Below are 132,478 nucleotides of genomic sequence, written 5' to 3'. Positions count from 1 at the left end.
AAAAGATACAGAACTGACGCATTAAGTATGTCTGAGCACTAATTGAGGTCAGACGTCGTGTTCGACTAGGGTGCAACTTAATTCGTATCCTGAAAAGATCGAGAGAAAAAATAGCACAAAGCCGAAGTCGCTAAATAAATCAGTGTTTCCGCAAAAATTTTAAAGTTAGGGTTAGGGTTAAGCGGAAACTCCGATCCGTGTGCTATTTTAGCTTTTTTAAATTATTTCTCGATTTTTTTCAGGGTACGAAATGAGGGTACAAATTGTTCAGGGTACGAATTAGGTTGCATCAGTTCGACTATACATGTGCAATTATGCATATAGCTTCAGAGGCTACAATCAGGGCTGCGATTTTTTCTTTTTTGTCGAACGACCAAAAATTCTACGCTTGTTTGTCGAATAGTAGGCTAATATGACGCCACAAGAGTCAGATTATAAGCGTTTGGCCGCGAGTTACCGCACAAGTTGTGTGGTATCAGAGTCACTTATTTTAAGTTTTTAACGCTGGTTGAGTGATTCCATCTACAACGGCAAAAACATTGCCGTCGCCAAATCAACACACGTTGGATTGCTGCGACAATTGCCGTATGCTTTATTGTTTAATCAAACGAAATTTTATGCGCTTTTTCATCGCGTGTCACACGGCGGTAGCCCAGAGCATCACGCAAGCTATTTTATGCGCTGACAATGCTCAATTGTGAACTGTAAAAAGTTTGCCACCTTATGAATACTGGCTTAATTGTTACGCAAATGTTATTTTTTCATCGAATGCTTATTGTTTACCGGTGTCGTTGCGAGTATAAATCATCGTGAAAGAAGATACAGTTAAAAAGTGGAATTTACCTGCTATAGATTATCAAACAGAAGGAAAAGTTAGTGTGGTATTTTGCAAAATTTGTAAAGAGTTTTATGACAGAAACAAATTGGAATTAGAAAAGCTACGGGGTCAAGTTAAAAAAGTAATACGAAATTAGATAAACAGTTCTTCGGCAGAAAAGAAAAATAATGCTTCTGATCATATGGCATTGCGCGATGATCAATAATAAATGTTACTTTATGATAATTCAAAGTCGCTAGATGTCGAATTAATGTAAAACAAACGTAAATTTCTTCTTGGGCATTGTTACGCAGGCAGCAAAATTCGTTATTTTTGCATTGACTTCACGTCTGTAGACGTTGAATCAATGTAAAAATGATGATTTTTGCTGTCTGGGTACGCAATGTAACCAGCCAGGAAAATTAAATAGATTTGTGCTGACTCGAACGTTGAATTAACCCAAAATTAATTTACTTTTCCCTCTGAGTTATTTAACGTGATTTAACGTAACAGCGTGCGTATCGCTACTTTTGGTATTATTACATCACTACAAATCAAACAGTGCGGTCGTGACTCGTGATAGACTACTCTAGTATATTTTTCGCTTCTCGTTTTTTCGATTCAACGTCTGCAGACGTTGAATCAATGTAAAAACGACGGGTTTTGCCAGCTGGGTTGTGTGCTTTTGTGAATGCAAAATCGCCCATTACGTAATCACAGAAACCCTTTTAGTGGATGGAAGTCAAGTTGCAACCGTGTTTACCTGTCTACTATTCCTTATTCACATTGCAAAACATTTCTGCAAGCTTGGAACAACAAGTGCATAAGTCAGACATAAATACAAACTTGCAAACACGTTGACAATTAAAGTAGCCTACTTCGGTTATTTTATCTATAAAAGAAACCCGTTGTGTCGAATAGCACAAAACGTGTGTGGCGAAATGTTTGATGCCAGGCGTTGGAACTTCGATCAAAGCATTCTCCCGCAGTGTTCAAAATGGCGGCGCTGACGCCTTGGGAGTTTCTCGTGTGAAGCGTCACTTTTAGACCTTGCTTTGAAGTACCTGGCGCAAGAAAGTTTACGTAAGTCAGCACTCTTATGATTGCATTACGTGATGCCCCCCCCCCCCGATTGTTCCTCGACCTGACTACGTTTAGTCCTCTCTCAGTTTTTTTTATTTCCTTTTTATTTTTATTTTATTTTCGTTTTTTTTTTTTCGTAAGGCACGGCGTTTGTCGAATAGTGATGGCGCGTGTCGAGTGACCTCGTCACCGAAAAAGGCAAAAATCGCAGCCCTGGCTACAATATATGGTAAATATAGCCTCTGCCTATAAACTTTCCATCAATAAAAAAGGAAGTGGCTGTTTTTTCACACTTGTTGACATGGTTACAATCAGGTGTTGCCAGAGTTAGGATTAAAGTTAGGAAGGATGAAGGTAAGGGTTAGAGTTAAGAATAAGATTAGAGTTTTGATCTTCGCCTAAGACTAAAAAAAAATACCAAAATACAAGTTTTTGTTTTTAACAACTTAAAACTTGAAAATGAGGGCAGAATTCCTTATCTGGCAACACTATTGAGGCTATTATTACTATAGGCTACACTATATAGTGTAAATATAGCCACAGTCAATAAAAAATGGGAAAACAAAATGTTGAAAATGTATGTGTTCAAGGTAAATGGAGTGCAAACGATTTCGTTCTCTGACTACCGTACTTTGCTCCACGAGTTCAACCTTGGAAAAGATCAAGCTAAGAATTAGAGCAGCTTTGGGTTGGATAAAATACCAACAACGCTGGCGCCAGCAGCAAAAAATATTGAATATAAAATTGAATATATATTGAATATAAAATTGAATTGAATATAAAACCAAGAATCAAAACAAGCAATCAAAAATCAGTCAATCAAACAAAATCAGGGTTGTTAGACAGCTTTTGAGAAAAAGAGTAAAACAATGTCGAAAAAAGGGCCAAACTGGGTAAAAAACAGCCAAATTGTTCAATAACGTTAGTAACGTTGTTAATAATATATACATAATAACATTAACAACGTCAATAACCTTACAACAACACAGTCACATTCTACAAGAACAATTCCAAATCTTCATCTTCTACAGTACAGCGCTTCCACTCGAACCTTTTTACAGCGCTTCCGAAATACATTTATATAAATAGCTAGTTTGATAGTATGTGCCACCTGCTTCCAAAAATAGCCACATATTGAAAACAAAGGGCCAAGGGGCCAAACAATTTTTTTTGTGCCAACTACCTCTAACAAGGGCCAAATAAGGGCCAATCAGGGTTGCCAGATCCAAAGTAGCTTTGCCTGCCAAATGTTTTATAAAAACCGCCAAAAAACTGCCAAATTTTTCAGGGTTTCAAAAAAAACTGCCAAACTGTTAGTGTTAGTAGTTACTTGTCCTGTTAATCAGAAAGGTCATACACCATACTATTTGGTGCTACATATACGGTAGCTCTGTCTGATGGTATATTGTCTTAATTTAACTTGATAGACCACTTAGTATGAATAATAAAACACAAACTGCATGTATCAAGCTAAATTAAAACAAACTTTCAAAGGTTGTATGCAGCCACATAGTTGGAGCTATCAAGCATCAACCAAGCGCAACCAGAGGAAGGTGATAAAAACCAATTGGCCTTGTAGTGCATGTTTTTACAAGTGGATGTGGAGCTATTCTGGCATCCGATGGGTTTTCACATGCAGTTATAATATCAAACAGCTGTCTAAAACTTTTGCATCGCAAATATTCTGTTTGAATAAGCTTAACTGAAGGTGATCTACAGTGGCGTATATAATGGGGGGGACCACCCCAGGCGGCACGTCTGGGGGCGGCACTTGCAGACACCAATTTTAGATTTTGATTATAATCTGATAAAAAAACGCATGTCATTTTCACATGCTTTTTTACATGCCATATATAATAGACTGCATGTACGGTAGCCTACTGGTGAGGAACTTCCGGTACCAATTCAGCAGCTCAAGTCAACGAAATTCCTGGTAGGCTGCACAGTGACCGTGTGCTCTTCGAGACAGTAGCCTCCCGTATAGGTTTATAGCCTACCTGTATGTCAACGTGTTCTGCCCAGCCAGCCATTCATACACAGTACAGCATACCGGTAGGCCAAATACGTTCCGGTTCAAATTTCTACAAGATCTCTGGCCTAAGCTATGCTTTCAACTCAAACGGTGCGACTGCGCATCATTAACCATACCCTGTTAACACTTACTATTGGCAAGAAAATAAATGTCAAAACCGCATCCCTCCAGCTGCCCAGTCCAACTCCAACTTTGGTTGGTGACTGGTGAGACTGGCCAGTGCCCAGTGGCCTCTGGTCTGGAGCTTCCATTTCAATAAATCAGGAATTCGGAGTTTCCAGTCCATAAATTAAAGTTTTATGATGGACTTTCATTAATAAAAGTTTTTGAAAAAACTGTAATTGGTGAGTTGTAGGCTACCAGTACCGTAATAATTACAAAAAAATGCCAGACACAAAAATAAAAAATGCCAAACTGCCAAACGTAATTTTCTCCTGCCAAACGCTTTCAAAAAACACCAAATTTGTGGAATTTGGCAGGAAAAACGTCAATATGGCAACCCTGGGCCAATCTGGCAGTGGCAAGCCCACAGACATCTTATTATAACAAGACTGCGCTTCTCGTATTTCGATTGAAGAAATTGAAAAAAGGCGTCGGCCATTGTTAGTGTCTCAAACTCGCGTGAAAGCTGCGCTGTTAACGATAACATTTCTGAGCTGGTTGCGCTTCTGCAGAAAACTAACTTGTTAACTATAATTTAGAACTTTGGTGTAATAGAGGTTTTATTCATCTATGAAATGAATAAAAGCATGTGTTAAATTGCACAGAATTATACATACAGTCTATAATATAAAGCAAAAACACTGCGATGCGAGAGCACGTATAGGCTATGATACACTGAATTCATCATTTCCAGCAGTTCAGCAGAACTCTTATTCAATTTGGCGTTACAGCTAAGCTAATGATTAGCCTATTGTAAAAATAGCAACAAACAGTTTATTACATCAAACCTAAGCGAATGATACGCTATATTATAGCGGCTTTAATGTATAGCTCAACAAAATCAAAACAAATTAAATATTCACCAATACTGATGTGATGTCGAAAGGAATGTGGTTTATTGGTGTTTGAAAAGTACTGTTTTGTTAAGCGTTTTACGAACCAATTTGCCTTGTATTTGCTTGCAGGTTTCCTTACCAATGTGGTAAAACCTAATTTTTAAATAACATTTGGACACAGTTTTGACTAGCGTAGAAATGTGATTATCGGTAACGGTGCATTCAAACACATGATCCGTGAGATTAGTAAATATCTTGGAATGATTTATATTTCCAAGCACAGCTACCGCAATAGCTTCCACAATGCCTGGACGAAGAGGTAATCTCCCAGCTGTGGTAGTTAGTAACCGTTTAATGCATAATTCAGTTTCCTTACAAATATATACAACACTGAAAGAAGGTTTAAAAAGTCCACTTCTATCTTTAAACGATAAGAAGCTGGGTTGAACAGGTAAAGTGTGTGAACTCAGTTCAAATATCTAAAGTCCAGGGGTTTAAGGTTTTTATTGAAATTTTATTAACCCCAGAATTTGAAACACCAATTTTTGAACTAGCGTTTTTTTTAGAATGAATAGATTTTTGAATTTGAAACGTAAGAATTATCGTAATTGTCATACTATACTATAGGCCTACTATATTATATGTAAAACTTGTTTGTGCGGAGGTATATAAAGCACTTTCAAAATAAAAGAAAAAGCAAGCAATTACGTAATTTAAAATTAACAAATTCCAACAATATGTTTGCGATTGTAGAACAGCAAAGGTGAAATCATATAAAGATTTCGTCATAGAGGTGAATTGCGGAGACGCTTATTAGTTGTTATTTCACAGCAACTTGAAACTGAAGCTATTTCTTTAAAAGTTATTGTTGATGAAATCACACGAATTTACGTCATAATGCAACGTTTTGCTACAACGGAGAAAATCGAAAGCCATCAATCTCTATTGAACAGAATCCTGGTAAAAGCTGCGGTTGTGTTGTTGCATAGAAAACTATTTGTTTTGTCAATTATTTGTTCACAACAACTGAGTTTTTTAAGAAACGCAAATATTATTGGAGAATTACATTTTGTAGAAAGTTAAGTTGTGTTCAGTCGTGTTCTCATTGCTTTAAGAATTGGCGCTTCAGTTGTTTCAGGAACGAGGAGGCGACTGATTCCTAATTAATTGGGCAGTGGCTATTTGACCGGCTCCGGTCTTTGAATCTGAAACACTATTTGACCGGTCATGACGTCATTACATAAGTACTTTTTTCTTTTTCTCTTTCAAAGCAAAAGACGTGAAGCGCCAATATAAAGTTCTAAATTCAACACGCTCTCTTCAACTAAGTCCGTGGCGCATACGTTGCGTCTCGGGTTGCCATTCTAGAGGGGATGAGTTCGATACTATCCGGAAGCATTGACTTTTTTTTCATTTTTTTTTATTTAAACTTTGAACCGAAGCGCATTTTTGTGATCAATTTTTAATTTGAGTAGCCTACAGCCCATTTTTTTATGTCTTTTCAAATGTGAGAAATAAAGTTAGAGTTTTTTTAATTTGCTGGAATTTGAGAATTTCTCTTGGTAATTTTCCAATCGTGATAAGTGGTCCAATTTTCCAATCGTCCATTTTTTTTAAAAGAAAATTACATTTTTGCTCTCAAGTTAGTTATAGCCTATACAATACTTCTTTAAAAAATTTAACTAACTTGAGAGCAAAAATGTAGGGTCGTTCAGCAAACACGGTCACTTATGACGATCGGAAAATTACCCAGAGAAATTCTCAAATTCCAGCAAATTAAAAAAACTCTAACTTTATTACTCACATTTGAAAAGACATAAAAAAATGGGCTGTAGGCTACTCAAATTAAAAATTGACCACAAAAATGCGCTTCGGTTCAAAGTTTAGATAAAAAAAAAATGAAAAAAACGTCAATGCTTTCGGATAGCATCGAACTCATCCCCTCTAGAATGGCAACCCGAGACGCAACGTATGCGCCACGGACTGAGTTGAAGAAAACGTGTTGAATTTAGAACTTTATATCGGCGCTTCACGTCTTTTGCTTTGAAAGAGAAAAAGAAAAAAGTACTTATGTAATGACGTCATGACCGGTCAAATAGTGTTTCAGATTCAAAGACCGGAGCCGGTCAAATAGCCACTGCCTAATTAATTTATCTACTTGTTTTAAAGTATCAGGTTTGGTGGCCGTGCTTAACTGCTGTATATTTATCGATTCATATACCGCAATATTAGATCCTTTCATGCACGTCTTAAACCATTATAGTTTTGCCACCTTTTCCTTTTGTTGGTTTTGTTCCTGTATTTCATTTTCACAATATCATTTCTTTTGCATTCTGACAAGGAAAAATAAATTGAACTCAAAACAATGAAAATTCATTACGGGTCCCTACAAAAGCATTGGCAAACGCGCGGAATAGGTACACTAATAATGGCTGACGTCTGAACCTGCTTTCTTCAAAAATCTTAAACGAGAGAAGTGACGATGCGCGGTCTAGTTATAATAAGATGTCTATGGGCAAGCCTAAACAAAATCCAAACTTTTCGCAAATTATGTAGCGTTGCCAATTAAATTTTAAATTTAGATTTATTACATGTAGTTTTAAAAAGGAAAAGCTAGACATATATAGGCTTTTCAATTTCAGTTCAGTTTATTTCTATTTTTGACCTCGACAACGAAAAACAATATATGCCAAATGTTAGGTGATTTAGGTTAGGTGTAGTTGAATAATTCTTTTTATTTTACGTTTGATATCTTACAATCATATCAGTTTGGTTTTGTCATCAACATGTTAGGAGCAAAGTCTACAATTAGCTGTATGACAAACATCAATGATCAGGAAAAGGTATTGGTTGGTTGGTTTGTATCTGTATTTTTTTGAAAGGTTATACTGAGCTGTTTCGCATAGTAGGGTACTTGCAGAAGCTTTGAACCACTGACGCAGTTACCGAGATTACCAGTAGGCCATGAAGTTTCAGGTTGTCAAAGCTTCTTATCTATGAATTTTTAGCTCAGTTGTTTTTATTTCAGGCCATTACAGCAAAAACAATACACGTCAGCATAGCAATTGTCGAGTAAGAGGTAGAAGCGCGACAAAACAATAATTTTGTTGTTAAAGAATTTCATCTGCTAGCTTTTGCTAAACATAAAGCAGTAGCCTATGTTACTGGATACTTAAAATGCGCTGTTCAAGTGTAGGAGGTGAAGCCTAGGCTACTGAATCAGATTTTCTGGACTCCTGTTCCATTCCAACTTCGAACTCTGCGACTCTAACTCCACTCCTGTTCCAAATATTTTGGGGATATTGACTCCTAACTCCACTCCGAGTCTGAGCGCAAACCATAAATTACAATCAAGAACGACAACTTATACCTCTGCAATTAGGCGGGTCAATATAAGGTTTGACCCCAAAAAAATTTATACAAAAGGTTTTTTTGTTCTAAGTGTATGATTAGGTTGTACTATACCCCAGAAAAAAAGTCTACAAAAATCTGACCCCGGGAAAGTGGTCAATTTACATAATTTGAAAATGGTGACCCCCCAATTTTTTCAATGTACACAAAAAATTTTTTAGTTCAATTAACACACTATAAATGTATTAAACACATATAAACATGGTATCTATGCACCAAATGAACATATCAGAAACCGTCTGTGATGTCATTATGATGTCATGGAAAACATAGGCGTCGATTTTTTAACATTTAAGAAAAAATCTGAGGGGGCAAGATGATAAAAAGTGTGAAATATGTACCCAAATTTGAACAGTTCCATAAAATTACACTGTCAAAGGTACAAAAAAGAACAAAAAAGCAGGGTGGCTGCCCCCTCAAACAATTTCTACTGGGGGCGCGCCCCCCTGCCTCCCGGGAATCGACGCTTATGATGGAAGAGTATATGCACTAAACGTCAGAGAATGTCAGAGATGAAGTACCATTTTTCAAGTTATGATTGTTACATACTAGTAGTCGTCACAATTATCATCGGTACTGTCTGTGTCGTCTTGATCCAATTGAAGGACATTGTTTGGGTTTTCACAGGACACAAGTTGGCATTGTCCACAAGGGTCAGGTCTGATGGACATTCTCGAAACTGTTTCTGGGGACAATGCAGTAAAGCATATGATGGGTGGCAAAGCTGTGCAGAGAGCTTTGCGGGGCTACCCCTTGATAGAAAAATGCTTGAATGGGATGCTAGTCTCTGAAATGATGGATAGTGATCCCGAGTTAGATGGTGCAGTGAAGTCGTGTGAGGACACGTACACCTTGTTCATAGAAGGAAATACCACAATGGAAACAGTAGCTACTTCGGAGACAAATGCTAAACTTTAGCAAGCACTTTAGCATTTGTCTCCGAAGTCTCTGTCAACTTCAGCAAGCACTTGACAAGAAGAAACTTGGCCTGTCTGATAAATCCAGGACAAGTAAGCTTTGAATTTCTTACATGAACATGGTCAAATGTACACGAATGCTGCTGATGGCAGATCGAATTGGTTCCTGGGATAGACATCTTAGTGCTGTTGCCGAGTTCTTACCAATATTTGCTGCTGCAGGGCACCACAACTACTTGAAATCAGCATACTTGTACTTGCAAAACATGCCAAACCTCAAAATGAAGGACCCTGCTGTCTTCAAGAAATTTCAGGATGGATTACATGTCATCAGGCGAACCGACAAAGTCTGGGCTGGCCTTGGTTCGGACCTTGTAATTGAACAGACATTGATGAGATCGCTAAAGACAACCGGTGGCTTGACAAGGGGTAGTGGAATGAGCGAGGAGCAGCAAGCCTTGTGGGTGTTATTCTCACCAGCTTGTTCAGAGTACAATCATGCGATGGAGGACTTCAACAAGCGTGTATTTACAACGAGTGCACAGCATAAGGAAATGAGTGGGGCAAGGATGAAGAGAGATCAGGCCGACCTCGCGAAAATCAAAGAAAAGCTCCAATCATTCAGTCCATTTTGTGCGGATCCAACGCTGAGGAACATCATCACTGGAGTGATTGCGAAAGATGGCGTAAATGATGATGACTATCGAACAGTCGGGAGGAAAATCTTAGAAAAAATGGAGAGTCAGCCAGTTTTTACATATGCAAGTAAACGGAAGGACAAAGTGAAAACTTTACGTGATTCATGTTGCATCAAAGTTTCCCAAGATAGATCCATCGATCCCGCCCTACTTTTTCAGAGACTTTTGGTCATATCGAATGCAGGTGACTTTTCTCTAAAGGAGGTTCTAGAATACGAACTGAGCCCATTCCCACCTGCCCTGTTTGAGACAAGCAACATTATGAGGAAGCCAGAGAAAACACAGCTTGCTAAAGCAATCGATGAGTGCGCAAGCAGCCTATCTGATGAGGCTGTTACCAACGAAGTAGCACAGACCGAGAAGTATGTCCTTGATGGTGGTTTCCTCATACATCGCGTACAATGGACGAAGGGAAGCACATACGGTTCCATTGCGGATGGCTATGTCGACTCATGGCCACCTAAAGATATGGCCTGATTTGTCACATTTTGCAGAAATTTTCAGGTTTTTCTAACTTTGGGCGAACGTTTAAATAAATTTTTCTAAAAATTAGATTTTTACGCTTTCTTTACTCTTTTCCCCAGATGACACAATAAGTTTTAACATCCTCACATGTTGAAAAACAAAGAAAATTTGATGTTGAGATTTTAGTCAGACTGTTAATTTTTCAATAACAGTCTGATTTTGCGTTTTTCAACTTACATTTTCTTATTTGCTACTGCTTCCCCAAGGCCACAAAAAGTTTTATAACATTAGGAAACCGCAAAAAGTAAAAACATCTCAAAAAATGTCAGCCAAACACTAGCAGTAGCTGTAATCAAAATCTGCAAAATGTGTCAAATCAGGCCGCATCTCCAGGTGGTCATGGTCGACTTTACCCTACGCAATTACGGGATGTCGACAGTCGTTTTCGAAGGTTATCGTGATCAACCATCAGTAAAGGACTGCACCCACCAACGCCGTCAGCAGAAAAATCATCCAAAAGTGAGCTTCACTCCAGCAACAGTCTTCACTGGAAACAAGGAGGAGTTCCTGTCACAGGGCTGCAATCAGCAAGGGCTGATCAGTATGATTTTTTGTTTGTTTGTTTATCTTTATCCTGCATTGCGGGAAAGCGGACTTGAGCGCTATGCATCGGTGTACGCCTTCCGACATACACCTGACCCACGCTGCAGCCGACGGCAATGTCTGATTTTCCGGTTGTCTACTTTACTTGTGACTTAAATTTGGTACTACCCATAACTCAAAATCGATCACTAGGTAGAGGCAATTATCGTTAAGTTTCTTGCCCAGAGAAACAACAGCAAGTGCGGGTGGCTGGAGTCGAACATGCAGGCTCTCGACTGCGAGCCCAACGTGCTAACCACTCGGCCACGGCTGCCGACGGATGATGGAACGACGGAACGGATGATAAGCAACAAACCGCGAGAGAAAGGCCCCACAGTTATAATTGCTGAAGGAGATGCCGACTATGATATTGTTCAGGCAGCTATTGCAGCTTCTGAATACCACACTACAACCCTGGTTGGAGAAGACACAGATCTCTTGATCCTTCTCCTCTATCATATGGACAGTCGGAAGAAGACAATGTATTTTCGTTCGGACAAGAGGTCAAAAGATCAGAGGGTGTACAATATTAATACCCTAAAGGAATGTCTCGGACAACAGCTATGTTCTCAGTTACTCTTCATCCATGCGTTTACAGGATGCGATACCACCTCACGAATCTTCGGAATAGGAAAAAGAACACTCTTTCAGAAAGCCACCAAAGGCGACAAAGAGCTAGAATCCTTGGCACTTGCATTTACAAAACCTGGCCAGAAGGTGGATGCAATTGAAGAGTATGGCAAACAGTCAATGGTTCTACTCTATGCTGGAAAGCAAAGCGATTCGCTGGCATCTTTGCGACATTCTGTGTTGAAAAAGAAAGTAGTTTCAGTGTCATCCTTCGTTGCGCCAGCCCGACTCCCACCAACTGCATCTTCTACAATATTCCATTTCCTGCGTGCTTACAATCAAATAATGATATGGTTAGGACTAGAAAGCAATTTGGACCCTACTGGCTGGGGTTGGAAGATTAAGGACAAACATTTCGCACCAGTAATGACTCTGAAAAACCCTGTACCGGACAATCTGTTAAAGATTGTGCATTGTAATTGCACGACCGCTTGCACAACACGGCGATGTACATGTAGGAGGTACGGATTTCCGTGTACCTCTGCTTGTGGAGAATGCCAACTTGTGTCCCGTGAAAACCCAAACAATGTCCTTCCATTGGATCAAGACGACACAGACAGTACCGATGATAATTGTGACGACTACTAGTATGTAACAATCATAACTTGAAAAATGGTACTTCATCTCTGACATTCTCTGACGTTTAGTCCATATACTCTTCCATCATAGGCGTCGATTTCCGGGAGGCAGGGGGGCGCGCCCCCAGTAGAAATTGTTTGGGGGGGCAGCCACCCTGCTTTTCTGTTCTTTTTTGTACCTTTGACAGTGTAATTTTATGGAACTGTTCAAATTTGGGTACATATTTCACATTTTTTATCATCTTGCCCCCTCAGATTTTTTCTTAAATGTTAAAAAATCGATGCCTATGTCTTCCATGACATCACAGACGGTTTCTGATATGTTCATTTGGTGCATAGATACCATGTTTAATTGTTTATATGTGTTTAATACATTTATAGTGTGTTAATTGAACTAAAAAATTTTTTGTGTACATTGAAAAAATTGGGGGGTCACCATTTTCAAATTATGTAAATTGACCACTTTCCCGGGGTCAGATTTTTGTAGACTTTTTTTCTGGGGTATAGTACAACCGAATCATACACTTAGAACAAAAAAACCTTTTGTATAAATTTTTTTGGGGTTGCCCCCATATTTTTCATATATTGACCCGCCTACATGAAAAGATAGCATATTTTTAAATGAAAAATTAACTGCTTAAAAAATAAAACCATAGAAATGCACAGAAAAACAACTGCGCCAAGTTGTCTACAGCATAAATATTTGTTCGTTAACGCTTTCCTTCCCGAATTTTTATTTTGGACGGTAAAATTTTTCTAAAGCTCTCATGGGGTAGTAACGACTTTGCAGGGGTTCTCGGTTTTTTTTGTATTATAAAGTTTATTCCCCTCTGATGACAGCAGAACCGCTGCTGGCGTAACAAAGCTTCGATGGCGTAGAGATAACGCAATGAGTCTCAAGTTCTTTTATTCGTGAGTTCGAATTGAATTTAGATTTGGAATTTGAAAAGTTATCTTATGAGTCTGAATTAATTTTCAGTAATATTATGAGTCTCTCTGTTAAAATTGTTTTGTGCAGAAGTATATAAACCACTTTCATAAAAGAAAAAAGCAAACAGTTACGTGATTTAAAATTGGCAAATTCCAACAATGTTTACGAACTAGGTTGAACTCCTGCTAGTGAGATTCCATTACAGAGGTGAACTGCGGATATACTGAATAAGCAATAAATGGCCATTTTAACAGACTCACTTGAGAAAGCTGCGGGTGGTAGGTTATTTGAGTAAAAAATGATCCATCAAAATTATCCCAGTGCACAACAAGTGAGTTTTCTTAAGAAACGCAACTAGCCTATTTATTCTCACTGTTGGGTTCAGTGAGTTTTTAAGAAACGTAAATGTTATGTGAGAATTACATTTTGTAGAGAGCTAAAAACAATGGAAATTCATTCAGGTCCCTACAATCACTCCCTGCAAATTTTAAGACCGTGGGATCGAAGATCACACGTTTTAAAATTAAGTAAAAATAAAAGTAAAAAGTAAAGTAAAAATTTAACGAAAGTAAAAATAAAAAATAAACACGATAATTGATGCAATAATGTGGTTTTGCCAGTCATAAAAATCGGATTGAAAAATCCTTTTAAAAAGCATGAAGAAATGGCGTTAAATGATAAGCAAACAAAGGCACAAAAATATAGAAGCATGTTAAAAATAATCGCAAGTTTCATCGGATGAAAGTCTGGCGCAAGCAAGCCTTGACTTGCTATGTTTTTTTTTTATTTTATTTTTTTATATATATTTTTTTGTTTTAAAGAGAAATCATGCGAGCATGGCGTGTGTTCGTCTTTAAGTCTCTGGCTTGATTCGGATAATGTCTTTATACTTCAGAGTTCGATATGATTAGGCTTCTCGTTTCTCACTTCATCAGAGTGTTTTGTTGCGTCTCGAGCTTTCCGAATCGAACCAGGCTTTGTGCGTCACTGCCAGTAAATATGCTCTGTTGATTTCTCCTGAAAGTAATAAAAATACAAGGTGCAGAAATAATGTGTTGTAGCTAAAACAGTATATAAAAACGACATCAAAACAATGCAAAGCGAATTAATTCACGCAAGAGCAATTAACATTAAAAGCAGCACTCACTACGGGACTTCTTATCCCGAAAAAAAGCAAACAGTCTAATTATGGGTAGCGAATTAGAGATAATTTAGAAATACCATCTGGAAGGTAGAAAAAGGTAAAGAAACATAGAAAAGGTCGCAAGATAACGTTGAAAGAATGTAGAGGTAAAGTATTGAAACGAAGAGAGAAAAAAAACACACACGCGTTTGTCTAACGCGATTGATTGACATGAACCAAAATATCTGACCACAACTGAAGGATAGCAACTGTGCTGAAGTTGAACTCCGTTTATGAAGTTGCAAAAAACTTCAACAAAAATGCAGCCAGCGATTTAGCTTGAGCTGCAAAAAAAACCTGCTATAGTTGCAGTGTATCGCGATGCGATTGAGGGCCTAAGCAATGTTGTTTTAAAAATGAGAATAGACTGTGCTATTTCTCAGGCAATGTCAAAACATGCCCTACAACATACCAGGTTGACCTCGATAAAAAGTAAAAAAATGCTATGTGGGGACCGTATTTAGGTACCATTAGCCACATGCTTTGAAAGGGTACGTGGGGGCCAAGTTTGGGCTCCATTAGCCACGTTGCTCAGACAAGATTGCGTGGGGGCTTGATTGCTCCATTAGCCACGCTGCTCAGACAATAAACAGAAAATGTTCAAGCATAGTAGCTTGTAAAACATCAGTGCCATCTAAAAAGCGTTATTACGTCAGAAATTTTGTCCCACGTCAACAAAATGCGCCAGCGCAAATTTGTATGTATTTAGAAAAAATAGCAATTTATTTATAGTAAGAACATGCCGAAATGGGACCTGAAATAAAATAGGGACCTGAAAAATAGGGACCTGAATGAATTTCCATTGTTTTTAGCTCTCTACAAAATGTAATTCTCACATAACATTTACGTTTCTTAAAAACTCACTGAACCCAACAGTGAGAATAAATAGGCTAGTTGCGTTTCTTAAGAAAACTCACTTGTTGTGCACTGGGATAATTTTGATGGATCATTTTTTACTCAAATAACCTACCACCCGCAGCTTTCTCAAGTGAGTCTGTTAAAATGGCCATTTATTGCTTATTCAGTATATCCGCAGTTCACCTCTGTAATGGAATCTCACTAGCAGGAGTTCAACCTAGTTCGTAAACATTGTTGGAATTTGCCAATTTTAAATCGCGTAACTGTTTGCTTTTTTCTTTTCTGAAAGTGGTTTATATACTTCTGCACAAAACAATTTTAACAGAGAGACTCATAATATTACTGAAAATTAACTCAGACTCATAAGATAACTTTTCAAATTCCAAATCTAAATTCAATTCGAACTCACGAATAAAAGAACTTGAGACTCATCGTGTTACCTTTGTGCCATCGAAGCTTTATTACGACAGCAGCGGTTCTGCTGTCATCAGAGGGGAATAAACTTTATAATACAAAAAAAACCGAGAACCCCTGCATTCAACATAAAACCCTCGAACCCCTACATTCGAACCCCTACAACTTCAAAAAAAAAATGAAAATTTTTTCTGTTTGTTTATTTTCTTTCGTGTTGCCGAACGTTGTTCAGTGTCACTGTCACCCACTCCCTTCTCTGAAGTTCAAAACCAAGTGGGAGTGAAGAGGCAGGAGAGACATCGAATAGAACGAGGCGAGACTTTATTTTTGGCACAGTGCTCAATTCCTCGGACCAGGCATCTGACGTGCTGAAATCAGCGAGCTGGAGTTTTGCAGCATGCCTTACAAAAGGGCACCGTGATGGTAGGCGTTTTATGATTGGGACATTGAGAGTGGATACGCAATCGTGTAGTATGTGGTTCGGATCAGCACAGGCTTTATTTACCAACGAAGACACCAGCGCTTCTCTGCGTACATTGGCGGGTAGGATAGGCTACCTGACAGCACTGGAAGGTATTGCTGTGGTGTTGGTTTTAAGCATCCAGTAATAATGCGCATTGTCTCGTTCAGGCAAGCGTCTATTTTTTTGGTGTGCTTACTGTGACACCATGCCGGAGCTGCGTATTCCGCGGCACTGTAGGCAAGCGCCAGGCCACCTATGCGGAGGGTAGATGGTTTTGCCCCCCATGTTGTGCCGGCCAAGCACCTCAAAAGTCCATTGCGTGCAGTTACTTTTGCACGCAGGCCTTGAATGTGCTGCTTGTACGTCAGTTGCCTATCTAGTTTTACCCCGAGATGGTTGACTCTTGAACGGTAACTGACAATCATTGACTTCGACCTTCAATTTCCTGTCGACTTGGTGATTATTGAGATGAAAAGTACTGACGGCAGTCTTTATGCACTGAGTTGCAGTCTCCACGTATTTAAGTATTCCGAAATTCTTTTCATATCTGACTCCAGTGAGTGCTCTACATTGGACCAGATTCTATTAGTGGCTAGTAGGGCTAAATCGTCGGTATAACCATATTGCTTTGACTTGGTGCAGGCGAGGTCGCTGATGTAAACATTGAATAGCAGTGGTGACAAGGTTGATCCTTGAGGCACGCTGTTTTTCAAAGAGCGAGGTCGACTACTCTGTCCATCACTGGTATAAAGTGTGAAGCGTCTATTAGAGATCATCTCCAAAATGAATCGAACTGTGTGACGCCTAGGGATAAAACGAAGAAGCTTGAGAGTCAGTCCACGATGCCATACCGTATCATAGGCTGCAGTTAGGTCAACCAGTACCAGGCCAGCTTTCTCTCGATGTTCGAATGCATCTTCAATGTCGTTAGTGAGTTTCACAACTTGATCAACTGTAGATCGTCCATGACGGAAACCAGCTTGTTCCTTCGGTAGTTGAGGTTCAATGATAGGTTCAAGACGTAAAAAGAAGCAGTCGTTCTAGGAGTTTAAATGGGACACAAAGGAGAGGTATTGGTCTATAGCTCTTGGTGTCATCGGCAGGCTTTTTTGGTTTGAGAATAGCCATCACTGAAGCTTTACGCCATATTTTAGAGAGTTTCAATTGCTGAAAGCAAGCTGTAAAGAACTTAGCTAGCCATTTTAATAGATTGGTAGGGCAATGCTTGAGAAACTCAGGAGGTATCTTATCCGGACCCTGAGATTTACCAGTCTTGATGAGTTTTATTGCATTACGCAGTTCTGTGATTTTAAAAATAAAAGGAGAATCAAGATAAGTGTCAGAGTTGTGTGTCGCCCAAAGCTGTTTGATCTCACGGTTGACAGCTCTGGACGATGTTGCATCAATCTGCTTACATCTTCCATTACGAAGCACTTGTGTCGCGATGGCGTTTGCTGAGACAGGGCACCGCTTGGGAGCAGAGGTGCGTCCAGAAAGACGGTTAAATGTCTTCCATGCCAAACGACTAGAATGAGTAAAATCGATGCTTTGGACAGTTTCCTCCCAGCGCTCTCTGCGATTCTTATCAAGGTATTCCGTTAGGTTATTTGCTCATTGAATTGATTCACTGCCAGGTTCAGTCTTTAGGAAATCATTGTAGGCTACTTGTACTGACATTCTTTGTCCCAGGTAGGGATATATTGCTTTCTTCGCCCTCGTGGGATACCGGCCTTACCTGCATCTAACAGGAGTTGGAAGAATGAAGTGTAGGCTTCATTTATGTCCATGGTTGCTGGTTTTGGTAAACTGGTACATTTGCGTTTAAGATACTCCGTGAATAATGTCCAGTTGGCTTTACGGAAGTTCCATCGATTTACTGGTTTTGACATTAGTGGCATAATGGGGTGTGCAGGGCTTACAAAAAAGGGTCGGTGTTGGGATTTAGGAAAAGGGTCTAAAAAAACTCTGCGAGGGAAGGAGCCATTGAGTTTAACCGTATCTGTCACTGCTTCCTTTTGGCGGCAAGAGTTATTGGCCGAGACCATCAGGTCTACGCAGGGTTGGAAGTCGTTAGTCAAAAAGCAATGACTATTTCACTATTCGATAGTGCCCAAAAAAGTAATGACTTTCCGCTATCGATACTTAAAAAAAGCAATGAATAGTAATTACTAAATATAATTTTAAAAAATAACGAGCAACCCGCAAACTCAAAGAAAAAAAAACGCAAACTCGAAAAAACAAGCCCAAACTAGCGAGAAAACCGCAAGGTTGGCAACACTGATTGATTGATTGAATCTTTATCCTCGGACTGGGAAAGCTTCTTGTAGAGCTTAATCCTGGTAGTTTCGCATATTTGTAGAGGCTTTGAATCACTGACGCAGGCCCGGTCACCGAGATTGACAGAGTGAAGTTTCCGATTGTTGAAGTCTTGTTGCCAGGGAACTATTCCATCCATTAAATGCCGCTGAATGGAGAGCAGTCCTTAACCTGCGTTGCTCAAGCGCACACCCCGAGAGTCGAACCAGCGCCGCTTGATCTTGAAGCTTCTTCGTTCCAGAAGTGACGCGCTGACCAATTGAGCTATCGGGGCGGACAACGACTTTCACTGGCATGTTAACACTGTTAACGACTTTCACTGGCATGCATAGACATCTTATTATAACTAGACCGCGCATCGTCACTTCTCTCGTTTAAGATTTTTGAAGAAAGCAGGTTCAGACGTCAGCCATTATTAGTGTACCTATTCCGCGCGTTTGCCAATGCTTTTGTAGTAGGGACCCGTAATGAATTTTCATTGTTTTGAATTCAATTCAATTTATTTTTCCTTGTCAGAATGCAAAAGAAATGATATTGTGAAAAAGAAATACAGGAACAAAACCAACAAAAGGAAAAGGTGGCAAAACTAAAATGGTTTAAGACGTGCATGAAAGGATCTAATATTGCGGTATATGAATCGATAAATATACAGCAGTTAAGCACGGCCACCAAACCTGATGTACTTTAAAACAAGTAGATGAATTAATTAAGAATCAGTCGCCTCCTCGTTCCTGAAACAACTGGAGCGCCAATTCTTAAAGCAATGAGAACACGACTGAACACAACTTTACTTTCTACAAAATGTAATTCTCCCATAATATTTGCGTTTCTTAAAAAACTCAGTTGTTATGAACAAATAATTGACAAAACAAATAGTTTTCTATGCAACAACACAACCGCAGCTTTTACCAGGATTCTGTTCAATAGAGATTGATGGCTTTCGATTTTCTCCGTTGTAGCAAAACGTTGCATTATGACGTAAATTCGTGTGATTTCATCAACAATAACTTTTAAAGAAATAGCTTCAGTTTCAAGTTGCTGTGAAATAACAACTAATAAGCGTCTCCGCAATTCACCTCTATGACGAAATCTTTATATGATTTCACCTTTGCTGTTCTACAATCGCAAACATATTGTTGGAATTTGTTAATTTTAAATTACGTAATTGCTTGCTTTTTCTTTTATTTTGAAAGTGCTTTATATACCTCCGCACAAACAAGTTTTACATATAATATAGTAGGCCTATAGTATAGTATGACAATTACGATAATTCTTACGTTTCAAATTCAAAAATCTATTCATTCTAAAAAAAACGCTAGTTCAAAAATTGGTGTTTCAAATTCTGGGGTTAATAAAATTTCAATAAAAACCTTAAACCCCTGGACTTTAGATATTTGAACTGAGTTCACACACTTTACCTGTTCAACCCAGCTTCTTATCGTTTAAAGATAGAAGTGGACTTTTTAAACCTTCTTTCAGTGTTGTATATATTTGTGAGGAAACTGAATTATGCATTAAACGGTTACTAACTACCACAGCTGGGAGATTACCTCTTCGTCCAGGCATTGTGGAAGCTATTGCGGTAGCTGTGCTTGGAAATATAAATCATTCCAAGATATTTACTAATCTCACGGATCATGTGTTTGAATGCACCGTTACCGATAATCACATTTCTACGCTAGTCAAAACTGTGTCCAAATGTTATTTAAAAATTAGGTTTTACCACATTGGTAAGGAAACCTGCAAGCAAATACAAGGCAAATTGGTTCGTAAAACGCTTAACAAAACAGTACTTTTCAAACACCAATAAACCACATTCCTTTCGACATCACATCAGTATTGGTGAATATTTAATGGCAGTGGCTATTTGACCGGCTCCGGTCTTTGAATCTGAAACACTATTTGACCGGTCATGACGTCACTACATAAGCACTTTTTTCTTTTTCTCTTTCAAAGCAAAAGACGATAAGCGCCTTAAGTTTTAAATTCAACATGTTTTCTTCAACTGGGTCCGTGGCGCATACGTAACGTCTCGGGCTGCCATTTTAGAGGGAATGAGTTCGATACTATCCGGAAGCGTTCTTTTTTTTTTTTTGTTTTTTAACTACAAAAGGATACAAACTGATATGAATGAATCAACAAGTGAATAAAAAAGTTTTAAAACGAATTAAAAAAATTTTTCTAGTCTTTATTTTTAACAAATTCCTTTCATTTCTTAGCACAAATTCTCTGAAAAAATCACACCTTCTAATAGGCTGTAAGATTACGTTTCGCTGAAGTCCGAAGTTAAAAATTAAATCCAGTCTCATTGTCACACAACAATCAGTCAAGTTTCAAATCATCATCTCAACCAACCCTTCAAGACAACTTTCCACTTTCAAAAATTTAGTTAAAAAAAAAAGAAAAAAATAACGCTTCCGGATAGAATCGAACTCATTCCCTCTAGAATGGCAGCCCGAGACGTTACGTATGCGTCACGGATTCAGTTGAAAAAAACGTGTTGAATTTAAAACTTAAGGCGCTTATCGTCTTTTGCTTTGAAAGAGAAAAAGAAAAAAGTGCTTATGTAGTGACGTCATGACCGGTCAAATAGTGTTTCAGATTCAAAGACCGGAGCCGGTCAAATAACCACTGCCATATTTAATTTGTTTTGATTTTGTTGAGCTATACATTAAAGCCGCTATAATATAGCGTATCATTCGCTTAGGTTTGTTGTAATAAACTGTTTGTTGCTATTTTTACAATAGGCTAATCATCAGCTCAGCTGTAACGCCAAATTGAATAAGAGTTCTGCTGAACTGCTGGAAATGATGAATTCAGTGCATCATAGCCTATACGTGCTCTCGCATCGCAGTGTTTTTGCTTTATATTATAGACTGTATGTATAATTCTGTGCAATTTAACACATGCTTTTATTCATTTCATAGATGAATAAAACCTCTATTACACCAAAGTTCTAAATTATAGTTAACAAGTTAGTTTTCTGCAGAAGCGCAACCAGCTCAGAAATGTTATCGTTAACAGCGCAGCTTTCACGCGAGTTTGAGACACTAACAATGGCCGACGCCTTTTTTCACTTTTTTCAATCGAAATACGAGAAGCGCAGACTAGTTATAATAAGATGTCTGTACTGGCATGGTTTTTCTGAACTGTGCTGCCGCAAAATTTTCCTTAATCCTTTAAAGTTCGTAAACCGGAAGAGGACTAGGTCGGATAATAATCCGACAACTAAATCTCGTAAATTCGTTTTGACGACGAAGTTAGTGAACAACAAAAAATGATTCAGCAGTTCTCCTAAATGTCGATTAATGAAAAACGAATAATGATTTCGTTGCTTGCATAAAAAAGCAGTGAATAACGCGCATTCGATATTTATTTTTAAAAGGAATGGGTATAAGCATTCGATATTCAGAAAGCAATGAATAACGCTATCGAATAGTGACAACTGGTCGTTACTTCCAACCCTGGGTCTACGTCTCTCTTATTGCTAATTACTCCGTCGGCTTATATCAATTAACACCGGGAAAAGGTATGCCGTTGGTCAAAAGCCTTATCTATCACTTCAATCATTTTATTTCGCAAAATATATTCGTGATTGTGTATTTGTGGGTAGAAAAGGTGATAAAGACTCGGTTTTAGACCTATTTTCGCCATTTCTTGGTCAAATTTTTCAGTTGACATTTCATTTTGAAAGTCTTCTTGCATTGAAGACAGAATTTCATCAATTTTATTTTTTCGTATCTGTGCAAACAGTATTACATGCACTTTTTGCACTACAAAGCAATTTGCGCAAATAACGAATTACCTTCCTAATTATTGTCTGCCAGCAAAGAATGACTCATATTGCGTCAGAGACCGACTCCCCACCCAGACAACAAAATCGACGTTGAATCAATGTAAACTGACGGATTTTGCTGCCTGGAATTTTAGCGCCGTCGCGTTAACACAAAATGAAACCGCACGCTAATAGTAAACTTTCAATCAAGCTATTGAATACTGTATAAGCAAATTTCTTGCATTTCACAACTGGCTGTGACAAAAGGTTTATTGTGAACTTCACAATTATCCGATACCAACATAATCGGGATTAAAATTTGGGGCAAGAAAAAAAAGTAAAAGTCAAGAAATCTCAGGTTTTTAGCATCACTACTTCTATGTGAAATTGCTGAATTAGCAGAGGGCGAGACCATAAGGTCTACGCCAGTAACAGATACGGTTAACAAATGCAAGGTCAGGGTTTGAAGTAGTTCCCCATCTATTAGAATAAAAACTGTCGTGTTGTTTTGGGTCATAGAGCAATTTAGCGTTAATTATGGAAGCCCAGTTCTCTAGTGTAGAGCGTCACTATTGGTGGTAGCATAACTCCATTCCGTGCTGTGCGAGTTAAAGTCACCAGCATATATACTTGGTGAGTCATAACAGGGAATAGAATCGGCCAATAGTTTGGTAGAGGGTGGTTTATAAACGTTAACCACTGCGATATTGTCAATTTTTGTAGCAGCCCACTCTATTTCATCAGATTCCTTGCTGGAGGCGAAGGAAAGCCATGTCGCAGAGCCAGTAGCGTAGCCAGGAATTTTGAAAGGGGGGGGTTTTGACCACCCTGCGGCGGGGGTCTGGGGGGCCTCCTCCAGAAAATTTTGAAAAATTACTTTGAATTTGGTGCATTCTGAGAGCATTTTCAACAAAAATGTGGGTACGAATATTCCTGTAAAATGGTGCTGTCCGGTAGCATAGCAAAAGGATAAGATCAAGTTTTTTTCGGCATTTTTCGGAAATAAAGCTTAGTCTCTGTGTTTTCTTGTTGCTAATTCCTGGCTGAGATGTTTGGTATTGGCAAAACTCGCTCTTTTAATGCAATTTTGTTTAAAATTAGGCAATTTTTTTTTAGACTGAAAGCATTATTCTCAATATCGTGACGTCATACGCGTGCCAAAAGGGGGGGTTGTAACCCCCAAAACCCCCTCCTTGGCTACGCCACTGCGCAGAGCTATGCACAAAAGTAGCAATTCCGTGAATAGCGCTATGGATATAGGCGGCCAGTTCATAACCAGTCATTTTAAGTCTGGAAGAATCCACTGCGTGTGTTTCTTGTAGTAGGATAACAGTGGCGTTGGCAGTTGTGTTGATCAGATGTTCAGTGACCGAAATTTTGACTGATGTTAGACCTTCTACATTTAGCTGTAGCAGCGTGATGCCTTCCCTCACGGTGTTAGAATATAGCCTACTTGCCCTAACAAGGGCACATGCTCAGGGGAGGCGTCACGCTTATCAGACTTCTTTGTCTGTGACCTGGAATTTTTGCAGTTTCTGCTTCTGATTGTCGTCATTAGCCTGAAAAAGTTTCCAGTTACCAGGATTCACCACGCGGAGGTAGACGACATGAATCCCAAATGATCTGATTTATGACAAACAAGTATAATGAGTGAATACATTTCAAAGTGTCTGGCAACACTCCTCTACTCTGCACACAGCAGGAAGCAAGGACAGTGAGTGGCATTGATTGATTGAATCCTTATGCTTTACTTGGACCTAGAAAACTTTTTTCAGAGCTTATCCTGGCTGTTTCGCATATTTGAAAAGGCTTTGAACTACTGACGCAGGCCCGATCAACGAGTTTGACAGAGTGAAGCTTCCGATTGTTGTCTGAATTATTCCATCCAGCAGATGTCCTTGAAAATGAGTTGCCCATGCCCACACCCTGTGAGGCTGTGAGTAGAACCAACTTCAGTTCAGTTGTTTTTATTTCTGACCATCAGATCATAACAATACACGTCAGCATAGCCAAGGTCAAGAAAAGGGTAGAAGCGACAAAACGCAAACGTTAAAACGTGCTTGAGACCGAAGTAAATTATTGAGTTAAAAGAAATTTGGCACGGTCGCAACACCTTCAGAAAAATTTAAGATATATATGATATAAAGGGAAAATAAAAAAAGAAAATGTTACAAAACAAAAACAACATATATTTAGGCTATAGTAGCTTTATTAGCCCACATAGCTTTAGCTGATATATTTAAGATTTGTATGGACAGTTGCTATGAAGATCGGCCATGGTGCGTTATCAAGAGTGCTGATGGTCGTAAGGGGATCTTTGCTTGATCTTGCAGTTTCTTTGTTTGTGAGGTAAAGTGCATAACGAACTGAGTTATTGGGGCGAACATGCCAAGTTAACAAAATTCAATTTTATTTGGCCAACATTTTTTCATATAGCATAGCAAATCGGGAAGCTATAATACAAATCAGTAAACATGCCACAGCCTTTACATCATGGGTAAGTTATGTACTCGACTAAGATTTTTGATGTTTTTGTTGAGACTTTAGACTCCTTTTGATTGCCGCAACCTAGCATCTAATATAATTCTTACATAGTTTTTTTGAACTGTTAGTAAGAGATGAGTACATAAGGGAGGAGGGATGCAACCTAGTTCGTACCCTGAACAGTTCGTACCCTCAGTTCGTACCCTAAAAAGATCGAAAGAAAAATTAAAAAAAGCGGAAGTCGCTGATCGCAGTTTCCGCAACCATAGGCGAAAGAGAAAATTAAAAAAAGAAAAGTAATCGGGAAAAAATGATGGTTTGCAAAAGAGAGTTTTTTGGCGCTAAAAGTAACTATTACCCTAACTCTAACCCAGTTTTCTCTTGCACCTGAGTTGTTTGATGTTCTAGTCGTTACCAACCCTCGCTGATCGCAGTTTCCGCAAATATTTTTCCGCAGTTTCCGCTAACCATAACCCTCGAGTTGTTTGCGGAAACTCCGATCAGCGACTTCGGCTTTGTGCTATTAAACTGCGATCAGCGACTTCGGCTTTTTTTAATTTTTTCTCTCGATCTTTTCAGGGTACAAACTGATGGTACGAACTGTTCAGGGTACAAACTAGGTTGCACCCAGGGAGTAGGGTGGAGTGAAAAAAATAAAAATCACTAATTCAAAAAACGTCCCCTCTCAATAGTTGCCTTTGGTCCCAAAACTAAGTTTAAAAGTGGTTTTGGGAAGTTGCCTCGAATACTCAGGTGACAACCTTGACGCAAAGGTCATGCGGGGGTCAAATCCCATAAAAATGCCATAACTCTGTGAGCGGTGATGCTAGGGAGCTAATTTTGATGCCAAAAGAAGCAGAATGTGCACTTTCCTATCTGTCTCAAAAGAAGTTTTTTTCGAAATTTTACTAGATATATGGTTATTTTCACAAAATGTAATTTTCGGGTCAAATATGAATAACACATAGCATTATGCACAGTTTAACATCACCATAACATAATCACTTCACAAGAAATCAGCATAATGAGTATATATGATATATCTCTAACCAATGAAACACACATTTGAGTGGTTTTAGAGCAAGCACAAGCACAGGATGGTAACAACAAACAAATATAAAATTGGGTTTCATAATATTACAATAGCCTAGACGACAGACGTTAAATGCCAGTTTTATGCAGGGGGAAATGGTATCGGCAGGAGGACCTAAGATTGAAATTGCTTTTTGGTATTGTATTGCTTCATCAGTTTTCGTGACCGAATCTTTAGCCTGATCAGACCGTCACGTCTGTTGAAGCTAGCTATTGCTGATGAAGCTTCGGTTACAAGCTTTATGTGGCGCTTCACAGCTTGATTGTGGCATGGGTGGCGAATAATGAGCTTTTCTTCTCTGATTTTTTCGATGTCGCAGTTACTCAGGTGTCGAATTTCTGGTGGTTCGTTGGTTTGGTCAGAATTTAAGTTCACAAGTTTGTAGTAAGATTTAGCATGATTGAATTTTCTCACATGGACAGAAGCTACGGATTCTTCCCCATCGGCTGGCTCGTTTTGGACTGGTGCTGCTTCGCTTTCAGGCACTTCATTTTCGATTGAAAATTGTTCAATGACCCCTCTCAAACTAAGGATTTTGTTCACAGCTAAATGACGAATATTATGGGTACAGAAACAGAATCTGCATGGCCGTAATGTTGGGCACTGTTGATGAAGATCTCGAGCTTCTCGAAGTTGGAGGACTTTCCCATGCAAGGTGGCTGACCTTGGCCTGTCACTTACCCCGTTTCTATGTTTCTGTACAACGACCACAACATTGACAACAATCGTAGAACTTTACATTAGAGTTTACTTTCCGGCATGGTTTGAAATCAAGCACTACCACTCGATCACAGATGGACCGAAAAACTTCTTCAACGTGCTACAAATAGTCGTCAAATTTCCGAACAATAAAGTCAAGAAGATTGCACTGGATGTCCTTAAGCGAAATGCATTCTTTGCGCACCAAGAAAACATTCTCTTGGGGATGTTGGCAGATGATGATGAGACAGTTTGTCATTTAGCTGTAAACAAAATCCTTAGTTTGAGAGGGTCATTGAACAATTTTCAATCGAAAATGAATTTGATTTGACAGAAGTTTTTAAATTAGTACACAATGTTTCGGTATCACCATCTTCCAAATATTTCCTTTTTAACTCTAATTCAACCAGAGGCCATAATTTTAAATTGCATAAACAGTTTGCTCAACTGAACTGCCGTAAATTTTCCTTTGCCAATAGAGTAGTCGACACTTGGAATAATTTACCATATGCTGTAGTCAATAGTATGTCTATTGCGATATTTAAGCGACGTGTCGAAAACTATTTATGATTGTGTCTTATCTTTTTTGTTCTTTGTGATTTTTGTTTTCTCTTCAAAAATTTCTTATTTTTATTTATTTACGTTTTCTTATCAATTGTTATTTGCGAGTATGTTAATGTTTTTCTCTGTAGTACCATGTGTACTGGACCAGAATACATTATTATTATTATTATAATGCTATGTGTTATTCATATTTGACCTGAAAATTACATTTTGTGAAAATAACCATATATCTAGCGAAATTTCGAAAAAAACTTCTTTTGAGACAGATAGGAAAGTGCACATTCTGCTTCTTTTGGCATCAAAATTAGCTCCCTAGCATCACCGCTCACAGAGTTATTGCATTTTTATGGGATTTGACCCCCGCATGACCTTTGCGTCAAGGTTGTCGCCTGAGTATTCGAGGCAACTTCCCAAAACCACTTTTAAACTTAGTTTTGGGACCAAAGGCAACTATTGAGAGGGGACGTTTTTTGAATTAGTGATTTTTATTTTTTTCACTCCACCCTACCAGGGAGGAGTACGGTACTGGGTCTATAGCCCTGCTTCCATACGGTATTATGGTCAAGGATTTTGGTGCAAGTAAAGCCAATGTACTACAAAGTGGAGGCCACTGGCAAGTTTTAAACTGAATTTTTACAACGATCATTTGCTCTAACATTTAGAGCAAATGAACACTAAATTACTAAGAACACTAAACTACCATAACCCAGGTTTGAAGTGAAGCATAAATTCAAAGTCTGTGGAAATGACTAGTGCTTAGCATATTGAATTTCATGGTAAAAAATATTCAGCTTCTCTGATGTCATCATTAATAACTGACTTTTTTTAAATTAACAGAATTTTAAAGTACCGTATCAGAAATGTTCAAAACTAGGCACTTGTTAAGAGTATGTTTATTTAAAAGTTCTGTAAGTCGGTGTCGTTATTCTGATTTTGTAAAAATAGTTGAAGTCGGACCAAGAGATGGGCTTCAAAATGAAAAGAACCTTGTTCCTACTGACACTAAAATTAAACTCATAAATGATTTAGCGGAATGTAACTTAACTTTCATTGAAGCAACTAGTTTTGTTTCTCCAAAGTGGGTTCCACAGATGCAAGATCATTTGGAGGTAATGCAAAAAATTCATCGCAAAAAAGAAGTGACCTATTCTGCATTGACACCAAATTTTAAAGGCTTTGAAAAAGCTGTTGAAGCTAAAGTAGATGAGGTTGCTGTATTCAGTGCTGCTTCAGAATCTTTTACGCAAGCAAATATTAATTGCTCCATAGCTGAAAGCTTAAAACGATTTGAACCCATATTTGAAGCTGCCAAAAAGTTGCAAATACCAGTTCGGGGCTACGTTTCTTGTGTTGTTGGTTGCCCTTATCAAGGAAAAGTTTCACCAAAGGATGTTGCCATTGTAACAGGAGAATTACTTCAACTTGGTTGTGCTGAGGTGTCACTTGGTGACACCATTGGTGTTGGTGCACCAGCTTCTATAAGAGACCTGCTTAATGAATTAATTCCTGTTTTTGATGTAAAGCAACTTGCTTTGCACTGTCATGATACATATGGGCAAGCATTAGCCAACATTTTAGCTGGATTAGATATGGGAATAAGAAAGTTTGATTCTTCTGTTGCTGGCTTGGGAGGTTGTCCTTATGCTAAAGGGGCTTCAGGAAATGTAGCAACTGAGGATGTTGTGTATATGTTGAATGGAATGGGTCTAAAGTCTGGTATAGATTTAGATAAGCTTGTTTTAGTAGGAAAGTTCATAAGCACATTTTTACAGCGTATAAATGGTTCTAAAGTTGGTAAAGCAATGTCGACATAAAATGTATTATTAGTTTAAAGATGACAAATAATGTTTTGTTTCACATTTAATTTTTGGAGGCTTCAGCATACTACAAGTTCAGTCATTAGTGTAACGTAAAATTTTATTTATGAGTTTTTGGCATGTTTTGTGTGTTCCTTCTGGTTATTAGCTTTGTCAAACAATAATTAAATACTGTAATGTATAATGATCACAACGTTTAGTTTGACATACACTGAAGAGGTAGGCCTATTGCATCAACTTATCGTAATTTTGATGTTTTTTAATTCCTGTTGGTGTCATTGGAAGTCAAAAATCGTTTTCAAAAACTTTTAGTAATGCGATAGTTTTAAGATCTATTAGAATACTTTGCATTGTTTTTTGTATTAGTCTATGATTTCATGGTCTTAAGATCCATTAAAATACTTTGCATTGTTTTTTTGCATTAGTGTATGTCTGTATGATTTTAATCATTGGAGTATCATGCAGCATAATGATGTGTTTTTCTTCACTGATAACATTTAGCCAACTCGAGCATCGCTTTCATCCATTCCACTTGAAATGTAATATGTTTGTGATATAAAAATTACACAAACTGAATCTGGAAAGAGGTTGATTTGAAACAAACAATAGATGAAACAAATTGAAATAGATTCTTCTACAGTTTATTTTGAAGATGGAATGTTTTGAAAGTATAGCCCATTTATTGGTTATATATTTGCACCGTTAACAAACGATATTTTGATAAATTACATTAAATTTATCAAATAAATCTTATAATTTTTGCCGTTTTTGTAACGAATCACGAAGTTGATTACAATCCCATCCGGCAGATCATGCATTGCACAAGCTAGCATTTAATATGTGTTTAATGTTTATGGTTATAAAGTTTTAATTATTTAGATTATTAAGTTGTTAATGCAAAAATATCAGGGAATTTATTTTGTATTTTCGGCATGGAAGCAGTGTTTGGTGCACTTTTGATATCAACAATTTTTTTTTAAACAATATTGCTATTACTTTACTAACTTTTAGATTAATTTCTCATAACTTTTTAGAGATAAACTATGTTCAGTAACAGTATACATTTAACTAGTTGGTTGAAACATCATACCAAATCTACATTTACAGGATGAATACAACTGTTTTTGTGTAGTGTTTTAAAGTATGTACCGGTACCCCATCTGCTTTGACTTTGTCAATTCATCCTCTCTCAGCCTCGTTTTCCCTTTAAATTTTTTCATGATTTATGTTTTGCTTTTGTGTTTACTTGCCACATTTTTAGAAACGTTTCTAGCGTTCAAATACATTTCTATTTCAGAAGTTGTAATAAATAAGTATCTCCTGCATCAAGTAATTTAAATATAGTGTAAAATGGGAAATAGCGGAAGCAATGAAGTGACGATTGAAAAAGACGGTGACAAATTTATCGAAACTGGAGATGGAATTAAATTATCTCCCAATCTTGTTGAGAGGATGAGTTACGGTGGTGGAAGATTGCCATCACACCAAGCTGGTGGTGATCATTCTGAAAACGAAAAGCTTCGTGATGAGAAATTGGAGGATGCTTTAAAACTTGCAGAAGAATGCCAGAAAATGTTGGATACACGCGAAAAGCAAATGTCTCACTTGAACGAAAAATGGAAAGCGGACATTGAAGACGAACGTGCTAAACATAAGAAGTTTTATGATTTGTCTTTGGACGAGTTTGAAAAATCTGCTGCAGAAGCGGAGAATAAGTTCAAAAAACCAACCTTGAAACCAGTTTGTGCAAATTTACAAAGTTTATTGGTGGAGTGCTATCAAAAGAACTCTGGTCGCATTTTGGAATGTTCAGAACATGTACAAAACTTTCAAAAATGTGTAAATGACACCAAACAGGCATATTTAAAGCAATCCAAAGCAGATAGTGAATAACTTTTCTGCGAGGCCTACAGCCTGCCTATATCTCAGAATCTTTTCTTAACACAAATTATTATCATATTTACCACGTTTGAAAAACGATAAAGCTCCTAAAGACTGGCCTTGCATGCTTTGAAGTGAATTTTCTTGACATTGTGCGTTTCACTTTTTCCCAGTCTTCACCTTATTGTCGACTTCTGTTTGGTATGTTGTAATCACTTGTTTGGTATTTTAATCATAATTTCTCTTTTCTGAGTGCAAGTGAAACCGTAAAGGATTCGTTCGAACTTCAATGAGTTTCACGTGGCGTGTTACATTGCACCCCGAGACGTTGTTTTCAGTTTAGGCAGTCACAGCTGATCAATATTATGATCTCTAGGGCAAGTTTTCATTGACCTCAAAATCTAAAAAAAATGACTTTATTGACCTAACGAAAATTTGACTAAATGAACCATTGTTTCTTGCATTTTATATTTACAGTAAGGGAACGTTCAAATATTACGTAACGCTTTTTTTCCGAATTTTTGACCCCCCCCTCCCCCATGTAACGCCAACATAACGCTTTTTTCAATCCCCCCCTCCCCCATGTAACGCTTTTTCAATACGAATTCAGCATAAAAAACTACCATTCCGTACTCGAAAGCGTTACGTAACGTTTTGCTTGAACCCCCTCCCCCCCGATGTGACGCTAACGTAACGCTTTGCATAAACCCCCCCTCCCCCTCGAAGGCGTTACGTAATATTTGAACGTTCTCTAAGGCTGCTTGAAAGAAAAAATGTAAATCAGCGAAAAAAACATTGAAATTCTCAACAGAATATATTAGGCACGACTGAAAGCTATATAAGCATTAAGCAGGCAACCAACTCCATAATAAACATCACGTTCACTAAAAACAAGAGTTGAAATATAACGAAGTGTTCAGTAGGCCATTGCCCTAACGAGGGCGGTCTCCCTAGAGCAGTGTACTATTCGCAATCATGAAAGAAATCAAGGGCTATAGCAGAAGGGGCGCCACTCCGCAATCGACGTCTTTCGGTGTCTTGCCAAAGACACAGCCACATGCTCTTGAGCGTTGTTAAACCGGCGCTCAATCGACTTTCTGGATTTTCAATGTTTATTATTCTGAAAATGTCGTCATTGTTTTTAATGTAAAGAAGCTGAACGATGCAGATTGCGATTGACGTACAAAAATATGTTAAAACAGTCGCCCATCAGTTTTTTCTCACCATTTAAAAGAAAATATTTGGACTGGACGTGTCAATTACATAAAATTGACTTTATAATAATAATGCTTGTTTTTACATAGCGCTGTATCCATCGCAGAATGCGTTGCTCCTCAGCGCTTTAACAGTTGAGTGAGGCTTCCCGTGACAGCACCGAATATTGAACACAGGCCGGTGGAGTGAGGCACCACAACACAGACCGCTACGCCACTTTGTTCTAAAATTGACTAAACAATAAAAGATTGAGTTTATATTGGCCGACAAATTACAATTTTCAAACCAATTCCTTGTGTCCTAAACTCTTAACTTACTTAAAATTAAAATAAAAAAATCTTGACTTTATTTGCCCTAATGATCACCAATTGCGGGCCTCAACACCCACCGGTTATGCAAGCAATGTTTGTATAAATGTTAGAGATCTAGCTGGAGCGTAGTTGGTGCTAGGTAAAATTTAACCCATTGATTTAGTTTATTTTAGAAGAGCAAGAAATGCCGTACCGAAATAGAAGTGATATTGCTTATTCCAATGCCTGGCTCATAAAAAAACTGCTAAATTTAAAGCTGGAGTTTTGGTTGTAAATTTTGTCCACTCAATTGTAGACATGACGAGTTGACAAAAGCACAAAATAAATTACTTCAACACAAGTCAAAAAAGCATACGGTAATTTTATTCTGCTGCAGGGTTGCATAATGCGTAGACCTCATGTTGTGAGCGGCTCGGTTAAAACCTTTTAGCCTACCGGTACCTCGAAACAGCAAGCTTTAAAGAGGGGTTGCGTTGAAGTAAATTAGGCTAAGCATCGAATACAGTTGGCTACCTTTCAATGTTTTGCTTTGTGTGAAAATACGGGCCCATCCGCTTTGTAGTTTCGTTTCGCATGCTGCTTATAGAAGCAATAGTTAACTACGCCTGCAACGTTTGTCAACGTACCATTTTTCAAAATTTAATATCAGGGCAGCTTATCCGATGCAGATAAACACTCTGAGATAGACGAGTTCCATTGTATAAGCCTGGTTTCAAGCAAGCCGCTTGCATTACTATAATGAATGAAAAACAATACTCTCGTTAACGTTTATTGCACGCGTAAAGAAACTAGAAACCCATGCTTGCAAACTAATTCTGTGTTCTTTAACATCATCACTGATACTTGAAACATTGAAATTCCAATACATGGTTTAGCCAATAAGAATTTTTACGACCTGGGTTTCCAGCCGGTATTGGTACCTCAGGAACGGCAGAGGAGACACTTTAGCGGCGATGCAACGTACAGGTCAAATGGAAAGATCTGTATAGGCAGATAGAACGAGCCCAAAGAAGTTTATAGTTTTCGAGCAAAAATATACACACGGCATAGTCTTCCTACTTATTGGATATACAGGACAACAACAACAGCTTGACAGTGAATATAAAATCTGCGGACGTTAACACATGATCCAATAAAATACACTTACAATACCAAAACACAATTTCCACACTCATCCCCAGCATTCTCGAAATTTTGGTTTGAAAAACATGAACGAAAATCAAGCCCCTTGTCTAATATGGATGGATAAGAATTGGCTGTTTATTATAGTTCGTCTTTAGTAGAGTTTTCTTCACTAGAATCGTCGCTGTCGTCTGATCCGCTGCCATTCTCGCCTTTAATTTTTTCTTTTCCTTTTTTAGTTTTCTTTTTCTTAGAAGTTTTCCTCTTCTTTGATTCTTCCAAAGCCGCCTCTCCTTCGTTTTCATCTTTGGGATATTTTGTTTCCTGCCCAGTCCAGGCTTCATCCAAACAAGCTACAGAAACACAAGTAAGTTGGAAAAGTAGAAGAAAACAGGTAAGACAGGCTTTTTTCCCGACACGCACATTTTGCATGACGCGCTTGACCTATATCGGGGCGGACTATAACGAAGTTGAGTTCATACAAGATTATCTGGCCAAAAAATTATGAAAACCGATGAGTTATAACTTTTAAGGCTTGTGAATAGCATCAGATTGTGCTCAAAATGAAGGTCACTTTTACTTTATAAATACCAAAGTTAAAAAAGAAATGCATTGTCAATCTTGTTTTGAAAAACTTACAGCTTAAAATTTAAGAACTAGGCTACTGCACACTGTTTAATTTTGTAGAACAATTTAGAAAATCAGTGAAAGACTTGAAACGTATGTAGCTTATAATGTCGGGCACCGTGGAAAAAGCGGTTGTGGCATTTTCATCAGTGACTTCACGAAGTACGGTACTTACATTGATTATCTTTTTTGAGAACGGTCCCTTTACATAACTGATCCATCAGAGCAGCTTTACCTTGCTTGTGAAAGTACCAGTCCTCTATTGTTTCTTCATATTGCTCAAGCATTCGTTCACACTGGCAACAGAAGGGCATTGTAACAACATTAAAACTAAATTACGTGCATCCACACGCCACAACATTCACATGCTCTATTGCGTATAGATTCTAAATAACTGTACTTTTACCAGCAAGTTTACTGTATTAGCAAGTAATCCCACAAGCAATTTAAGCATGTTGGGTCAGTAAGTTAGAACATCGCTTGTAGCTGAAAAGATGCTACATTAGTCGCTTGGAGGTAGTCTACTCTACGGCATTTAAAATTCCGATGATAAAAAAATACAATGACTCCTTCACAATTCACATGCTCCATCCACAATCTAACCCAGGCTTCCTCACACTATCAAATATGACAAAGCCTCTCGACTCCTAGATTGGCAAGGAAAGGGGTTCCTCAGAATATTAATTTGATCATTGGAAAATGCCTAAACGGTGTGCTGTCTAGTGTCTATGAAAGGTTATGCTCGATAACAAACAACACAAGTGTTAGTCACAACAACACGATGACTCGTCATTTCAACAAAAGCAATTGAATGGATTTACATGCGTCGTGCATACATTAGACCGAAAGCATTAGAGCCGAAAATACGCTTAAGCAAAATCATGAAATGATTAGACTTTAGAGCATCCGCATTGAGAGAAAAATACGTACTTGCTTCTTCATTAAAGTGACTTCGACAGAAGGCTCATCCCATAAATCATAAGGAATGCCAAGCTCTACTTTAACGCCTTTGTCCACAAGCCCATGCAGCGTTTCCATGGTTTCACTCCTTCCCTGTTGCACATTGCTTATTGTAATATTCGCTACGTCACATCCTGAATAAACTTCCTTCGATAGTCACACAATGGAAAAGGAAGTGTATCAAACGTGAAGAGGAACTTGCCATGAATATTGGGTATCGTATACGAAAAATTCAAATAACTTAGCATTGTGCTTTATACATAATTATGTAGCTTCTAAGAATAATCACACTGCAATATTTTAAACTTCCACAGCAGATATGAACATTCATATAAACAGGTTTTGGGATTGGTTAGATTTAATTTTTATTGCATTTATATTACAAAAAAAATATATCAAACCAAAAGTGATGCAGCACGTACAATTTAATTCAAATTGCAACCAAGTTTTCCAACCAAACATGAAAGGCATGACAATGTAGTCAGTCAAAAAACTGCCAGAGGATTTCTATCAACAGAGGAGTTCAGTATCACACACATGACACATGTGTAGTGTGTACAGAAAAGTGTTCTTAATCAGCTGCTAATTTTGTACCGGTATGTGTTGTTAACCTACCTTTGCAAAACGCAAGCTTCCCGTTCTTTCTTTGTGCATGTTGTACTGTAATATTTTATCACAAATACCATCCATAGCTTCAAGTAGTCTCAGTTCCCTAAAGACATATCAAACAATTTCTTTCAGTAAAAATACAAAGACGTAATTGCTTACAATTGGGTGTTCATATAATTTTATTACAGTTCATCCAATTTTGTGCATTGATACGACAGAAAAACAACACATAAAAACCGAAATAGCAATATGGTACTAAGACAAATGATATATTTATTGTCATTAAACAATTCCTCACGAAGTCTTGTAAGCAAATTCTTTTCGATTTCTTGTATCAAGACCATGTCCAGTGCGTAGAATCTCTTTCGATTTTCCTGTTTCATCTAATCGACTTTGCAACTCCACAACAAAGTATTTGCAAACTGAAAATTAGTATGTTATGCAGGAAGTTATATGAATGGTGATCAAAAGTTGTATTTTACTGTACTAAGTTATTAGTAATGATTGAAAGATACATGAAAGCTTGAAATGCAGCACCACTGAAACTTCATTGAGAACTAAAAGATTAACATACCGGTACCAATAATGACTTAAGAAACATTTTGTGATAAAGGCTTCACAATGCTGTAGGCATTCTATTTTTAAACTTTGATGTAATCTAAATATTAGCCATATGTAGGGATGGGCAATTCAAAATAATTCGCTATTCCAGAATACTAAATCGAATCCAGAATACCGAATCCTATTAATATCCAGGCTCCAGGAACCCAAACAGTAAAAAAAATTCATGCAGTGTTTATTTGCAATTTTAGACATTAAATTTACACTATCAAAGTTGATGTTTGTTGCAGTGCAACACATTTAAGGCATTCCAAGTGACTGCCAGTCAAATGGGAGCTGTGTTGCCAGATGCTGAAAGCTGCTTGGTACCAATAAGTAACTAATATTTCACCAGATATGTGAAGAAAGGCGTTCTTCCCGGCTATCAGCACAAGGCTGATTACTCACTAGCACAGCGAGCAGCAGTAACGCTTCGCTAATCAGAACGGTATAGCTTCCACGCTAGCCATTGAGACCTCCAATAAACGTTTAAGTTTTTGGCAGCCGATTGTAGCATCGAATAGACAGCGATAGACACGTGTTTCGCCCATGAGGCTGGGCTCATCAGTATCGCACCGTATTCTTGCCACTTGAGTAATCGACCGCCGCTTTACCAGTCAGTTTAACTCTTATCTTTGTGGAAAGAAAGAGCCAACAAAACCAGCACGTGCCAGGGGTAGGTCAATGTGAAGAAAGGCGTTCTTCCCGGCTATCAGCACAAGGCTGATTACTCACTAGCACAGCGAGCAGCAGTAACGCTTCGCTAACCAGAACGGTATAGCTTCCACGCTAGCCATTGAGACCTCCAATAAACGTTTATTGGAGGTCTCAATGGCTAGCGTGGAAGCTATACCGTTCTGGTTAGCGAAGCGTTACTGCTGCTCGCTGTGCTAGTGAGTAATCAGCCTTATGCTGATAGCCGGGAAGAACGCCTTTCTTCACATTGACCTACCCCTGGCACGTACTGGTTTTGTTGGCTCTTTCTTTCCACAAAGATAAGAGTTAAACTGACTGGTAAAGCGGCGGTCGATTACTCAAGTGGCAAGAATACGGTGCGATACTGATGAGCCCAGCCTCGATTCGATGCTACAATCGGCTGCCAAAAACTTAAATTTCACCAGATATTTAAAACACTCTAAATACAGCACTTTCGCCTAAAATACAATATATGTATATACAGTATATAGTTTTTAAGACATAAGACACTGCCATCACGCAAACTTCTTGCAAACTGTTTTCTATACGAGCAGGGATTATTCGCTAAGAAGCTTTAAAAAATAGAAAAAACCTTCTTGAAAACAATTGAGTGGGGAAAATTTCCCTATATTTCACCAAAAAGTTGTCTGGATCCAAGGTGAAAAAGCTTGGCACCAAACACCTCTAAATTTCACCAGAATTTTTTAATTTGGTATTGTATTTCCCCATTTGGCAACGCTGAACGGGAGCGCAGCTCAGTTGCCGTCAAGCCCGCACTGGAAAAGCATCGCTCGGAAGACGCTGATGTGGCAGGTATGCTGAGACATTTCAGAGCCAACTCCTTTAGCACGGACATCTGCTCAATGTTGTTACGCCACCAGTCAAACAAGCACGTGGATTGAAAAAAAGCATTGCACAATTGTGCATGTGTACAAAGAATGAAGAAAATTGCGCGCTTAGTTTGTTTGATTGCTCGGTGACGTATGGATGCATGCACCGTGCGCGGCTGCGCGCACAGCGCTTTTGCAAAATGTTTTTGAAAGAGCGGATGGCGTCAGTGCAAAAAAAAAGTGAGTAGACCACACTTTTTTTCAGCTCACTGTCTCAAGCTGACAGCTTGCACAAGGCTTATGCATATCTAACTGAATCTTATTACCCGGTTTTATTGCCATTTTGGATTCGGATAGTTTAGGATCTGAATCCTTCTGGATTCGGTATTCTGAATTGCCCATCCCTAGCCATATGTAATCAGTCATCATCTTTATGCAGGTTGGACATAACTGTAACTACTGATCAGCCCACTAGCATTTAGATGACTTGTCTGACCACTTAGGAAAGAAATGTATATATAAATGAACTCGGACAATAATTAATACCATATTATCAATAAATAATTATTGTATATAGATTGAGATTTACAATTCTTTGGTGATAAAATGGTGGGTGTGGTCAACCATATTTGTTTACATCCACACTACTCAACTTCTACACAAAAAACAATCTCCTTTTTTTCTAAAATTGTGTCAGTGACATTTTTTAAAGAAAATAAACTGCAAAGAATTACTTTGTTCTTTTGTGGGAACAACTGAGTTATGCAGTTTGTCAGTGACATCTAACCAACAAGTATAAATTGTGTACCACATGACAAATTTGATCACACATCTTAAAAAAAATTACAGCTTCCTGCGTATACTTAGTTACCAACAGCACATATATATACCTTCACAAGGGGTGGGTTCTTCCAAGAGATAATTATCTGCGTGTACTTGTTTCAAAGTTACACACACCAATAAAATAAAAAAATTAAAAATTTGATTGTTCATTGAGAATACAAAAATGTAGTACGGTATACCTAAGAAGGATTGTTTCTTCAGCGTAAACATGCAATTACACACGTCCTAAAAATTACATAAGGTATATATCATTAAAAAGTGGCTATATCTATGGTGTAGTACATACATTCCAGCCAGTTCTCGAACTTTCAAGACCTTTTCACAGCAGTATAAACATTTGCGTACCATGAAACAGTATATACAACTTTGCCCAGGTGGACACTCTTTTTCTATTATATAAGCAAACAAGTTTCCTTCATAAAGTTTTTTTTTAATTTTGCTGGAATTTGAGAATTTTTCTCACTAAATTTTTGTTTATAAGAAGGAGATGTGGCAACGTTTGCCAAAAACTTGCACATAATCTTTAGCATACAACTGTTAGAAATAACTGATTTAACCTAGTGCATTATGCTGTTGTTTTGCTTGGAATGCACTAGAAAAATCTCTGAGATTTAGTACAATCAGGAGTTTTCCTTCATATTTTAATGTCTGATAAACTGATATTGCCAAAGTTTCTGAAGCTTGACCTGGCTTTCAACCCAATATATCTATTATCTTCCAAGAGTTTGCCACCCAATGAAAAACACAATGCTTTGGTGCTCGCTCCTCTCAAGATTGGTTTATGCATAGGCGCCGACTTTTAAAAAAAACCTTGGGGGGCGAAAAAGGTGATGACGTCATAACCATAACGCTATTTTTCTTAATTAAAATAGTCTTTTGATTAAGCTTACTGTCTTGTTTATATTAACACCTAGGTCGGAAGCGAATTTATTAGAACCACTGCTTGAAACGATTAGTTTTACGCATGCAGTAGCCTGAGTCTAGTAAAAATAGTTGGAAAACAAGCCGATTCATTTCCTTTTCGTGCGAGTGAATAACAACGATCAAGACAGTGAAGTTATCGAAATAAAACGCAAAAAATCATGATCTCAAGCGGAGTGGGAACCCGCTATCGGTTTTATTGACCTCGTTTTGCTAATTACTTACCTTCAAAGCGTTAACAACGACGAAGTGTTTTCTCTTGTTTTTTATCGAATACCTTATATACTCGAGTATAAGTCAACATGTTTGCAAGTGATTTTCACCTCAAAATAACAGGGTCAACTTATACATGGGACAAGCTGATGTCTCCAGCTCGGCAGTTGTCAAAATGAACGCATTTTTACTGCGGCAAAATCATTGCCGACGTAGATTACAGAGTATAAAATGGCGTCGGCCAAAGTAAAAGTTTTGAATACGTTTATTTGCAGTGATTCAAACTTAATTTTCAAATTTAATGATTTTTTGTCAATTCTAAACTTTATGCACTTGTTGAGCAATATGCAAAGCTCACGAGACAAAACAGCGGAAGGAGCTCTTTTAAGAGATCGATTTTTTTATTTTAGCATGTAGGATATAATCGTTCTTATTACGCAACATTCCATGATCGTTGAAGTCGATGTCAAAGCTTAGCGGCCGCATAAAACAATGATTTCAGGTTAGCTAGGTCATAATAGCGGTAAAAGACGTCGTTAATGCAAGCAATATCTGCGACCAAGACCATTAAACACCTTTTCTTTTATTGGTTTTCGATGTAATTCTCACACATTGCGAACAAAACAATGCGTTCGGTTCTGTTGAATCATGAGTGATCTCACAGCGGGAAGACCTTATTGTTTGTTTGTTTGTTTTTTCATATATTTACCCTGCATTGCGGGAAAGCGGACTTGAGCGCTATGCATCGGTGTACGCCTTCCGACGTGCACCTGACCCACGCTGCAGCCGACGGCAATGTCTGTTTCCATAGGCGTAGAGTTTTAGAAATTACCGGGGGTGCAGTCAGGTTTTTTTTCGCAGAGACTTTTCGGTCATTTGTCCGAAATGATTGAAAAATTTCGGTCATTTTTTTGATGAAACTATTTCCTTTTAAGTAGCTGATACAAACCAAAATTTGCACTACCTGACTAGCTACAGCATTCAGCTTCGCTGAGAAACGTTGTTTTTTCGGACATTTTGACCGAATTGACTACATTTTTTTCGGACATTTTGCTAAAAAATCGGTTAAGGACTGATAAATGACCGAAAAAAAAACCCAGGGTGCAGTTACATCAAACTATCACACGTGTCGCATAAACATCAAATGACAACCAACGAAAAAAATGAAAACAGCGAAACAAACTAACAATCATACAACAATTCAACCACAAAACGTATTTTTTCAAACTGATGTTTTAGCAATAAATTCTGCCATCAGGTTTTCTTTGTCGAGACGATCGACTTTTTCTTTGTGTACATTAAGCACATACACGTGGTTTAGCCTGTTTTGGGTCATTGTTGACCCGTGGCCTACGATATAACACGGCCGGATATCGTGCCGCGAAGAGAAAAAATTAGAGGGGTAACTTTTCTGCACAAAGTTGCATATACTAACAGCTTTACAATGATTAACAGACAAAATATTTTACATTTCTGAACAATTTATGGACATAATGATGCGTTAAAAAGCATTCAACATAAAATTGTAATCATACGCTGATATGCTTGGTTCAATTGCTAATCTGGTCAGCCAAAACTTGAAAATTTGATGTGGCAAAGTATCACAGCTACCGTCATTGTCACTTTCATCTTCAGAACTTGATGGTACTTCAATGACCTTGCGTTTCTTGCCTCTCTGACTACTGGTACTTCCAGATCCTGTTCCAGATGGCATCTTCGACATTTCTTTCTGTGCAGCTATGTCTTGACGTATATGCCTTCCCTGCTGCTACTGTTGCTGGTGGAGACAGGTGCTCCTTCAACATGTTTGCCACAACTTCTCCCAGGGCCTCTTGGACTGTCTCAGTTGGATTGTTGTTTGTATCAGGGAGACGCTTAAGCACCTGCTGCTCATCCTGAGGTACTAGACCGCAAGCCTTGAATCCAGCTGCAAGGTTTTCCTTTTTCTCCTCCATCTGGTTACACAGTCATTTCAAAAGCGATGGAAACACAGTCTTTGGTATGCTGCCCCTCACTCTGCTCTCCTTTCTCCAGTATCATTCTCCACATCTTCTTTACTGGCCCAAATGCGGCAACATCCAGTGGTTGAAGTAGATGGGTTGCATTGGGTACTAAACTGATAAACTTGATATCATTTTCTTCACAAACAGCTATCACCTGTGTACTGAAATGTGATGCCAAATTATCCCCAATAAGCACTTTCTTCCCAGGCTTCTCCTTTACATAGTCCAGAAACAACTTGAGCCACTCCTCAAACGTAGTGGAATCAAACCAACCACTAACTGAGTGATTGTATAATGCACCAGGTGGGCCACTTTCCGTCCAACCAGCATAGAGATTCCTTGATTTATACACGACCATCGGAGGGAGATACTCTCCCACTGCATTTCCGCAAAACATCATGCTCACGCTTGCTTGGAGTGTGATGTCTTTCCACTCTTCGAAGTCCTCTTCTCACAATGCACTGTTTAGCCCCTGGATTGTCTGTTACATTGGTTTCATCATAATTGTACACGTTTTAGGGCTCTACCCCATTCAGTTCCTCATAAATGTTTTTGAAATATTCTTTCACGATAGTTGAACTAATTTCAGCACGGCTTGGCTTCACATTGTCAGCAAGTCGTTGTGTAAGATGTTGACGTTCCTTAAATTTTTTTAGCCAGTCCCAACCAGGCAGGTTTTCCCGGAAGATTTTTATGGTTTTACCTTGTCGATTAACATCTTGTACAAGGTAACGAATGTCAGAAGACGATAATAGAAATTTCCAATCAGTTAGGTGGTTGATGACTTTTACGAGTGCTGTCTCTTCAGCAGCCAATAACACTGATTATCCACCTGGTTTTCCTGCATGTTTCACTGTTGGACGTGTCTTGTTCCAAACCGTTCCATATGGTACTTTAAACTGCTTCGATGCAGCATGAATGGTCAATCGTCCATTCTGCACCTGCCGCACAGCATTTTCTAGGTCTACTTGAGTATATGCAGTTTGATACCCCCTCGACCCAGCTTTCCGTTTGTAGACTCCTGGCATAATTGTTACAGTATAGTATCAAACTTAATCAGTATCTACAAAGACAACACAAAATACAAATTTACTATCATAAAAACACAACTATACAGAATTTTGGACACCATTGTTCAATTTTGACGTTCAGTGTGACTTTGATAACCAATGTCAAAGTCACACTGACTGTCAAAAGTCACCCCGATTAACGGTATTCCAAATATTGCTTAAGCTACAAACGTATTTTATAATTAATATGTACAATTACAGTATAAGCACATAAACTATCTAAACCAAGGCTGTAGCTATATTGACGAAAATGAGGCACTTGACTTCCACAGAAAAATTTTAATGTGCATGATTATGTCCAGTGGCATACGCAGGATTTTCTCAAGGGGGGGGCCATTGAGAGTAGCGTAACCAGGAATTTTGAAAGGGGGAGTTTTACGACCGGCGGGCGAAGCCGGACGGCGTTTTCACCTAAAACGACACCTAGCGGCGGGGGGTGTGGGGGGCCTCCCCCAGAAAATTTTGAAAAATTACTTCGAATTTGGTGCATTCTGAGAGCATTTTCAACAAAAATGTGGGTATGAATATTCCTGTAAAATGATGCTGTCTGGTGGCATAGCAAAAGGATAAGATCATGTTTTCTTCGGCATTTTTCGGAAATAAAGCTAGACGTTTTCATGATATCCCAGTATGGTTTTAGTTTAGACTTTATCCATTTCTTTCTCACTATAATAGGCTTACAGAACACTATGCTACATTGGCATACCTGGGGTGGGGTAGGTGGATTGGGCTATGTATTTCGTATTGGCTTAGTCTATATTGTTAATTGCTTTGACAGAGCAATGCAAAACATATTAAATGGCTTAATCTACGTCGTTAACTACTAAAACATTTTAAAGGGGGGGGGGGCCATGGCCCAATGGCCCCCCCCCCTGCGTACGCTAGTGATTATGTCTGTTCAACCTTGTGACATTTGACAAATGTATACTGGTTATAACCAAGTGGTTTTTGGAATATCAGCCAAAATTTCCTCTAGTTTGGTTGCTTCTGGGCTTTGTACAAGGATATTTTTCAAAAATTCGACATCAAATTACTAAATGTTAATAAAAGGATTTTTGGAAAAAATGCAAACTATTTAATTGCTGCTCTCGATCCTGACTACGGCCTAGATCACATCACAAAACTGAACAATCTAATGACTAATAATGTAATACCTACCCATTATTGCAGATTATAACATAGAGCATAACTTAGTACTGCAGCACAATATGCGTCTACCCTGTGGTGTCATCACTGCACTAAAACCTTAACCTGTTAGGCACTATTGCTAAGTAATATTTTCTGTGCAAAAAGTTACCGCTATATTATTGTTATTGTTTATCTTCAAGCATTAACAAGCTGCTCCAATCAGCAATTCAAATTAGATTAGATATGGCTCCATAGCATTGCCAGATAAGGAATTCTGCCCTAATTTGAGAAAAGTTCAAAGCTGTTGAAAACAAAACTTGTATTTTGAAAATTTTTTTAGTCCTGGGCAAAGATCCTTAGTTTAACCCATCCTAACTTTAATACTAACTCTGGCAAAACCTAATTGTGACCATGGCAATATGTGGGTAAAAATAGCCACTCCGAATTACATTTGCTGTTTTGTCAGCAAAATTGATACTGCTTGCTACAGCAAAGTTTTTAACAAGACCAAAGATGTTTAAATGGTGTATGATTACTGGTGCTACCTAACGCCTACTCTTGCAACAGATACCATTTTAAAAGCTTTGGTTTTATAGGAGCTGTTCTGCAACAGCAACACTTTACATTTAGGCTACAAGCACGTTTTAACGTTCGCGTTTTGTCGCTTCTACCTTTTTCTTGACCTTTGCTATGTTGATGTGTATTGTTTTGATATGATGGTCAGAAATAAAAAAACAACTGAACTGAACTGAGTTTAGTAACTTCAGAGAATGAAATTAAATGGTGAAAATTGAACTGACAGTGTTGCCAGACGCAAAGCGTTACCCCTCTAATTTTTTCTCTTCGCGGCACGATATCCGGCCGTGTTATATCGTAGGCCACGGTTGACCTCAAATATGTCTTGATCCGTCTGGGTGTGCTGAACGAACGTTCGGCCTCGCAAGACGTGCATGGCAAAGTCAAGTACAATCGTATGAGGATTGCCACATTCGGAAACATGATTGGTAAGGTGTCGTTTTCATGAAATAAACTACACATTTGTTGAGGAGTTGCTTTTGATACATTTTTTGATTTCAAAAAAGCTCTGAGATTCCCAACCTCTCTCAAATATTGTGACGTATCAATATCGGGAAATTTGCAGGAAATTTGTTCTTCCGTCAAACTTGGGGAGCCGACTATCATATTTTCCAGTTGTGCGACATGGGACAGGTTTTCTTTATCGAACCTTTCGCCTAAATCGTGAATGGCAGCCATGAAAGTTTCCACATATATTTGTGGAAAGTACACTTCATCATCAGTTTGGGACGCTGAACGGCCACGTGGGACAGTAGGTAGTTGCAATTTCAGAGATACTGATTCTTGTTTGACTAATTCGAAGAACTGATGGGCAATTGAAATGTTGGATTTGGCTGTTAAGATGGCAATTGTGTTTTCAATCAAAGTTTTGCACTTTCCAATTGTGATACTGCGGCTTTGCACCTGGACGTGTACCGGGTGTAGTTTCAACTGCTTACAACGCAATAACAACGCTCGAGCACGTGGTTAACCACAAGACTGCTACACCAGGTTACACTTACATTAAACATGCGTCTGCATTGTTACGTCATAGCGAATCGAAGTCATTCAATAAGCGTGAGCTTCATACGGCGGGAAATGAACAAGTCAGCAATTCTTGATGCAACAGCTATTGTTGCGTTTGACTTGCGTTTAACGATATTATTGCGTGCTTCGAATGACAAAACTGTATAGTTATTAATGGACCCTAAACCTCAGGCGTTGTTGTAGCATGCTGCGTAGGAAACGAACCAAATTAGTGTGAATTTGAAACAGCTATATTTTGAATACCGTAATAAAATGAAAATGAAAAAAAAGAATTAAAATACCGATGAGAGCAGGGGGTGCGCCGCACCCCTGCACCCCCGTACTCTACGCCAGTGTCTGTTTCCGATTTTCTTACTCTACTTATGACTTAAATTTGGTACTACCCATTACTCGAAATCGATCACTGGGTAGAGGCAATTATCGTAAAGTTTCTTGCCCAGAGAAACAACAGCAAGTGGGGTGGCTGGAGTCGAACATGCAGGCTCTCAACTGCGAGCCCAACGCGCTAACCACTCGGTCATTGCTGCATTGAAAATAGCGCGTCTAATTTAGCTGGTTTACTTAATATTGCAGTGAGTAGTTACGTGACTATTCCAGCAGCGTAAGTTACTCTACCATCTATTTTGAAATTTCCTTACCTTATTATGAGAAAGTCATGCGATCAGCTGCTGTTTTGCGGGCAAGAGCAACGTAGGCTATTTTTCTCTTTCGGCATTCAAGTTTAAATGATCTAACTCTCTTTCGCGAAGTGGTTTATCTTTGAAACACCACTTGTAATAACCATTTTTGTTGCCCCTCAACCATAAGTTTACGGGAGGCGCCGCCCCCGCAAGTCGGCGCGTATGGGTTTATGTATGTTTGACTGGAGCTTTATCGTAAACTGATTCTAGGGACAGTGGAATACCGGGAGTCTGGGACGACTCACTTAATTGATTTTTCTAGCGATATGGACAGCTGGAGGGTCACAGAAAAATTAAAAAATTGGCGGAACTGCAGAATGTTTTCTTTGCTTTTACGTAAGTTCATTTTTATCAAATAAAATGCCATATTTTGAGTGAGGTTTGGTATGCTGGAACATCGGCAGAACCTTGCTATAGCAGTGTGAGGCTAACTACCATTACCGCTGTAGCGTAAAATGTATTGCTGCATTATTATGACTAGCATAGTATTACATAAACATGATATCACACATTTTCATACATTTATTTTGGCAATACAGTACACACTTTGTACACACGCAGCCAGATCACATACACTGCACCTGGGTAATGGGTAACATGCGACATAGGGCGGTAGATTTCTAGCTGCAGTTGTACCAAATTTTGTCATACCACTATGACCCTCCAGTTGTCCACCTTCTTTTTGAGTGAGCAATCCCCTACTTCTACTATCCCTAACTGATTCTCTTCTTGTGGTCTTCGTTGATATTTAAAAACTGCCAAGGTTTGTAACTCTGACAGGTCTCTAACTCTAACTCTGACCGTCACCTCTATTATCTCGGAGGTGACGCTCTGACAGTGGTTTGATTGTCTGACATCAAAAGACGATCAGCTGTGGCCTGTGATGCAAACTTTTTATTACCAATAGGCTACTTGCTTTTTGGAATGCCAATATAATTGTTTCTGAACTAGTTCGTGGCCTGCATTCTGTAACATCGTCATCGCAATGGTTATCGGTCAAATCTCTAGGGTACCTGTCTTGTCCAGTGCTTCTACTTCTAACAATTAATAAATCCTTTTCAGTTTCCTTTTTTGTCCTGAAAAATCCCTTTTTTTCTCAGTTGGAAATCAAAATTTCCTTCATAAGCAAGATTATTTTTGATGTCATTTAAGTTTAAAAAGGTGCTAATTAATACAACTTTAAAGTTATTATAATCTCAGTTAAAGCTATTTTAATCTCGATTTTTTTCAGTAGCACCAGTTTGTTGAAGCAACGTTGTTTTATTAGAACAGTGGGCTGCACAAAAGCAGCACATATTTTACAACAACATGGTTTACTTCCTTTGTTCACTGTCCAGCCAAAAAACTGCTTGTCGGTTCTGGGACATTTACCACCGGGTGCAACCTAGTTCGTACCCTGAACAGTTCGGACCCTCAGTTCGTACCCTGAAAAGATCGAGAGAAAAAATTTAAAAAAGCCGAAGTCGCTGATCGCAGTTTAATAGCACAAAGCCGAAGTCGCTGATCGGAGTTTCCGCAAACAAACTCGAGGGTTAGCGGAAACCGCGGAACTGCGGAAAAATATTTGCGGAAAGCCGGAAACTGCCATCAGCGAGGGTTAGAGCAGAGCATAGATTACTCGATGATTAGAGTTAGGGTTAGCCGAAACTGCGGTTAGCAAAACTGCTGAAAAATGTTTGCGGAAACTGCAATCAGCGAGGGTTAGGGTTAGAGCATAGATTGCTCTATAGTTAGGGTAAAGGTTAGCGGAAACTGCGGAAAAATGTTTGCGGAAACTGCGATAAGCGAGGATTAGAGCATAGATTGCTCTATAGTTAGGGTTAGGGTAAAGGTTAGCGGAAACTGCGGAAAAATGTTTTCGGAAACTGCGATCAGCGACGGTTAGGGTTAGATCATAGATTAATCTATGGTTAGAGTTAGGGTAAAGGTTAGCGGAAACTGCGATTAGCGGAATCTACAGAAAATGTTTGCGGAAAGTGCGATCAGCGAGGGTTAGGGTTAGAGCATAGATTAGCTTATGGTTAAGGTTAGCGGAAACTGCGATAAGCGACTTCGGCTTTGTGCTATCTTTCTCTCGATCTTTTCAGGGGGAAAATTTTAAAATGTTTGCGTAAACTGCGATCAGCGACTTCCGCTTTTTTTTATTTTTTCTTTCGATCTTTTTAGGGTACGAACTGAGGGTCCGAACTGTTCAGGGTACGAACTAGGTTGCATCCTTTACCACCTAGAGTCCTGGACATCATTTACCAATTTATTTTGTACCGTACCATTTTACCATTTTATGTTGTGGTTTACCATTTTATGTTGTACCATATCATAATATATATCTATCAATCAATCAATCAATATTTGCTTTCAACTTCGACACCGTTCCATTTCAAATAAGCCATGACACCACACGAGTGTGGCAGACTTGATGACCAGTTCGGTCCTTCTGTCACTCCCATCATCATCAGCAAACAACCTAGCTCACATTGTAATCTTGTATTGTTTTTTTTTTTGCATGTGCTGATGATGCAAAATAAAAGAACTTCTCTCAATTACCACTCTCATCTTTTCTACCCGGACTCCTAACCTATCCCTAACACCGAAAATGGACAGGTGGTAAATGCCCAGTAACGAATTATCCATCCATTAAGAAATTTATTTTTGTGATTAGTTCAATTTTCCTTGATGCGCTAACTTAACACTATAGGCTAGGACTTGCCAGGCTATCTATTTTTTCTCCTTGTCAGTAACGTCTTCACAATCATCTGAGACTGATGAAAAACTTCAGGATACTAGGCCTATTCATGATACTGACTCAGTCTGACTGTGTGCACTATGTTGTATACACACACACAGCCTAGCTAGCTCTACTATTATGACACCATAATAGGTTAGCATCATAGGCTATAACTAACTTTTCTAAACCGGAAGGATACTGTACCACTAGCCCAAAGCTTATCATACCTAACTGTACGTCGAAGCTCAGTGAACTTTGTCAATGTACTCAAGTTCAATTGTAAATCAACAGATTACCTCATTTTAACTAAAAGAATTGAGAACTAACTCACTCACTGGCACTGCACTGCACTCACGTCCAATTCCCCAAATGGCGAAAATAGAAATCAAGCAACAGATAGGGTTGCCAGAGGTTAATATAAAAAAGAGCCCAAGCTTATGCAAAAAGTAGCCCAATTTTTTTGGGGGTTCTAAAATGGAGCCCAAGCAAAGAGATAGGCTATTATACAAAATACTTCCAGAGCGCTTGATTATCAGTCCCAAATTATAAGTGTATTTTCCAGTTCTTTACATCTTTCAGACAGATTGGCAACCATATGCATTCACTCAACTGTTTGTTAAAATAACTACAAACAAGTACCTAAACACAAAAATGGTTTAATTTCTTTTCGTGATGAGCTAACGCAGGGGTGGGAAACCTATGGCTCTTTTGAAGACGGCATCTGGCTCGCAAAAAAAATCTTCTAAAGTGCAAACCGCAAAAGTTTTATTTTAACTTTTCATTACAATTTAGAGCTGAAAATGCGCTCAGAATGCACCAAATTAATTGTAATTTTTCATTTTTTTCTGGTGGGGAAAACCCCCCCGCTGTTTTTCTCCTCTTGCCAAGACACGTTCCTACTTTCAAAACTTCACCAGTGCCACCACGTGTTAATTGTATTAAGTGTTAAGGCATTGCAGTATAACCTACGGCTCTCACGAAAATGTATTTCCAAAAATGCAGCTTTAATGCCATGGCTCTCTTACTTAAAAAGGTTCCCGACCACTGAGCTAACGCTTCAAAAGTGTTCCCCTCAAGACCATCAACAGTTTTGATAACCCACCAAGGTCGATCAACGTAGAAAGTATCTTTTTGTCTTGTTTTTTTTTTTACTCATATACATTGTTAAATAAAAACTTCACTAGCCTTTTTTCTCTCATCTTTCTACATTTGTAAAAACTTTATTAAGATGTTGCGACCATGCCATAACTGATTGTCCTGCTTTGGCATCATGCACGTTATAGCGTCCGTGTTTTGTCGCTTCTACCTTTTTCTAGACCCCTGCATATGTTTGACGTTTATTGTTTTTCGTTGTGATGGTTAGAAATAAAAACAAACTGAACTGGATATCCACCTGCATTTTCATAAAAACCTGGATCACTTAAGTTGCCAGGATTGCCAGATATTAAACTCTAAACATGCACATTTTTGAAAATTGACATCTTTCTACCAAATTGGTAACCTTGCCTGCCTGACCGAGGTCTCCAAAAACGCTGCTCCTCAGTGAAATAACTAAAAATTAGGTAAAAATCTTAAACATAATACAATTTTTACATAAAAAGTTATTTTATATTTAAAAAAAAAGTAGCCCAATTGGGCGCCAACCAAAAAAGCGCGCCCAACGCGAATTTTTGGCGCCTGGAGAAATCAAAAGTAGCCCAATTGGGCGTAAAAGCGCCCAATCTGGCACCCTTAGCAACAGAAGGTAACGACTAGAACATCACACAGCTAAGGCGAAAGAGAAAATTGAAAAAAAGAAAACTAATCCGGGAAAAAATGATGCTTTGCGAAAGAGAGTTTTTTGGCGCTAAAAGCAACTACTTTCAATTCTCTCATTTTCGCAAACCATCATTTTTTCCCGATTAGTTTTCTTTTTTTAATTTCTCTTTCGTCTGAGTTGTGTGATGTTCTAGGTAACGCCTAGAACATCACACAACTAAGGCGAAAGAGCCATTGTAGGGTTTGGCTGTCTAGTTGTCGTAATTTGTTTATAAAAAGAAAATAAAAAGGATAATTTAAAAGGATATTGAGAGACTCTAAGTCTCTAATTAAAAAGAATAATTTAAAAAGAATAATTTAGGCTTCTGGCTGTTTAGTCTAGGGGTATGACTTCCTACAAAAAGCAAACGAATTAAATAGAATCATACATTTTATTGTTTATCAATATTACAAGTTTTAGTATTCGGGGAGTTGAGAAAATTGACTAACTAATCTAGTTTATTGAGACGGGTGTCGGATGAGTGACATTCTCCCGGCGTGAATTTAACCTTCTCCTTCTAAAATTCAGTCCGTTCGTTTTGCCAGTCTAATTTCGAATGCCTGTCCTTTTCAATTCCCAGCTTACTTCATAATATACCGGTAGAGCCTTTTCATCAATAACAGCTATCGTAAGAATCAAGGGAAAAGCTATACCGGTTTCATAGTTATGTCGCTTTAGAAATACAGATGTGTTGAGCTAGATTCTGTGTGAGTGGCGTTTGTTAACAGGAAGCTTGACTTATGTTCTATGAGAACGTTAGGTTTTGAATTTGCAGCATTGAAATGCATTTTGCAATACTGATAATTTTCGGTTAAATGTTAAAATATAAATTTGTTAGTTAAAAACATGGTACATGTTACACCATGTCCATTGAGTCATGTCTTTGTCATGAGTTACCAATGGGGGTGGAGGGGGACCTGTATACCTGGGACTGGTATATAAGTCCCCCCACCCCCCTTGGCAACTCATGACAAAGACAGGACTCAATTCAATTTTCTCTTTCGCCTTAGTTGTGTGATGTTCTAGGTTTTTCCGATGTTCTAGGTTTTTCCGCAACAGAAAGTGAGAAAGGCGATAATGGGAAAGAAATTGAGAGGGGTTCCGGGTGGCGAGGGACGACGGAAACCAGCTGATCATCGTTATTCCAGTCGTTTTTAGAACTTTTGAAAGGGACTGTTAATAAAAGGCAGTGGCTATTTGACCGGCGCCGGTCTTTGAATCTGAAACACTATTTGACCGGTCATGACGTCACTATACAGTCACTTTTTTCTTTTTCTCTTTCAAAGCAAAAGACGAGAAGCGCATATAAGTTCTAAATCCAACCATCTCACTCAACTCGTAACGTGGCGCCTGCGATACGTCGCCGCCTCCGACTCTAGAGGGACTGAGTTCGATACTACCCGGAAGCGTTATTTTTTTTTATTTATTTTTTTAACCAAATTTTGACACGAAGTGCATTTTTTAGTCAGTTTTTAATTATTTTTTTGTCTTTTCAAATGTGAGTAATAAAGTTAGAGTTTTTTTAATTTGCTGGAATTTGAGAATTTCTCTGGGTAATTTTCCGATTGTGGCCGTGCTAACTACTGATACGGTAGCCTACATAATTTTTCAATTTAGCCACGTTTTAAACTTTTCAAGGTTTTGCCACGTCTTCCCGTTCATTAACGTGCTGGGAGGTCTATATGTATCGATTTTTGTAGTTAGTATCTTTTTCGTCCCGGACGCGTTAATGACGAAAAATAAAATGATTGATTGATGTGACCGTGTTTGCCGAACGAAGCAATACATTTTTGCTCTCAACAAAATGCACTTTGGGTCAAAATTTAGTTAAAAAAAAAGAACGCTTCTGGGTAGTATCGAACTCAGTCCCTCTAGAATAGGAAGCGGCGACGTACCACACGCGCCACATAACGAGTTGAATAAAATGGTTGGATTCAGAACTTATATGCGCGCTTCTCATCTTTTGCTTTGAAAGAGAAAAAGAAAAAAAGTGACTGGACAATGACGTAATGACGGTCAAATAGTGTTTCAGATTCAAAGACCGGCGCCGGTCAAATAGCCACTGCCTTAATAAAATTTTCTTTAAAATTACTAAAAACAACAATTCCCTTTTTAAGGCAAAATTTCCTTGTAAAATTGTTAAAAATCCTTGAAAAATCCTTCCTATCTTCATTTCCATTTTTTATCCTTCGAAGCGTTGAAAAATCCCGATTTCGGGATAAAATTTTTAAAGGGGAAGCACTGGTCTTGTCTGACAGAGCAACAAGCTGATCTCTTGCCCTTATACAGAATTGCCATACTATGAAAAGGTCTTAAAGCCAAAATAATACAAAAAAAGGCCAAAACAAGGAAAATATTACGTAAAAAAGGCCAAATGGATATTTACCTGTTTCTATGTCTATATCATAATATTAATATTTATCGATAGGCTATTCTATGACTTGTAGGGAATTTTAATAAATTGTAGCAAAAATAATTCTGAAAAAGCCCGAAAAATAGCAAGTTCTTTCTTTTCTAGGTTTGGTGGCTGTGCATTTTTAAGATCATGTTTTTCAAACACTCTTTAATTAATGCATATTTTAAACATTTTGGTTTTGTCATCTTTTTCTTTTGTTGGTGTAAAATTCGTGTGTTTACTTTATCGTTCTCTACATGTTCACACCAGCAATGAAAAATAAAATTGAAGTATAAAAGAACTGTAGCGGATGAGTATTAATCCGCTGCAGTGGTGACATCTGGCACCACTGGCTGGTTTAAAGGGTGAGCTCAGTCTGACTCGGTGCTGGAGTCACATTACGATTATTAAACATGTACTGTATTCAGAGGTGGGCAAAGTTACTTTCAAAAGTAACTGAGTTACAGTTACAGTTACTTGGCCAAAATAGTAACTGAGTTACCGTTACAGTTAACGATTTCAAAAATGTAACTAGTTACAGTTCCTAGTTACAGTTACTAGTTACTTTCAGTTACTCATAAATCTCAACATAAACGCTGTAATCCAAATTTAAACAAACAATTATTTGCGGGAGGCGCATCCATTCTCCTCAACATTTATTAGATGTATCACGCACCCTGTGGTGCAAATTCTTTTCTAGTTACGCAGTTGCCTTTTCCTAATGTAGTTTGTTTTCCGTTTGTCTGTTTTCCACACTATTGCTTATAATCGTTGCGTGCTTCTTGATGCTTATACTCAGTTAGTTATATAGTTACTTTCAAAAAGTTTAAATTTATTACAATTTATACATATTCGTTATAGCACTGCATATGTTGTTGGTAAACGCAACAACAAATTATTCACTTTTGATAAAAGTAACGATTTGTTGTTATCATATCTCACAAACCTGATGTGATAGGATAAATCTGAGGTCAGGTTCGGATTCAGCATCCCAAAATTACGTACTCTAAATCAGTCTTTAAAGTTTTGGAGCAAAATAAAAAATTTTGTAGACCAATGTTACTTTAGTTGCATATAAAATTCTGCTAGCCAAGTAGTTTTTCTTGAAAACCTGTTTTTTAAATAAACTTTTAAGTAAATTTTACGAAGAAAGTCTAGATTTAATCTAATTTTTGTCTTTTTTTATCATTTTATTGACAAAACACACCCGAGCTTTCAATTTGATGTTTTAATCTTGAATTTGATGTTTTTTATGAAAAAATTTGATGTTTTAAAAATTGATGTGGGTGGCAACACTGCTTGCTATGCATTGCGCAAAGTTCACTGCTTGCAGTTTGGTACTTTGGCATCTGTCTGCTGTTATATACCTGATATACATATGGGCAGCCTGCATTAGATTTATGGGTTACATATGGGCAGCCCATATTAGATTTGTGGGTTGAGTGTGAGCAACCCATCAATGAATATGGGCAGCCTATATGGGGGCAATGTGATGCCGGCGGACACAATGTGTATGGGCCCCATATGGGCATCTCACATGGGGCCCGTACATCAGCCCATATGGGTCCCCATGTGGGGCCCATATAGGCTTGCTGGCTGGGGACCAGCTGAGCTGGTGCTAGGTTGATCAATCCCAAGCTCAATCGGAGATCGAGTGGCTTTGTGTAGATGTAGCAGGCTACAACATCGTCAATGTCTACAAGACCCCACTTTCGCGGATAACATCAACAGCCATTCCAGTGTTCTCCCACCCCAGCCTCTACGCTTGCGTCTTTAACTGCCACCACACTGACTGGGGCTACAACACCATCAACAACGACGAAGAAAGTCTAGCCGCTTGGGCAACCAACACCAACCTCGCCCTCTTATACGATCCTAAGAGCGCAGCGAGCTTCCTTTCCGGTTGTTGGAACACTGGCACGAACTCAGACCTGGCTTTCGCAAGTGATGACCCCGATGATCACCAGCCGGATAGACGTGTGCTAGAGAAGTTCCCAAGGTCTCAACATCGACCCTCGCTTATCACGTCCCCCTTGCTTTCCCAGCAAACATTGTACTTCGGCCCAACGTAGTGTGACAGTTGGTAAAATAATGCTCCTCCGTTGGCACTACGTTGTGGCCGAAGTTGACCCAACGTATCTTGCACCATTCGTCGCAGTTGGGACAACTTCTTCAAAATGTTTGGGCCAACGTTATCCCAACTCTGCACCCAACGTAGTTCATCGTTGGTACCCTACGATGGCCCAACGTATTTTGCACCATTCATCGCAGTTGTGACAACTTCTTTAAAATGTTTGGACCAACGTTATCCCAACTCTGCACCCAACGTAGTTCATCGTTGGTACCCTACGATGGCCCAACGTATTTTGCACCATTCATCGCAGTTGGGACAACTTCTTTAAAATGTTTGGACCAACGTTATCCCAACTCTGCACCCAACGTAGTTCATCGTTGGTACCCTACGATGGCCCAACGTATTTTGCACCATTCGTCGCAGTTGAGCCGACTTATTTTAAAATCTTTGGGCCTACGTAATCCCAACTCTACTGCCAACGTAGTTCATCGTTGGTACCTACGCTGGCCAAACGCACTTTGCACTTTTCGTCGCAGTTGGCCATACATATTTTGCACTAATCGTTGTAGTTGAGCAACGTTGGTTAAACTTAACCTGCAATTTCAAGTTGACACTGTCCTGATGATCCAATATGCCAATACGATGACCATCTTCTTATACTGAGCAAATTTAAGTCAATGATGTAAACAAACGTAAAGTTGTTGAAAAATACATTTATTCGAATGGTAAAATGCACCACCAATGCACAATTCACAGCTACGACAAGACATGCATAAAAGTCTAAAAACACAGTGGACTGAGGTACTTCATGCCTCATCAGAAGACTGCGCCTGGATGTAACAACGTGATCTGTGGCGGCTCAAACGCAAGTACCTATAAAACAATATGCAACATTTGTAAAGAAAGCAGGGATGAAAGAAAATATACTGTACAGTGCAAATTAGGTCGTGTTTACAGCACCATGAAAGAACAGACTCTAATTGCTACATATCCCATGGATATGTGTATGCAACACCCGGTTATGTTACAATAACAAGCATTTTTTTAATACATCCTAACATTCCTCAGTATGTTTTAATTCTGTAATTCGTAGCCTATACGATGGGGTGGGGAATGGGTATACCGTTATGTTCTATCAACCTCTAACATTAATGCACATTCGTTAATCGTGTTAATGCGGTTTGCCTTCTCTAACCAGTGCAAATTATTATTGTTATCGTTTGATAGATTTTCGAAGTCAAGTCTTAAAATGTGTGTATATTTCTTGAAGTTCTGCTCCAGCAATAAACTAATCGCTGGTTAAGTAAATAAAAATGCTTTTATTGCCCTTATTGAAAGAATAGTAACGATTTGTCAGTGACGGAGCGAACAAATGAACATACCCGCAGTACTTTTTGTAGCAAGACGTTTAAGCCGGCCCCCATCGCGGTCTTCCCACGTCTTAAACCAGTCGCCCAGTTTGTGGTCGATTTCTTGTAGAGTGCATGATTTCGTATTGCTCTGGACAACATCTATAAGTAAAGCAGTTTTGTAAACAAATAATGTTACATCGATTTTTATTTTTACACAATCATCTACAGCAGTGGCCAGCGGCTCTTAACCTGTGGGTAATTACTCAATCTGGGGAAGTTTGAGGTCTTCCAGAGGGCAATGAGCAGGACAGTGCAAATTATTACCAATTTTTAATCAAACTTAAATCATTGTTGGGTTTGGCTTTGGCTATTCCATTCAATTGATTGCCAAAGACTAATAAAATTGGTACGAATGGAATTAATTTTATGCTGCTGTTTGGAAGTCTTCACGAGAAGATGCAGAACAACGTGTTCTTGTCGAAGGTTGCTTATTTGTGCGACTTTTTCTCTGACATAAACGCCTTGAACTGCTTGCAGGGCAAATGGACAAGATTATGGGATTTAATAGACAAATAATAGATTTAAGATGCCCAACATGCTTAATTGCTTAAAGTGGGGTAACGGGTCAGAAAAGGTTAAGAACGTTGCTCTACAGAGTCTACAGTCTGTTTCACGTGCATGGCACGATCATCAGGAGAGCTGTAATAAAAATAAAAGCGAGGACATCACCATAAGCATAGCCGCCGAACCCAGGAAGGTCGGCCTTCCTGACCTTTTCGCAGAGAAGGCCACCCTTCCCTGCGAAATCGGCCAGATCAACTTTCTAATCTCATCTTTTTTACTGCACACGAGTAAACAGCAGGTGTTTTTCAACTAGATCTAGACTGAGGCATTAATCAGGGATAGTAAACAGCAAATTGACAAAAAAGATTACGAAAAAGGTAAACTTCAGATGCTGCAAAACTTATGTTATATCCAAGGTTGTTATTTCATTGAAAATTAATCATGAACAGTAAGTATTCTTTCTGGAGACGATATCATACCAACAAGAGGTGAATACAAAACTTAAACAAACACTTACCTACGACCATGTTCTTTAAGTTTTGCATGGAATCAAAAGAAAACTTTTTCTCTCCACTTAATGTATTTTCCCCTTCCCGGTCCGCGAGACGTAACTTGCGACTTCGTTTAACATCACCTGAGGCATCAATCGATTAACCGTGTCGTATAGGCTTTTTCCTCCTAGATACGACACAGTTGTTTGAACTGCAATAGAACAGATGGATGTTGAAATGCATAAGCCGAGATCGTTAAAACAGCATAGAAAGCAGTCCCATCAAACAGTCGCGGTGCGTACCAGGCTACCAGCGTACATAGGTGTCGAAATAGGGTGGGCTTTATTTTAACAAAATATGTTTTGCCCTCCCTGTTTTCATGACACCTATGAAGTGTTCGTTACAATTATTTCCGTTTTTGTTTTTAGCTGAATTATCCAACCAACTGCAGTGTAACCTCTGAAGACTTGCAATAAACAAGATCACAGATATGCGTAAATCAAACGCACAATACCACATTCCAATTGACAACTTTGAAGGTGGGTATGTAAATGAACCCAAACCTCCAAACAGTAACATTGATACCAACATCAGATTGTTCCAAATTCCAGTTATTAACATCAAGGCTAAATATTTTCACCAAGTTGTCAACTTAAACCTCAAAGATATCAAGCATCTGCTCATGTATTTGGATTAAAACGTAGAGATGGCCTCATCACTATCAGACAAAAACTAAAGTCCTGAAAGCTGACGAAATTCTTCAATACCAAACACGATTTTAATGTTTGTGCAGACTAATACTGTGTGATGCTGAAACCAGCTTTGAAATTTTTGTGTTTTCAATATGGAGTTGTGTGATACAAACCATATAATACAACAGCATGTCTGTAAGAATGTGAAGGACTGATTCACACTAAGCGTTTTGACTCCAATATGACATTTGAAATACAAATTAAATATGCACACAATGAATTCAGTTTATTTAAGAATTTCTAAAACAACTGTGACAGTGTGACAGTGTGAATCAGCCATAAAAATAGTGGGTTACTCGAAGTCCACTTTGAAACTAGACTGTTTTATTGATTCTTTGATTGCTAAGATCAAGTGTATTTATACTAGAAGAGGACTTCATTTGTTTGAGTAAGTTTTTAAAAGTAGTTCTACTTGATGGGGTATGTTTCACAGTCATAAGATCAATCATTATACACTTTTGACATCGCACCCACTGCATCAGTGCTTGATTTTACTTTAAAAAATCAGTAATTTGCTTGTAACTTTTTTCTGCACATTTTTAAGAGAATGTTCTTTGGAAATAAGATAGAAACATGTTACTTCTGCAGCATTTAAGCCAAAAACTAACTTTCTAGTATAAGCAGTTATCAAGATATGGCAAAATTAGCTATTTTCAGCTCGTTTGGTGAAATTGCACGGCCACTAGAGGGTGCAAGAACCCAAAATTATGATAGAAGTATTTCATTTGATATTTGGGGCCATATATCAAGACCACTTTTTGAAATTCAATTTTTTTTATTTTTCACTCCACCCTAATGAACAATTTGTACCCTCAGTTACCTTGAAAAGATCAAGAGAAAAAATTAAAAAAGCAGTCGCTGATTGTAGTCGCTGATCGTAGTTTCCGCAAACATTTTAAAAGGATTAGATATCGATTAGCTAGGCATCGGTATCTGCAAACAAACAAACTGAAAAGATCGAGAGAAAAAAATAGAACATTGCTGATCGCAGTTTCCGTTTTTCCGCAAACATTTTAAAATTTCCGGTAATGCAAACATTTTAAAGTTTCCGGTAATGATTCTAAGAGTTTGCCGAAGTCGCTGAACGCAGTTTCCGCAAACATTTTAAAAGGGTTAAGGTTTAGGGTGTTTCCGCAAGCAAACAAACTGAAAAGATCGAGTGAAAAAAAATAGAACAAAGCCGAAGTTGCTGATCGCAGTTTCCATTTTTCCACAGTTTCCGCAAACATTTTAAAATTTCTGGTAATGATCCTAAGAGCTTGCTGAAGTCGCCGATCGCACTCGCAGTTTCCGCAAACATTTAAAAAGGGGTACCTCTAAATACCCATTGTCAGGCATTAGACAAATCCTAGACAATGCCTTGAAATTACCGACAATGCCTGAAAGTAGCTACTCTACAATGCCTGACAACCCCTGAAAATGCTATAATGCCTAACAAACCCGTCAACCACTGATAATGATCGACAATGCCTGGAAATTCCCAACAATGCCTGAAAGTAGTTAGCCTACTCCACAATACCTGACAACCCCTGAAAATGCTCCACAAACCCCCAAAAAGCCTACTATGCCTGACAATGGGTATTTAGAGGTAGGCCTACCGTTTTAAAAGGGTTAGGCTTGATTAGAGTTTCCGCAAACATTTTAAAAGGGTTCGGGATTAGGGTTGATCAAAGTTTCCGCAAACATTTAAAAATTTCTTTAAATGATCCTAAGAGTTTTTGTTTGTTTGCGGAAAAATTTTAAAATATTTGCAGAAACTGTGATCAGCGACTTCGGCTTTTTTTAATTTTTTTTTCGATCTTTTCAAGGTACGAACTGACGGTACGAATTGTTCATGGTGGTACTAATTAGGTTGCATCCGATGCTGCGCAATCTACTTCATAAAACAATCTGCAAAAAACTTGTGGTATATACATAATGCGGTGATAGTAGCAACATTTGAATCCTGATAAAAAACTTCTCGTTGACATAATAGTCATTTTTATGCCACTTGAAAGTGAAGATACCACTTTTTGAAAAAATCGAGTAGGCTACTTCTAAAAATGTTACTTCAAAACCAATAAACAGGTCACGTAATTGCCGTAAAAAGTATTAAATAGTTTACCCTGAAGAATAGATTAGAGTCAACTGCAATAAACCTTACCTGAGTTTCATGATGATCATTCATTTGGGCAGTGCTCTCATAAATGAAAACCTGAAAGTCCCCAAAGCTACGTCTAAAAATTCCTAGATTACATCAAAGTTCCCTAAATCATTATTACATTCAAACAGTTTCACGTTCTGAAACAAAAAGCAAGAGTTAAGCGGTTTAAACAACAACACTAGCAAAAACCATTCTACATAACTTTGTTGTATTAGTGGGCAAAGTCTCACAGCAAAAAGCAGTACGGTATGTTAAATTACAGTGATGTTTAACATTGCAGGGATACAGTGAAGATTTCCCAATGCTTATCACATGCTAAAAATGACATAAACTGTGCACGACTATCGACTTATTCATGAGAGCTAATTCGACTAGTAATTAGTTGATTAGTTCATGTGCTTCAGCATCTGTAGCTGAACTCTTCATTAACCCTTGCCAACTGCAACAATTTAGCTCGATCCCTTAATCCCAGTTTGTCAGCTGACTTCATACCTTGGGTGTGTAGCAAACCAACTAAACTTTCTGACTTTAAACTGTTCCTGTAGTCAGTTTTAATGTTCTTCAAGCTATCCGTACTAAAAAGTCATTCAACTGGGGCATTTAAACATGGTAGGGACATTAGGCAAGTGACTACTTTGCTATGAACTCAAATACGGAAGAAAACTTGACAAATAAACTTCCATTGATTCTGCAAGCGAACAAGACAAAACTGCAAATGCAAATGGCGTCCAACTCCATTTGGGTTTTCGCGCGTTTTTTACGATTCACGTCACAGACAATTGTAGTTTCTGACTGCGCATGCGCATCGTCATCTCTTTTTAGCGAATTTTGAAAAAGCACGTTCAGATGTCCGCCATTTTTTACAATGTACCAATTACTCGCGTTTGTCAATGCTTTAGATATGGTGTGCTGTGCATATGGATGTAGAAAACGAAGAAAATACAATTCAGATGATAAAAGGAGTAAATATTATTCCAAGATATTTACCAATCTCTCGGATCATGTGTTTGAATGCACCGTTACCAATAATCATATTTTTACACTAGTCAAAACTGTGTACAAATGTTATTTAAAAATTAGGTTTTACCGCATTGGTAAGAAAACCTGCAAGCAAATACAAGCTAAATTGGTTCGTAAAACGCTTAACAAAAATTCTGTCTTAACCCTTTGCTTTTCAACGTTTTTTTGGAAGTTAACTGCTCAAGGGGGGGCCGTTTTTGGATCAAATTCAATCAGCTGTTACGAGTTATCCGCTGATGCTATTTCAACAGAAGTTGCACTGGTGTGAAAACAAATCATTTGTCTATAAGTTTGAAAACTCATTATTTTAAAATTTTATATGTTAAACTTGATATTTCAATTTTTGCAAAGGTACCCAAAAACGACAATTTTGATTTAACTCGCCGCTATTTAATTACCGTGCTAATCCGATTTCATGCAAACTTCTAAATAACAAAGAGCTCGATCGAACGCACGAAGTGTGTGTGCGGTGTGCCGAATCATTGCATTGATTAGAATTTACGACTTGCGAGCAAATCTTATTGTAAGCTACTCACTGATTCTAAAATAGTTACAATCAGAGTAATATTGTTACACGAATTTGAAAAAACAAAACTGCGTTTGTTGTCTTACATTTTTATCCTAAACTAATGCATTCCGAAACTCATGGCTAGCTTCTAGTTTTATGGAACCAAATTTCTCATAAGTAACACCTTAGCCTGCTTGAATAGCTGTTTACATCTTCGTTTGTGTATTTTAGGTCTACAATTGAGTTTGTAGAATGAATATTTTTAGTAGAAAGAAGACAATTGAACAAGTTGTTGAAATAATCTGAAATTTCTAAGTTCAAATTAGGTGCTTTTGAAATTGTGGATTTGTGTCAAGTCGCAACACAAATATCATGCAGGCCACATCATAAGTCATTTCGCTTACGGGTGTTTATAAACATGACTCATAAATTACATCCACAAAAAATACAGCATTTACATCAACAAAGCTAAGTTCGAAGCTCACTTTTTATTGAAGATTGTGTCAATCAATTTGAAAATACATTTTTAGTCAGCCAGCGTCGAAATAATGCAACAGCGAATTGAGGAACATGCGTAAACAAAGGAAATGTGAAATAACCCACAGTCAGCAAATCTACATAAATTTAACGTTTACAAATGTTGAATCAATGTAAAAGAACTGGATTGCTGACTGGGTCCTTATTGTTTGAAGCACTAAAAATACGCGTAAAAGTGACAACGTCAGCAAGGCAGTGATTATGTTTCTGGCCAAAAAAAAACATTTTACTGAGATACAATAAACATAATCATTTTGTGCCAGATTGTGAGAAGACTTCCTAGATTCTTTCCAACCATTTGCATGATTGCAAATTATTTTCTATAACTTTACATTGCTAAAAAATGTCTTCTTTGTTGAAACAACGTGGCTACAATTCTATAAAAAATTCTTAGGCCTACTACATTGAAGTAATGAAATTTTTTTTGTGATTTTGCTGATGACGTTTTACAATATCCGAGAAGTAAAAAATAATAATGATGAATTATTTTACAAAACCGTGGTTTGCAAGTGCTTCACAAAAAATTGTTGGGGGAAAATTTACTATTAGACGTAAAACGTTTGTAAAAGAAAATTGTCGGTTTACGTATTTATAATGTTTATTGCGCTGTTATCGAATTATAAACTGCCTGTAGGCTATTGTCTACCTTTGTGGTTGCCGGCCAGCTTAGAGCAGCATGCAAACTAAGCGTTTATGGTATTTGCATCGTGTTATGATTCTCGAAAATTTCCCACAAGGTCTTTATTTTTATCGTGATATTTTGTGCCTCTTCTGTCCTAAACTTGAAGTTATTGTGCAGCACTATCCACATCGGTTTTTAGACTCAGTCTTCATTGAAAATCTTTTGTGTGGTGCATCATTTCAAGTAGTGTCTTCCCCTAAACTGTTACACAAATCGCCTTGAACCAGGTTGATTATTATGTATCATGTGTGGAATTATTACTGTAGATGTCTGACTAAATTCATGCCAAAGTCGAGCAAATTCTGCTTTCGGGATCCTTGCCGTTATTTACTGTATTTTTTGTTGATAAGTTTAGGCAGCATTTTTCCAAGATAAATGAAGACATCGGTATTGTTCGTCACTTAGATTTAGTTTTCTCAGCATTATTTATTCATTCTTTGATCCACTAGTTTGTCCCACTTTTGGTATAATCGGATCGTTTATAAATGGCGGGTCTTCACAATAGCCGGCCTCTTATACATTGGCGCAACGTATTCAGATGTTGAATCAATGATGAAGAAAGCTGATTTGTTGTTTGTCTTATGTGACGCCTAAATTTATGCCTCGTCTACAGTACAAAATATTTTGTAATGTACATTGTGTACATTGTACATTTTGTTTGTAGGCCTACATTACAAAATATTTTGTAATGTAGATGAGGCATTATCATCTTTATTTTGCGCTCTTTGGAACAAAACACAGTGCACTGTGAAACAAAAATACAGGACATAACAACAAGTAGGCGACATAAAGCAGTGAAGGGACGCCATCGAGTTAGCTGCTACGTGTAAAGGGAGCCTATCTCATAATTTTGAGTGTATCTCACAATTACTGTTTGCAAAAACGCTATTTCTCCGGCTTCTCCCAAAAGCATTTGCAGTGATACATTTCCTCAATTGCAAGTTTTGTCAATGAGAGCATTTCCATAGAACGTTTATTTCGAAACCAGGTTTTCGTGTCTTTATCCAAGAGAAGATTTCTTATTGTAACGTTTTTTATTCGTCAATGAATATTATCTGCTTGAAACAACTGTTTTGAATAGTTTGTGGCCTCCATAGCCTACTATTTTGATCGTGGATTGCTATTCTTCTTTGTAGAGCTGATAACGCAAAAAAGCTTGCTATTATTGTTTCTAATTAACAGCTTTGCGATCACTGGCTTTTCTTTGTAGCATAAGAAATAACGCGCTTTGTATTATTGAGGTCAAACCAAACAAAAGAAAGCAAGAGGATGCTTCTCTCTGCTCGCGCATATCGATACACGAAGCAATTATGAGCTTATGGCTTGTCATCGCAATGTAATCCATTTCACGCTTTGCTGGAAGTTAGCTAGAAATAGTAAAAATTCACCAAAATCTTGAATTTACAAGAAAACTACACAACTTTTAGCATCAAATTTAATATCATCAGATCCGCCTGGCAATTTTAGGAAAAGTCAAGAAAAACCAAGTGCATGGCGTTACTGTGCTTCAAATAATTAAAGGAAATATGAGGGGGGGGCCAAATCTGGCCTCCCTTTGAGGAGCAAAGTGTTAACAAACGTCTGTAGACGTTGAATCAGTGTAAAAATGACAGATTTTGTTGTATGGCTTTGCTGTAACAGCGCAGCTTTCACGCAAATTTGAGACAGTAACAATGGCAAATGCCTTTTTTTAATTTCTTCAATCGAGATGCGCTGTCTAGTTGTTATAAGCAGGGTTGTCAGATTAGTTGTAGCCTTCCCTTCCAGATTGCATGTCAGTTTGATTCTAAATTATTCTAAATTTATTCTAGACATTTTATTTTAAGTCTAAAACAAAATACCATTAAATACGCAGTGTATGTTGTAAATATGATATAACTTACAATAAGTAGTGGTGAGAATCTTCATGTTGAAATGAAAATATCCCTACGATAAGATGATGCCAGCATATTTTTTATCAAGTTTTGTAGCCTTTGTTCACCCCAATTTTATGTCTGTGCCTGCGTGCTTGTTGAAAAAGTTTGTCAAATGGTCGGCAGTGTAAACGATGTATGCTAACAAATGAACACAGCAAGTGAAAGAGCAACTGTTTTTTTCTTTATATCATTAGAATTCTTGAAAAATGTACGTAGGGTTGCCTCCTGCTGAGAAGCCTTGCCCAGTTTTTGCCTGTTTGTGTAAGAGCTACCTTTGATAAGTTAATCGCTGTACATCTGCTAAAAAATATCATACCGTACATACAAATATTAGCCTACCCTAAAAGTGTTTCCAGAAAGCACTATAATCCATTATTTGAGTGTAATTTTGCAAAAATTTTCCAGGGGGCATGCCCTCGGACCCCTAGAATACGCGTGTCTTCGAAACGTTCTTACCCCCTATGAGTTTTATTGCTTCCCTTCAATCCCTTGCTCAACCCACCAGGATATGCCACTGCGTAGAGCCATATTCTTCCTACAATAAACTTCACATACGCTTGGATTTTTGAACTTCTTATCTAACTTCTTCGATGCAACAAAATATGAAAATCAATAAATACCGTACCGGTACTTAACAATAACTACGGTACTGTATTCTGTAACAACCTAAAAACATAACAGATTAAAAGTAAACTTAACATGTATCATACAATGTACATGGAAATATAACCCAGTGTTAAGTGTGCGGAAAGTCCTGTCAGCTAACTAGGTTGCGTCACACTTCTCCTAGACAGGCTTTCGCGCCAGAGAGCGTGCAATTCAGCAACAAAGTTTCAAAGAAAGAGACGGAACTAGGGCAGAAAGTTACGCGCACGCGTTGCAGCTACTAAATGCAATGAAAAAAAGACAATTACCGAAACAATCTAGACTTGTCTAAATAATCCCAATTTGCTTCTAAAAATTATTCCAGATTCCAGACATTTTTTTTCTCTACTAGACAGTTCGTTTTGATTCCAGATCTGGAATCAATTATTCCAATCTGACAACCCTGGTTATAAGATGTTTATGGTTTTTTTAAAGTGCTTGCCTGAAACACATGGTACGGGAAACTGTGTCCAATTATTCAGCTCAGTGTTGTCATAATTTTTTTAGAAAATAAAATTAAAACTTCGAAAACAAAAATGAACGGAGCACGTAAAAATTGCGAGATGAAACTACAGCCCTGATCAATTTTAAGAAGGCAGAGTATAGTTATATAGAGCCATAGTAGAACACTAAAAAAACTAGCTGCTGCTAACAAACTTGAAAAACTGCAGCTAAATTTGCAAATTAGTGTTTTTTTTTCAGAATTAGTGATCCTCATAGTGATGCATGATTTAGAAAAACATTTCAAATTTTTTTTTTACTTATAGCAATAACGTAAAAAAATTGAGGGGTTACCGTAGTTCGCCCGCAAATAATGACGTTGGCCCAACGTTCTGTACAACTGCACACCAACATTGGAAAAACCGACTTTCTAATTCTAAGTTTTTTTGCATTTTCATTGTCCCATTACAATTGTAAAAGGAATACGATGAAGCAAACTTAAACAATTCTTCGAAGGTATGTTCAATTAAAATATTTCAAAAGTTGGCAAAGTTGGCAAAACTACACTACCCTCAGCCAACCCGAACAACCGTCAGCCTACGTTGGGCCAAGGAAAAATGTTTACTGGGTTGCCACACCTATTCCGAGCAAGCCTGTCAAGCGATGGAACTTCAGAAAGGCCGATTGGGAATACTACAGCTTCCTCACAAACGAAGCTACACAGTTACCTCCCATCCCCACACACCATCAAAGTGGACGAAGCCTACCAGAACTTCTGTGATGCAATCATATCTGCGGCAAAAGAATCCATCCCGCGAGGTCGACGAACAAGCTACATACCTTGCTGGGATGCGAAGTGCGACAGGCTCTACCGCGACTTCTTCCGTTACCCCCAGTGCACCGCCACCTCCAACTCAGCAACAGCCCTGCTGGCAAGATTGGATTCAAAGAGGAAAGAGCGCTGGACAGAACTCCCGTGATTTTGGTAGACCTAATATGCGCCATTTTGTCGAAAATGACTTTTTTGCATTTTTCTACGTTTAAAGACTTTATGCATCTCCTGACAAAAATTTGTGCCCTAATGTAGTATGGTTTTCGAGATAATTGGTAGGTAAAACCTAACATATTCTAATCTGTGCCAGAATAATTTTCTGAAACCTAACATATTCATCTACTCCAACCACGTAACAGGATATCGTCACGTGACAGCCATAATTTCAGAAGCAATTGCAGCAGGCTATTTCACAACATCTTACATCTCTTGAGTTGTATGAAGCGGATTTAAAAGCGTTTGATAAAGTAGATTGGGCGAAAATGTTGTCAAGCACTAAGTAAGCTTAATTATATAGGCTAGCCTAAAAATGTCCATCCGAACACACTAGCTTTTCTTTTCATTAAATGCCGTATCATTTACGTCTCGCCGATCAGTTTGATGTTTCGTAGCCTACTGGTGTACTGATGGCTTTTAGTTGACTTTACGGTACGCTAAATAACTTAGCTTGCATATGATTATTAAGATTTTAAAGCAGAGGCCGGGAGTACGCTACTCAGTGTGTTTGGTCATTTTTAATCAACCGTCCCAGATGCCGTGTAGCCAATGTAGTACGGTACCGTAGCCTTAAATCAGGAGTGACGAACCTTTTTCCGGTCGCGGGCCACTTTGTCAATTACACGTGAGTTATCGGGCCACACAACTTAGCGCTTGTCAAAATTCTATGACGTCATAGATTGGAATCGACCAAAAATACAAGGTGAAGTTGGTGAATAGGGTTTTAACAACTTTGCCTTATAGCTTTCCTATTTTCTAACTTTAAACCTTGAAAGTTAGTGTTTAGGGCAAGAAAATAGCAAAGGAAAGGTGTACCAGTGAATGCATAAAACAGCTTTGAGATGTCTTTTGTCTTTAATGCATGAGCGATTGTCAAATCGTTTTGCGGGCCTCACAAAACTCTTTGACGGCCCGCTGGCCGCAGGTTCGTCACCTCTGCCTTAAATGAAGGCATGGTTATTAAGTAGGCTACCAGCAACTAATTTTGAGTCAGCGATAGCCTTTAACCTAGCAGGCTTCTGTGATATCAGCAAAGTCATCTGGAGATTACAATGATGAAATGATACACAGTTCTGGGAGAAATCCAGAGGCTTACCGGTACTTTAGGTTTGATTTAGGCTTACAAAGCCAACATAGTGTGGTCAAAGTCAACATTTAGCTTATATGAGGCTTTATCATACACAAACATAACATTAAATAAGCCAATAAGGCGGTTAAAGTCAACATCGAGAGTATATATTAGGTTTTATCATACAAACCTAATACTTTTTTTATAACTAGTTATCTGGCAAAACCAAATATACGCCATATTTTAATAAACAAACAAAAACCTAGCTCAAATTTCATTCTTAAAAATTTTGTTTGGTTGTCCCCTCCAGCCTTCCAAATGTCAACTTCGAGTGTTTTACCTTGTTAATTTTACAGCTATAAACACAAAAAGTCGTTTATCTCGAAAGCTTGAAAATGGCGGATATTGGGTTGTGACAAATCACGGAGAGAAGCCATCGACTCAATCGACTTCACGCACTCCAGCCGCACAGCACGGAGTAGGCTACATTCAACAACCTCACTGGAAGATCATGTGCTCCTCGTCGCCAATGCCCCGTTTCAGCAAATGCCATCGCCTCACAACTTGTGAAAAATGGAGTGCACAGAACGAGAGACCGTGAATCAGACAAGTCCGTCCTCAAAGAAATGACGGACCTCTGGAAGGTCCCAACACCTGTCGAGGGCAACATCTCTGGTGAGTTTACCCCAGAGGAATTTGCCTCCGCCCTCCAGCACCGAAAGCCAGGCAAATCTCCGGGCCTTGACCACCTATGCCCGGAACTAATACTCCAATTAAGCTGCCCCCACTATGAGGTCCTAGTTAAAAGACTTCCTTTCCTGCTGCTTGCGTCACCTGCGCATCCCAAGAATCTGGAGAAGAGCCCTAGTGGTTGCAGTTCCAAAGCCGAAGAAGCCCCCAGGGGATCCGAAGAGCTACCGTCCCATCTCTCTGCTCTGTATCCCCTTCAAGATACTCGAGAGACTTATCTACGTCCGTGTCGAACCGATAATAGACCCTCAGCTCCCTCGGGAACAAGCCGGATTTCGCCACGGAAGATCAACCGTACACAGGTCACTCTGATGACCCAAGACATTGAGGATAGCTTCTCGGCAAAAAAGAAGGCTGGCGCCGTGTTTGTCCATCTCACGGCTGCCTACGACACTGTATGGCACAGCGGCCTTACCTGCAAACTACTCCGTTTCCTTCCTGACAGGCACATGGTCCATATGATTATGGAACTTGTGTAAAACCGCAGCTTTACCCTTTCCACCGGTAGCGACCGACGAAGTAGACTACGTTGACTCAGGAACGGTGTCCCACAGGGCTCTGTCCTGGCCCCCCTCCTCTTTAACACTGTTGTATTTCCAGACGTTTAATATAAAATAAACAATAATAATTGTAGCGATAGCCAACCAAGTGAGAAAACCATTTACCTCTTGTTACTTACTGACTTATGTGCACAAAAACAACTCAATATATATCAAGAAAGAAACGCAAAACAATCAACTAAGGAACGTGGTACAGAACGCTCAATTGATTACACGCGCAGTGCGGTGGTAATCAATTCCAACGTCTGTACCAGAAAACGCTGAACTGTGATTATGTAGTGACGCTGGTCACGAGTTACATATATTCAACGTAAATAAAATGACGACTATAACACCTCCCCCGATAATTTTTATACACAAAGAAAAATATGAACAAGACACCGAATTAAACAATAACTCTCAAAGTCCGAAACGGGCCGGAGGTCTGCGGCGACGGCTCGACCTTCGTGGGTTGTGTGGCCCGAATTCCGGTACAGTCGGTGTGTCGTCCGAATCCGTTCGAGCTGAGGTGGAGACAGCGGAGGAGTCGACTGTTGGTGCAGGAGTTTCTCCCGGCTCCTGGTCCTCCGATGATGCATAGCGAGGTTGCAGTTGGTCCATATGGCGCCTCCACGTCGGACCATGTGGCAGCAGACATACCAGGAAGATTCGGCTACCCTGTCGCTTAATCACCTCGGCTGGAACCCAACGAGGATCCTGGCTCCGTCGTGGAGTGAATGATAGCGCGTAACAGGGATCTCCCGGTTTGAAATGTCGTTTTGTAACTTCAGAGGCGTCCGTGTTGTGAGGGTTTTGTCGGGGTACCACTTGAGATGGTGTGGGGAGAAGCGTGTCGATCTTGGTTCGAATCTGACGATTGTTGAGTAATTGGCTTGGAGAGTAGCCACTCGGAGTGGGCGTGCGTCGATACTGCTGTAGGAATTCCAAGACGGCTTGTTTCGGAGGCAGGGAAGATTTGCGAAGTGCTTGCTTGAACGTACGTACGAGGCGCTCCGCCGCTCCATTGGTTTCCGGATGGTAAGGGGCACCCGTGATGTGTACCATACCCCTCTCCTTACAGAAAGTTTGGAATTCTGTGGATTTAAAAGTAGTAGCAATATCGGTAACTACAGTATGGGGATAGCCGAAATGAGCAAAATCTTCTTCTAGCAGGTTGATAGTAGCTGTTGAAGATAAGGAAGTATTAGCATGAATACAAGGGTATTTAGAAAAAGCATCAATGCTGAGTAACCAATGGTAACCCATAAATTCTACCGCATGATCTATGTGTAAGCGACTCCACGGTGCTTCTGGAACCGTCCATGATTGGACCTGGGTTTTAGATTGCGGTTGATATTCGTCACAGGTACTGCACTTGTGACAAAGTTCCGCGATGTCTCGATCGATGTTTGGCCAGTAGACGGACGTCCTTGCCAACTGCTTCATTCTCTCAATGCCGAAATGTCCTTCATGAAGCAACTGAAGGACGGAAGGACGAAGTTTGGAAGGGATGACCACTCTGGAACCGTAAAGTAGACATCCGTAACAAGTAGAAAGAGAGTGTGCGTACTTACGGAACGGTTCGACCGGGTCTTGTGGAGAAGACTTGGCCGGCCATCCTTCATGAATGAAACGCATTACCGTGGAAATGATAGGATCTTTAGAAGATTCTTTACGCAGTGAGGCGGCATTTGGGGTCTGGACCTGCAAATCCAAAGCATCGATAGCACAGACGATATCAATGTCATCCGCACTTTCCTCTTTATCGAAGACTTTATCCCCTCCTGCTGGTAAGCGACTCAAAGCATCAGCGTTTTGATGATCCTTCGTCTTCCTGTACTCAATAGTGTATGTAAATTGCGACAAAAAGAGTACCCAACGAGCCAAACGATTTGCTGCCAAAGAAGGTGTCGATTTGGTCGGGCCAAAAAGACTAAGCAATGGTTTATGATCTGTGACCAAAAGGAATGATCTACCAAAAAGATATTGATAGAATTTCTTTAGCGCAAAAATTATCGACAAAGCCTCTTTCTGAATTTGACTATAGTTTCTCTGCGAAGCTGTTAATATCTTTGAAACGTTTGCTATAGGCCGTTCTGTGCCATCTGAGTAACGGTGAAACAAAGTAGCACCAAAGAAAAAAAAAAAATAATAATAAAAAAAATAACAAACAAAATAAAAAAAGAAACAAAGTTTCACGTACAACGACATTGAGCACTCCGCAAAGACTTTTTAAGTTAAAACAGGAACTCAATTGCAGCAATTATGGGATTTATGTAGCAACATGTTTACTTTGCCATGAACAATATGTTGGACAAACGGTTAATAAATTTTCGGTTCGCTGGTCAGGCCATCGTGCAACTTGGAACACTTTCGATTTTTCTTCTAATAATGACAGGGCTGCGTTATTAAAACATTTTGCTGTATTTCATGATCTAAGTACTGAACCACAACTTTCCCAATGCTACAATGTCACATTTGTTGAACAACCCAATATTGATAATCTAGATGCTTGTGAAGATAAATGGATACATAGGATACATGCCAAAATAAATATCCAAAAATTAATTCTGCCACAAGTTTAATTTTTTGACGCTCCACTACATTTTTGGTATTTTTTCAATATTTTACTGCCTTATTATTCACTGCCGTCTTTGCCTACTCTTTTTTTTCCACAACGCTACATTTTGTGTTTTCCAAGACGCTCCATTTAATTATTATTTATCGCTGTACTTAGTTTGTTTATCACTGCCTTTGACTGCCGTGTTCCGCATAGGCTATAGGCTACTTTATTTTCTTTGCCGTAATTTGTTACAACGCTACATTTGCAGGCTTTGCTCATCGCTCTTTCATCAATTCTAGTTTATATTTGATACGTAATTCACTTTACTGCCGGCTTGGTTTAGTTTTCATTCAGCATTTTTTCAATATTTACGCTTATGCTTTTTCAATTTTTTACGCTCATGTTTTGACATTATTACGTCACTGTAATGTTGTTTAAAACATTACTTGTAGGTTAGAAACCAAATCAATAGCTTTTTTTCCCTAAAGTCTGAACCTTAATTCATTTAATTAGTTTTTATTCATTTTTCCAGTTAGTTCTTCCCACTTTTGATTTACTTGTAGGTTTTAACTGCCCTTTATCAGAACTGACGATGCACTGAATAAGTGCGAAATATATTTTCTGTAACATCTACTGACTACTGATCCCTGTTACCTTAGCAATTGAGGTTTTAGCTTTCTAGATATGGAACAGGGATCGTTTCAGAATAAGACTAGGTCAGAAAGCGAGGCAGACTCCGACGCAGCTCAGCATCAGCCAAGAGCAGTTAGCTACTAACCTCATCAGTAGAAAGATAATGCTTCAGCTGAACAAAAGAGTTTTCCTCTTGTTTTCCCCATCTCCAAGGAATGTCCTTTTTCGTGAGATGGTATAGTGGTTCTGCTACAGTAGAAGTGTTCAACGGTAGAAACTTCGAGTAAAATTGTAAGGAACCTAAAAATGAACGAAGAGAAGATACGTCAGTGGGGGCAGACATCTCCAGTACGGCGTTTACCTTGGGACCTTTGGAGATGCCCTGCCTGGACAAAATGTGTCCGAGATACTCTACCTGAGGTTGTGCAAACTTACACTTGTCTTTCCTACACCTCAGGCCTTTTGAGTGAAGTCGATCGAGGAGCCGTCTAAGATTCTGGAGATGCTCCTCAGCAGTAGTGCCACTGACAAGAATGTCGTCTAGGTAGACTGCGACCCCTGGAAGGTCGGCTGTAAGGTCGTCCATGATCTTCTGAAAATAACCTGGAGCAGAAGATATGCCAAAAGGTAAAACATTTTGTAAAAGTACGCCACGGTGAGTGCTTAATGCGAGTCGTTTTCGACTGTCAGGACCAAGTCGAATCTGATTGTAGGCATCAGCCAAGTCTATCTTGCTGAAACCGTACCCACCACCCGACTTTTGCATTAAGTCTTCTGGTAAGGGTAACGGGTGACGATGGGTCTCCAGGGAAGGGTTCACCGTGACTGAATAATCGCCACATATGCGTAACTTGGCCTTCGCTTCTGAAGAGTTTGAAGGCTTACGGACTGGAACAACCGGTGTGCCCCAATCGCAAAACTGAACTGGTGTCCATACACCACGAGCAATGCCCGAATCATAGGCTTGTGCTAAGTCCTCTTTTAGCGCGAAAGGTAGCCTACAGGCCTAGGTTTTAGAAAAACAGGTTTAGCATCAGACTTAAAATCTATGTCTAGTTCATAATCTCGTAAGCACCCGAGTTCAGGCTTAAAAACATCTTTGAACTCGTCACATAAGAGGGAGCATGCTTTCTCCAGACTCTTATCAGGCTTATCGTATGACTGGATACTCTGTAAAGTAGAATAGTTAGACAGAAGGAATTTATCGATAGAAATTCCTAAAGACGAGATTGCATCACGACCTAGCAAGTTTAGTCCCTTGACTGTCGTGACTACAAAAGGAATATTATCTGACCTTCCCGTGGAAGGACAAGTTACCTGGGCCGTGAAAGAACCCGTGATTGGTACTAGATGCTTGGTAGCAGATTGGAACTGCGACACTGGTGCTTGCAATTGAGGTGCGCCTACCCGAGTCCAGACGTCGTTGGAAAGGAAATTTCCATTTGTAGCAGTGTCCAGTTCTAAGTGTGTGGTTACCGAATTAATGGAGATCGGTACTTCCAACTTTGAATTTCGAGGTTTTCTGCAAGAACTAGAAAGCATGTTAATTTCCTCGATACAATTTACTTTAGAAGGTTTGAACTGTCTAGCTTTCTTTCGACAAACACTCTGTAAGTGTCCCGTAATATTGCAGAAATGGCAAGTGGCTTTCTTAAACCTACAGTCATTGGCGTTATGGTTGGAATTACCACAACAATAGCATTCTTTATTTTTAGAAGTAAAGAAAGTACCTGTAAGTTGCCTAGTTTTTGGAGGTTTGCTGATGGTCCTTACTTTCGCAACTGGTGCTGGTGGAGTGCCGTAAACAGTTTCTTTGGCCACCTTGGCTGCCTCTTCGGTTTCTGATGCAACCTCCACTGCACGTTTGAAAGTAAGTTCATCAGCTCTGATTTTGAATAACGCCTTAAGCACAGCCTCGTTACCTATTGAACAAATAAAACGAGTACGTAAAGCTTCGTCCAATGGATTTGAAATGGACGAGAAGTCACAGGTGGCAGCTGCCTGGCGTATGCGGATGGCTAGTTCTTGAGCTGTTTCACAGGGCTTGCGCTTCATTTCGCTCCAGAAACGGAATCGCTCCCTCATGATGAAGCGTTTTGGGTCGAATTGTTGAGCCATGTAATTTGTAATTTCCGTCATGGTGAGATCGTTGACTTCTTTTGGGTTTGTTTCCTGCGCAGCCAAATTTGTTAACATTTTGTAGATTGTAGGTGATTGATTGGTGAGAAAAACCTGCGGCATTTTGTCTTGTGCGACTGAATGTGCTGCTACAAAGGTGTTAAACCTCTTCCAATAGTCTGCCCACAGTTTAGTGATGGCATCGAACGTTACGAACTTAGGTAAAGATACCTGTTGTTGTATTGTTGTTGGTTGTGGTCTTGAAGTTTGGGCTCGTAGTTGTTCAAGGTGGCGCTTTTCTTGGTTGGCAATTTGATCTTGATGACGTTGTTCTTGTTCTCGTTGACGTTCTTCTTGTCTGGCAATTTGTTCCTTCGTCTGGCGTTCTTGGTTGGCAATTTGTTGTTGCTGGATTTCGATCAGCTTCTCCATGTTTCTAAAATCCTGTAGAAATTCTGTAAAGATCCTGCCGACGACGTCAGTTAAATGTCTATTGTATTTCCAGACGTTTAATATAAAATAAACAATAATAATTGTAGCGATAGCCAACCAAGTGAGAAAACCATTTACCTCTTGTTACTTACTGACTTATGTGCACAAAAACAACTCAATATATATCAAGAAAGAAACGCAAAACAATCAACTAAGGAACGTGGTACAGAACGCTCAATTGATTACACGCGCAGTGCGGTGGTAATCAATTCCAACGTCTGCACCAGAAAACGCTGAACTGTGATTATGTAGTGACGCTGGTCACGAGTTACATATATTCAACGTAAATAAAATGACAACTATAACAAACACTTACATCTATGACCTGCCTGACACCATCTCCAGGAAGTAGCCTATGCTTACGCAGACAACCTGGCTCTCCTACATCCAGCCGGAGATTGGCAGTCAATGGAGAGGAACCTAAGCCAGCACATGTCAACTATATTAAGATATCTCCAGAAATGGAAGCTACAGCTCAGCAAAGCAAAGACAGTGTCGGCGGCCTTCCATCTAAACAACAAGGAAGCAAAACGTGAGATCAACATTACCACCGATGACGAACGCTTGCCATACTGCGCCGAACCCACCTACCTTGGCGTAACCCTGGACAGGTCACTCACGTAACGACGACACCGGGAGTCACTGCGCAAAAAACTATCTGCGCGCGTTGCACTTTTGAAGCGGCTGGCGGGTTCCGGCTGGGGAGCTGACGCGAAAACCCTTTGCACAGCTACCTTGACCCTCGTCCATTCTACCGCCGAGTACTGCGCACCAGTGTGGTGCCGCAGCTCTCACACCCGCCACATTGACACTGCTATCAACGACGCACTAGGCACTGTGACTGGATGCCTGCGTCCCACTCCAGCAGAATGCCTTCCCATCCTTGCAGGCATCCAACCTGCTGAGCTTCGCTGTAAAGGAGCCATAATTTCCCTTGCTCGTCGCGCACTGGACCCCGACCACCTCCTCCACAGTACATTCCAGCGCCTACTTGGAGAACAGCAGCGACTGAAATCAAGACGCCCATTTGTGCCTGCCGCACGACAGCTTCTGAACACACTTTCATTTCGACAGCTTTCATTCAAAAATGCATGATGTGCTGCGCCTTCTGAAAGGTAAAAGCAAAAATGCGAGACACTGGTACGGGCCAAACCGCAATGCTTACACCAGTGTTGTACGTTGACGCCGTCAATTTGACGGCGTCATTTGACGGCGTCAACTTTTTGTTGACGCTGAGGCTAGCGCCGTCAGTTTATTTTTGAGTTGACGAAAGTGATAGCGTCGTCAATTATTTTGCCGATTTTAAGCGTCAATCGCTATGCGTCATTTTTTGTATTCATGGAAAATTGGCGTCATTTGACGGCGTCAACTTTTTGTTGACGCTGAGGCTAGCGCCGTCAGTTTATTTTTGAGTTGACGAAAGTGATAGCGTCGTCAATTATTTTGCCGATTTTAAGCGTCAATCGCTATGCGTCATTTTTTGTATTCATGGAAAATCTCGTTTCACAATAAGCGTTTCACAATGTATTCTGGCCAGCGCGACTCATCCGAATTACCCGACTTTGTGTTGGTTGGAATACCTACCTGGAATAGCCTACAAGCGGAAGAAGTTCGCCAAATGGTCGTCGTCGTCTGAGCTTCTGGGGCCGAGGGTCTATCCTTTTACCACCCCAGATTCACGATGTTCCCGGACTACACTGGAAGACTGCTAGAGAGCAGCCAGTCTTTAGTTTCATCATCCATGACGCGTAGACCTTCCACTCCGTTAGGTGGCTTGAAGATGGTACAGTCATTGATGATGTGGTCTGCGGTCTGTTCCTCGGCACCACATTCACAGGAGGAGGAAGAAGCCATTCTCCATTGGTGCATGGTTGAGCGGAAAAGCCCGACGCCCGTACGGAGACGGTTGAGGTGCACCCATGCCTGTCTTTGTAGTGTCAGACCGATGGGGCGTGTGTCGGCGTCGGGGATGAATGAATGGAGTCTGGTGGTGCTTGACCTCCATTCAGAATTCCATTTATGGTCCACCCAAGTAGCCGCAGAGATGTCTTGTTTATCAGCTTCGTTAATCAGAAGCCGAGCGGCTGGCACGAATGGGTGTCTTGATTTCAGTCGGCGGGGGTGCCCGTTTGGGAAGGCAGAGATCTTGTGGTGGAGAAGATGGTTAGGCTTCAGTGCTTGTCGACCGAGGGACAGAGTGGCTTCTTCGCGACGAAGCTCAGCAGGTTGGATGCCAGCGAGAATGGGGAGATTGTCCAATGGTGTGGGACGCAGGCATCCGGTCACTGTGCGCAGGGTGCTGTTTATGGAAGATGACGAGTGCCCGGTTGGTATGAGCAAGCTGCTCCACGACTTTGGTCTTGCTTGTTGTGTAGCCTTCTATGTTGAGCTGCAGAATGGTGGGGCGTCTGAACTTATCAATTGCCCCTTGCAGCTGTGCCGTCCAGGTGGAGGCTCTTTGTTGACAAATTTCGTTTCTCATCTGGTTGAAAGCAGATGATACTCACAGGATGGGGCACTATCACGATTTCTTTCTATCTCTTACCAGGAAAAAGACTTGGAAAGGTTCAATGACGTAGTTTAATGGGTTATAACCGAAAAGCAGTCAATTAAATTCACGGATAGTTCTACTGGTGAAATGATATATAAAAACGCTTGAAGGACTCCAACGAATGGTTCACCACTTCCAGCAATTAACCAAAGTAACAGTAAACAGCAATAGATTCCAATACTTGCGACTATTGATCGAGTTTAACGTAATCCACTCACAGCTTCTCATACGATTCTAATTTCAATCAGAAATTATATTAGCATCAACTTTGCTTTTTTCGTATTCAATACTTCAACTCTTGATCAACAATAATCTTTGCTTCTATTACCAACTGCTACTATTACAGCAATGATCTCTCATAACCAACTCATCATAATAATCAACTCATCATAATAATCAACTCATCATAATAATCGACTCAATCATAATAAATAATGCAAATTACACCACTATTTATAAAAGGTTTGTTCCGTCTAGTAACTTCGAAAAGGTAACGTAATGTCACATTGTTCTGTCAAGTTGCATTAATGTAAACAAGCAGAAGCTCAAAGAAGTTTAAAGAAGGTCACGTAGGGTAGAAGATTCTTACATAATAAATATTTCGCAATCGGACATCTACGGGTAAACATCCTTATGACGTCATGACAAACGACGCTCAGAAATTATAAAAAACAACAGAACATTCCAGATTTGCATGCTTACAGACGATTCTGGAAATGCGTTACATAATACAGATTTCTCATTCAAAGGTTACTTCAGGTCAATACCCGATAATAACACATCGCTCAAAATTCCATAATGAAAACAGCACATTCTGTCAAGACGCAAAGCAGCCCGACGCGAGGCCTTGCACATTGATTGCGACATGCACGAGGAGCCATTTGTCGTCCATCCGCCAAATGGTGATTACTCATATCGTGATCAGTATCGAGAACGAGGGACCAGAGAGAGAAAGCGAAAAATCAATGAATGTCATCGCGCTGGTTGAAGGTACTTTATTTCAAGAGCTCTATGCCCTTAAAAAGAGCGATGTTGGTGCAGTGGACCTCGTTAAAAGATTTATATATGTTAAGCCATCACAGCACGCTTGGAACAGTGATACCTTTCCGAGTAAATGTTTTCAAGACTTGTTTTTGAAATACAACACACCAATACCTTTCAGCGCTGCTGTGGAACGCATGTTCTCACTTGGAAAGGACATTATGCGTCCCAAACTTGCAGATTGTCAGACAAATGTAGCCTACGTTTTGAAATGCTTGTGTTTCTACAAAGCAATAACTAAGCTTTATAAGCTAAAGCAGCTATTACAATACAGTCTCAAAACATAAAACCTGCTCTTTATTTATAGCTATTATTAGTCTAAACTTGGTTGAAATACTTCCGTTTAGAGAAACCCTGGCTAAAATAACGCTAGAAATTAGCGCTGACGCCGTCAATTTCTTTAAGAGCTTACGCAGTGACTTTACGCCGTAAAATTTTTAGGCAATTCGCGCTGACGCCGTCAATTTATTTCATTGACGCGTACAACACTGGCCTACACACAGTGCACAGGTGGTAAAAACACTCGTTAGGATTCTTTCGGCTTGCTTTAATGATGAGCCGAACCAGTGCCCTTTAATCATGAGTTTTTTTGTGCGCAAGGTCAAACGCAGGTTTTATGACAAAGCTTTGGTAGAGAGTTTGCTTTGTTGAACCATAAACAGACAATTCAATCCAATTTATTTTCTTTGTCAGAATGCAGAGGAAATGATATTGTGAAAAAAAATACAGTAACAAAACCAACAAAAGGTGGCAAAACCTTAATGGTTTAAGCAGTGATGTACGCGCATACAAAAAATATTGACGCCATCAGCATAAACGCAATCGTTCGAAAAGCCATACGCCGTATGCGTCAACGTAACTTGTAAAAAAGAGTTGGCGGCGTCAGCGCATACACAAGGGTAAACTCATTTTGTTTGCTAGGTGCCAAACATTCACTCGGTATAAACCACTCGAAACAAGCAAGTTTTATTTTGAATTTTCACGAAGAAACACAAGCATCTGAAACAAAGTGTTCATCGGACATTTTGCTGCGTTTTGGTTCCAATATGTCTTTGCCAATTGAAAACATTCTTTCAACTGCAGCGCTGGAAGGTAGGCTATTGGCGTGTTGTAGCGATAAACATTTCACAGTTGATAAAAAAAAAATGCAAACAACAGCTAAGACATTAAAAAGTATACGTTGACGCTATAGGCTACGCTAATAATACCGCAAAAACTTTACGGCGTAGCCTCAAGCGACAACTATCCAAGAAATGTGGCCGTAAGCGTTAGCGTAAACAAAAAGTCTACGCCGCAAGTCTACGGCGTAGAATTTGCGGCGTATAGGCTACGTATATCTCTGGGTTTAAGACGTGCATGAAAAGATCAAATTCTATGGTAGCTTATATGCAGGGCCGGGTTAAGGGTACTGTAGCGTAGGCCTAAGGCTGTTTACTAGAGAAGGGTCTAATTTTACAAACCAAGCTACTAAAAGTAATAAAAATACATACATGAAAAATTGGAATTATTTACTGCAAACTAATATAAACATAACAGAAAAAATGGCTAATGATGGCCATAATTGGTTTTGGAAACAAACACAATTTTATTGGCAAATTTGAAGCAGATGGAAAAGATTTTGGAAGGAAAAAAATGGATAGTAGGTACCTATGGTAATACTTTATCTTATGACACTATAAACCAGGGGTTTTTCAAACTTTTTTCCATCGCGACCCCCTCAGAGCAATCAATGTAGTTTCGCGCCCCCCACCCCATAAAAGTATTCAACAAAAGCACATTTAATGCAAAATTTAACCAAACTTAATTCATGCCGACATCCAGTTATGTTTAGTTTTGCTGTTCCAACGTAAACTTCCGAAACGAAAAACGTTTTTTGCGATGTTATCACGGCTTTTATTACATTTCCTTCGATTGTTATTTCCATTTTCTATCAAGCTTAGCTAGATAATAGGAGAAAAAATAATGAGAATAATCTACGTTTTCGCACTTTCACCGTTTAATTTATTGCAATCTTTTATAGATTTATTTAAATCAATTTCAGTGAGATGGTTGGTGCTGTGTATTTTTAAGTATTAAGTTTGTCAATGCGTGCACCTGTTGCTGAAAGAACTTTTAAACAAAATAATTGACACTAATTTTTTTCAATGCTATTGAAAACTATACTGAGAAATCTATATTTTGAAAGAATTCTGTATAATTTTTCTTTTTTACAATAGCGTTGTTACTGGTTAACTTTAGCCTGCACAAAACAACGTAGGTACAAAAACTTGGTGAAAAATATCGAATGCTTTCCAATAGTTGAAGCCTTTGCAACGTCTGACTCTGAAAGCTTAAACCAGTGGTTCCCAACCTTTTTTATCCAGTGGACCCTTTTTGTCGATATTCAAATTTAAATTCCCCCCTCCTATAAATTTAGTTTGTTAAAAACTTGTTTACATTAATATTGTAATCTAAGTCTTGGAAAATAAACTAAACTTTCACTAGTAATAAGCTTTTTAGCCTGTAAGCCTAATATCCCTTTTCATACGGTACTAAAATAATTTAATTAATGAACAACGTTGCTGAAAGGTATTTTATTCAAAGAATACATTTAAAAGTTATGAGTCATTGCATTTAATAGTCTGTGGGAAGCTTATGATTTTTCGTTTCGATAACTCATGAATGCTGGAAGAGTATTGGAAAGAGCACAAAGAATATCATTCTCCACGTTTAATCTGTTTCTAATTTTTGTTTTCATTTGCAAGAGTTGTAAAACCTGATTTGCATAGATAAGTAGAAGCAAATGGAAAGATACTTCTCTGCCACTTTGGAATAGGAATTACACATTAATGGCCCAAATCCAGTGATTGATTTTTCTCTGAATAAGTCTCTTGCAAGAATCCGTTTGAGTTCTAAAAATTCATCCTGCAATTTATCGGGAAGTTTTTCCATCAACAATGGGAATGAGTTTCGTATTAAATCAAGAGCATCATCATAAATTCCAGAAAATTATCGAATGGATTCCAGTTCCAATGCTGCTGTGAGATGTTGCAAAATCAATTCTTTTTCAACTCTGGAAGAACTTGTTCTTTGCCGTCAACAACCAGCACCGATGATAATTCATTAAACATAGTAACATGTTCAATTGTTCATTCTAACTTTTCTCTTTCAATTATCAAGCTTGCTGGTGAAAGCTTCCAAAGCATCTTTAAATAATGCTGTGCAGTACTGGCATCTTCTCTTGGAAGGGCCACTCAAGCCAGGGTGGTCGAAAGGTAGAGGCCAGACAAAACGTAGTCCCCTCGCGACCAGGACAGCAGAGCCTTCTATAGTACCTTAAGACAACCTTCTAATGACAGTGACATAAATCAATTAGCCTACTCTCTTCCAACCTGCCTTGAGCCAGAAGGAAGCAGTAACCTACAGTTTGTAAATTCACATGGTATCAATATGTCAATGACTCATAGATAGGCCTACAGATAACCCATGTTGATGCGCAATCTGCTTTGAACGGAGATGGCGATTGAATAAACACCATATATTGGTGTTTTTCCCTTGCATTTTCAGATTTACTTTATCCAATGGACTAAACATATGAACCAAATAAGCAAGAAATCTAATCCATCTGTCATCATTCAGCAATGAAACAAATTCCAATTTTATTTAAAGGTCAAAAAATAATTTAAACTCGTCTCTGAGCTCAAACACTCGCTTGGTTACGTTTCCTTTTGAAAGCAATCGAGTATTTAAATGAAAAACAAGTAGGCCTACGGTCTGCATCCATGTCAGTGCACTGCACAGTGGCTTGAATAATCTGGAGTTAATCTAATAATAATTTCCTCCTTAATGCTCTAGTCTTGGCCAACTTACTAGGCTTAAAAAGGTTTACAATCCTATAGCCAAATTCCCCCTTGAAAATTGTAAAATTCCCCCCTAGTGGCTAATTCCCCCCCGGTTGGGAACCACTGGCTTAAACGATATAATAACCTCATGTAGAGGAATGGTCAATAGCAAAAAAAACACAGTTTTTAATCTTTTCTGGCAAAAAAGAATTGAAAACAATACACTGGAATTTCAAGCGCCTCGCGAACCTCTTAAAAACGGCTCCCGACCCCCAGGTTGAAAAGCCCTGCTCTAAACTCATTTTCGGTAAAAGTGGAGCCTACGTGGTTTTGGAAATGGGCTCTTTATATGTATTGACTCAACTCAGTCATTCGTTTTTGAACAAAAACTGTACTGTACTACTGGCACTGGATCTGTATCACTATCAGATTACAAAATTGAGGGCCGACTTGTTCCAGGGCCTAAGGCTATAGCCTTATTAGCCTAATGGTTAATCCGGCCATGCCTACAGTATATGCATAGATAAATATAGTTAGGCACGGCCACCAAACCTGATACTAACAAGTAGATGAATTAGTTAAGAATCAGTCGTTTCCTCATTTCTGAAACAACTGGAGCGCCAATTGTTGAAGGATTGAGAACACGACTGAACGTAACAACATCACAAGAACAAACTAATACACACACACACATTAAAAAACTAGGACTAGGCTATTTACAGATTTCATACAGAAATAAAGTGTTTGTAGCAATGATATTAAGTAACCTATAGATAGCAGAATAAATACACAACATGGTACCTAGCTCATTATCCTACGAAGATAAAATAGTTAATAAAGCTTTGTTTTTTAAATTAATTTCATGCACATGTATGAGCATAAGAAACATGATGATATAGCAGCATTTGATTGTTTCAGGTTGATATCCCAATAACCCACGTCATTAATCTTTCCCAAGTCTCTTTCCTGGTAAGAAGTAGAAAAAATCATGACAGACATTGAGAATGCAACCTTTTTGGCGGGCTGTAGCCAACGTTTTTCGTTGGAAAGAATGTTGCAGCAGTTCATTTCCAAAGTATTGTTTCCTGTTCTTATGTAGCTAGGCTATAATTCAATTTGGAATTCTGCAAGCTCAAACTCACCAATAAGTAGCCTAAAGGTTTCCAAACCATATTATAGCCTTATTGCAAGAAAAGAAAAGCTAGCAGTAGTTAGTGTTTCCGCTATGTTGCAAAAAAGAGAATATTGTTACCACTTCTTTCATAGTGCACATACGTTTGTTCTTTTCAGTACAGTAGCTTACCGGTACGTAAACATATGCCAGATTTCATTCCCTTGGCTTTGATGTATTGCAGCGTACTGGGTAGGCTAAATTGTTATTTTATGACGTCAATATAACAGGTTTATGCAGTGCTGTATTAGTGTATTCGTAAAAAAAGCACAGGGTATAGGCTACTGTCAGATTTGTTAAAAGGATAAATAATACACAACTTGCGAAATACTAATCTTTATTCTACCATAACATGAATTATCAACATCAAAATTGGACGAGAGGTACAAAATTGTTTATTTTTGGAAATCCAGAGGGTATACTATAGTTGCTCGAAAAAGCAGAGAGTAGGCTATATGTACTGCGTATACCGCCGTATACCCTCGAATACAGCACTGGGTTTATGGCAGAAAATAGGCTTGTAGCCTACAAACCATTGTTTACGAGCTCTATGCTTTTTTTTTCGCGCAAAGCTCAGAGTTCAAGATGGATACCATGCTGCTCTTTGTGTTTTTATCTACGGCTCGTTTCCGTATTTAACTATCATTTTATTTAGACTATTAGTCTACAACTGCTATTGTGTCTTGTATCTCTGTAGGCTATTTCATGCTCTTGATGAGATGTGATGATGATTTTATTTATAAGCTGAAGAGCAGCTGGTGTAAGCAAATACAGCAGAAAATCACAAGAAAATAAATAATGGGATAAGGTGCAGAATGGCTGTAAAGTTTTAAGCTCGCATGCAGCAGTTTGACTTACTTTGCAAACTAGCATTGATCAGTAACAGTACAAAACTATTAGCTACCGTGTGTAGACGCAGCTACAAAGAAATAAGTTATTAGCCGGTTTTCAAAATACCCCTGAATGGACACATAAATAAACAAACGAAAAGGAGACGGTATTGCGACTATCGAAAATTAGTATTTCTAGTATAAAAGCTGCTGATCGAGACCTACTTGAAAAGTTGCAAATAAAAACTGCTAGCTTGCAACTTTAAGCATTAGAACTGCTTTGGGAATCAAAAAAGATTTTAATCGTTTATAAAACTCAGATACTGCTTTTACGAAGAATTATCGAGAAGTGTCATCAAAATAAAGAAATGCTTATTACCTTTATAGCCTATGCCTGCCATGCGTCAAATCGGAAATGTAGTCTACACGCACTTACATGAAAAATCATGTCAAAAAACTATTTTGGAATTTAATTCTGGCAGTTTCAGATAACCTAGTGGTAGGCTAGTAGCCATGGGACTACTCAGCTAACTGAGCTTTTATTATCGATGACGTTTTCATAGCAGGCAAATTATATATGAAATAACCGTAGCCTACTTTAGATTTATATTGCTTGCGCCAAAAATAATTGATTTTATAAACTGTGTGATTTGTTAGAATTTTAAGTTAGCTTTTTTTTCACATTACTTGAGCAACTGCGCTACTAACGTGTAATAGCTTTAGCTAGGCTACTAATTATCTGCACATTTCCTTGGGTCAGCAGTGCTTGTAGGCTATTATGTATTTGGAAAGCTTGTATCTTGCAGTTGGTATCGCGTTTTTGAAGCAGGTTATTGTTGTTCATGGATCAAAGGTAAGTCCTAGGACAGTGATGATTGAAAACTTTTTTTTAATGCAAATAAAAACGCAGCTAAAATTAATATGTCTAGCATTCTGCTGCAGGCTTAGTTACTCAGTTACTAACGTCAAGGGCGCTGTGAGATTAATTTGGGAAACGTATCAATGAGAGCAAGCACAACATTTCTAAAGAAAACAACAGAATTTTAAAGATCGTGCGTTGTTCTATTTGTTCCATAAACCATGGCCACCTTGAAAGAGTTTGGGCTCGTGTCCAAAAGCTCCCCAAAGTCATTTGTCAATGGTGCTGAGTGGCGTTGTCTGTATATAACGAACTGAAAACAGATAGCCTACTTTTTTTTAAAGATAATTGTTTGTATTACAGAAAAATTACCTTAATGATGATAAAGATTTCTGCAAACCCTGTGACTGCCTTTTACCTTTGTTCATATACACCGCTTCGACCATGCATGTTGTGATGTATTTTGAACTGCAGTCTGGTCGAAGTCCTGCTTACAGTAGTTGCTTACGTTATTTGTGTGTGTATGTGTCTTTGGTAGTTATAAACAGATAAAACCAAGCAACCACACGGCATTTAACATAATATATTAAACTGAACATAAACTCTTTGGTAGTTCTGTCGCAGTGCTTGCCTGCTGGTTTCATTCTATTGAATGCGTGAATTCAAGAAGTGCCCAATTCCTACAAAGGTGTTTTAGAGATAAATGCGTTTTACTTATTTTGGCTATTTACTTTTGAGGAAAAATTTCGATAATTATCATATGCTTTATAATAGATATGCTGTTAAGTAGTAGCCTATTATGCCTGAAAATTTTACTCAGTGAAAATTTTGTGGAAAAAGTTGAAGCTCAATTGCTGGAATTTGGCCTTTTCTAAAATCAACGGAAATATTGAGAAGGATGTTTTCATGTTTAAAGTGCCTCTAACAGAAAAATAAATTCGCTAAATTTAGCTAAGATACCAAAGAGATGACACTAACAAACTTCCCTGACCAGCAAATCGTAAAAAATATCAACAGGCTACTAAGTTACACGCTTATAAACTTTCGTTCACTTTCGGCGAATCCGGCACTCATTCAATTGCGAAAATAAAAACGGCAACACTACTGTGACGTCACCATGGGTGGGAAGGATACTTTCTTTCTCTGTGGTGAGTTGGCAAGGTATAGTACGACTACTGCAAAACGTCAATGTGTGGGGCTCTGTTGGTCTAAAGAATGTGCAAAATGAGAATTACCGAAATGAAAAAGTCAACTTATTATTATTATCAGGTTTAGATCAAATAGGTTGAGTTTATATTCATCAAACAACATCTCAATTCAATTGAAATTGCAGTTTTTCTAAACTCTTGTAGGGCTACAATTTTGCTAATTTTTTATTTGTCATAATCTGGCTATAGCCATTTGCAGTGTAGCAGCAGTATCTCACAAACAGTACCTTAAGTTATGGTTGACGTAATGCCTACAAATTGCTGTTTATGTGACAGTGTCGTGACAAAGACGTGTGCTATCTTTTCGCGCTTTCAAACAAAACACGGTGCTGAGAAGAAAATAGTCAAAGTTTTCTTCAAGTGTTCGAAAGTGGGATGGGCCTACAAAACTAGTCATATATGTTCCCTTCACTTCACTGGATATGATTTTGCTAACACCACCAACCCGATTTGGATCTTCCCAGCAATGAGTGGCGTGCTGGGAACTCTAGGTGGTGCGTTTGCCACAAGCAGGGGCGCCCGAACGATTTTTGACTGGGGGGCAAGATTACGAAAAAAGGGCACTTTTTTTTACTAAAAGGCAATTTTTTTTTTCAAGGTTTAAGATAAGATTTAGCAGTAATGCTACTGTAATCTATCAGCTCACTATGTATTGAGTAATAATAGCCTACAGTGTCCGGTATACAAAGAAGGGCATCATGCTATATGTTATAATGATGTAACCTACTGTCAAGCCTTAAAGCAGCCTGCGGCCATGGCCGCTAAGTAGTGCTTAAATGACCACCGGTGCTACCTCCACAATCGGCCAAGTTTGGCCGCCTGTCTCTTCTAGCCAAATATTTCATTTCGCAATAGAATGATCGTGGATTAACTGTCGAAAATATGTAGTATCAAAGAGTGACGCAAAATTAGGTCAGCGCGTCATAATCGCCACTGTTGCATTGTGCGGGGATATTTGTTATTGATGGAATATATCCATCTGCGATCACCAACGCTGTAAGTCTTGTTTGTAATTCTCGACGTTTATTTCAACAAAGTCTTAATCTGAAGTGCTAATTTACATCGGCTGGCAATATTGTCGTTTTTATGTCGATTTGATGTTGTCGGACATTGAATCGTTGTTAAAAAGGAGAACTAGGTTAGTTGACATCCAAGGGGAAAACATTTTTTGATCATATTTTGCAAAAATTATGCTTCTTTTAGTAATGTCCTTCACATCATTGAAATACTTATTTTATTACCTTGTCGTCATCGTCAACACAATCATGTCGAGCGTTGTTTTTCGTTGCTAAAAAGAATTCTAGGGGAGTGGCGAACTTCTTTAAAATCAGCCACATTGGAGACACTCGTGCGAGTGTCGTTAGATGGTCCCGCAGTAGGCCTATTGGATTACAATCCCGATAAAGCAGTTATTGCGTGGTGCAACGATTCTATTGTATAGGACGTCGCCCAGGCCCAGATTTTAACAACGCTAAGTGATCATTTTAGCATTGTTGCAGGTTAAATTTTATTTACTTATGCTATCGTTATTTTTATTTTGTATTTTGGCCTCCAAGCAAGCAGATTTGGCCGCCGAGAAGGAGCTCTAGAAAAAAAAACGAGTTTTAAGGTCTCATAGGCTACTGTGTTGCAAAATTTTCTGCCGTAAATATTATTATTAGGCTAAAAGCGAATAGCAGAAATTGTTATATTGCAAAATGTGCAGTTGCTTACATGACTTTAAAAGGGCACCATTGCCCCCCCTGCCCCTCCATCTGCAAAAAATTTGAGGGCAGGGGGGGCATCCGCCCCCCCTGCCCCCCCGCTTCCGGCGCCCCTGGCCACAAGTGCGAATCTATGCCCCAGCCCAATGAAAGTGTATGTTGCCATGAAGTGCCACAGACGAAAGAACTCTTGAAGAAAGACAAGAAAGACGCATCGAGCTGTGTTACCAATTTGACCGATGTTGAGGCACACTTACATCCTGCAGTTCTGGGTACTTTTGTTATGAGGAGCAGGAAGAACTGGAGAAAAAGCAATAAACCGAAAGGAGAAAACGGAGATCTATCAAAAGAGTAAGGATGTTACATTAGGCTAAAAATACTCTAAACGCTAAAGAATGCACACTAAAAGAAGTGATTTTATTTCCTTGCAGGCGGTATCAGTAATTAGTCGCTTACAGGCTTGTATTGGAGTGGATACTACAAGGTGATGCTCTCGGAAGCAACAATCGGATTGTGATGCCGTCATGCATTGTTTGGCGAATCTGAAACAATTTTTCAAGTCCAGATGGCCGTTACACCGGATTTCAATGGCCAACTGAAGGCACATTATGAGAGAGAGAGAGAGAACTTTTAATTATTTATGAATAGTGAATATGAATGATGATTCGTACGATTTCTTCATTTTTCACTTCAAGTATATTTTAGGTTTTGTAGGAACGTATCCAGTACAGTTTTATTAAACTGCAAAAAGCAAAAAATCTTTGAAAAAAGCTACCGCTTGTACCAACTCCGACCAAACTGTGATCTACCAATTACATCTAGAAAGCATTTGTTTTATCCGTCGCTAACGACGCCCACCCAGGATGACGTAACACCACCAAAGTCGTCCCAGAGCAGTAAAATATGGAATTTCGCCAGTGGTGGCGCTGCGAAGCAGTCGTTTTGTATTAATTTCGCCCTAACCACTCGAGCTTCGAGGTTAAGGTTAAGAAGTTCGCTAAGCGTAATTCTGCGCTAGGAAATGCTTAGAAAAGTTACTATACTTGGGTCCAACCTGTCAGGGGCACTTTAAGCTTGAATAATTTAGCGTTTTTTCAGGTATCATTGAAAAGACACTAAATGGAATCGGAAAAGCTCAAAAAGTGAAATTTGAGAAAAAATAGAGTTGGGCCCTTTTTGAATTCACGTATTCAATTGTTCATTTGAAGTCGTAGAGCAGTGAGCAGGCGTAAAGTTGCTTTGCAGAGCAGTTTCGTTCAAGAGTTTCATCTTAAGTTATAGCATGTTTCATGTTAAGTTATAATTCTGTAATTATTCCGTTTATGGTAGTTTAATGAATATTCTATTTGAATTTAGACATAGCAAGAGTACAGAACCCTAAATATCCTCAACCGCCCTGGTTATGATTAGCCTATGTTAAAATTAAAGCGAGTGGTGCCAATAAACTATGGAAACTACAACCTAGTAAAATTAAACTTGCTATCAGTAACAAGGGAATTAGCAGTGGCTGACTTTTACTTCAAAAAGTTCAACTAGACTTCGGCTTAAAACAACAAATCGTTACCTTACAGCAGGCAAAAAGTTTAGAAATTTCTGTTTATAATGAGTTGTTTGACGTTTACTGTTACATTACATTACAGTAAGTCTTTCCTATACCGTCTGTAAACAAAACCATATAAAATAAGTTTCGCCAACGAAGAAAAAAAATACGATAATAATAAGCAATCAAACAAGAGTCAGCTACAAAAACTAAACGAGAAGTTATTGGAGACGGCTTTCTTTTTTAGTTACTTTTGTCGATTGATGCTGAGGCCCCCATTTATGTGATTCACCCTTTATCTCCATCGGTGGCAATGGGAGAATCGATGTTCGAAGATAATTGGATACAACACTTCACGTGAGGCTCAATAACAATATACCGGTATTTTAGTGATGTAAGAAAATAGTGCGTGATGGTGTAAAAATTGGGTGGGCATAATGGCTGAATGAAAGGCGGCCGAACGAAAAGAAACTGTCTACTCTACACTCCTTAGTGCCGAAGGCTTAGTACAATTCGAACCTATTTTCTAATCCCCGACACGACATCAAATATGGGATTACTTTTACTCATAAAACTGTACAGTTACGGTTAAGCTCACAACAAATTCAACGTTACGTCAGCTATTCATTTCACATGAACAAGTTGTTGCACCAGCCCAGCCATGGCTTTAAACTTTGAATTTACAACAGAAGTGTGAACGAAAACACAATGATGACTTATCTATCTGAAAACAAAGAAACAACGATGCAGTTATTGCAACTGAGTTAACTGCTGGGATGCAAATCAAATCTTGTGTCTTCGTTGTTGATCTTCTTTACTTTGCAGTGACAAGAAACTAATGGCTTTAGCAAAAGGCCTTGCACCGGGATTTTTAAGAGTTGGAGGAACGAAAGCTGACTTCTTGCATTATGTTCCGGACGAAGAGGATTTGCAATGGCAATCGTCACCTCTTCCTCAAAGTAACTATTATAATTGTAGAATAGAAATGTATTATGCATGGTGTCCTGTGAATGCACATTATTGATAATGCTTGGACCGATGGACTTCCTTAACTAAAGTTTTTTTTATTTTATTTTTATACGTATTAGGGACTAATCGGTGAGATCGCCAAGCGGATATTGGGCTCGCTTTGCAATCATGCGATCCTGGTTCGAATCCCTGCTTGAGTTGGTTGTAGAAAGACACAGCTGCCTCTTCCAGGATGTAATAAAAAATTGGTCGGCGTATTTTAATTGCTGAAGGGAAGACGGCCGAGAGAAGAGAACTGGCTAGCGACTACCCTATTATTGAAGGCGAGGTGGCCTATAGTGAGGTTGACCACTTGATGTTTCTTAATTGAAACAGACGCCACACAAAAAAAGAGTTTGCAGCGGCACTGTAAGTAGTAATCTGCCCGTACAAAGCTGTGGCTAATGCAGCACCATCCCAAGCACGTTAGTGGTGGAGATGACCTGAGGACGATGTGTATTGTCTATACTCTTGCTGCGTAGTAGTTTATTGCAGTAAAAAATGAATCGACACCATCAGAACACAAGGGGGAAGACCGGTCTGACGCCCAATATCAAACCATTAACAGAATGTAAAACGGAACTGCAGAACACAGGCAGAAATCACACTTAAAATTGACACCCATACCAAAGCTTGTAAATATACTGTTCTACGATCATACTGCCGTCTAGATACTCTGAGGTAGACTCTCTGGTACCTATCGATACATAAACGTACTAAAAACGTTGGACGTACGTACTTATCGAAACTCATTGAAACTTATTTCTTACTTGTTGAAACATATTGAAACTAAACGCTGGAGGCTCTAGCTTAAGAACTCGCCTAGATTAACTTCGTGCGACCTCAGCATATTGGGTATAAGCGCCACGTAACAAACTAACAACGTGCATGGACGCGAAACTGTGCACTGTGTATGTAATGTAACGCAATTTTGAGAAGACGACCAAGCACTGTGGAAGTTTCATCCTAAGGATTGTGAAAGAAAGCAAAGACACCTTGAGAAACGCAGGAATGAACTATGAGCCTGTGGAACTTCAGAGATTTCAGTATCTATAATGAGTAACGTCAGAAAACGTAGAAGCGGCGACGAGTGCAAAGCTCGTGGGAGCTACAAGTTGTCTATTTCGTTGAGTCAAAGTTCTGAAGTATCTGCCTACCTGAGCAATGTCAAGCACGAACATATGTTGTAAAATGCATGATCAAGCAGTTTAAAAGTAGTATTGTAGGTTACGGAATGTCCATTTGAAACTCGATATGTACCTTCATAATTTTTTTAACCCACGGTTTAGACTAATTCTTGTGAAGACTACTAACTTCAAATTAAAATGTGCATAAAAATGATTGTCCTAATTATCATGCAGGATATTACAGAAGTCAGCAGTGTCACCCCACAGAAAGAAACGCAAGTGCATTTGATGCTTTTCGACTGTGGGCGAACGAAAGAAAACACACTTTTGAAGAAAACAAACTAACATATGGAGTTAAAAGCCTTTTAAAGCCAATAAATCTTACAGGTACTTTTTGTTAAAAAGCTTGCATTGCCTTCAAGTTCATTCAAGTCATTGTACGTGAAAATGTTAATATTATCAAACAAATATTAAGTTTGAAAATACCTCTTTCTTATAGTTTTAACACTTTTAGGCTTCTTTAATTTGCTTTAAATTTACGTTGCAAAAAGTAGCTAACAAGCCCACGCAAATACAAAACAAGCACTGGATTATTAAATTATTATTCATCCATGCAGGCTACCGGTATTCTTAATTTTGTAGGTTATTTTTTGTGGTGTTTCAATGAACATTTTGTAATAATGAGCTTGCACAAACTTACCAATGGCCGTAAGGAAAAAAGAAAATGCTTGGGACCTTTTTTAAATATTATGTCGTAGGTTTGGTTATAAGTTTAAGTTGCAGAACACATACTTTCTAATTTTAGCATTTACTTTAGGCTCTGATTGGAGAAGATTGAATGAGTTTTGCAACTGCGTTGGATGGAAACTAATATTTGGCTTGAACTTACTCACACGCAATGGAACCGAATGGGACTCAAGCAACACGGAACTCCTTCTCAAATATACTGAAGGACGATATCCTGTGAGCTGGGAACTGGGAAATGGTATTTTTTAGACCGATTCTAAAACTGTGGCCCTCTCCCTAAAACAAAAATTCTATGCCCTCTCATGGCAACCCTATTTTCCGAAAACGTTTGTATGTATTAGGCTACGGAACTGCTCTTCAAATGTAGCCTACTGGAGGACGATATTTTGTGAACTGGGAAACGATATTTCCTATCGGCCTATGGTAAAACTCTAGCTCTCTGCCGGCAATATTTTACTTTTTGTCAGAAATGTTTGAAGTTATTACGTTTGTTTGATAGATTTCATATTGTGAGAACAATGTTATTTAAATCCAGGAATTTGTTGTCTATCTTCTATTTAAGGAATTTTGAAACTACTTTACATTTTTTCCAAAGTTAAACTCTAATAGGATAAAAGATGAAATTCAAACGTTTTTTTCCACAGAGCCAAATTCCTATTTTCACAAAACAGGAATCCAGCTAACTCCAGAGCAAGTAGGAAATGGGTTCCTAAAGCTAAAAAAACTTTTAACATCTTCACCTTGGTGGGACTCTTCTTTGCTGTTGGGGCCAGATGCTAACCGATTGTATGCAAAAAGTGCTGAAAAATTTGTGAACAGGTTAATTGCGTTTTCATTATCTTTATTGTGGCATGTTTATTCACGAAGTTAAACGTTTAGAATGGTATTATCTTGTTGCAGCTTGTTTTTTGTAAAGGAAACTGATTTGAGCGATTACAATAATACCAGTCATGTTGCATTTCTGAGCCCATTGTCACAGAATACAGTAGGCCTACGCTGCGATTACAGATGTAACACAATGGACAGCAGCATTATTGAGTCAGTACAACGTGATTATTGAGTCAGCTATTCCCATTACTTTGAAATGCCAGTATCTTTCCTTGACATGGCCCCGTGCTTTAGATCGGTATATTTGTAGTCTGCAAGTCGCTGGAGCAGATGGAGTGTTTGACTGGTAGACGCTTTAAACATAGTACAATTTTCTCTATAAACCAGCTGACTGAAGGCATTGCGACCCTTCTAGAACGCAGCCAGAGAGTTGATTCTTCGAAATTACGTCATCGAAATTGTATTCCCTAGTCCTAACCCTCTAGGCCAAGCTAGTACACGAAAATTCTAAGCACGGCAAAACATTCAATTAATTTTACTTTCTAACGTCCATAAATTGCATGACTACAATAAGCTGAGTTAAATCTTGCCTTCTGATTGGTTAATAGACCTCATCTGCTGCAGCGACCTACAGATTTTCAATACACCGACGTCCTTTTGAACGTCGCGCAGTTGTTTTCACCTTCACCTTCACGATCTACCTTCGGCTGCATTGCTCGGCAAAGCAGCCGAAGGTAGATCGAACGAGCTTGGAGAATTGAACACCTCTAAGCCAATTTAAGATGAATCTATTTTTATAAGAAAAAAATAGCACTATTGATGGTTAGATGACTTTAGAACAATTTAGTGTCTGTGTTTCTGCTGTATAAATCTGATTTGTGTTTTACAGCTTTCTAAATGTAGCTGGAAATGTGATCGATGGGTTGACATTTCATCAGTAAGTAGAACTATTAATATTTTAAAATAAATAAAAATGTAAACGAAAAGTTAAAGGAAAAAAATGAAAATTGAAAATGCATGTGCCTAATTGACCCTTACAAACTTTACATAACATACAAAACACTGTAAGTTACTATTTTTATTGCGTTTCACTTTCTAGTTTAACTATAGGCTATCGTTTTCTGTTTGCATGTGGTTGAACAGTAGAGTTTACTTCTGGATGCCTGGAAATGTGGTTTGATTTGTTCTATTTAGCCAACTCTATTGGTCAGAAAGTTAGCAACAGTATGCATAATGTAACAAATAGGATCACATATTCATGTAACGGTGCTGGTGCTACTTCTTATAACTGTTTTCCTCGATAGCTGACATCATACTTGTCACTGTAAGTTTTCAAGTGACTGTTTTGTATAGGTACTACATCAGTGGCAGGACAGCTACGAAAAAAGAATTCTTAGATCCAAAAGTCTTAAATTCTCTTATTAAACAAGTAAGTTTCGTCAAAAGTCTTACCATGTTGTTCGTTTTAATGGGCTACTTCTAGTACATAGAACTAGAAGTGGGATAATATGTTTAGATATTATAACACTAAGTCCGTAAAAACATTTAATGTCAATAAAGAATAATATTTTGTATCAAACGTAAACGCTGAACAAACTAACCATACAAGTGTGTTAAGTAAAGAATATATTGTGGAACAAGGAATTCAATTTTTCCTCCAGCGGCTGAAAGTATTTTTTCCTGCTGACACATTTCTATTGTTATTTTTTTCCAAAATTTTGCTTTTTAGTTTTAAGACGAAAATCTTTTTTCGACGTCCGTCTTTTCAATTCTAGGCTACATAAAAAAATACCCTTGCTAGCTTATTCTGTAACAGCATATCCTTGTGCATGGATTACAAAATCCCGGACAAAATAAACACAAAACAGAAACAGGTTTGTTGAACTTATAGAACGACTTTGAAAAGCTACAGCAGTCTCCTTTCAACAATAAGCTATTGTGCTAAAATAGCCTGCTCCCTGGTGTATAATAATCTTAAGACCTATTTCGAGCTAACAGACAATAGGTACAACTAACTGATTACATAAAGTTTAACCGTTTCCCTTCCCCCCACAAAGTTTTTTTCTTTGAAAGTTTTGCCCTATGCTTAACCACTCTATCGTTTCCTTATGTGTGTAGTAGGCTAATACCCTTTATGTACAGTATAGCCTATAGCCTACTGTAGCAGGCCTATAACAGGGTAGTCCAATTAAATTCTACAGCGGGCCAATAGCCTAAGCTACCTATTAAAAGTTGGCCATAGAATACAGAATTTTTGCAATGTTGCGAGTAAAATAATCTGAAAAATTTTCAGATTGATTGTCATTGATTGAGAAAACTATTGGACACTGGTAGGCTATGTTGCACCCAAAGCAAATTATAAGGCTGACAATAAGATTTATGTGAAGAATTTCTCACCAACTTTGGCAGCATCAAGATTTTCTTTAATTTAATTTCTAGCATTAAAGATAAAATAAATTAGTCCTCAAAACGTTTGTTGATGATGAGTTTAGTTTCAACAATTTGGCTTTTTCTTTTTTGAACATAATGATCACAGATCAGGCGTGCCAACAATTTTCTCCGAAGTTGAATTTAATTTTCTAATCTTGATATACTGTAAATCTTCAGACAATAGTTTGTTAAACGTATATTTAAAGTTTACACTTTGTTGTAACAACTTAAACAGCTCACTACAATGACCTACCTCGTGAACACCACCAGCAGAGGTCAACCAATCTGGCTGGATGAAACAGCATCTGCATACGGAGGAGGAGCTAAAGGTTTATCCAACCGATATATAGACGGATTTATGTAAGGAGATAAATCATTGCATAGCTTTGTTAAAAAAATTTCTTTCTTTACATTGTCGACGCTGTATACTGCCGTCTTGATACAATGTCGTTTCTATAAACGTCGTTTTGATAAACTACCGTTTCATTAACTATCGCGTGACAGTCGGTTCTTCTTCGTCGTATGATCATTAGCTCTTGTTTGACAAGCTCCGTTTCGCATACGTATTTTATATAATTTCGTATGTTACTGACGGGGGGGACCACGTGAAGGTGCTTGTCTTCCTCCCCAGTCGGTAATCACTTGTTACAAAAATATCTTGTCTGTTGTAGTATCTAGATTGCTACCATTGCTGTGGTGCTATTTTGTTCGTATTGTTCGGTATTATTGATAATTGTACAGTGCTAGTCTCGTAACAACCAAAATAAAAGTTTTCTCACTCTCACTCCTCCCCTCTCTCTCCCTCTCTCTCTCTTGAGCTCTATTTAGTAAAACAAAATTCTGTCATTCCACGCTTGAACAGGTGGTTGGACAAGCTTGGACTGACGTCATCGTACGGAATTGAAATGGTCGTCCGCCAGAGCTTCTCCGCCGCTCATTACGATTTAATCGACACGAACTTCGATCCCTTGCCAGTAAGTTAGTTTAAAAAAACAATGTTTGAAAACTGAATGAACAAACAACGGAATATCTCAAGCAAAACCCGTTGTTTTGTGTTACAGTTGTTGCATTTTTTCCAAATTTAAGTTAACGACCATTATTCATGTTCGTTTTGGTTAAAAAATAGCTTAGTTTATAAAAAACTCTTGGTTATTGGCTACAAGATCAGGGATATCTAAAGAAGGGGATATGAAGGCTCGCAGCGATTGCCTTATTCTCTTGACACTACCAGGGCGGTAGTTTGTAGTGCTTTAAACATGTGGTTCTTTTTTAAATCGTAAAAAGTTTTGTAGTGCAGCTGGTACAATGAGCTACAGAAGACAGTTTGCAAATGTTACGTAGAGCATATTTAAAGAATACTTGTTTACAAAGACAGTTGAAAAGTTACCAGTAAGCTGTTTTTTTAACAAAGCCTTTGCAGTAGGCTAGATGTAAAGCAAGTATATGGGTAGTTGAATTAACAAGCAACCATGAGCATGCTGTGAATATCCAGGCCTGATGCCAATAGCGCAATGCAAGTTATCATAACAAGATTTTTTAAACTACTATCGGTGCCAATTGTCATTTTACGATAAACACAGATTATTTACGATAAACAAAAGCCCTTCTATTGTCAGACGTAATAAAAGCCTTCGTATCCCCTTCTTTAGATATCCCTGTACAAGATTATACCGGACCTCTGACTGACTAACCCTCTAGGGTAGCAGACCAGCCTAGTCTACATTTAGAAACAAAGCGATAGTTTTGACTGATTATGAGAATCTTTATCCTCAGGCGAAAAACATCTTTGAAAGCCTAATCTTGGCAGTTTTTCGCGTGTGTAGAGGCTTTGGTCCTTGGGCGCATGTACGGTCACCAAGATAGATCGATAAAGTTTCTGTTGAAGTGCTATTGACAGTAAATTATTCCGTCCACTAGGTACCGTTCAAAAAAGAACTTTTGAAAGGCGTTAGCCTACTCAAGCAGACTACCCAAAATTGGCTAACTCGTTGTTATATCTAGTTAATTGTTTCACGGGTGCTTATCCAATTGAGCTATCGGGGCTTTCGGTATAAAAATTAAAAAAGTATTATTATTGGGGAAAACATTTACTCTCATAAACTGTTGCCACTGCCACTGCTCATTTCCATCTTAAAACATCTCTCGGAATCTTACCAAAACTATTTGATAATAACCTGTAAGTAGGGATCTGACAATCACAGTGGCTTTAATGGCAAGCAAATATTAATAGGCTACGGTACGTGGATATTTTATCTTCCAGGATTATTGGTTGACTTATATATACAAAAAACTAGTCGGAAACAAGGTATTGCAAGTCAATCTTGAGAAATGTGTGCAATCTCAATGTCAAGATGTCAACCATGGTCATGTGAGAGTGTATGCCCATTGTGCGAAACGTACAAGGTAGGTTTCTACCAGAAGCTCTGTTGTCATTTGGTTGATTCACATGTAGCCTATAGCTTCTCCCAACAGCTACTTTAAGACCACAATTTTCCTGTTTCACTAACATAATCAATAATAATATACTTGATAGAAGAAGTTTCCACTTTACCAGTCGATAAAAAGCAACGCTACCATTCCGCTATTCGAATCAAAAGTAGCGCGCGCTCCCGCTTTTTTTACACGCTACTTTTGTTTTGAACTGACGCTGAAGAGCTCTATTCAAGTACCTTGTAAAGGCAAAATGATCTTGATAATGAATGATAGCATGCTTCCGTACCACATTCGCTTACATTACCAATTCAACGTTGATCATGTTGAGAGCCTTCACGTGGCGATCTCCGTTAATCCTTTACAGGAGACTAATCTCAACACTACACTCCAGTTGTGACAAGCTATGAATGAATGAACCAATTCAACGTCATTATAGAAAATATGTTCTTCGTGAAATTTTATTCTCATGCATTTTTTTTATGAGTGGGAGAAGGCGGGGCAAGTTGAGCAGGTTTTTTTAAATCTGTTTTTTTTTCACTAACTTTTTCGAAGACTCAAGTGTTGCATTTCAAAAACATGCTAATAAGCCAAGTTTTAAGACAAAAAGTGGTTGGTTTTATTTATTATTTTGCACTGTATTCAAGTTTAAGTAACGATTGCACAACTTACCCCGGATTATTTTTCCGGGGCAAGTTATGCAATGTGCAGCACCATGGGGCAAGCTTTGTAGCATCATGGGGTAAGTTGAGAAACACTAGGGGCAAGTTGAGCAACATATTATGGCTAGAAAAAGTACAGACAATTTAACAAATCAGCTATTTTTACATTCATTCACTATCTCCAGACTTTGAAACTATGTAAAAATGGCTAATAGGCTACAACATTTGTAAATTAACAAAGGCGGTTTACAGGAACAGTTGCACAACTTGCCCCGTCATCAATTGCACAACTTGCCCCATTCACACTTTTTTTTTTAAAGAACAAAAAATTTCAAGAAAACTAACAAATGTACGAAAAAATTTTACGTGCGAAAATACAACTACATCATATGTCTACTGATCCCTAATGCTAAAGTTTGACTAGTTCTACTGTGCATCCAAAAAATCAAAATTTCGTTTGCATCCGAACTTAGATCCTAAGACCTAAACACCTTATATCGTGAATCAAGCCTAACCTGCCCAAAAAACTGATAACTGCGATTCACGTGCTTCAAAGGCATTATAGGTAAAATATAATAAAGGCGTTAAAGATTCATTACGCTCTTTATTTCCTTTCAAATGGGAACTTGCACAACTTGCCCCGTTGCACAACTTGCCCCGTCTTCCCCTACTGCCGTCACCTAATTATGCCCTTTTTCGCTTTCAGAGCCCAGTGTTAGTTTGTTATTGAACAAAACGATTTTTTTTTCTAATAAAGTTTTCTGTATATTATAAGGTATGAACTGTCTTAATACAAAGTACGAATCGTATTAGCCTAATACTGTTTGCATTTTTTATCATCAGTAAAGTTTTGTTTGAACTTTAGAATTGTTAAATTTGCATATATTTTTAATGAGCGTAGGCCTACTAATATTAGATTAAATAATTTCAGATCAATAAGCAATATTCATTAAGGTCTCTTTACAACTATAGCTATCAAGATCATGTTGTGATGCCTGCAAAGGTTATTTTTGTATTCATATGCCTTTTTGGTAAAAAAGCAACTCATTTTTAGCCCAAACTACAAACCTGGAGCAGTGATTGTTTATTTCATTAACTTGAAGACCCATCCAGTCAGGTTGTCGATGCAACCTTTTCACGATGTCACTTTAAAAGCTGACTTATACTTGCTTCAACCAAGCACACCTGGCCAGCTTACTTCGAAGTAAGTCAGTAATCTGTATCTCCAATCTCTGATAGCGTATTGCTCAGGGGTGCTCTGCCAATTTACATGTAAAAGAGTTTGTGAGTTGTCTTTTCACAAAAGTACCATGTCATTTCTACATTGATTGAATGTCTGCAGACGTTGAATCAATGTAAAAAGGACAGGTTTTGCGGTCTGGTAGAGCAATTTTCAGCCAGCTAATTAGTCCTTTCTAGATTGATTCAACGCTGAAAAGACCTTGGACGTGTTTCTATGGTGCTGCAGAGCTGCAAATCAGACACAACTGTAAAATTTTTAGTACCGTAGTTATTTAAGGTATTTATATCATGAACAATTGAAATTGAACTGTGAATTTTATAGGCAGTTGACTCTACATAGTTGTCTTCATAGGCATCCAATTTTTTTGTATAACATTTGCGGCGCATTATTAAACTCACGTTGTTATTTCTTGCATCACTTCAGTGGAACATTATTGAATGGGCAACTTCTCCAACTAACTGACGACAGCACATTTCCTCCCATACTTCCGAAACGACTTGGACCAAGCGAGACCCGCAAAGGAATACGTATCCCAAGTCATACATTTGGATTCGTTGTTTATAGTAACGCAAATGTAAAAGCGTGCATCGGTAAATGAGCTCAATGAAATTCTAAATGTGTGAAGACAATATTTTATTTGACCACGCGAGGCTTTGGTTGTTTTGCGGTCAAGTCAAATAAATAAAAACATGTAATAAACGTTATTGCCAACATTGCTTGAAAGAATTAGGCTACCTAATTATTTTTAGTGTAAAAAATTGATTGTTATTGGGATTCTGCATTTTTAAATATGTTTCTTCGTTTTCAGTAATTTCAACGTTTTGTCGTAATAGGCTTACGTTAAGTAGTTGAAGATTTAGAATAAGTGGGCGGGAAGACAATGAAGCCAATTTTTATGTACTCTTTCAGACTTGCCATTAGGCTACTGTAAGTGTGTAGTCAAAGACACAGTCGCATGCTTGTGAGTTACGTTGAACCACTTGGTAAAACAAAAACAACTTCATGTTGAAAATACAAATTTAAAATTGAAGTTTGAAAAGAATAAACAGACTTTCTGTATTGTAAGAATAAGAGGGTTTGTGATCACAAACATCTATCGGATGGGCCCACAATGCGAGAAAAGAAACCACAAAGGATACAAGCTGATTTATACACAGTGAGCAACTATAAGAAAAACACTTGCGCCTGCAGATATCCAACGTACCTATAGCAAGTTTCCGGTAGAGGTGCACAGGAGCCGGATATTTGGAGTATTTAGGAGCCAAAGTTTCGGGGTTTGACCGGGGTCGGAGTGGAGCAGAAATTTAAAATTCTTGGCAAAAACAAGAGGCTGATTTTTTTGCCAGTCGATACTTTTGACGTACAAATATTTAGCCTACACCAGGAGTCGAAGTGAAGTTAAAAGTCAATATCTCCAAAATTTTTGGAGCAGGAGTGGAGTTTGAAGACGAAGTGCGGCAGGAATCCAGAAAACTTGACCCCGTACATCTCTGGTCTCCGGTGAGCAAAACTTTCGACCGGTAGAAACCTGCAAAATAGATCCGCAACAATTAAATACTTACCCAAAAGTCTTGGGCATGACCCGATAGGCCCCGGGCCTACCGATTCAGAGACGGGCGCACCAACCACTAAGCCGCCGAGCCGATAGCATTTTTTTAAAAACAAACACTGTGTCGTTCTTGTTTCTTCCGATTTAGTTTTATTATTTCGAAAGTGATGCAATTACAAGTTTTGGAGTGTTCGTAACCAACGTAGTTTTTTTTAGTTGAACTGCATAGCCCTTTGTATTGTTATGGAGGTAAAAATGGTGTCTTAAAAGATTGAGACTCAGAGTCTGATGTTTTTTTGTCCGAATTCACAATCAATGGTCCCGCGAGCAGATTTCGGAGAAGGGAGGTGGTGTTTACACGGCCCTGGTTAGAAGTGTTGGGGAGCTGCAGAAACTTTGAGATAAGGTCAAGTTAAGTAAAAATATGGTTCGCAGTTGCATATCTCAAAAAAGAGGAAACTTGTTCAAGCTGACACATTGACAGTAATGTTGTAGAAAATATTCGTAAACACTTACGATGATAACACAGAAATAAGAAAACGGATTGCAATAATGACTGAACCAACTGTGACATCACTTACAGTTTAGTACAAAAGTCATAGCCTAACCCTAGAAAAGATCGTAGGCACTTCTTTCTAGAGCAGAGTAGCAGAGCAGAGTAGCAGAGTAGCCACACCGAACGATGAGTTCGTGTGATGCAACATTACGTAACCTTCTCGATGTTACTAGACCAAAACAACCTTCTATAAATAGTGTGTAATTTGCGTAATGATTATTATGGGAGTTGTATTATTATTGAGTTGATTATGTGATTATGGGAGTTGTATTATAACGAGTTGATTATGAGAGTTGTGTTATGGGTTGTAGATTGGTAGTTGGTGCAGAAATTATTGTTGATTGAGAGTTGAAGTAATCGAATACAAGTAGATGAGAATTGGTGCTGATATAAATTGTGTTCAAAATTAGAGTTATTTGAGAAGCCGTTCGTTAAAGTTCTTCAAGAAGTCAGATTATCATTTCACTAGTAGAACCATTCGACGTTTAATTGACTGCTTTTCGGTTTGACCCATTAAACTACGTCATTGAACCTTTTCAAGTCTTTTTCCTGGTAAGAGATAGAAAGAAATCGTGACACAAGAATAATTACGAAACAAAATTACTATGCTCACACTAATTTTTTATTTTTTAAAATGAACATCTTGAAACTAAAAGACATACATAACATTGAAATAAAAAAACATATGTACAAAGTTTATATGAATCAGTATCCGTCTACGTATTGTGATTTATTTACAAATGCTTCATCTATTCATCAGCATAACACAAGATATCAAACAAGCAACAACTATTTTATAAATTGATCAAACACAGAATTTGGCAAAAAGTCCATGCAGGTATTGGGACCAATGCTCTGGTCAGAGGTTCCAAGTAGGCTAAAAAACTTATCATTTCATTGTTTCAAAAAAGAGATCAAAACGTTAATTTTACAAAGCTACAGTGCATCGTAAGTGATATGTTATGGAAATCAACTTGTCAGTTTCTTAGTTACTTATGTTCCTGTTACTGACAAATAAAACATTGGTTGATTGATTGATTGAACATCTTGCTACACTGATTATAATATAGGCTGTAATCCAAACTAGCAGGCCTATGCTATAGTAGGCTATACAATATTAGCGGTTTGACAGTTTTTGAACTCTCATCCACAATTGTCGATTTCCTGTTTCGACGTTTGAAAACTGTGCTCTAGTTTAGGCTGCCAACGCACAACGTAGCCAATAACCAGGGGCGCCGGAGCGGTTTTTGCCTGGGGGCAGGATTATGAAAAAAGGGCACGTTTGTTGTTGATGAAAGGCTAATTTTTGTTAAGTTTTAAGATAAAGTATAGCTACAATGCTCATCCATCAGCTCATCATCGAGTAATGATACAAGTGTCCAGTGTACAAAGAACAATGGTACGGTACGGAAGGGCATCAAGCTATGTTATAATGATGTAGTCTAACCTACTGTGATACAGAATTTTGTGTCGTGAATATTATTTTGAGGCAGAAATGAAAGATTACAATTAGGCTAAAAGCGAATAGCTGAAATTGTTATATTTCATTGCAAAGTGTGCAGTAGCTTATATGACCTTAAAAGGGCAGCATTGCCCCCTCTTCCCCCCATCCACAGAAAAATAGAGGGCAGGGACATTCTCCCCCCCTGCCCCCCCCCCCTCCCGATTCCGGTGCCCCTGGCCGATAACCTACATATCTTGAAATCATCGGAGATTTGCAATATGAAAACTACATGTTCAATAAGTTGAATTGTTTTAAACTTAGGCTAATTACTTGATATCCAGCGTGCATAGGCTATCGGAGCTATGTCTGATTTATGTCCATAGACCTATCTTGAAGGACTGCTTGCCGTTATTGACTCTCACTGTGCTGCAGTGACGATCGGTGAGGGAAAGCAAGGAAAGCAGTGCTTACCTTAGCAAAAACTATGCAAAATATAATGACTGAATTCTAGGTTTAACTTATTATTTTTATCAGGTCTATTTTAACTTGAAAATTACTGTATTCGTGACTTGAATTACTCGTAACGCTTGTGAGTAGTCTAAGTCCTCACCAAACCGCATGTCTTGCCTATAAATGCCAATTGACGCAAACACTTCTGTCAGAAACAATCACTGAGGCTCCAGGTAAGCAACTATCAAACTTGCTTTCCCAGATTTAAAAATGTCAAAAAACGCCTTCGTTTTAACCAATCCTCGCCGTTTTGCAAAACGTCACCAGCTGCTTAGCCAATCAGATGTGTTTTGGTTATGGTAGGTTAGTTGTGCTTTCCCAGTGACGTCAATGCGTACATTCGCTAGAGCGACTAGACTAACTCGTCAGAATGGTATCTCGTCACGGTAAACGCACAGCATCATAATGCCAAAAAGCTTCTTGCTGTTTTTTGATGTCTCCTCGCCATGTACTTTAGCCTACTGTACTAGCTTTCATAGTCATGCCTTTGCCCTTTTTACAGCGTTGATATAACGTTACTTCGCCAATGAACGTTCAGGTGCGGATGCAATATTTAGTTTGTGCTTCTATACGCAGGAGGCAAACTTATCCAGCTTTTTGTACAAATTGCTTGCGGACTGCGGTTGTAATGTTTAGGCCTAAGTGTTAGTTTTTGTAGTGTAGGCTTAACTGAATATCTGAGAATGAACATTCATGACGAATTAAACATTTAGACAACTATTATTCCATGTCTAACACAGGATTTTGGTCCTGCAACGTTAAAATTAAGATTGTTCATGACTTCTAAACATTAAATGGATGTATGATCACGACATAGGCGAAGCACAATTTGACAGATTTTTATTTTTGATTTGTTTTGGAAATGCTCTTAGAGCGCACCAAATTGGAAGTGTTTTTCAAAAATTTCTGGGGGAGACCCCCAGACCCCCCGCTGGAAGTGTTGCCTTCGGCAACACGCCTTCGGGCTTCGCCCGACGGTTACGCCCTTCGTGCCTACTACCTTGCTGCAGCATATTTTCAAGTTGCTTTCCCAACGGTTTCCCAACGGTTGGCGCCATACTATTGATCGATTTCATGTCATTGGCATAAAATTCGTGTTTTTTCTCGGCTTACCCAAATTCAAAAACGGTTAGCCTATATGATAATACCTATAGGCTACAGTATGCCTAAGTTCGTTAAGCTCAGGTATGTTTCTTCAGCGATTGTGGCTTAAAGAAGACATTACAAGTAGCATCATCAATGACTGTATAGGCTTACGCTTACTATAGCATGCTCGGTCACCGGGGGCGTGGGGGGAATTGTCTCAAAATTAAACCTTGCTCTTCCTCCCCTTCTCCAAAAAAATCCTTTTACACAAATTCGTAATTTGTGTACTTGGAATAAGTTATGTGGCCTACCGTACATTAGGCCTTTTTTAATCACTTAGGCTACGCAACAAGAACTTTAAAAAGTGTATTTGGCTAGACTGTTTAGTCAATTTAGTGTGTCTGTATGATTTTCAAGCGCTGATTTCAAAATATCCAGTTTTTTTCTATCATCGATCGTTTTCAAGATACTAACGATTTCCTTTTTTCTTGATTTTCCATTAACAATGGTTTTTTATGCGCTAATGCTTAGGCTACTATGATTCAATTCAATTCAATTTATTTTTCATTGCTGATGATCTGCGTCTGTCAATATTAGGCCTATCATGTTGTAAATCGGTGTCCTATTTGCTTGAGGAAGTGAGTGGATACGGGTGGTCACAGCGGTAAACCATAATCTCTTCGTGGGAAAATTGTAACATAAGATTCCCGAATCCGTTCGTCTGCATGTAATGACCGAAAAAGAAACACTCCTTTGAAACGTCTATTCAAAATTGTATTTCTGTAAAATTAGCCACCTGGCTGTCGAAAATGAGATGCAACGCCGTACACCACTAAAACTTGTCACTACAGAACAGATTACTTGGATAAAAGACGGAAATTTTTGTCCAGCTGACAAGCACTAAGCAAACCAGTTAAACATGCGACCAACCTCTTCAAGCAACAATTTTAAAATGAATGACCAGAATAGATATCAATATCTCAAACTCACGTACGCAGTACTGTGACGTAATAGTGAAAGACATTGTCACGCAATTCAAACAGGTGTTCAAAGGTGATGATGCAATATTTCAGGTTTAAACAGGTTTGACACAAGTCTTACGAACGATAGTGCAATTTTGGCTCATTTTTAGGAAAAATTCCATGACGTAAGATTCAGTAGACCTGAACGGTTTTATATGACGTTTGATTTGTATAGAGATTGGCCGTAACATAGCGGCTCCTAGTTATGACAGTCCAACATGGCACAACTAAAAAGGAATTTAAGGACAATCGTGAGCCAATAAATATAAAACACATGATACACAAATTGTTTGAATCACTCACGTTTAAGTTAATACGCAAATACAAAGGGCATGCAAAGAATGAACAATAAGAATAAACACGACGATACATGAAATTGGTACCATAGGTAGGACACGCTAAATGACGCTATATACAATGGTTGCGATAATAACCGACTGTTCTGGGCTCAGACAAGTGTCGGCCACCGCAGACAAAACCAGGCTCAAACCTTAACACTTAAGTGTTCTTTACGGGGGCGAGGCACGAAATATCCCTCAACACGTAGTCTACTTTCACTTTCCCCGTACTCTCATCATAGTTGCAGACGGCAACTTTGGCTCTACGAACCACAGGCTTCCCTTTCCTAATTTGTGGGACCACCTCATGCACCCTCCCAAGTTGATACTTCCCACGTTTACCAATGTCTTGAAGAGAACCCACCACTACAAGTTGACCAGGCTCCAAATTGTCGGCCATTTTTAACCATTTTTTCCGGCCCTGAAGACCTGGCAAGTAAAAATCGATCCATTTAATCCAAAACTGCTGAGAAAGTGACAAATTGAACCGATAATCCCTTCTTAGTTGGTCACGATCATGTGATTGCCCAACAGCACAGTATGGGTCTAAGTATGGGGTCAAAAGTGAGGCAGGGGTGATGACAGTAAAATCCCTAGGGTCGTCACTCAAAGGTACCAAAGGGCGTTCGTTCACGATCCGAACAGCACTGCTTGTGTACGTAAGCAGTTCAATGAAATTGGGCTTGCGTATTGACGAGTCCAGAATGTGAAAAAATGCAATTTTAAATTGTTTTACCATTGCTTCCCAAGCGCCACCTTGCGCTGGAGCATACGGAGGTATAAATTCCCAGTTTATATCCTTCTGTCTCAGGGCGTTGTGAAATTCAGCTGATTCTATCAACTCGGGTAACTTCTTAGATGCTGCCTGAAAGGTACTTCCATTATCGGAATAGATAGCATTAACCTGCCCACGTAAATCTGTAAACCTTGTAAAGGCAAGTAAAAAATCACTCAGCGACAATGACGTAACCAGCTCAACATGAATAGCTCGAGATGCCATACATGTGAACAAGAGTCTCCAAGCTTTTTTGTGACTTCTACCTTCAACAAAGGTTAAAGGTCCAAGATAGTCTAAGCCGCAATCAAAAAAGGGTTTCCTATGGGCAGTTGTGCAAGACATAAAGGTAAATCAGACATGAGCTGCCTTATAGGCCGTGCTTTCTCAATCGCACATACACCACAATCATTAAGATACCTCTTCACGGAGGCATTACCATTAGCGATCCAAAACTTCTGTCGCGTAGACAACAAAGTGTGCTGTACTCCACAGTGCGCATTTCGATTATGATGCGACAGTACAACAAGCCTAGTGAAGGGGTGTTTCGAAGGCAAAACAATCGAATGCTTTGCTTCAAGAGAGATCTCAGGAAAATTACTTAAGCGCCCTTCAATGCGGATTACACCAGCATCATCTACACAAGGTCTGTACTTTTTAAGTGAACGCAATTCTTTCAAGCGTTCCTTCTCACGTTGCGAAGCACCAACACTACCCCGCTTTATCACTTCCTCAAGGGCATCCGGCGATCGCTTGGTCATTAAACGCACCACATCGCCATACACGCTCTTTTGAACAAACTTCACAGCCAACTCTAAAGCACTGTTAAGATAAAATGCATCCAGTTTTGGCTTCACAAAGCTACGCTTTCTCGTTTTACAGCACAAAAATTCAACAAAAGCAACCAAATAAGCGATTCTCTTTTTCATAACATACAAAGAAGGTGCGGCCTCGATCAATCTGTGAAGGCCATCCCGTCCAACGTCGAGCGACTCCTCTTCGTCACGAAGATATAGGCTATGGACAGGTACTGAAGTGGCATTTTCTACAGATGAAATTTCTTCACACTGATAGAGAAGACTAGAACCGTTCAACCACAACTCTCGAAATTCTTTCTTAGTAATAAGATTTGACCGTGTGCCAACATCAGCTGGGTTCATATCGGTAGGGCAAAAACGCCAATCCTGGACTCCAGACAACAATAAAATATGCTCAACTCGACGCGTGATAAACTTATTCAAACGTAAATCAGGGTTTTTAACCCACTGCAACACTGTCCGAGAATCACACCAAAAATATTTAATGCAGTCAGGCATCTTCAATGCCTCGTAGGCCTGCTTCACGAGTCTTGCTGTATTCAAAGCGGCAACAAGCTCTTTCCTAGCTATCGGCCAAGAAAACTGATTTTTTACAACAATGGTAGATTTACCCAGAACGAAAGACACACTAGGAACTCCATTAACCAATCTACGCAAGTAAACAACAGAAGAGAAAGCTTGATTCGAAGCATCACTAAACCCATGCAATTGATATGAAACAATATCATCCGGACTGCACACACCAGAGTTTGCAAAATACCATCTCGGTAACGAAAAATCCTTAAGCAGGTCCAAAGAGCGAAGCCACGACTCCCACTCTTTAACAAAGCTATCAGGGACCTCGGTGTCCCAATCAAACTTATCCATTGCCAATTGCTGAAGTATCAGGCGTGCTTTTAGAAAAAATGGCGCTCCAAAGCCTAGCGGATCAAAATTTTGTCCAAGCTGACTGAGCATACATCGGCGCGTGTGTTTAGCTAAGGGCTTTAAGGAACATGCGATACGCATCTCGTCAGACTCGGTTTGCCACACACAACCCAATGTCTTCGCTGATGGCAAAGTTATATCATCATTCTGAAAGTCCACATCACGAATCAAAGGTAAGAGCATCTCATTATCCAAATTTGACAAGACAATCATAGCCTCCTTGTTAGCACTCCACTTAACAAGTTTAAACCCACGGCTATCAAACAAAGCAATTGATTCATGGGTGATTTGCTGAGCTTCCTCTAAGCTATCAGCCGAAAATATAAAATCATCCATGTACATATTATTTGCAATATTGCAGAGTGTCAGGTCACTAGCACCGCTGGAATTTTGCTCGATCATTTTTTTTATAGCCAAGCAAGCGATATATGGGCTACTCTTTATTCCCCAAGGGTGTACACAAAAACGAAAGGGTACCATTCTACCATTTTCAAGGTCATCATCTTCAAACCACAATATACGAAACAAATCCCTCTGCGACTCAGGTAACTTTATTTGAAAGAAGCATTTAGTCACATCAGCCATGAGACCAAATCTACCAAGCCGAAATCTAGCCAAGACATCTACAAGAGGGTTTAACAAGTCAGGACCCGAAAACATTACATCATTAACACAAGTTCCTCGAAATTCAGACTTGCCATCGTAAACAATATGCTTTTTTAATTGTGACGTCACAAAGTATGGTAAATACCACTGAAATCCTTTTACATTTTCTGCTTCACCAGCACGCTCAATATAGCGATTAGATTTAAGATCTTTCATGGTGTCGGTAAGGAAATCACAAAGTTCAGGTTGTTTTAAAGCCTTCTTCCAGCAGTAGCTTTATCTGACGCCAGCACAAAATTGTTAGGTAAATCAATATCTTCCTTCAACGGTACAGGTATCTCAAATCGACCATCTTTCAACTCAATATTCGATTCGACAAGTTCTCTAGCCAAAATATCATTGCGAGACAATTCACAGGTTTCATTTTGCAAGGTCAAATCCTGAATGACTTTATTCAGGTCTGCTATTTCCATATCACGAGACTCAATTTTACGCTGAAAGCCAGAGATGACATCCGACTCTGAAGACGCCTGCACTCTGCACACATTTGCAACGCTTTCATCTAAGGGTGACTTACCACCACAAGCCAACCAACCGAGAGGAGTGAGTAAAGCATGTGGTTCACTACGATTTTCACCAACACGTTCTTCTTTTGCCCACATCAAATAAGCGTTGTCGTTGCCAATTAGTACATCTACAGTACTACAATCATTCAAATGAAACATATTCACGTCATGAAAATGACAGAAACCACTTAAATCCTGTTTATGCGGTAAAGTTTTAACATCGTCAGCCCAAGCTGGGTTAACCACCGAAGTTATATCACAAAACAGTTCATCTGTCTCTAACGACTGGATGTTGAGTTTAACAAGGTTAGCACAAGTAGGTTTCTGACCAGCCAGAGTATCCATTTTAAACGACGCTTTATCATACGGTTTAAGGCCAAGTTTGCACACCAAATCACTCGAAACAAACGTCAACTGCGAACCAGGATCATGCTGACAATACACCAACTTCGATTTGCCAGTCATTGGATTCAAACCACGAGCAGCAGTAACGCGATTAAAGGCTGCTTTAACATTTCCAATCTTAACATTACGCACAGGAACTCTGGCACCAGCATCACCTTTGCCGATCGAATCCAGAGAATCACGTGACGTCACATAAAAATCATGCAGAAGAAAATAGTGTTTCCTATCGTTGTTAGGCCCACACTTACGACAGTTATTTGCATGAACGCAATCCCTAACCATATGCTGGCGCAAACAATTCAAGCATTTGCCAGCTTTCACAATAACATCTCTTCGATCTTTAGGTGTCAAGCTCAAAAATTCTTTACAATTAGACAAAAAATGATATTCAACTTGACCACGTGACGAACAATAAAAACATGCCGGTATGTCACTACGTCTGGCCACACCACCGCGCGGTGCGCCAACAGCAGTCGAGTACTGCGAACTCCCTGAAATCACATTATGATGGGGTTTTACCGACGTCTGCCTAACCGGACAAGAAGGCAATTTTCCTTTGCCAAACTTTTTAAATTGCTGCGACTCACCAGAATCGCCATTAGCATAATGCTAAAATCAGTCGACTTGCGCGTTTCCTCCCGTACTACAAAATCAAACAAACTCTGAAAAGTAGGCTCATTAGTGCCACCATACTGATCACCTAAAAAGTCAAGATAACGCTGCTTAGCGTCAAACGGGAGTCGCTTAGCCAAATCCAAAACAAAACGTCCTTTCAATTTGTCACGCTGACCATAAGCTTGCGCGTAAAGCAGACACTGCGACAATTCATCTTTAACCGTATCTGTCACTGGCGTAGACCTTATGGTCTCGCCCTCTGCTAATTCAGCAATTTCACATAGAAGCAGTGACGCTAGAAACCTGAGATTTCTTGACTTTTACTTTTTTTCTTGCCCCAACTTTTAATCCCGAATATGTTGGTATCAGATAATTGTGAAGTTCACAATAAACCTTTTGTCACAGCCAGTTATGAAATGCAGGAAAATTTCGGGCTTATTCAATAGCTTGATTGACAGTTTACTATTAGCGTGCGGTTTCATTTTGTGCTTGTCAGTCAAACGCGACGGCGCTAAAATTCCAGGCAGCAAAATCCGTCTTTTTACATTGATTCAACGTCGATTTTGCTGTCTGGGTAGGGAGTCGGTCTCTGACGCAATATGAGTAGTTCTTTGCTGGCAGATAATAATTAGGAAGGTAATTCGTTATTTGCGCAAATTGCTTTGTAGTGCAAAAAGTGCATGGAATACTGTTTGCACAGAAACGGAAAAACAAAATTGATGAAATTCTGTGTTCAATACAAGAAGACTTTCAAAATGAAATGTCAACTGAAAAATTTGACCAAGAAATGGCGAAAATAGGTCTAAAACCGAGTCTTTTTCATCTTTTCTACCTAAAATACACAATCACGAATATATTTTGCGAAATAAATTGATTGAAGTGATAGATAAGGCTTTTGACCAACGGCATACATTTTCCCGGTGTTATTTGATATAAGCCGACGGAGTAATTAGCAATAAGAGAGACGTAGACCTGATGGTCTCGGCCAGTAACTCTTGCCGCCAAAAGGAAGCAGTGACAGATACGGTTAAACTCTTTCAAATCACTGGAAAAGATCGAAGTCAATTTGCTACCATAGCGATACTTTCTAATTTCCGGTTCGGCGAAAAGACCTCCACGAACCCCAAAACGCTGGGACAAGCGAGCTAACGACATTTCTATCCTGTCTTCTTCTGACAAGCCAGGAGTGTCGGAAACCAAATTAGCAATCGTTTGCGCAGCTGTTCTAACACAAGCTGCTTGTAACAAAGTCAAACGAGTTCCTTTAAAGGGAGAAGCTGCCATTAAGGCCGTAACACGATTTTTAAAGAAGACAAATGGCATATTATTACCATCGTAACCAATCAAGGCCGCCTTATCGAAAAACGTCCTACTATTTTGGTATTCAAAAAAGCTATCCTGTTGTTGAGATTTCGATTTAGCGGGAGAAGACAAGCTATATCCCTTAAGGGGCTGAGGGGGCTCAGTCACATGCACAGCTCGATCACGATCCTCACAAACGTTAAAATCAGGAGACGCGATACGCCTCTCACAACCACCCAAATTACGTGTAGCTGGGTGATCAAAAACTAGCGGCGCAGAAAACTGTGAATGGGGCAAAGCATTACTTCTGATAGCAGCCCCGTGACCTGTACGCTCTGGGGGAGGAGTTAGGTTATAAGTCACAGGCCTTGGCTCTACAGCCGTCGGAAGACCCTTAGCCGCGGCCCCGAGACCTCCTGAAACAGCTTGAAAAGATGTGGATTGTACTGGTCCACTTACGGATTGAACAGGCGTCTGGAAAAGGTTATGTAAATTTAACCGCGATTGATGTTCACTTCTGGAATGCCTAGAAGAGCCCTTCTTGGAGCTACGCCGGGAGCCCACATTTGATCGATATTCAGCCAAAGCTACCTCTTTACGTTGTTCAGCCCTCAACTGTGCGTCTTTGAGTGCAAACTCAGCAGCTCTCGCGGCGGCCTCAGTAGCTCTTGCTTTGGTCTCAGTTCTCGCGACGGCCTCTGCTCGTACGGCCTCAGCTCGTATGGCAGCAGCTCTCGCTTCGGCCTCAGCTCTCGCGACGGCCTCTGCTCGTACGGCCTCAGCTCGTATGGCTTCAGCAGCTCTTGCTTCGGCCTCGGCTTGTATCTGGAGCTCCTCTCGTCTTAGCTGCAGGTTAATTTGTGCAACTATCCGTGACGAGCTCTCAGACATCCTAGTGCTTACATTTGAGGCGCTATCCTCAGGATGTATGTCAGCATCCAACATATCTAAGAACTCACTTTCTTTTTGTTCGAAGTTATTTTTTAACGAGTTAAATTCAGGATCTACCCTATCACGAAGTTCTGCCAAGATTGCTGCAGAGTTAAAAATTTTAGTCAAAAGAGCATGGAAATGCCGTAAATCCTCTTCCAAAGTAGAGAACTTAGATCTAAAAATTAACAGTTCCTGCTTATCACTCAAAGAACCTAGGGCTACAGAAAGTTCCCCAATTTGAGTCAAAATATCCCGTCTAAGATGCCGGGCCTCTCGAACTGACTTAGCCTCATCGTTACTGGGTCCCTCCCCAGAATAGCCTGCCCGACCGCAAAGAACATCATCAGGCTTAAACTCAGTCGAGTCGACGGCGGTCGAGTCCCTGTCGCCACCGAGTGTAGACATATTAAATGTTGAGGCTAAATTTAACAATTAAAAATTAAGTTGCACAAACACACAAAATTATTACAGTAGCCTAGTTATAAAAAACTTAACTGCAAAGACCGTAAAAAATACAAAAAGGAATTAAAATGCACAATACCGTAGTTGTACGGGTATATGATTATGAAGTCCTAAAGTTCCACAAAACTTGCTTGGATTCTTCGACTTGAATCTTCAAGCACAGATCGATTGTCTTTAATCTTTTATCTTGCCAATGAATGTCAATGTAGTTTTTTCTTCAGAACCGACAAAGAAACGCCTTTAATTTTTAACTTAAAGTTCTTCAGTACCAACTGAGAAGAAAAGTCTTTAATTTTCTTTTGCTTCTGTATAGACTACCAACCAACAAGATCTTCTTTTATTATTTTGCTTTAATTTCTTCTTGACCTACCAACTGACAAGAACTCGTCTTTTATTTTTTATGTGCTTCTAGTGCTTCTTGGCCTACCAGCTAACAAGTCGTGTCTTTTATTTTTTTATGTGCTTCTAGTGCTCTTGGGCTGGCCTACCAGCTAACAATTCGTCTTTTAATTTTTTTATGTGCTTCTAGTGCTTCTTGGCCTACCAGCTAACAAGTCACGTCTTTTATTTTTTATGGTCACAGCGGTAAACCATAATCTCTTCGTGGGAAAATTGTAACATAAGATTCCCGAATCCGTTCGTCTGCATGTAATGACCGAAAAAGAAACACTCCTTTGAAACGTCTATTCAAAATTGTATTTCTGTAAAATTAGCCACCTGGCTGTCGAAAATGAGATGCAACGCCGTACACCACTAAAACTTGTCACTACAGAACAGATTACTTGGATAAAAGACGGAAATTTTCGTCCAGCTGACAAGCACTAAGTAAACCAGTTAAACATGCGACCAACCTCTTCAAGCAACAATTTTAAAATGAATGACCAGAATAGATATCAATATCTCAAACTCACGTACGCAGTACTGTGACATAATAGTGAAAAACATTGTCACGCAATTCAAACAGGTGTTCAAAGGTGATGATGCAATATTTCAGGTTTAAACAGGTTTGACACAAGTCTTACGAACGATAGTGCAATTTTGGCTCATTTTTAGGAAAAATTCCATGACGTAAGATTCAGTAGACCTGAACGGTTTTATATGACGTTTGATTTGTATAGAGATTGGCCGTAACAACCGGAAGCAGAAGTGTACAGAACCCGGAATCTCCGTTTTAGGCCGGAGTTGGAGTGAAGCCGGAGGCACTTAACGTAGCTTTACGGAACCCACAAGCTCGAAAAAAGTTACGCAATCATGCGTGACATATGACATCACTAATGCTTGTAGCGCTGTCATGCGTGACATGTGACATCACTCACTGATAATAAATTTTGCGGTAGGCTAAGGCTATGCATAAATTGCATACCGTATGCAATCAATCAATCAATCAATCATTTTATTTTTCGTCATTAACGCGTCCGGGACGAAAAAGATACTAACTACAAAAATCGATATAAACCTACCAAGTACCAGCACGTTAACGAACGGGAAAAGATGGCAAAACCTTGAAAGGTTTAAAACGTGCCTGAATGAAAAATTATTTAGTAGGCTATCTATCAGTAGTTAGCACGGCCACAAAACCCCAAAAAACAAATAGCAAAAAATAAAACAAAAACAGAGAAGCACACATGTAGTATTGAATGACAGCCTAATGAAAAGTGTTGTGGATTGAATTTGCCAGTTCCAATATTGATGTGGATGAGCAGTCATAATAATAATAATAGGATGGAGAAAGAAAACCGGACATAAAAGAAACCCATCCTCAGGCAAAAGCCCGTTTCAATGTGGCCCAGGAGAGCAGGTGTTGAGCTCTTTCTATGGTTAGACTGCACATCACACAGTAGCCTAAGACGATTGAGGTTTGATATCCAGTGTAAGTTATTGCTATGCTATGTATATACAGAATACAAACCAACATGGAAAATCTACAAACAATTAAATCAAGAAAATTGAAATATTTTGGCCACATGATTCGCAATAATTCTATTCAAAGACAACTACTAGAAGGAAAAATGAACGGCAAACGAAATAGGGGCAGACCACCAAGAATTTAGACTAATGATATTGAAGACTGGTCAGGACTTGATTACAAAACTGCACTAGAAAAATCTCACAACAGAGAAACTTGGCGTCTCATTGCCTCCAACCCTCACCGAGAGGAAGGAACTTAATGGTGAAGGCTACTGTACTGACAACTTGTTAACAGTTTTTTGTGTAGGTGTTTTTTTGTTTTTCTCATAAGCTACTAAGACATTTTTAGATATCTGAATAAAACCACAGGACTTTGTCGTGTGTTTCTGAGCACGGTGCTCTGTTCCTCAAGCATTCTACTCAGTAAGAGTTAATTATTGCATCGTTTTCTACACACTTTGGTTTTACACTTTCTTCAACAATTCATTTGTTCAGTTTTGTTGTTGCAGCGTTGTGTACACTGTAGGAAGGAGTTATTTATGTATTTTTTTCATTTGCGGATGTAGTTGCCTTTTGTTTTAATAAAGCCTAATCCAGGTTGTTAGACAAGTGTATTTAGTTCATTTCAATTTATTAAAATAAAGAAAGTGATTATTTTTCCACACTTAATGCCATGATTACAATCAAGTGTTGCCAGAGTTAGGATTAAAGTTAGGAAGGGTTAAGGTACGGTAAGCGTTAGAGTTAATATAGCCAAAGTGTAAGTATAGCCACAGCCTATGGTAAAATAAAAGCTGTGCATAAGTTCCTGCAAACCTCAAGAGTTTGGAATTGATACAAACTCCCCGGAAGCTTTAAGAAAGTGGCAGCATTGGAAACGAATGTTTCAAAATAATGTCGCAGGAATTGAGAGTGCAGATGCACAAGCCAAGCTTGACATTCTAGTAAATCTACTTGAGTTGCATGCTTATGCGCACATCAGCGAAAGTGACACTTACGATAACGTCATTGCTCAGTTGGACACCCTTTACAATACACCTTCCACAATGTGACATTTTTTTCGTCATTGCCCACATGGTCTCGCCCAATTGAGTTTTGCCTTCGGCTCGCCCAGATGTCATGTACTGATTTTTTTCTACATGAGCTAGGAAAGGGTTATAAAACAAAGTTTGGATGTTTTAATTGTTATAAAAGCATAACTAATGTGCTATTCATCAAAGTAGCCTACAGCCCTACAATGCATTTGGCCTATATATATAATATTTTAAACTTTGTTGAATAGTGAATAACTAGAGAGATAATATAATTTCGGGAGAGAGTTTGCTTTTTTATACCAAAGACAGGCAAGACACAACAATACCACAGGGTTGAGCATTACAACAGTATATATTTTACATATTTACAAAATAGTTTAACATTCAAACGTTTTCGGCTTAACCTAAGCCCTCATCAGGAATCTGAAAATATTAATAAAATGCAATAAATTTCAACTTCTTGAAGGTAACTAGCTAACTAATTGTAAGCATCAAGAAATACGCAGTGGTTAAAAGCAATAGTGTGGAAAAACCGGAAATGTAACAGTAACAACACAATATTTTGCATTTGGTGGTGTAATTGTACAATACCTTTGCACTGTTGACATTGAGCACGAAAAGGTTTCATGATGGATTTGGATGCAATTATTATCAACAAAAATGACAAAACTATTTATTGGAGGAAATTGTGTGACTCAGACCAAAAGGAAGTGGAGAGATTGACAAAGGAATGTTTTTGCAAAAGAGGGCCTATGAATAAAATGTTGTCAAAGGCATACCTTATTATGGATGATTTGATAAAATTTATCTGTTGTTTGGCTGTGGTAGGTATAGCACTTTATTTTAGTATCTGGTATCTTAATTACAATATTTAACGTGATTGCAATTATAATTAGCTTTAATACTTAAGCAGATGCTCCCAGAAAACTTCACAAATGAGTTGGAATAAATACCATTGTAAAAGAAAACAAAAATAATGGTATTTTCCTTTTGTTAGTTTTGTTACTGTATTTCTTTTTCACAATATCATTTCTTTTGCATTCTGACAAAGAAAAATAAATTGAATTGAATGGTGTATGGGCAGCTGTGTTAACAACTTCTTTATGGATCAGAATGTTGAGTGGTGCCTCTTATTTTGACCAGTGCTGTGCCAGATTCATTCTGAATCAACTGGATTAAGCATGTCCCAGACACTCGTCCCCTAACAGGCATCTACTTCCTCACACGGCTCTGGCGGCTGTACCTGACAATCACATGACTTTTTAGCCATAAAATCTGCAAATGGCATGACTGACAAATGACATGCAAATTACATGACTGATCGGCAAATGACATGACTGACATGACAAAAATTTGTAGTTTAGAGTCTAAACTACAAATTTTTGTTACAAAGTATTACAGCCATAGGTTGTTTGCCAAAATATATCAACCTGGTCTTTGATTAACAAATGTGTACATTAGCAGCATGTGTAGGCTACCTGTAGTGTGTGCTTAATCTAAAGCAACAATAGGTCAGTACAGACAATACTTTGTGACCTATTTTATATGTTTATTGTGAACTTTGGTTCAATACCAGTATCCTATATGTCACAATTGATTGATTATTATATGATAATTCATTTATTATTTTTACTATGCTAATTATTCTACTGATGTATAGACCCCATTGAAACAGAACTACTCCATCGGAGCCTATGATTCTAAACACAAGGATAAACTTTGTGCAATGGTGATTGTATCTCATTGTCAGCCCTTTCTACAAACCAAAGACACTTTTTTAATAGAAGAGAAAAAACCTACAGAAGATTCCGCTGGTTCTCAGCTGCGTCGGGTAACTAAAATACTTCAGTAATTTAAACCTTCTACACTCTACAAGTCTACAGGGATGTGAAATTGCTAGAATTAGGCTTCCAGAATGCCCTTGTTCTGTTAGAAGATAAGAGTGTTTACAATCAATTCGTTTTCTTTGAAATGATACAAATTTTTTCCCAATGTTGTAGATGTGGGTTCGTAGCTTTGGCATTTGATAATGTACTTTTATCCTATCTCATTTTCCAATGTATCTATATTATACAGTCTTCCTGCGCTATTAATTAATAGTACAGGTTCATACAACTACTTTGCACCTAAAACGTGAATGTATAAGCTCACCTTGGTGATGTGTGTTAAATGTGGTTAAATCTTGAACAATTGAGCATCCTTCCCAAGGCAAAAAGTTGTCTCTTGTTCGCAGTTGGTGTATTCTAGTACTACTGTTAGTAAGTGTAGTATGTTCTCCGCTGTGCTCTGATCGCCAGGAAGTATACCATATAATTTAATTTTTTTCTTACTTATTTTGTCAGCTTCGTTCACGATTTGATGCTGTCCTGTCTGCTTTTTTAACGTTGTTGGTATTTTCATGTATAATACTGTTTTCACTGTACTAGGCTAATGAGTTCATGAGCTTGATTTCCAATTTATTTAAGCAACAAAGATTTTTACGGACTGTTTTATTTTTTCAGTTTTTAGAAAAAGTTGGTGAAGGTCTCAGAGAGCACATTGGCACATCTAATTATCTAATGATTGAAATGGTAGCAGTGGACGATGGCTATCTTAACATGGGCCTCATGTCTCTTTTATTGGAAAGGTAAATAATAACGGCCGAGAAGATGATTGAAAGTACATACCTGCTGTGTACGAGAGACAGCTAAAACTTAGCTTGGCGTGTTGTGACCATAAACGGACCGTTTTGACCCGTTTCCTTGATTGCGCAGGTAAGCTAGAAAATGGGCAACGTGGCGTAGTAAAGGTGCCGTCTAATTCAATTATAAGTAAACTTGGAGGTAATCAGGTAAATTTGTTGGAATATTATTAATATGGACATAGGAAGCTTTGGGGTTCACCTTACCACTTTACACACTTTATCATAGAACCGGTTTCGACATCAGACATCGAAAATTAGACTCCACAACCCTATTTGCGACTGTGCGATCACAAATAATAACCTTCATGATGAGTCATCTCGATTTTCACATAGTCATATTTTTAGACTTAGGTTTATTGCAAAAGACAACAGCATTCGGTACATCTCAAGTGTATCTTCATCATACTACGCGCAACGTATGAATGTCAAGTTTGGATGCAAAGAACTTAAAGAAGTCAAATACAAAGACTACGTCGATAAAGTTACTGGAAAGATGCCTTTCAAAAATCCTCCATCACCACATACTTCTTGTAAACTGATGTGTTTGGATCTTGATGAACTTGAAACGTAAAAGTTTAAAATATCTACTGTATTGTATTCAAAGTTCATATAAATGCCTCTTCCGTTTTATGCATGTTTCATCGTATTAGGTTGAAGGTACTTATTTATAGAGATTGTATATATCTTTTTTTTTCAATAACTAGGGAAACGACTGTGTAATTTCAACCAATTAAAGGGATACTAAAGGAAAATCCTGACTTGGCAATTGTACACGTTCTTTGTGTTTAACATGCTACCATAAAACAATTTTCAATAAAATTTTGCCCCATTGCGGTCTGATCAGCATTCCGCGCGTACTTTTGTCGGAGCTTTCAAAACGGGAATGGGCGTGAGCAGCGAAGCGTGCGACTGTAAGTCTACGTCACTATAGACTAGCAATCAGCTGATCGAGCAATAGTTGTTACTGCGGGCGATTTAACTGTATACTATGTATGTATGCCGTATGTACATCAAAACATCAGATTTCAACATCAAAACATCAGACAGTTTGCTCAAAACATCAGATCTGATGTTAAAACATCAAATGTAGTAACGTGGATTTTGTAATTGCTGTCGATAGTGACGTATTCTCGAGCAGTGTTTCCACTTTTTGGTCATTTAAAAAAAATTAAAAATAAATGAAACATTGGACTTTGGGCCTTGCCAGTGCCATTGAAAACAAATTTTTTTGAAATGTATTCTTGAATGTGCAGTTTACGGTCACTTTACGCATTTTAATGCTTAATTTCCGTTTGAAAATTTCACTTAGTATGCATGCCTTTAAAGAAGGTGGACTGTATAAACTAGTGAAAAGGTAGATGCTGATCCTACGTTGGTTAAACTGCATTTTTTCGTAAATTCCCCACTTGAAGTAGTTCCCGTTGGCTATTCTTGATACATCGATGCTGTGTATTGTGTGCTGTCTGTGTTCGACTCCCGGCCGAGAGAATGGAACTGGCTACTCTTGCTGTCATTAGTAGGCCTAGCCTACCCAAGAGTGAAACTAATAGGCTATAAACTGAAGTTGTTAAATGATTCATTTTTGTGCTATATTGTGAACCTTACGTGGACTAATACTTTCAGAGATAGAAACACTTCGGTCAAATGTTCATGAAGATTGATGCGTTAATTAGATGCAAAATGGTTCACCTATAGCTTACAATATTTTATACAGTGAACTCAATTCTTATCGTGCAATATTTTGAAATACAGTCGAGTTTGTCGTTGTTGACTTTGTAAGTTGATTGACTTTATTCTGATATACAAAGAAACTAACCAATGCAATAAGCAATGATGAATGTTTGTTTGTTTTTCATATCTTTATCATGCATTGCGGGAAAGCGGACTTGAGCGCTATGCATCGGTGTACGCCTTCCGACGTACACCTGACCCACGCTGCAGCCGACGGCAATGTCTGTTTCCGGTTGTCTACCAGGGATGGAGGAACCATTTTAAAAGTAGGTGGGCCCAAAAGCGTAGCAGTCAAAGTTAATCAAACTTCTGGGGGTTCATGATTGCTTTTTGTGCCAACCAGCGAAAAATTTCCGTTTTGAGGCCCGATTTGGCCAAACAAAATACAAAATTTTTAAATTGCTCTATAGCACTCTACAAAATATGGCGATGTACACACAAATAAAAAGGCAAAATACACACACAGTTATAGGCTAATACCAACCTGAGAGAAATAATCTGCAGCATTATACAGTAGGCCTACGTGCATGCACTGCATAATATGTAATGCTATCATTGTTTTAACCTTAGAGAACAATTAGATTGATTTATAGATTACTCCACCAATCACACGCAACCCCACCCACATGTGCTGCCCATCAACAGTTGGGCTCAAGCTCAACAGAAAAGTTTGAAGATTAGATTTCATCATTCACAGGCCAACAAAAATTTTTTTCAATAAGCACGGCATGTGAGAGTAATTTTAGGGTATTTCGAGGCCCCTGATTCCGAAAATGCACTTGCTTTTTTTTCAAATTGGCTCTAATTTTTGAGATACAGCAAAAACATTTTTTTTGCAATTTTGAGCCCCTATAGATTTAACGTCGTGTCGTTTATTACATAGACAAAACTGAAAGTAATCCCAGGCACATTTCTGAGTTTTATAAACGCTGTTTGGAACCAACCACGTTGAATACAACCCAAACAAACGGCTATTTAACGTTTACTGGCCTAGTAACAATCAAAATACGACGTGAAGCAAGCCTTAAGATACAATATTAAGATGTAGAATATATAACTTGTGCTTTGCGTTAATATATTTGTTGACTTCAACAGTAGGCCTATCAGACTTACTAACTAAGCTACTAAGTACAAACAACAAAATACATAGGCTACATTGTTTTGCTTAACAAACTAGACGAATAAGCAAAACAAAGCCATCGATGAACGAAAGCAATTCTTTATTACGGTAGGCCTGCTATAGCCTACTGAGCAACACCCATCAAGGTACGAAGGCCATTTACCGTATATAATTACAGAATACAAAGTTGTGTTCTTCAATAAAGTACCTGCTTAAAACTTTATCCTTGTTTCGGAAGAACGTAATCTTGGTTCGAAATTCAATTCCTGGTAGTTTCGAAAATTCGAAAAAACTAAGTGCATTTTTGGAATCAGGGGCCCTGAAATACTTTAAATTGACTCTCACCTTTTGTGCCAAAATTTTTTTGTTGGCCTGTGTAATCAAACTAGTGTGTATGAGTGAAGAGCTTTTTTTAAAACTCCTTCTCTAATTTGCCGTTTTCGCTACCTTTTCAAAGAAATTTGGCTTTCAAAAGTGGGTGGGCCAGGCCCACCCAGAAAATAAAGTAGGTGGGCCCAGGCCCACGTGGTTCCTCCATCCCTGTTGTCTACTCTACTTATGACTTCAATTTGGTACTACCCATTACTCGAAATCGATCACTGGGTAGAGGCAATTATCGTAAAGTTTCTTGCCCAGAGAAACAACAGCAAGTGCGGGTGGCTGGAGTCGAACATACAGGCTCTCGACTGCAAGCCCAACGCGCTAAACACTCGGCCACTGCTGCCGACTGAATGAATATAATTTGGTAAGGCCACCAAACCTAATCCCGGTAGTTCAAACAAGCAGATGCATTAGTTGAAAGAAGCAGTCGTCTTTTCATGTGTCGAAAACTCGAAAGTATTGTGTGCAATTAAAAAAGCAATTATTTGTATGGCTGAAAAAGTCTTCTAAAAATTGAAGGGCTTAGAGGCAAACCGGTCTAACCCCAAAAATGTCAAATTTGATTTAAAGATGCCATTCAACAGATATCGATATTATCTGTTTATGCTATAACGGTCTAACCGTTATCACGTGTATGTGAAGGCGAAATGAGCAGACTAATTTCAAGCTCTTCGGTTTTTTTCATATTTGCTAGAGCCAAAGTGGTCTAAGCCATAATTTTTTCCCTGCGCTTGAGCCAAAGCGGTCTAAGCTACAATTTTTCCCCTGCGCTTGAGCCAAAGCAGCTGCTGTGCAAATGCTTCAGGGTTGTCAGTTGTCATTATTTGAAAATTTGGCTATTTTCAATATTTTTTCAATAATTTCATGCATACAGCGATTCCTGTGGTGGCCAAAACAGAAATATTAATATTGTTCTTTTGTGGAGTTATGGAGTAGCTAGACTTGGTATTGAAGAAGTCAATCACAAATTCATGGTTTCTGGCCATAGTTATCTTCCGAACGATAGTGACTTTGCAAAAGTAGAAACCGCGAAAAAGCGTCATGAGAATGTTTACATTCCGCAGCAGTGGATGGACATTGTTGCAGAGGCAAACAGGAAAAAACCTTTCAACGTTATTCCCATGTCTTCAGAAGACTTTATTGGTGTGAGTGATTACAAAAAAGAACTGGTGATCAGAAAAAGGGATACTGGTGGCAGAAAGGTAGAGTGGTTAAAAATTCAATGGATCAGACTTGTCAGTGAATCACCAAGTTTAATGTATTTCAAGTAGGCTACAACTTGACTGATATTACTGAATGGAATGTATTGGATTTGGCAAAGCATCAAAATCGTGGTCGACCAGCCAATGGTGTGGCAGTTCTCAATCGTCTTCATGATCAGCCTGTGCTGATTAACCCGTTAAAACTAAAAGATATCAACGATTTGTTGGATTATGTTCCTCCTGTCTATCACGATTTCTATAAGAACTTGCGTAGTTCTGCGGATCAGGATCTTGATGAGATGCTACCAGACGAAGCAGATCATGAAAACGAAAATGATTAGAGGAAAGTTGTGTGAGTTAATGATATCCCAAAAGTTTTTCACAATAGAACTGCTTTTATTCCTTAAAAGCATTGACACTTTCTTTTGGTAAAGTTTTTCTGCCAAACCTAAATATTCTTCAGCCCTTAAAAGATCCAATTGTAGGTAGAACTCCCAAAATTGTAACTAACAATGTATGCTACAATGGTCTAACAGCATTTTTGTAGTTTGTATTGTTATGTTACAATGTGTGCCACAATGGTCTAACCGTATTTTTGTATTTTGTTCAGTAGTTATTGCGATTTTTTGAAACATTCAGTGGATAACAGATGAGGCTTGTCACAATATCTAATAAACTTGCAAGCATTGTTGTGTGTATTGTTTGTCGATTTTTTGGTACTCAAAATACTTCAATTGCGATTTACTCAAAATAATGTTTTTGTGGTTTAGACCGGTCTGCTTCTAAGCCCTTCAATTGTTGGTAGGCCTATTAGATTTTTTCTTTTATGATGCCAGGGATATCTGTATGATGCTACCACAATATGGAATAAGAAAAGAGACAGCATTTAGTTGAATCCGTTCGTTTCTAAGTTATATCTACTAGAATTGTGACAGTTCTGTTTATAATTAGACTGCAAAGTAGAATACTAGTGTAATTCAATCAGACTTTTCATGAACTGTGAGCAGGGACTTTGAGGTCTGATGCAGGGCATTGTTAACGTGTCTCCCCGGCCGGTAGGCCACGGCTCATTTTATTCTGTACAAGTGTATAATGTTTTTTGAGTAAGCTTATTTAATATAGAAAAAATTTGCAACAGAAGCTTGATATAATCAATAGCTTAAATCATGCAAGGCCACATTTACTACTTCTCATAGCCATAGGAGTAGGGTCGCTCCCCGCTAAAAAAATCGTCTCAGATTTGGGTAAATCAACCTTTCCATGATGTTTTGACATCTTACCAGTTTAGGAAATTTACATATTTGTTATAATTTATGAGATGCATTCATATTTTCCAATGAGTGTAAAATGTATTAACAATTTTGGAAACTTGTGAAGAAAGGGGCGTTCTTCCCGGCTATCAGCACAAGGCTGAGAACTCACTAGTACAGCGAGCAGTTGCGATTCGCTAACCATAACGGTGTAGCTTCCACGCTAGCCATTCAGACCATCCAATCAACAATATGTTTCTCGGCAGCCGATTTGTAGCAAGAATTGACAGCGATAGACACGTGTTTCGCCCATGAGGCTGGGCTCATCAACTATACTGAAAACACATAATTTCCTGGCAACAACACTTCAATAATCGGAAAACTTCTCTCTGCCAATCTCGGTAACCGGCCCTGTGTCAAGAGCCTCTACAAGTATGCGAAACTACCAGGAATAACCAATCAAGGCTTTGTCAGTCCGAGGATAAAGATTCAAAACCAACCAACCAACCCAACCATCTTCTCTGAGACACTTCTTTAGGCTGCTAGCGTTGTACAGAAATTCAAACAATTTGTAGGCTACTACTCTACTACTCCACGAGTTGGTAAAAGCGGGAAGAAACCTAAGACATGGCCTGATCAGTGAGAGCAAGAAAAAATTGCGATTTGAATTTTTCTTCAGCAGAAAGACAACCCAAATCATCAGCACGTTCGTAACCAAACATTCTCTTCCTACGTCGCACCGTGTTTTTTTGAAAACACCTGCTCAATACCAATAAGCTCTGCTATTTTGTGTGCATTTGTGACCACGTGGTTATATCCTGTATTTCGATAGTCTTCCAAAAACTTCGGCGGAGGGGCCTTCATTCCTTGCGTGGCCCCCTCCGATCGGAGGGTTCGGAGTGCGGTTGCTACGCCTTTGTGTATAATATAATGATGGGAGATATAAAGTTTTAATTTATACCATCAGAAATTCAGGAAAGTGAAAACGCGCAGTTTAGCAAAGCAATGCAGCCTATCAGTGCCGGTCTTAGGGTATTTCGGGCCCTGTGCTGAAAATGCTTTGCGGGCCCCAATGACAATGATCCAATTCAGTAGCGTAGCTATGCATTTTGAAAGGGGAGGGGGTGGTTTGACGGTCGGTGGGCGAAGCCTCACGGCGTGATCGCCACAGGCGACACCCAGCAGCGTGGTTCTGGGCACCCCCAGAAAATTTTGAAATATTACTTTGAATTTGGTGCATTCTGAGAGCATGTTCAACAAAAATTTGGGTATGAATATTACTGTAAAGTGGTGCTGTCCGGTGGCATAGCAAAAGGATAAGATAGTGCTTTCTTTGGCATTTTTCGAAAATAAAGCTATGTCTCTATGTTGAGTCTGGATGCAACCTATTTCTTCCCCTGAAAAATTCGTACCCCGATTTCGTACCCTGAAATCGGAGTAACAAATCAAATTTCGACCTATTCGTCCCCTGAAAAGATCGAGAGAAATTTTGATATGTTTGCGGCAACTCCGATCAGCGACTTCGGCTCTGTTGTTTTTTTTCTCGATCTTTTTAGGGTACGAATCGTTCAGGAGACAAAATAGGTTGCACTCGTTGAGCTGCTATGTTTTCTTGTTGCTAATTCCTTTGTTAAATTCACTTGTTGAATTTTTCCATTGGAAATAACAAAATTACTGTATTTTCTAAGTAAATTGCGGGCCCCTTAATTTGCGGGCCCTGTGCGATCGCACGGTTTGCACACCCCAAAGACCGGCACTGAGCCTATATTGGCCCTTATTAGGAGCCTTTAAAAAGGGTGTATTTTCATTATTAAAATCAAATATTTTTCAAAAGGAGCTTGAACGCTCCGCTGGAACCCTGGCACAGGTATCGGCAACCGGTGGGTTAAGGGCCGTGAGTGCCTTTAAATATTAATCAAAGGAATGGGCATGGGCCTATTGTCACTGTCAGTATTGTCGCAAAGCACTCGGCCGACATTTCTGAATTAACCCCCCCTAATTTTTTTTCTGGGTGCGCTAACTGCTGGCAGAATGATAAGTTTCGATTTCACAACTGCAAAAAGAGCACAGTTGGCGAACGAATTAACTTAGCTTATTAGGCTACAGATATTCACTAACATGTAGCCTAGGCTGCATTTCTTCACGGGTAAGATTTAAAAGTCCACCCCGTTAGCTCAGTGGTTAGGCTACGCGTCCGGCTCAAGATCACGCGGCGCTGGCTCGACTCTGGAGGTGTGCACCTGAGCAACGCATTTCAGGACTGCTCTCCATTCAGCGGCACCTAGTGAATGGAATAATTCCCTGGCAACAAGTGGAAAACTTCACTGTCAATCTCGGTAACCGGCCCTGCGTCAAGAGCCTCTACAAGTATACGAAACTATCAGGAATAACCTATCAAGGCTTTGTCAGTCCGAAGATAAAGATTCAAAAACCAACCATAAGCCTGCTGGGTAGGTCCTATGTACAGTGCTGTATTCGTAAAAAAAAGCACAGGGAAAAGCCTACTGTCAGATTTGTGCTCCAAACAAAAGCTATAACTTACTAAAAAATAAAGACACGGCATATCTGTTTTTATGTTCAATATATTTGTTTATACTCAAACTATAAACAATTGTTGATCTGGTTGATTTATTATGGCAATAAATAACTTTACATGACTACAATTTGTAGCGTTGAGAAAAAGGGGTACTTTTTGGACCGTGGGGCAGGATGCTTTTAGGCGTTCTAAACATTACAAGTGGCCCGTTTTTCTCAGACGTGCCTTGATTTGGGGCATAAGGATCGCATTGGCACCGGACCCAAATTATCCTCTGTACATAGCCCTGACCTCAGTCGACTATAGAGTCGTTTTCTCAGCACCGCCACTGTAAACGTTTGGAACATTTAAGATTGGGTAAATGAAAGCAAACATTTTTTTAGAAGTTACAAAACGGATATGTAGACAAATAGCCTAAGTTGGGTTAGTTTTTATTATACGTCAATATAAAGTAGGTATACGTAAGTTTTCTTTATGTGGAAAAAGAAAGCTTTTTCAATTTTAAAATGGCAACATTGACCAAACTAGATTGAAACTTTTGTCAGACACATATCATCAGGGCCTGATTAAGGCTCATGGGGGCCCGAGGCACAGCTAAGTTTAGGGGCCCCTATTGGCAATTGCTTTCGATGCAGAGCAGGAGTGCAGAGTTGCCAGATTGGGCTACTTATCGCGAATTGGGCTACTTTTAATTCGCTTCGCGACTTGAATTTGAAGGTTTGCGATTTTTTGAAATTTGCGACTTTTTGGGCTACTTTTTACTTCCCAATGCCTAACAAAGATGAAAGTGGAAAGAATCACAGAATAATCGACTTGCATCACATCTCTCACTTTGGAGCGTTTTTACGTTTTTTCTCTTCTCTCTTATTTTGGTAAAAATGGCGTGATGACCCCTTCCACGTGACCACGTGTACTTTTCCTAGCCAATGAGCGAGTAGCGTCTTGCTGAGTTTTACCCAGTTGGCCTTGGCCGAGTCGAATTCGAGTAGCCTATTGGCTATTGTCGCCTCACTATCAGCATCTAGATCTATGCGTTTGTTGTTATAAAGCAGAAGTTTCCCAGGGGGTTTTGTAAGTAGTTGCTATTGATAGATTAGACTTAGAGTGTGAATTTTGTGATAGACTTATTTTTTGTGGTTAAGATTTGGGTTTAAGTTTGAATTAGTAAACTTTAAACAAGATATGTACGGTATTGTTTAATTAGACAAAGACTAGAGGTGTAGTGGGTAGTAACTAGTAATGTAGCAAATCTTATTAGCCCAATGGAGGCTAGCTGTGACAGTCTTTTAATATTTTAAGTCAGCAACAATGGTAGCACAATAAAGCTAATTGAGTGACGTTAAAACCAATTTTGTGACCAGTTTTCCTCTGGTTAGCACTACCAACTAAACTCTTCTCGTTAATCTTTGTTGTGCTACCGTCCATCATTGCTCACTTTCTTCTGTGTTTTAAACCTTACAATATATATCCATTTTCAACTTGCCATGAACAAAACTGTCTAGGTCACATATACTGGTATTCATAGAGATATTTGATAGTAATGAATATTTCAATGAGCACAATTATGCAGTACTACCTAGATATGAATGCATAAATAACTCTTAACTCCGTGAGGTTTGTCATTGCCATGTGGGTATTGTAAGATTTATGCTGACATTTTTGTGTTGTATACATCACTTAGTGGTATTGTAAAACAATCAATAGACTTTTTTTTTTAGTACTCGTATAGGTTTCATTAAAACAATTAACGGTATTGGTGTTCATTTCTTGGTCTGTTGGTGTAAGCATTATTTTGCATATATTTCTGCTCTTGTATTATAATAATAGTTCTTGTGATCTTTCCGATTACTGACTGTCAATACTGTAGCCTATAATCTTTTTTCTGTTTAGGTAATTTAAGGTTGTAAAGTTTAATTGTACAGTAGGAACTGATATACAATGCAATATCTTACAATTGGGACATGTTAGAAAATTATGCAACATACAAAATACAGTTTTCCTTGAAAGAAAAACATCGCGCAGAAATTGGGCTACTTTCAAATCCATTTTGCTACTTTTTTGCTACTTTTTGTAAAAAAAATCTGGCAAGCCTGCAGGAGTGCTCAACTATTACTGCAAAATCGTTACACAATTTGAAATTGTTATTCAAAAATAACAAGTGTGCACACACTAGCACAACAACTTTCACTACCTACGCCTACGATAGGGGGAAAGTGCTATAAAGTGGACCGGCTGATAATTCGGACCACTGCTGTTTTTTCAATGACTGAAGTAAATAATTTCATGGTTTGTGAACAGCTTGAATTAACCTTTCTTACTGACCTAGTTTTTACTGTTTTAGATTCAAAGGATTGAGCTGGTTCTTTGTTGTTAATAGAGGTTTTGTGTTTTGGGGGTCTGCAATGTTATTTTGCTGGTCCAAACTATTGAGAATTTTTCAAATATTTCTGCAGTTACAAAAGATTATACAAAAATAATCTGCAGGAGAGGCATTACTAATGACTATCTGCCAAAATCTTGAAGAAATGTCCAGTGTTTAATTCTAAATGACACCAAGCAGCATAAGATTATGCTAACTGTAATATGGACCACCAGCCACCTAACTGTTTGGTAATATGGACCAGTGGCCCAGGTTATGGTCAATTGGTAGAAATTTGTTTCTCAGTAATGAAGGCAGGCATAGAAATGAAGTTCCATGAGATTTATGCATTTTTTTCAAACTTTTTAGAGTGCATCATAAAATATACTTGTAACTTGCTTTCTTATAGTGATAAAAGCTGCAACCAGTAATTTGCATAATCACTTCATGATATTATAAACAATTTGATTAAATTCTGACGACATGTCAAAGCATGAAAATTGGATTTAAAATGGATTTAAATTCAGTAAATGGATTTAAAAAAGCAGGAATTTACTGAATTTATTCCTCTTGTATTTGATGAAAGTGATTTTCACTCAGCTGAAGTTACTGACAAACCTCATGAAGTAGACACATCTCCAAACAATGTATCACCGCTGATAATTGATGATCAAGATATGTCTACTAAGATGCAATTTCTCGAAACATTTCACCTTTGTCACAAGATGTGGTAAACATTGAGAAAGTGGCAAAAAATTCTATCATGTCAACAGAATTAAATGCTGGAATTTTAGCTGATGACCGTATGAAGCAATCTCACAAGTAAGCACCAGGACCATCGTCATTGAGTGTTAAGAACTTACAACCTTGTTCAGTTAGCATTTCATGCAGGGTATCTGTCGAGGACATAAGCCCACTTCCAAAGCAAGTTACGAAGGGAACAAAACGTAGAAAAACTACAAAGGCTACTGTGCTGACAGGTACGCCACACAAACATAAAATCAAGTTCACAGAAAAAGCTAAACCAGCAAAACAAGTGAGAAAAGTCTTAACCTTTAAGTTTTCAAAAAAGAGAGTTATTCCAAGCAATGCTGCTTCTGCATGCACTTGTCTTGTGTGTGACGAGTCCACTGATGAGGATTGGATTTAGTGTTGTCAGTGCAAGAAATTGGCCCATGAAAGTTGTGCTGATATATCAAATGCTCATTTTTACTATTGTGACAACTGTGCCAACGATCAATGATTTGAAACTTGTTCGAGATGACTATCATGAACGTTTCAGATTATTTTTATTTATTGAGTGTTTGTGTTCTATTTCATGCCTTTGAAGTTTGACTTCCTTGATATATTTACTTTCATATGGCAACGGTCCATATTACAGTATGGTGGTTGGTGGTCCATATTATGAAACAGGGTGGTTCATTTTAGAAACTGGGTTGATAATATGGACTACTATATAAAAAAAATAATAATGTAGTTTTCTTTGTTTGTGTTATGTTTTTTTGATTGAAATTGTTTTTGCAAACCACCTAGCCTGTAACTAATTAAATAAAGTTAGTTGCACCCCAATGTTGTGGATCTTTTTAAAAATATTAAGATTTTTCATTAGGTGGTCCAAATTATAGTACTTTCCCTACTAATGTAAAAAAATGGGGGCCCCAAAACCAGGGGGCCTGAGGCCTGTGCCTCGTGTGCCTCATGGTTAATCGGGCCCTGCATATCATACT

The 132,478-nt window shown here is 38.7% G+C and overlaps 6 protein-coding genes and 1 pseudogene across 8 annotated transcripts in view; 4 read left to right on the top strand and 3 right to left on the bottom strand.

Annotated features, from left to right (window-relative positions):
• Positions 1 to 21,828: 21,828 nt before the first annotated feature.
• LOC145775679 (heparanase-like) lies at positions 21,829 to 101,650 on the top strand. 3 transcript variants are annotated; one of them, XM_082587018.1, is made up of 13 exons: positions 21,829 to 21,910; positions 89,975 to 90,515; positions 90,984 to 91,117; positions 92,528 to 92,680; positions 93,111 to 93,278; positions 93,685 to 93,859; positions 94,758 to 94,805; positions 95,222 to 95,297; positions 96,534 to 96,658; positions 97,161 to 97,272; positions 98,559 to 98,701; positions 100,445 to 100,594; positions 101,057 to 101,650. In XM_082587018.1, exons 2-13 carry the CDS (start codon positions 90,472 to 90,474, stop codon positions 101,229 to 101,231), a joined length of 1,503 nt encoding a protein of 500 aa, XP_082443144.1. In that variant the 5' UTR covers positions 21,829 to 21,910; positions 89,975 to 90,471; the 3' UTR covers positions 101,232 to 101,650. The 3 variants fall into 3 exon arrangements, with proteins under 3 accessions (XP_082443144.1, XP_082443145.1, XP_082443143.1); XM_082587019.1 differs by lacking the exon at positions 21,829 to 21,910 and adding an exon at positions 74,585 to 74,694 and having other exon boundaries at positions 90,406 to 90,515; XM_082587017.1 differs by lacking the exon at positions 21,829 to 21,910 and adding an exon at positions 85,607 to 85,701 and having other exon boundaries at positions 90,406 to 90,515.
• On the top strand, positions 27,940 to 29,295 carry LOC145776376 (hydroxymethylglutaryl-CoA lyase, mitochondrial-like). The gene has a single exon (XM_082587773.1). It carries the CDS (start codon positions 28,143 to 28,145, stop codon positions 28,863 to 28,865), a length of 723 nt encoding a protein of 240 aa, XP_082443899.1. The 5' UTR covers positions 27,940 to 28,142; the 3' UTR covers positions 28,866 to 29,295.
• LOC145776375 (MICOS complex subunit MIC19-like) lies at positions 30,148 to 31,001 on the top strand. The gene has a single exon (XM_082587772.1). The coding sequence runs from the start codon at positions 30,219 to 30,221 to the stop codon at positions 30,759 to 30,761; it is 543 nt and encodes a 180-aa protein (XP_082443898.1). The 5' UTR covers positions 30,148 to 30,218; the 3' UTR covers positions 30,762 to 31,001.
• LOC145776374 (protein canopy 4-like) lies at positions 33,029 to 38,802 on the bottom strand. Its single transcript, XM_082587771.1, has 6 exons — positions 38,610 to 38,802; positions 35,892 to 36,015; positions 35,600 to 35,696; positions 34,955 to 35,077; positions 34,200 to 34,320; positions 33,029 to 33,750 (listed from the first exon to the last, which is right to left on the bottom strand). Exons 1-6 carry the CDS (start codon positions 38,770 to 38,772, stop codon positions 33,539 to 33,541), a joined length of 840 nt encoding a protein of 279 aa, XP_082443897.1. The 5' UTR covers positions 38,773 to 38,802; the 3' UTR covers positions 33,029 to 33,538.
• On the bottom strand, positions 41,189 to 42,755 carry LOC145775995 (uncharacterized; annotated as a pseudogene).
• A 16,309-nt stretch (positions 101,651 to 117,959) lies between the features above and the next one.
• On the top strand, positions 117,960 to 121,978 carry LOC145775733 (uncharacterized). The gene is made up of 4 exons (XM_082587092.1): positions 117,960 to 118,313; positions 119,150 to 119,320; positions 119,991 to 120,115; positions 120,518 to 121,978. The coding sequence occupies exons 1-4, from the start codon at positions 118,116 to 118,118 to the stop codon at positions 120,741 to 120,743; spliced, it is 720 nt and encodes a 239-aa protein (XP_082443218.1). The 5' UTR covers positions 117,960 to 118,115; the 3' UTR covers positions 120,744 to 121,978.
• Positions 121,979 to 128,483: 6,505 nt separating this feature from the next.
• Positions 128,484 to 132,478, bottom strand: part of LOC145775901 (uncharacterized) — a 9,356-nt gene continuing 5,361 nt past the window's right edge. The window contains exon 5 of the mRNA XM_082587299.1: positions 128,484 to 128,720. The gene's annotated coding sequence lies outside the window, so the exon portion shown is untranslated. The remainder of the gene's footprint in view (positions 128,721 to 132,478) is intronic.

Source organism: Aplidium turbinatum, chromosome 8 (assembly GCF_918807975.1).
Source record: "Aplidium turbinatum chromosome 8, kaAplTurb1.1, whole genome shotgun sequence".
Lineage (NCBI taxonomy): Eukaryota > Metazoa > Chordata > Ascidiacea > Aplousobranchia > Polyclinidae > Aplidium > Aplidium turbinatum.
Note: the sequence above shows the minus strand (reverse complement) of the source record. Positions and strands in the feature narration are given on the sequence as shown.

Coding starts and splice junctions, on each gene's coding strand:
- LOC145776376 (XM_082587773.1), top strand. CDS start 28,143: ATGCAAGATCATTTGGAGGTAATGCAAAAAATTCATCGCAAAAAAGAA.
- LOC145776375 (XM_082587772.1), top strand. CDS start 30,219: ATGGGAAATAGCGGAAGCAATGAAGTGACGATTGAAAAAGACGGTGAC.
- LOC145776374 (XM_082587771.1), bottom strand. CDS start 38,772: ATGTTTACGCTGAAGAAACAATCCTTCTTAGGTATACCGTACTACATT. Junction 36,016..38,609: donor AGAACCCACCCCTTGTGAAG/GTATATATATGT, acceptor ACTAATTTTCAG/TTTGCAAATACTTTGTTGTG. Junction 33,751..34,199: donor TCTCAAAAAAGATAATCAAT/GTAAGTACCGTA, acceptor GTGTTTCTGTAG/CTTGTTTGGATGAAGCCTGG.
- LOC145775679 (XM_082587017.1), top strand. CDS start 85,627: ATGTATTTGGAAAGCTTGTATCTTGCAGTTGGTATCGCGTTTTTGAAG. Junction 92,681..93,110: donor AAAGCCAATAAATCTTACAG/GTACTTTTTGTT, acceptor CATTTACTTTAG/GCTCTGATTGGAGAAGATTG. Junction 100,595..101,056: donor CCTGGCCAGCTTACTTCGAA/GTAAGTCAGTAA, acceptor GCATCACTTCAG/TGGAACATTATTGAATGGGC.
- LOC145775733 (XM_082587092.1), top strand. CDS start 118,116: ATGATGGATTTGGATGCAATTATTATCAACAAAAATGACAAAACTATT. Junction 118,314..119,149: donor TTATCTGTTGTTTGGCTGTG/GTAGGTATAGCA, acceptor ACTGATGTATAG/ACCCCATTGAAACAGAACTA. Junction 119,321..119,990: donor CTGGTTCTCAGCTGCGTCGG/GTAACTAAAATA, acceptor TTATTTTTTCAG/TTTTTAGAAAAAGTTGGTGA.